General features: G+C 34.0%; 9 protein-coding genes and 2 long non-coding RNA genes across 12 annotated transcripts; 9 read left to right on the top strand and 2 right to left on the bottom strand.

Annotated features, from left to right (window-relative positions):
• Nucleotides 1–8,360: 8,360 nt before the first annotated feature.
• On the top strand, nucleotides 8,361–9,657 carry LOC108821173 (uncharacterized). Its single transcript, XM_018594221.2, has one exon. The coding sequence runs from the start codon at nucleotides 8,603–8,605 to the stop codon at nucleotides 9,419–9,421; it is 819 nt and encodes a 272-aa protein (XP_018449723.1). The 5' UTR covers nucleotides 8,361–8,602; the 3' UTR covers nucleotides 9,422–9,657.
• A 27,365-nt stretch (nucleotides 9,658–37,022) lies between these two features.
• LOC108841620 (uncharacterized) lies at nucleotides 37,023–40,110 on the top strand. Its single transcript, XM_018614372.2, has 5 exons — nucleotides 37,023–37,606; nucleotides 37,705–37,766; nucleotides 37,846–39,108; nucleotides 39,183–39,312; nucleotides 39,392–40,110. The coding sequence occupies exons 1-5, from the start codon at nucleotides 37,444–37,446 to the stop codon at nucleotides 40,003–40,005; spliced, it is 2,232 nt and encodes a 743-aa protein (XP_018469874.2). The 5' UTR covers nucleotides 37,023–37,443; the 3' UTR covers nucleotides 40,006–40,110.
• Nucleotides 40,092–41,018, bottom strand: LOC108841624 (uncharacterized). Its single transcript, XM_018614380.2, has one exon. The coding sequence runs from the start codon at nucleotides 40,897–40,899 to the stop codon at nucleotides 40,204–40,206; it is 696 nt and encodes a 231-aa protein (XP_018469882.2). The 5' UTR covers nucleotides 40,900–41,018; the 3' UTR covers nucleotides 40,092–40,203.
• A 1,461-nt stretch (nucleotides 41,019–42,479) lies between these two features.
• On the bottom strand, nucleotides 42,480–43,418 carry LOC108841622 (glycerophosphodiester phosphodiesterase GDPDL3). The gene is made up of 2 exons (XM_057004041.1): nucleotides 42,818–43,418; nucleotides 42,480–42,754 (listed from the first exon to the last, which is right to left on the bottom strand). The coding sequence occupies exons 1-2, from the start codon at nucleotides 43,416–43,418 to the stop codon at nucleotides 42,480–42,482; spliced, it is 876 nt and encodes a 291-aa protein (XP_056860021.1).
• Nucleotides 43,419–54,111: 10,693 nt separating this feature from the next.
• Nucleotides 54,112–62,426, top strand: LOC108841892 (protein SUPPRESSOR OF NPR1-1 CONSTITUTIVE 4). The gene is made up of 11 exons (XM_056996724.1): nucleotides 54,112–54,291; nucleotides 54,457–54,750; nucleotides 54,834–55,451; nucleotides 55,549–55,587; nucleotides 55,713–55,997; nucleotides 56,177–56,301; nucleotides 57,079–57,547; nucleotides 59,922–60,803; nucleotides 60,901–60,927; nucleotides 61,035–61,061; nucleotides 61,153–62,426. The coding sequence occupies exons 1-11, from the start codon at nucleotides 54,189–54,191 to the stop codon at nucleotides 62,247–62,249; spliced, it is 3,966 nt and encodes a 1,321-aa protein (XP_056852704.1). The 5' UTR covers nucleotides 54,112–54,188; the 3' UTR covers nucleotides 62,250–62,426.
• A 5,657-nt stretch (nucleotides 62,427–68,083) lies between these two features.
• LOC130501929 (uncharacterized) lies at nucleotides 68,084–69,188 on the top strand. The gene is made up of 4 exons (XR_008939952.1): nucleotides 68,084–68,198; nucleotides 68,307–68,397; nucleotides 68,768–68,876; nucleotides 69,128–69,188. It is a non-coding gene; the product is annotated as an uncharacterized LOC130501929 (long non-coding RNA).
• A 9,286-nt stretch (nucleotides 69,189–78,474) lies between these two features.
• On the top strand, nucleotides 78,475–87,310 carry LOC108842010 (LEAF RUST 10 DISEASE-RESISTANCE LOCUS RECEPTOR-LIKE PROTEIN KINASE-like 2.7). The gene is made up of 2 exons (XM_056996727.1): nucleotides 78,475–79,312; nucleotides 85,847–87,310. The coding sequence occupies exons 1-2, from the start codon at nucleotides 78,604–78,606 to the stop codon at nucleotides 86,353–86,355; spliced, it is 1,218 nt and encodes a 405-aa protein (XP_056852707.1). The 5' UTR covers nucleotides 78,475–78,603; the 3' UTR covers nucleotides 86,356–87,310.
• Nucleotides 87,311–88,326: 1,016 nt separating this feature from the next.
• LOC130494676 (uncharacterized) lies at nucleotides 88,327–89,290 on the top strand. The gene is made up of 2 exons (XR_008939953.1): nucleotides 88,327–88,565; nucleotides 88,673–89,290. It is a non-coding gene; the product is annotated as an uncharacterized LOC130494676 (long non-coding RNA).
• Nucleotides 89,291–96,928: 7,638 nt separating this feature from the next.
• Nucleotides 96,929–108,423, top strand: LOC108832791 (LEAF RUST 10 DISEASE-RESISTANCE LOCUS RECEPTOR-LIKE PROTEIN KINASE-like 2.8). Of its 2 annotated transcripts, XM_056996736.1 has the most exons (3): nucleotides 96,929–97,220; nucleotides 97,314–98,443; nucleotides 108,099–108,423. In XM_056996736.1, exons 1-2 carry the CDS (start codon nucleotides 97,166–97,168, stop codon nucleotides 98,438–98,440), a joined length of 1,182 nt encoding a protein of 393 aa, XP_056852716.1. In that variant the 5' UTR covers nucleotides 96,929–97,165; the 3' UTR covers nucleotides 98,441–98,443; nucleotides 108,099–108,423. The 2 variants fall into 2 exon arrangements, with proteins under 2 accessions (XP_056852716.1, XP_056852714.1); XM_056996734.1 differs by lacking the exon at nucleotides 108,099–108,423 and having other exon boundaries at nucleotides 96,931–97,220; nucleotides 97,314–98,645.
• Nucleotides 108,424–111,507: 3,084 nt separating this feature from the next.
• LOC108842007 (LEAF RUST 10 DISEASE-RESISTANCE LOCUS RECEPTOR-LIKE PROTEIN KINASE-like 2.4) lies at nucleotides 111,508–114,154 on the top strand. Its single transcript, XM_056996753.1, has 5 exons — nucleotides 111,508–112,369; nucleotides 112,471–112,563; nucleotides 112,671–112,709; nucleotides 112,820–112,843; nucleotides 112,920–114,154. The coding sequence occupies exons 1-5, from the start codon at nucleotides 111,544–111,546 to the stop codon at nucleotides 114,035–114,037; spliced, it is 2,100 nt and encodes a 699-aa protein (XP_056852733.1). The 5' UTR covers nucleotides 111,508–111,543; the 3' UTR covers nucleotides 114,038–114,154.
• A 5,382-nt stretch (nucleotides 114,155–119,536) lies between these two features.
• On the top strand, nucleotides 119,537–120,751 carry LOC130508500 (uncharacterized). The gene has a single exon (XM_057004042.1). The coding sequence runs from the start codon at nucleotides 119,537–119,539 to the stop codon at nucleotides 120,749–120,751; it is 1,215 nt and encodes a 404-aa protein (XP_056860022.1).
• Nucleotides 120,752–130,223: the final 9,472 nt, after the last annotated feature.

Below are 130,223 nucleotides of genomic sequence, written 5' to 3' on the forward strand. Positions count from 1 at the left end.
TCAAACCGCAACAAAATTGAAAATCAAAATATATAATTTAGAAACAAACCAAAAATTAAATGTCTATTGTCAAAACATATCAGTGAGCAAACTGACATTTTGATAAATTTATCAATAAAAATAAATGGTTACCATTTAATTTAATTTAGGTAATTATGTATTAAAATTGAAAGAGATATTGATTACTTAAAATTAGAACTATTTAATACTTCAAAGGCATTGTTTTGTAAATAAGTTAAAAATTTAAAAATATTTTTTACGGTACTTCTATTTTAATAATATAGATTTCACAATTAACTGAGAAACGATGTAATTTATCTTCATTTCAATAATTTAATTCTCTTATAGTAACAATTTGAATGGTCACAAGGTTTACCTATATCATATAAACCCATTTTCGTCTGACAATCTAGATTCTATGAGATGACCGAGCTTCAATTTCATCAATACAAAATCATTTTGTGGATATTCCTATGCTGTCAATAAGCATATTTATTTTTCATCGTACAAAATTACAAAGAAAAATGGATGCATTCACAACGGACCAGTATAAATATCAGTATAGACAAAGACTATGCGTTCTTTTATGGGCTTTCGAATCAAGAATGTCACTGATGACTTGACACATTTTGTAGATTATTACTCCTAAAGTTCTAATCAGTGCCAGTTCACGTAACTTCAATGCAAAAGTGGGCTACTCTCCCGATTAAAAGACCATAAAAAGCAGGTCCAATGAATTCATAGTTATATATGACCAATATCTTATGAATTTACATGATTTTAACTATCATTAGTGTATATATTGATCATTTAGAATTGTATTTAGACATTAATTAATGTATTTCATTTGCATACATAAATCTTTATTAGGGGTTGGAGATAGCATTTGAAAGAATTATAGTCATTGGGACTGATTATGAAGCAAAAAAAGTGACCTATGTTCGAGAGACGTGTTTGTAGTGTAACTGTTCCAGCGGCCAGACGTTGCAGCAGCCTAATGCACTGGTGCGCTGTAGCCGTGAAGTTTTTGTGTCATTTTGCCGTGAGCTGACTCTGATCTACTGCAGCGGTATGCGAAGCCGCAAGGAAGGAATCATCAAGATGTCGAAGACTTAAGTGTCCCAGCGGCCTGTGGCCCAGCGGCTTAACGACACGCCAAAAGGCTGATGCTAAGCTGCTGCATTGTAACCATCAATTCATCCGTATTTGAAGTGTCCCAGCGGCCTAGGACTACAGCGGTCTGAAGACGCGCACAAGGCTGATGTGGATCTCGAAGTCAATATTTTTAGTTTGACCAAACATGTTTTTATCATTTTAACCCTTTATGTTTTAATTATTATAAATACATTTTAGACTTAATTTTATGAATTATCTTGTTTTCTCTCAAACCACATTGATATTATTGAAGAAAGATTGAATCTTTAATCTTTTTCATCTTATTTTTTGTGTTTGTGGGATTAAACTTGCTTCTCAGTACGATGTCTCTTAAATCAATCATAGTTTTAAGGTTAATCATGAAGATTAGTGAGTAGATCCATCTTGGTTTCATGGGTTAGGGTGATTAGGGTGATTAAGTGAAGATCTAGAGTGTTCAGTGTTATATCTTATATGTTTTCTTGCTTATATACTATTCTTAATGCTAGATTAGTGTTGGCCTCTCTAATCTAGATCCTTAGACATTTCATGTCCGAAAGGTGTTTAATGAAATATCTGATCCAAGTGGATTATGCTCTAAACTTGCCTTACCAAAGACATTTGATGTAAGGGAGTTTAGATAGTTAGTTGACTTGTTCTTAATGATTGTTTATGTTAATTAGGCCAAAGACATTTGATGTCTAGTTAATGGTAGCAAAAGAACATTCTTCTTGATAAAGAGCTTGTTTAAATTAGTGTTCAAGACTTAAGGAAGTCTTTTGATTGAAAGCTTGCCGTCTTAGTTTGAATCTTAATCACCTGAAATCAAGTCCCTAAACTCATGAGTCCTCTTTTATCTATTTGAGTGAAGGTTTTAGTTACTTGTTCTTATTGTTTAGTTTTCGAACTGAATTCGCTTGACTCTCTTAGTTGCATCTGGATTAGGCATTCACCTGCATTCTCAGTGTTTCACAATGGCTTAGGATCGGATTGACATCTTTTATTACTACTTTGACTAGGATTTAGTAAAACTCCTTATAAATGACTAAACCGTTAATGCATTTCATTGCCCAAATCAAGTCAGTGTGTTGGGTTTCCATACTACTCACTTGGAGTCCTAATAAATTGATCTGTGTCGTATTGTAACTAGAGAACCCATACCGAGCAACTAGTTGCACTGTCTTTTTTTGTCAACAGTTGCATTGACACTCTTCCAGGAATCAACATGGCATACAGTGGTGGACCTTCCATTTACCGATCTCTTATGCATTTTGAAAATATAGTAGGAGACTGCTAGATTCCATCAATATTTTTTTAAAAATCCTTCCTTGCCAGCCAAACATCCATGGAAAATTTTGGTCAGATTTTTCATCTCGTATCTTCAAGAATATTTTGGGAAAGAAAAATACTACTATAAGCTGAAGTATAATGCACTATAACTGTATGTAAGAGCACTTCTCTTAAAAAGTTCTACCATAATATCTAAGAATTAAAGAAAATAAAAAATTGGAAATTGTGAGAGTGAATAGAAATAGAATCCGAGTGAAGAACTTCTGATTTGTTAGAACTTCATATGATTAGTTGTCAAATTTCAATTGGTTTCCTCTGATAAAAAAAATAATTATCAAATAAAAACATATTAAAATAATAATACTTTTTGGTTGAGATCTTCATTTTTTATATAGACCAATAAGAGCACATTCAACAACAAAGTTTCTTAACTTAATATCTTAATTTCATAACTAATATTTTAACATAAATTACTTATTTGATTAAAATTTATTATCTAAAACAAATTCAAAACATTTATATATCAACAACAGATGGCAAAAAGTGTTATCAAGAGTATCTAATACTCTCTCTTTTAAGATACTTTTCTCCACTCTCTCTTAATTATCCTATTTTTTTCTTTTTTATAATTACTTAGGTACTTATTAAGTAAGCATCTCTCATTGGAGGTGTTCTAAGGTTGCTCTAAGTCTTTTGAGAAGGCCCGCAACCATCTCTCAAACGAATCTATCTTTAATAGGCGTACGACCATATCTCTGGTTTGGATGAACTGATCTTAACGATCATATATGATTTTGACCACTTTGAAAGTTATCAATAAATCCAGTTCAAAAAAAGAAGTTATCAATAAATCGGCAACAAAACTAGAGGTGTGGTATTTAATGGTTAGATGGTTAGTGCGAGCAGTTGGTTTTGTCCTATGTTCAATCTGTTTAGGGAGAGATGATTTGCATTGTATCATCATAATATCGAACTGTTTAGTCCACGAAGCATACGTGATGTGATTCCAAACTTCGAGATTAAATTAGGAACAAATTGGAGAACAATACTATTTTACGAATAAAGAAAAAATAACTTTATATATTACCCTTCCAACTTTAATAATCAATTTCTGTAGAAAACAAGGCAGTTTGATTGTTTTTTGTTTTTGGTCTAAAGAAAGGAGTTCGGTACTTGTCAGCAAAACATCACCGATGCTGTTTGTCGGACTGGACCATCTTCATTGTCTAAAAGGATCAGAGAAATCTGATATTTCATAGGACCGTCATCATAACCAAACCCTGACGGGATTGGACAGCTTCCTGTTAGTATTATAGAGAGCTGCCAAAATAAGCAAAGTGTTTAAGAGGAGTAGACAATTCTTGGTTGGATCCAATCGGGTCGGGTAGGTCTCAGCCCCGCAGGTGGGCTCAACGCGACCTAATGGTTATGAAAAGAAATGTTTTTTTTTTTTTTTTGGTATCTCTGGTGTCTGGGCAGCCACTTTCCCAAATATCCCCCGAAGGGGTCCAGCGCCCCAGCAGTAAGGATGTTAAATCGCTGTGGCCGGGTTTCGAAGCTGGGTGGCGGGCACCTCAGCCGAGGTTCCATTACCACCAGGCTACGAAGCCCGGTTAAAAAAAAAAAAAAATGTTTTGGGGAGACGTGGACCATTTCTTAACCTTTCAGTTTCACTTAGTGATCATGTCTACTTTGTTTTTCTGTTTCATATAATTCATATATATATGATCTTTTATAAATTCCCTTTCATGTTCTTGATAATGTGCAATCTCCTCTTTTTTCCTTTTCTTTCTATTACATAACAATTACTTTACTTTGAATTTAAGAACTGATCGATTTTGATTTGATGGAAAGCAACTCTGCAAGACTCAGCTGATCCAATTTTAATATTGGACTTTTCTCTCACAAAAAGATCCCTACGGTAAGAATAGTAAGTGGGTTGATGATGGCTTCGAGCAAATAACTTTTTTTCTCTTACACTCATAAGAAATATACAAAGGAACAAAACAAATTAATAAAATCTTATATATATGAATGAGCGAACCACACATAGGGAAAATGAAAAAAAAACATAAAAAGTCTTGGATATGTACCAATTATTTCTTTTACAAAAGTGGATAACAACGTATTTTTATCATGGTCTAACATAAAAAAAAAAGCTTTTATTCTTGACAATGTACCTGACATGTGTCTGCTCGTATGTTTGTTTGGAGATATCAACAATGCCACCGTATTGACTTGTATTCATAGACTTCATAAGTTTATATAAATCAAATCATGTGACCATTCAAACCTATGAGAATCCTAATATAGATTCTAAATCAGCAAAGACAAAAACAACTCGGTTAGAAAGTATAAGACAATCTGGTTTTAACCGTTTTGCTCCTAATCATAAAAAAGTAGTACTATTGCGGAATAATGTAGTTAGTGAAAAATGTAGTAGTTGGTACGATTTACTAATTTAGTAATGATCAATGATTCAGTATAGCCATTGCAAATGAATAGTGCAGTAAAAAAACTTGAATGGCGAATTAATTAGATTAAGTAAATGCATCAAAAATTTAGTATATCAAATCACTGGTTTTGATTCAAATATGTGATTCATTTGCAATGGCATCACATATAGCCATTGCTTAACTTTGGCATCCGATGGTTAAAAGTCTTGGGTCGGTGTACTTTGCAACATGAGTCTATATTCAATGTTTCATCAAATTAGTCAACACAAATCTCAACGTTGACTCTAAAAACATTCAAACATTGCACATGCCTTTTGACTTCAAAGTTAGATAATCTGTATTGCTTTTAGATTATATTGGTTTTCATAGGATCCAAATATTTTCTGTAACTTGTGATTTTTAGATTATGAATATAATGCTTTATTTTATCACATATACAACTAAACTTATATTCATCATATACATTAACACTTAGCACTAACTAATAATATATCAAATGATATCAAAGCATGCTTATGCAAAAGTACTAATTGACCACTTACATATCTAATCTATTAATTTAGGGATTATCTACTATTTGAAGTTCTCATTTAAATTTTGGACTCTTTCATAGTGGTTGCTAGAATATATCATGTCTCCTATATAATGCAACCTACCAACTTAAATTAAACCAAATCTTAACCAACATAGATTAGTTAAACCTAACCAGTAACACTTTTATAATACTTTTGGTTAATCTCTTAATATAATTAGATCATATAAAACTGAACCACTCTTAAATCAACGAGTTCCATATCATTCCAGACATAAGAGAAAAAATATCCAACTCATTTACAATGTAAGCATACAAAGACCGTGTATGTTTATGCTCATTGATCTTCCAAAAACCAAATAATTGTGGCATAGACCAACATAGGCTCATGTTCGTATCACTAACTTTACTTCCATATATTTACTCTTCACCTACATATCACAACATACACAGTTATGCAAGAACATGATTTTTTTTGTTCAAACAACCAAATAATGGTGGCATATGGTCAGTAGATTTTTTAAAAATGTTTATTTATATATTACATTTTACGAGACTATGTGTATAAGTTTTTTTTTGAAAAAGGGCATAACTATGTGTATAAGTTAAAAGGTAAAATGTGTGACAAAGCAAACTATTATACTAAAAATGAAAGAAGATTAAATACAAACTAATAACAAGTACAACACAAATTATAACACTATTAAATTCTATATATATTTAATAGAATATTATATATATGTCTAATATGTATATATATATATATATATATATATAAATGTTACACAAAATATATATAATATTATATACACATGTTATATATACCATATATTATTAATTGAAATTTGACAAATCAATTTCCGCCCTTTAGGGCGGGTCCTAATCTAGTTCACTATTAAAAAAATCTACGCAGTTTTCAACATTTATTTAAATAGTAACTTCATTTAATCGACTGAATTATACATAAAATAATCTACTATTACAAAATTTAATAGTCTAAGTTCATCTATTCCTATGGTCAATCTCAAATATATATTAAATCTTTTATATTTTGTATTCTTTTTCTTTTGTATTCCAATCCTTAACTTTAAACAATGATTTTAAATATTTAGACCAAAAAACAATGATTAACTATAATTATCATAATTTTTATAAGTAAATAATAAATTTACGGTAAAAATAATTATTTTCTATTTACATTTTTTTCTAAGCTCATTCAACATCTTTTAGACATGTTTTTGTCTTGTATTGTACTTGTAATCTTTATTTTTTGTTATATTCCCCAATGTAATAATATTGTTATGTGGAATGTTAGTTCTATTTTAAACATTATTATGATATTATTAAATTATTTTATTTTTGACATATTTATATGTTTATGTACTAATAATAATTTATATATATATATATATAAAGATGGTAAAATCCATAAAAAGACCAAAATATTTTATGACCAAAAGAAAACCCAAAAAAGGAAATTTTATTAAAAAGGTTAAATACATTTATAGCACTACTATATCTATATAATAAATATTAAAAATCGATTTTATTATTTAAAAATATATATTCGAAATTTTTTACTAAAATTTATTTCCAATTTTGATTGTTTAAAAACCTTTTCCAAAAAAATTCCAATTTATTTTAAAATTATTGTTTTATACCCTAAATCTTAAGTTTTAAACTCTAGTTTTCATAACTTCCACCTTCTTTTCTCCCCCTACGAAAATTTTAAATCATAGATTACTTTGCTACAAAAAAAAGTCTAGATCACTTATCAGGAGAATGGATTTTATTTTCTTAACTATTTGAAGTCAAAATTTTTAATACCCAACTATCACTTGCGCAGATTTTATCCTCAAATCATGATTGACTACGCAAAATTAGGTTTTAAAAAATCTAAAGTTAATTATTAAATGGAGACAATAATTGCAATTAGAAAAGGGATCGAGTTTGGCATTCAAAACCTAGAAACACTAAAATCAATTCACTGTATACGATTCTGAGTAAAAAAAAGCGATTTTCGGTGACTGAAGAGTACTTTTGGTGAGAAGAGTACTAAAATCAATTCACTTCTTACTCTCACTCGAAATCGTGTAAAGAGAATTGATTTTAGTATTTCTGGATTTTAAAAGCCAAACTCGATCACTTTTCTAATTGCAATTAACGTATCGATTTAGTAATTAAAGTTTGGCTTTTTAAATATCTAATTTTGCGCAATCAACCATAACTTTGAGATTAAATCTGTACAAGTGATAGTTGGGTATTAAAAGTGTTGATTTTAAATAATTGGGGATTTAAAAGCCTATTTTCCCATTACTTATCATATAGGTACAAATATGTTTTACCTACTTAATGAAACATTTTTGGTCATTTTGATTCTTAGACTCTATTTTGTAATAATTTTTAATAATATTCCTGAATACTTTTCTATAGAGATATATTTGAATATTTAAATAAAATATAATTATTAATATAAAATGATAAACTATTATTTAATAAATTATATGTAAGGTATATAACTATAAAGACTAGAACAAAAATAGTATTTAAAAGTTTTGAATAGTAAAACATTGAATGTTAGAAACCTTTTTTAGAAAACAAAAGAAAAGTTGTAGATATCCTAATAAGAATCAGTTAAGAAAAAGAGTTTAGTTTCCCTAGTGACTAGAATGAAGTGATAGAATGCTAGAAAAAAAACAGATGAAATGTTGAAATGTGTATCTTCATATAAGGCAAACAAAAATAATCCCTATCAAATTATATTTTTCTATCAATTTTTTATGGATGATGTATATAACTAAGTAATATATTTTTAAAAATTTTAAGGATATACATAAAAGATAATTATTGTAGTGGAGAAAACAAAAGTAGAAAGTGAAGAACCAACATGTAACCTTTTTGGCCCATGCATGTGAATATGTAGCAAGAGACACGCTTCTCTGTTCCCTCTTCTATACCATTTTCATTCCTCTCTTTTCCAGTTTCTCACCCGAAAATTCTTTCTAATTATTTCCGTATTTTAACTACTACTACTATTAAATATCAAAAATAAGTTTTCTTCTTTATTCACCTATAAAAATATAAATTAAAACCTACTCCTTCCTATCGTTCCGCCTTCCCCTTATTCTTCTCTCCACGTCTCTCTCTCTCTCTCTCTCTCTTTCTGCAGAAACATTCAACAACTCTCACGATGATGGCGGTGGATCTTCTATCGGAAAACTCTAACATGAGTCCAAGAATCTCGTTCTCTCGTGATTTCTGCCAATCCGATGCAATACCGGTCGAGAAACGTCCGCTACGATCATCTCCCAATTCCAAACCGTCGAGTCTCAACTCAAGCGTCGATTTCGATTTCTGCATTCCCGGCGGCGTAACTTCCGGCGAGAGCTTCGACCAAGGCTCTTGGTCCGCCGACGAGCTTTTCCGCAACGGGAAAATATTGCCGACCGAGATCAAGAAGAAGAAGAAACCCGAATCACCACCGCCACCTGAGAAACGCAAACCGGATAAAAAAGCATCCGATACCGGTCCACCCGAACCGTCTAAACCGGATAGTAGAAAACCGAGAAAACCGGTTGAAGTAGACGAAGATGACGCCGTCGTAACGGAGGAGAAACCGAGTACGAAGTCGTTTTGGGGGTTTAAGAGGAGTAGCAGTTTAAACTGCGGGAGCAGTTACGGACGGAGTTTATGTCCGTTACCGTTACTAAACCGGAGCAATTCGACCGGTTCGACTTCCAGTAAACCGAAACAGAGCTCGAGGAAACACGCAACAGAGCATATAAAGCTACAACAATCGTCATCGTTATCATCTTCGTCTTCTTGTTCATCGAGTAACAGTAGCTTTCAGAAACCGCCACTGAAGAAGAATTACGGAGGCTACAGTTACGGAAGCCATGGGAGTGGAACTAGAGTGAGTCCGGTTATAAACATGGTTCCATCTGGGAACTTGTTTGGTTTGGGTTCTCTATTCTCTGGAAATGGAAGAGACAAGAATAAGAAGAGATAGGTTTGGTTCTGATTTGGTAAGAGAGATATTATTCCTGGGTTTACTGTTTGATCCTGCTTCTTCCTTCTTCTCTGTTTCTTTCTCTGAAACTCTGAAGATTTTCTGACAGTGTGTTTTGTGGGTCCTATTGCCAACCTCTTTGTGTCATTTTTTAGATTGTTGTGGTGTAATTGTTTTTTTGTTTGATTTGTTAGTTTGTCTTCTATCAATGTTTAATTCTAGATTTTATATTTCAAGAGGCTGCTAATTTCAGATACACATCGTGCATGATTGGTTACGTCTTTACTCCTCCAATCCAACTCTACCCCTAAACATTATTTACAAAATGATTTGGTGTACCACTACATTTATTCTCATCCAAAAAATGACATAACAAAGCATCAAAGTAAATATGACATGTAAAATATTTTATTAAATTTTATATTTGACAAGAAAAATTAAATATTATAATGGCTAATAACTTCTATAACATCATTTAAAAGCTATTTTCTATAATACAAATAAACTAAATACAAATACCTTTTAATTTTATACGAACTTATTTATCATATTTTGTGTAAATATATACTTTTATTCAAATTAATTATAAGTGTGCATTACAAATATAAAACTACATTTTGGAGTTACACTATTTTGGAATAAAATATAAAGTAATAGATATGATTACTCCAAATATGAAGTAAACCAATTCATTATTCCCAAATGAGTTGAACTTTTTTATTTATAAAAGTCCTACACATTTAAGTATTTTCATTTTTAACAAAATACTATTATAAATAATTATATTAATATTATTTTACTATATATATTACAAATTTAATGTTAATATTTTTAATTATATAAATAGCCATCTAATGAACTATTTTATACAAATATATATATATAATATAAAACATAAAAGATCATACATATAAAAATTAAAAGATAAGCACCAAACAAAAAAACAACATAAAATTTTTTTTACAACAAAGATAATTGCTTACTAATCCAGTAAATCACTTCCGGATCCATTAAAATTATATAAATAAACACAATAAGTTGATATATGATTTTGTTTAATCTATGTAATGTAATTTTTAATGAATAAATGTTTCCTTTTTAAACATTGTCGAGTAGTTTTATTTATATAATACAAATTTAATTGAGGTTAATATTGTATTTAATAGAAATGTTACAAACTGAAAATGAACTATTTTGTAAATAGTATAGATAAAGTGATATTACTATCTTAAAAATAAATAAACAATATAATATATTAGAAATATTCTATTTTAAAGTAATAAATTGGAGTAAAACTCACCTACATTTTAAAGTTATTCCATTTTGGAGCGGAAAATAGAGTAATACATTGGAGATGCTCCAACCCTACTTCATTTTCTATTTCAAATATCATTTTGGAATAAAATATATTCAAAACCACTATATTTTCAACTCCAAAATGAAATAATAGCTTCAAACACATTACTCCTACTCAATTATGAAATTGAACATTTTTTCTTTATACGTTGCTCCTTTAAATTTTAAACTTTTTATTTCATATTTAAATATTTTAAAATAATACAATAACATGAAAAGAAAAATTATTTCCATAAAAGATTATTTAATAGTTTTACATAAAGATGTATAAAATAATAAAAATGACCAAACCAAACATAAAAGTATAAATTAAAAATAACATAAAATAAGTAATTTAATAATCTGGTAAAACAGTTATGGAACCGGTGAAATATTGTCCAAATGGTGAAAATGATCGATTTTAATTTTTTCTTGCTCGATTTAGGAAAATCAAAGATAAAATTTTTATTATTAATTATAAAATGCAATAGGTGACCATTTTTGGAAAACATTCAAATGTCCATTATTGAACCAAAATATGATATCTTATATTTATATTTTTGATTATTTTACTTTTTAATAATAAATATTTAATTCAAATAAATTATATTTTATGAAAATTATGTAAACATAAGATAGTTGGGTTAATTAATATATTTTATAAGTAGAAGGTATTACTGAAAAATATTAATTAAATAAAAGTAGAATCATGTGAAATATTTTTTGAAGCAAAAAATGAAGTAATTGGAATAAAACTGAACTCTATTTTGGTGCTGCATCATTTTAGAGTAAAAATTGAGTAATAAATTGGAGATGCTCTAAGTTTCATGTTTTCTAGAAATTTTGGACATTGATGGTATAAAAACCATTGACTCTAAATTTACCATTGTCTAAGACCATTTCTAGTGTATTTTGCTATTTTTCCTATACAATAAAGGAACTCTATAAACAGAGTAGTATGCTTTGATGATTATATATTTATACATACATAATATTTTAATCGGGTTATATAATATTATGCACAAACAGAACTTATACGACCATATATTATTCTGAACAAAAAATATTATAGATCAGAAAATACATATTAAACTAACTATTATTTTAAATTATTTTATTACGCTATAGTACATATTATTTAATAGAATAACTATATAGTTTTCGACATTTGTATTAAAATTCTTTGTAAATCTAAAATATGAATATATTAACATCTCAAATTGATAGTAAAAGCAGACATTTCTTATAAATTATTTCATATAATCTTTAAATATTAAAATTAAGAATTTATTTATAAGTAGTGATAATAATATTTCTGAAGTTCAAAACATAACTTTAAAAAATTAAGTAAAATAAATAATGTACACAAATTTTGATTTTTTTATAAAACTTAAATTATCTACGTTATGGATATAAATATAATTTCTATCTTAGTTTTTTTTGAAGATAATATGCACTCTAAAAAAAACCCAGTTACTATGAATCGCACTCGAATCCAAAATACGCAATTTTCCTATATATTTGTTTTAGTTTCAAAATCATAATAATCCCCATATAATACACTACATCTATTTATTATTATTATTTTTCTTTCCTTCAAACTCAAAACTAAAACAGTATTATAAGCACATTTTTTCTTTTTAGTCTAATCCACTATTACAATATTTAACAAAAATCGAGTACTATTTTGTATTTGTAAACATATTTGCTTAATATATATGCCTAAATATCCTATACAATCAATACTAATAAACATATAATCTCTAAATAAGAATACTTTGCATTGGTCTAAAAAACAATTTTTGGATGTTTTAAAGATACATAAGCAGTATGAACCCGATGCAGAGCCACAGGCGGAGTCGGTAATGTTAGATGCGCTGCTGACCGAGCAAAGATGACGACGTCTTATGTTACTCCACTATCTGCCTGAAAGTCCAGCTTTTCTTCTGTTTTATCTCCTGACCATAACTAAAAGTTGTTTTAAAAAGATTTTAGAGCATTGTCAGGATATATAGTGACTGCAATGGATCTCTTTATATACATATAAGCGCTTATTGATGTGCATTAAAGTGTCAGTTACGAACTACTTGTATGTATGAAAATGCGCAGAGATGTATTCATTTAATAAAGTGATGTGTTTTGGATGCAGGAACACGTGGCGGGACGACAACCTTCAACTTTTTGACGTGGCATCCTATGTGGCCCGTACAAAAGAGAGAAAACCCGTCTTTATATATATAGATACTCTCACCTTTTCATATTAATTGTCATTCTAACTTTTAAAATTTGTTTCATTATAACTATTGTTTTATGTTTTCAATGCATAAATTAAAAAAAAATCAATTTTACCATTAATTTTAGTTCATTAATTAACAAAATGATATCCAATATTAAATATGGGTAAAAATATTGAATGACACTTATTATGAAATAGATGGAGTATATTTTTTATTGGTTGGAAACATTTTATTTAATAATAGTTTCATATAAACAATATAAATTATTGTATAGAATTTTGTACTTTCTAAATGTTTGTGCATTTATCTTAATTTATGTGCAAAAATCTTGAATGACACTTATTATGAAACAGATGGAATACCATTTTTATTCGTTGAAAACATTTTATTCAATAATAGTTTCATATAAACAATATAAATTTTATAGAATTTTTTACTTTCTTAATGTGTGTGCTTTATCTTAAATATCATTTAAAATGAAACATATAGAGTATTTGTTATGTATAATAAGTTAATACTCCCTCCGTTTCGAATTACTTGTCGTTTTAAAGTAGAATTTTTGTTTCAAAATAAGTGTCGTTTTCGGTTTTCAATGCAAAATTTATTGACAATATTTTCTACTATATTTTCTATTGGTTGATATATGGTTAAATGTATTAGTAATAGTGTTTTTATTTTAAAAATATGTAAAATTAAATATTTTCTTAATCTGTGTGTATAAACCTAGAATCACAAGTAATATGAAACGGAGAGAGTAACAGATAAAACTAGAATTTGAACCCGCACGTCCGTGCGGATTTTTTTTTATAAATGTACAACTTTGTTATTATCATAAACGTTTTAAATATATGATTTACATATTAGTACTTTATGTTGTGTAACTTTATAATCTTATTGTTTAGATTTCTTATTGGACACTATTAATATATAGTGATCTATTATATATATTTTACTTAGTTATTAATTGTTATTGTATACAATACGTTTTAAAACAAATTTAGCTGTACTGTAAAATAGAAAATTTTAAAGTATAACTAACCATTTTAGAAATGATGATCTAATAATTTAGCCCACATCTGAGTAAAATATGTTTAACTAAAATCACTTATTATAGTACTTATATATTTATATAGCACTATAGCTATAAAAAAAATATTAAAGGTTACTTATATTATAAATTCATATAGTTGTATATATTACAAAAAATGAAGTAATTGGAATAAAACTGAACTCTATTTTGGTGCTGCATCATTTTAGAGTAAAAATTGAGTAATAAATTGGAGATGCTCTAAGTTTCATGTTTTCTAGAAATTTTGGACATTGATGGTATAAAAACCATTGACTCTAAATTTACCATTGTCTAAGACCATTTCTAGTGTATTTTGCTATTTTTCCTATACAATAAAGGAACTCTATAAACAGAGTAGTATGCTTTGATGATTATATATTTATACATACATAATATTTTAATCGGGTTATATAATATTATGCACAAACAGAACTTATACGACCATATATTATTCTGAACAAAAAATATTATAGATCAGAAAATACATATTAAACTAACTATTATTTTAAATTATTTTATTACGCTATAGTACATATTATTTAATAGAATAACTATATAGTTTTCGACATTTGTATTAAAATTCTTTGTAAATCTAAAATATGAATATATTAACATCTCAAATTGATAGTAAAAGCAGACATTTCTTATAAATTATTTCATATAATCTTTAAATATTAAAATTAAGAATTTATTTATAAGTAGTGATAATAATATTTCTGAAGTTCAAAACATAACTTTAAAAAATTAAGTAAAATAAATAATGTACACAAATTTTGATTTTTTTATAAAACTTAAATTATCTACGTTATGGATATAAATATAATTTCTATCTTAGTTTTTTTTGAAGATAATATGCACTCTAAAAAAAACCCAGTTACTATGAATCGCACTCGAATCCAAAATACGCAATTTTCCTATATATTTGTTTTAGTTTCAAAATCATAATAATCCCCATATAATACACTACATCTATTTATTATTATTATTTTTCTTTCCTTCAAACTCAAAACTAAAACAGTATTATAAGCACATTTTTTCTTTTTAGTCTAATCCACTATTACAATATTTAACAAAAATCGAGTACTATTTTGTATTTGTAAACATATTTGCTTAATATATATGCCTAAATATCCTATACAATCAATACTAATAAACATATAATCTCTAAATAAGAATACTTTGCATTGGTCTAAAAAACAATTTTTGGATGTTTTAAAGATACATAAGCAGTATGAACCCGATGCAGAGCCACAGGCGGAGTCGGTAATGTTAGATGCGCTGCTGACCGAGCAAAGATGACGACGTCTTATGTTACTCCACTATCTGCCTGAAAGTCCAGCTTTTCTTCTGTTTTATCTCCTGACCATAACTAAAAGTTGTTTTAAAAAGATTTTAGAGCATTGTCAGGATATATAGTGACTGCAATGGATCTCTTTATATACATATAAGCGCTTATTGATGTGCATTAAAGTGTCAGTTACGAACTACTTGTATGTATGAAAATGCGCAGAGATGTATTCATTTAATAAAGTGATGTGTTTTGGATGCAGGAACACGTGGCGGGACGACAACCTTCAACTTTTTGACGTGGCATCCTATGTGGCCCGTACAAAAGAGAGAAAACCCGTCTTTATATATATAGATACTCTCACCTTTTCATATTAATTGTCATTCTAACTTTTAAAATTTGTTTCATTATAACTATTGTTTTATGTTTTCAATGCATAAATTAAAAAAAAATCAATTTTACCATTAATTATAGTTCATTAATTAACAAAATGATATCCAATATTAAATATGGGTAAAAATATTGAATGACACTTATTATGAAATAGATGGAGTATATTTTTTATTGGTTGGAAACATTTTATTTAATAATAGTTTCATATAAACAATATAAATTATTGTATAGAATTTTGTACTTTCTAAATGTTTGTGCATTTATCTTAATTTATGTGCAAAAATCTTGAATGACACTTATTATGAAACAGATGGAATACCATTTTTATTCGTTGAAAACATTTTATTCAATAATAGTTTCATATAAACAATATAAATTTTATAGAATTTTTTACTTTCTTAATGTGTGTGCTTTATCTTAAATATCATTTAAAATGAAACATATAGAGTATTTGTTATGTATAATAAGTTAATACTCCCTCCGTTTCGAATTACTTGTCGTTTTAAAGTAGAATTTTTGTTTCAAAATAAGTGTCGTTTTCGGTTTTCAATGCAAAATTTATTGACAATATTTTCTACTATATTTTCTATTGGTTGATATATGGTTAAATGTATTAGTAATAGTGTTTTTATTTTAAAAATATGTAAAATTAAATATTTTCTTAATCTGTGTGTATAAACCTAGAATCACAAGTAATATGAAACGGAGAGAGTAACAGATAAAACTAGAATTTGAACCCGCACGTCCGTGCGGATTTTTTTTTATAAATGTACAACTTTGTTATTATCATAAACGTTTTAAATATATGATTTACATATTAGTACTTTATGTTGTGTAACTTTATAATCTTATTGTTTAGATTTCTTATTGGACACTATTAATATATAGTGATCTATTATATATATTTTACTTAGTTATTAATTGTTATTGTATACAATACGTTTTAAAACAAATTTAGCTGTACTGTAAAATAGAAAATTTTAAAGTATAACTAACCATTTTAGAAATGATGATCTAATAATTTAGCCCACATCTGAGTAAAATATGTTTAACTAAAATCACTTATTATAGTACTTATATATTTATATAGCACTATAGCTATAAAAAAAATATTAAAGGTTACTTATATTATAAAATTCATATAGTTGTATAAATATAATTTACCAATCATAAATTCTAATATAGTTAAAATGGAAGAAATGTTCTTGTATATTTCTAACGCACCACAACTAAATACATCATCTATTTTAGGTTTTGAAAAATCTAAATGCAAAAATAAATAAGAAACAATTAAATACAATAAAATGTAGATAGTTTCAAATAAATATAAATGGTGAAAGTTTTACGAATGTATAGTAATTAGAATGAAGTTAATTAATGTTGTTAGCCATAAAAATAGGAGTAGAAATTTGAAATATAGAAAGTAAATCAAGGAGATTTCAAAAAATATCTTATTAATATATATTTCTATTAAAATAGAATAGGTTCAAAATTTAAATGACAACATTTATAAGTAGATAAAAATAGGACTCTGTTTTAATAGACTAGATATGCTTCGTAATTGAAAAAATCTATTACTCATTTTCTAATTTTTATTCGGGCTTGATTTATTATTTTATTATAACCAAGAAATTTGAGCATCACACTGGAACAACTTGATTTTTCAACTCCTTATGGCTTTAATTAGTTTATTGTATCAAATATTTTTTTTCTTTGGAAAATTTATGGATCAGGTTTCAGCGGGCCGTGTCATTTCAGCTTTTCGATAAAAGATTCTAAACAGTTTCATCATTTGAATAAGTCTAAATTTGTGGTTGATTGAAAGTATATAATAAAACAAGTGTAAGAGAGAAAAAAACGAGTTGAACTGTATTACATCTACATTTGGTGGCATTGTAATTGAAGGAGAAAGACAAGTACGAACCAGACGTTTTAATTGAAAAGATAATCTTGATTGAATTTTCAATTTCACAAGGTATATAGATAGGTCTGTGATTTTGGTTTTCCGAAACCGAACCAAAAACTAAACTGTCGGTTAGAACCAAAATTTTGAAAATTAATTCTGAAATTAATCGAATTAAATTTTGATTCAGTTAAGTTTCCTGTTATTTTTTTTCACTTTTATTTTCTAAAATAACAGATCTTTTAATTTCGGTATACTTTTGTAAAAATATTAGAATATTTTTGGATAAAAATAGGTTATTTTGGTTAATTTCGATTCAGTTTTTTGGTTATTTTCAAATATTTTCGGTTATTTTCGATTTTTTTTAAAAGAATTTTCAATCAAAGCGAATCGAGTACCGAATTATTTTTAAAATCTTACCTGAGTTAAACCGAATCCAAAACTGTAACCAAACTTAAAACCGAAAATTCCAGTTCGGTTCGGTTCGGCTGGTTCGGTTCTGACAAAAAAACCCAGAGCTATATATAGATAACCTTGACTTTGTTTATTACTAAACTAGTTTTAGTAATTTAATAGTGACTAATTAATGATAAATGTTTAAAGAAAACAATAATAGAGTTCTCAATTACAATTAGAAAGTGCGACAAGACAAGTGACAGGTAAACAATTCTCTTTCGAGCTTGTCCTATTCTCTTCCTTTTTGAATATTTCTCACATGGTGTGTATTACCAATTAATGTGAATTATCACTAAAGCAACGCAAGGAAAAAAAAAAGAAAGATAAATAATTGACGTGATAACTACTTTTCCTCTTATCATTCCGTGTAAAGTTAAGCTCAAGGTCGTGCCAATTATTCCTTTATTATATTTACTTTTCTTGAGAAATTATTCCTTTATTATTTCTACGTTTTATTCTCCTTATTTTATGGTTTAAAATTTTTCTTGGGGTAAAATTAACGGTTTAAACTTGCTAAAACGGAATATAAAAAATTAATACTTTACTGGTTTTAATAATCAATTTCACACAGCTCATATCAATTTTTTTTTGGTTGGTAATCGCTCGTATCAAACTTTGTTTTAATATTTCCAACAATGACATGTACCAGTCTATGTAGGCGTCTGTTATTGCATCAGAATAGTTCTTGCAAGGGCATAAGATGTTATTAATATTTGAGCAACGAACAAACGTTGCTTTTTCTGTTCACTCTTGAATATTGATTTTTTATGCCGAATAAGCATATAATGACTCATGTAGCTCTATGGTAGTTTTATTAGTTGTGCTATAACATTGTTGAAATTTAATGTTTGAAAAATCATTATTGGAAAAAGGGTTTCTCACAAGTTTATAAGAAATTTGAGGAACTCATATTTTAAAACAGAGAATACGGGAACCTTAAGTATATGCAAGTTTTCATATGCAGACGTAACATATTTGCAGTTTCTTAAAGCGATGTTGATCAGAGTTATTAAATAGTTCAAATTCAAATTCCTTTTATATCTATATCTATATAGCAAAACTGATCTTCAATTATTTACAAAATTGGGATTTAGTTCACAATGGTCCTATATTAGAAGAGATGTAGACTGTAGTTATCATTGTGAAACTGTTATAATATCACTTTTAAGACAAGGAAGGATGGATGACAATTATAATCCGCAAGATGTCAACCGCCACATGGTTGTAGGGTACTAAAAACACTTTAATCCTATTTTCTTCTGGTTGTCACTAATTTTTTGTTTTTCTTTATTTTATAAAAATAGGTTTTCTAATGATAAATATGTTTTGTATTTCTTACTTTGTGTCTTTTCAATAAATTCATATACATGATAAGTTGTTTTGAACGTCTGTGTTACTTTGGGCAAAAATTAAGAGCAATTCCCTGCAATTAAAATGGTGAACACCACGTGATTGTACTATAAAATGCTTCAATGTTGCTGTAGAAAAGCCAGAAAACCAGTTATGGATGGTAGTTTCCGTAACTCACACTAAGACTGCGTTTACTTGTTATAGTTTTTGGTTTTACACACTTCTCATCAAACCGGAACTCTTTCTCATAAAGTGCATATAGTCATAGTGCCACTCATCGGAAAAGAGGGTAAACCCTAAACAGTTTAGTTATACTATGCAACATATAGTTAATTTCTTAGAAAACTGAAGCAGGTGGTATTTACAAGTTAAACTAGTTTAATTGGATTTCCTGAAAGAAAACATTGTTGTTATAGGTTTTTTACAGAACTTACAATGAATTTTCATAACCTCGACAAAGGATGAGCAAGAATATTCGCTAATATATCTCTGATTTATGCATATGTAGAACAATAATACAATATCAGAACAGGCTAGTTAGGTTCAATTCAAGCATTTGAATAATTTATAATTCTGATTTTTAGCAACATATTCATAAAATACAATTCTGGTTATGCAAAATAAACGGTTTAAAATCTCTAACAAATCTCACTGCACTGACCATAGTAAACTCCTTCTCGTTGTACCAAAAATATAGAGATATATTAGACAGTAAGATGCGTATCTTATGGATCAAAATTCTGAAATCCATGAAATTCATGAAGATTCTGAACATTAAAAATAAAAATTTGAGGAGCAAGTTAATCTTAATATTTTTAACTTATTTATGTTAAATTTTTAGGAACATTATTATTATTTAGTAATATTATTTTAATATTATCGCTATATATATGCACTTTTTATTTTTATATCAAAATAACACAATAAATATATTTTAATATTACCTTTTATATGGTATTAGAGTGTAAGTTTTAAGATTTGATGATTATGATTATCGGTGGTGTTGACAATGTTCAAGAAGATACCCACGATGACGAAGATGACGTGAAACACATCATGCGACCATTTGTTCTACTTACAACCAATACATTAAATATAACTCAGCCGTAACAACCTCCCAAAACTCAGCTGTAAATTTAAGACTTATTCTTGGGTTCACCCCCTAGGGTGAACCTTTAGGTTCACCAACCAATAGGATTCAAGTATTTCTTATTTAATATCTTTTAAAAAAAGAAACAAAATCTTGTTAAATTATATTATGTTTTTAAAATAAATAACTAAAAATAAACAAAAACAGTAATAATTGAAAAAAAAGTTTTTTTAATTTTTAAAACTATAATTCATCCAACGGTTTAGTATTTACCCAAGGGTTTAGGATTTCCCAAGGGTTTAGGGTTTAGTATTTAGGGTTTAGGGTTTAGTATTTTGGGTTTAGAGTTTTTATTTAAAAAAAAAATTTGCAACTACAACTATTTTTATTTATTTTCAGCTATTTATTTGAAAACATAATATAATTTAACAATATTTTATTTACTTTTTGAAAAGATATTAAATGTAATATACTTAAATCCTATTGGTTGGTGAATCTAAAGGTTCACCCTAGGGGGTGAACCCAAGAATAACTCTAAATTTAATAACTCAGCCAGTCGATGTTCGTTAACTCAGCCGGAGAAATATAACTCAGCCGTGTCTTAACTACAACTCAACCAATTTTTTAGAAATCACACCGCCAATGTATAAGTCAGCCGTAACTTGTGTATTTAACTCAGCCGTTATTGCATAAATCAGCCAGATTTCTGTAAATCAGTCGTCATTGACGGCTGATTTATCTTCTTAAGTCAGCCGGGTTCTTTAATTCAGCCACAACGTAACACTAAAGCCGTAACGACGCATATTGCGCTTTACGACTAACTTAATGAAAACATGAAACCCAATTCCTACGTAGCGCCGAATTTTGTTTACGTGGGATTAAAAAGTAATGGTATTCTTGTAAATACGTTTTTTTTTCATAACGTAAAAAAGACAAATTTGGTATAAAAAAATTCAATAATAAAAAAAAGATTTGTATGATTCTGGTTAAGTATCCTAAAATATGTTATATTTGAGTTAACTTTCCTAATGAAATTACAAATACTTGCAACTCCAACATACAAACCTTTTTTTTGTGCACCCACCAACATATAAACTTTAATCACTAAAACTCAGACTTTTGAATAGCTTAAAATGTTAGGTTGAGTTGTTTCGCTGCTTCTATAGCACGAACTGGAAAGAAAGCATGTGGGCCAATCATGCTTTTGATATAACTGTTTTGAACTACTGTAGCTATCCACCTTAGATTGTGTTGTAGAATATCTTATACCGGAGGTGTGTTGAAACCTAGACTAATATAAGTGAGAAAACTTAACATATGCAACTATATTTTTGTTTTTTTTTTGGTAAACAACTATATTTTTGTTCTTAGAAAGTATTTACGTTAACGAATGAGACTGAGATCATAATGCGTTTAGCTTTTCTGCTTCTAAAGGTCGAGGAGAAGAAAAAAATTACAGCACAGTTTCACAACCTTCCAATATATTTTCTACTTGTCCTTTTGTTTTGATTTTTTTTTCGGTAAATAAAAAACCAATTCCTCTAAAAGGAACTCATGGGCATGGAAGAAATTTGATCCGCGAACCAAAGCCCAACATCTCTTCTTTAAAGCGCAAAGAAAACAAATTGGGTGCATCGCTTGTCTTTTTAGATGGGTTTGTGTCTGGCTATCAGTTTTCTTTTTTGGTTCCCTCTCGTCTTCTATGGAGTGGATAAAAGTTTTTCGAAAAATCTAAGATCATCCTCAATGTAAAAAATTATATTTAAAAAAAATATTAAGTAATTTGATAATAAATACGATTTTTTGTAATGATATTCTATTTTAAAATAATAAACAGAGTAATGAATAAAAAAATAAATACATTATTTTTATGGAGTAAATTCATTTTATATTTTACAAAAGTAAACAATCTCTATTATTAAAATAGAAGTACAAATATAAATTACCCCTTGATTATCAGTGTTATTTACAATACCATGCCACTGAAGTAATTAAATGAACCATTAAATAAACCTATATTTAAGGAATTATTGTTTTTTTCTATTTATTAAACAGTTTCCTAAATCAGTTTAACTTAATTTCGTATTTAATATATTTCCTAAAATAAATTAGCTGTTTTTTAAGAATATTCATATTTAAAATTTATTTTAACAATATTAAAATTGGATAATATTACGATTAATTATTTTGAACGAAATTCAAGTTAAATTCGACATTAAACAATAATTTGAATATTCCTAAAATATATGATTAACTTACCATTAATTATTTTGAATAATAAAATCTATATATATGCTAAGATTTTAAATATTTTAAACTACTTATAGAACAAGATGAAATATTTGTAACTCAATATTATTTTAATATAATTAAATCTCACCTAAGATTATATATTTTTCAAGAATTTTTAAAGTATATGTTTAACTATTTTGGTTGCTATTAATTATTTTCAACAAAAAAAATTAATACTGAAATTTAAATATATTTGAATTATTTGTAAATCAATGTTTAATGTTTATAATTTTTTTTTCTAACGTATCTAAATCTTACCATATTATCCATATTTGATCAAAATATTTAAATTCTTTTTACATTTGGCAAATAATTTTATGTTACAAGAAATATTTTTCAAACTATCAATAGTTCAATATTAATTTTTCAAAAGTTTAATAACAAGCACGGGATACTATTTTTATAGCACATAAACTATTCGACTGTTGTGATTATAAAAATTTAGAAATATGTAAATATTTAAAAATATAAACTGATAAACAATTAAATAATATTTATTTATATAAAAATAAAAATAAATACCCGTCCGGTCGGACGGGTCCAGCTCTAGTAGAGTATTAAACAAAAAGACAAATGCACTATACTTATGGAATAGAAAATGTAATTGGATAGGAGCATCTCTTACTCCAAAATGCAGGCCGGCCCAGTACATATAGTAGCCTAAAGCAAAAATTCGTTTCGAATTTGACTCCCAAGATAACTCAAGAAAACACGCAACCACTAGACTATAAGCTAATTTTTACATTTTTGCTGCCTTTAAATCAAAATATAAATTGGCGCCTAAAGCTTTGGCTTCCTCAGCTTTATGCCAGGATCGGCACAGTCAAAATGTATATTGGAGTAAAATTGAAATAGGGTTGGTGATACTCTAATCTATTTGCCACCTTCATATTGATGGACACAAATATAAGTTTGACACAAATTTTCAGGGAACAAGCGTTGATTTCAAACAAGAATTTTTGATATACTCAAATTAACTTTGAAGTACCACTCTCAAATGAAAAGATTGATATATTTGAGATACAAATTCACAGAGACTCAATGATTCACACAATAAACTTTGATTTCAGATTAAGTTAGACAATATATAAGAAAACAGTAAACAACAGAAAGCAAATAGAGTTGTAAGCGACTGGAAAGCAATATATCTAAGGAATTCAAACATGTAATTCAGAATTGTAGACAAATGAATAATTCAGGGTTTTATTAAAATCAGTTCTCGAACTAAAATCACAATGATGAAGTTAACAAGATCTCGTTGCAGAAACTATCTATGTCTACATAGAATTCCAACTCTCGTTGCGAATTCAGTCAGTTCAGAAAAATATTAAAAACAAGTTTGAAATGCTCACTACATCCTTAAACCAACTCTCCTTGCAAATTGATATTTAGCTCAACATGATTCAGTTCAGGTAATTGAATACACTCTCGTGTCTCATAATTATCCTATTATCTAAATTTCGCGAGTTGTAGCTTAGGACTTCGTTGGTGTTGGTGAGGTTCGGTTCCTCTTCAACGTAATAAGGTGAGCTCTGGTTGTTTTGTTCGTCGGAGGTGAGTCTTGAGTCAAGTTTGCAGGTAAAGATGGTTCTTGGTTTTGTTCCGGCTCGTGTATTGCACTTGGTGGTCGCTTCAAGTGGTCGTCTATGGCCATACGATGCCCTCGTGTCGAATCACTTGAATCCTCCTTTTCACGTCTCCTTATGTGATTCTATGAGTGAAAGGCGAAAACCTATCTTTTTCGAAGCTTTCAGGCTTTTAATCTTCTAAAGTCTATATCCCGCTCCATTGACACCAGAGATTGGGATTATATCAGTTTAGAAAATAATTTTCGGTTCTCAAAGACCTCAAATAGCGAGGCAATTTTTAGGAGTCATTGACCGTATTGGTGTCAGCATATGGTCACACTCACTTCCCGAGTTGTAATACATCACTTCTTCTGTTACAGTGGTGTGTTTGACTTTTTCTGCAGGTTTAGAGACTGACTTATCAAGGTGTTGCAGTGGTTCAACCCGATTCTAGCAATGTTCTCAGTGAGAGTGGTGGATCACTTCCTCTCTCAATCGCTAGCGCGTCATGATTGGTTTTCATTACAAGTTTAGACGAGATTTTAGAGAGCCAGAAAGAAGATCGATGAGGTGAATCTCACCTTCTTGTAGTTTTCATCAATGAAGAGAACGGTAATTGAAGCTCGGGGATTTGATTTACACTTTAAGGGAACCTTTTAAATTGGGTCATTTTGTTCGAGTTGGCTTGTATTTGAAATTGTTATTCTCGTTTAGTGTTGATTAATAAATTTCAATTCAATTAAAAAAGATTGTTTATCTTTACTGTATATAAATTCAGTGGCAAATGTATAACTAACAAAGGTGGAGCATTACACATTTTTTTTTAAAGAAATATTTTTTGTTTACTATATATAATGAATTTTGAAGCAATTGGTTAAATTTGTCCTTCTCAATCTAAAAAAATCTCAAATGTAGAAAGGATACTTTCAGAAACTCTCTCTCTCTCTCCTTTGAGTGTGTAAACACCGACATTCAAATACTCAGCCATGGTGGTCGTTTTGACGTGTGTTGTCCTCCTCTTTGGTTCACACCGACATTCAAATACCCAGCCTTTATGCATAGATGGTGAGATTTAAGGTGGGACAGCGGATGCGAGAGTACGCTTTTAGGGTCAAAGGTTTTGTAAGATCCATATTTCCTTTTTGGCGATCCAACAAAATCTTCAGGCAGCAGTGCATCATGTGGAGAGATATCTCCTCTACTCGATCTACTAACCGAACGGTGGTGAGATGGTTGGAGGAGTGGTGTGACAGTGGAGGAAATATGGTTTATGCTTCGGTTCTCAGATATGACACACAACAAGGAAAAACGGTGACAGCGTAGTTAACCGGTGGAGAGGTCTTTGCTGGAGAAGCACATAGGAACTCTACTTAAAAGAGCTGGTGACGGTCCCAAGGTCATTCAGGTGATATGGGTCATGCACCTTTTGGAAGCTGCATTTGGTCGTCTAATCTCGTAGCAGTCGCCAAGGTCAGGGTTTCAGTCCACACATAGATGTTCGATTTCAGGTTTTTAATCGAGATAATATCTTGTCGGGAGGCATGAAACTTGATGCACTATTGGTGTTGATTCCATTGGTACACAAACATAATTCTTTAGAAGACTAATTGACTCAGTAGAAATTATAATCAATCATGTTTATTATTCTTTTGTGTTATAATCTATCTTCGTATCTCATGATATAATTTTATGGTTCAAGAATTGGTCATCTCGAGTTGTGAGTTGAGTACGGTCTTGTTGTGGTGAAAATATAGCGACAACTCGATTAGGTAGTGTAGGATACAACTAAGTGATTTTAGGTGTTACTAGATTTCGTAGTTTATATGTTGATTTTTTTTTTTTGCAATTTAATTATTTTTATGTGATTCCGTGATTAAACGATATTTACCAGTCAGAGTCTAAATGTGTTTTTTAACGCTGGATATTATGCTATTACAAACTATGAGAAATATTACAGAAGATTCTATATCCGACAATTCTACCTCCTTTATGAGGATTCTCGCCTGACTGCATCACCTGAACCGTCGTCTAATGGATCTACGCTTGACCGCTACTTACTGTGTCATTCTGCAAATCTTTTGTAAGTTTTTTTTAATTCCGTCTTTCTTGGGTTTCAAATCCACACCTCCTGAAATAAAAATATTAATGAACTCTTAGGGCATCTGCATTAGTGAACTCCCCCCCATGGAGTTCACCAAGTATTTTTTTATTATTTTTTTTTCTGTTTGACTTTTTTTTTCTAAAAAAAAAAAATATATATATAATCGAACCAGTCGCGTGCCGCCACGTGTCGTGGAGCCCGCGTGAATAGTGATGGATCGGTTCACTAGGAAGAGGCGCTGAGAGGCAGATTCATGTTCTTTTCTTTTTTTAATATTTTTTTTTCTTGGGAATGCTTTGATCCCCCACAAGACTCTTTAATGCAGATGGCATTAGTCAAACTACTTAACCAAAGGAGTTTCGAGAGTGTGTTTCTTCTCTAATGTGTGAAAATTCTTCCTCTCCCATAATAATTTTTTTTAGACTTCCACTCTATATTTTGTCCCTAGAAGAAAACAGTTGGTATGGTACTGTATTTGTATTTGTATTTGTATAGAAGTGTAGGGATGTGCCAGAGATTCCTAGCGTGTATGGGTTATTTTATTTGTCCGTGACACATATCAGAATCGTCAGACCCAGACAAAGACGCAACTATGCTTTTCCTGTCTGACTACACTTTTTTTGTTAATTTAAAATTTTATGGAAAAGATTTATAACTTTTTGAGTCAGTTTCCGGAAAATATTGTTTCTGAAGTTTTTTTTGCCAAAATAGTTTTTTAATAGTTAAAAAAGACTGTTCTACAACCTTTCGAAATTAACCTTCTGAAATTGTTTTAAACCTTTTGAAATAGTTGCTCAAGAAAAACCTTTTGAAATATTTTGTTAGTTTTCCTTTTCTAATAATTTCGAGATCTTTTTGATCTTCAGTGAACATTATGTTATGACACGTGACATTTTATTTTAGTATATTCAAAACTCATCTTTTTTTTTTTAACTCATCTTATTCATGTACACTTAAAGTTGAAAACCACTACATGCAAATGAAACAATCCAATGTATGTGAACATTATAATATGATTACTTGCTTAATAAGTGTTCCGGATGATTTTGTAGGATTGTCTCTCACAGGTAGCTTTTTGCATCAGTCGAGATATTTAAGTGCTGAGGCAAGAGTAACTGTGAAATACCCAATCCCGAAATCTTAGGAAATACGAAATCTAATTAAAAGTTAAGTTATATGTTTTCATTAAATATTTTATAAATTGATTGGTAGAGTAGTAACAATAAATAATTTTAAAATTATCATACAAGTTAATATATAATATATATGAATAATATATTTGTTTTATAAAATAATGAATATTATTTAAATAAATTAAAGTTTAAATGTAAAATATTATTATTTAAAACAAATTCAAATTTATTTAAAATATAAACTTTTGGATATAAAAATGATTTTTTATATCATTAAATAAAATAAAAATTACATAGATAATTATTTATTTATTGGTAGAGCAGTAAATGATTTGTATATAATATTATCATAAAAATTAATATATGATATATAACTTATTTATTTCCTAATAATATAGATATTTTTATTTTATAATATATAAATAAATATATATATATTATGTTTTATTATTAAAAATAATGACTGATATAAATAATTATATAAATTATATTATATATTAAAAGTGAAATATTGTTCTTTTAAAAATTTAAAAATGTTTAATGGCAAATTTTATTTTAAAAAGTATAAATTTATTTTTGATTATAGACATTATTTTCAAATTATTAAATTAAAAATAAATTAATTATATATACTTATTTTAAAAATTGTATGTATTCTAACTGCAAATTTTTTATCAAAATCTTTATATGAGAGCATTGAAAAAATAACATTTAAAAAGCTTTAGCATCTTGTAAATATTTTTATAAATGTTTATGTGATAAATGTTGATTGGATAATAATAAACATAATGCTTATGCTAATGTTTTACCAAGTCTCTCAAAATAATATCTTCTATTTTATTAATCATGACTCGGTGATCTTTGATAGCTTCTCTCTTTCGGACAGACTCCGGCGCCCTTTTAGCAAGGTTCATAATATATAACGACGCTCGGTCTTACCATTTTTAGTAGATATCTATAACCAGAGAATCAAAACACAAGAAACAAGAAGAAGGCAAAAAACATCAAATCAAAAGACAAGCTTACCATAAATGTGTGCACTATTGGATAAGATATGTATAAATCACCTATAATCTCGTATGTAGTTCGAGATATATATGAATCTTATAGATAAACTTGTATCTTAGATAGAGATACTTGAGTCGGTTTATTGTCCTGTATATATATGTTTCATATGTTAATAAAGAAGGCACGTTGTTTCTAAATAGTTTCACATGGTATCAGAGCTGAGATCTTAGACCTAATTCTATTTCTCTGCTCCTGAGTTGTTAACGTGAGTTGCAAGGTGTTGCAAGTATGGCTAGTGAAAGTCAAGAATCGAAGGAGTTAGTGGTGAAGCAAAAGGAGAACATGGAGGTTTCGCCGTACAAGTTGTTTTCCTCCGACAATCCCGGTGCTATGATTACTTCCGTTCATCTGAAGGGAGATAATTATAATGAATGGGCCATGGAGATGGCAAACGCTCTTCGTGCGAAGAAGAAATATGGTTTCATTGATGGGTCGTTAGTGAAGCCAACCAAAGATGGTCCGGAGTTAGAGTCCTGGCTAAGTGTAAACTCTATGATAGTGGGGTGGATCCGCACATCGATAGAGCCAAGAGTACGGTCTACCGTGACGTTTATTACTGATGCTCACAAGTTGTGGGAGAATCTTCAGAAGCGTTTTGCAGTTGGTAACAAAGTTCGAGTCTATCAGTTGATGGAGCAACTAGCAGCGTGTAGACATAATGGTCAAGCTGTCATTGAGTATTATGGAAAGTTGGCTGTGATGTGGGAAGAGCTTCAGACGTACAGACCTCCTCCTGCGTGTACCTGTTCAGCAGCATCTGCCTATGAGAAGGAACGTGAAGATGAACGTGTGCATCAGTTTATCATGGGACTAGATGAGGCCAGATTTGGCAATGTGGTGACTGCAATCATTGAAGCTGATGAGATTGCAGATCTTGGTAAAGTGTACGCCAAGGTTATTAGAGAAGAAGCTCGCCTCAATGCTTCAAAAGCAAGAGAGGTACAGCAGCAAGATGCTATTGGGTTTGTTACTCGCCGAGAAGCTCCACCAGATGATCAGCGACGAGATAGCAAGCCTGATGCTAACATGATGACCAATAATGGTAGAGGAAAAGATCGTACTTGTTCTAACTGTGGGAGAACGGGTCATGAGAAGAATACTTGCTGGTAGATAATTGGGTATCCAGAATGGATGATGGAAAGAAGAGGAAGAGGTGATGGACGTGGCTCCTACAGAGGAAGTCGCGGTTCTAGCAGAGGAGGAGGAGGAGGCCGTGGAGCTCCTCATATGGCTCATGCTACTAGTTCGCATGGAGCAGCGACTGCAGACTTAACTCCTGAGCAATGGAAGGCAATCACTCAAATCATTCAAGAGGGGAAATCGAGTGGTTCGTCTGATAAGTTGTCGGGTAAGATATTTGGTGATACTATTATTGACACAGGGGCCTCTCATCACATGACAGGAGATTACTCTGTTCTTGTTAATGTGAGAGAGACGGCTCCTTGTGTAGTTGGTTTTGCGGATGGAGGAACAACTATGTCTACAAGTATGGGTGATTTGGTCTTGACAGATAGAGTATCACTCAAAGATGTTCTATATGTTCCAGACCTTAAGTGTTCTTTGATCTCGGTGTCTAAATTATTGAAACATACTAAATGTTTGGCATTGTTTACCGATGCAATATGTGTGTTGCAGGACCGTTCTTCGAAGACTCTGATTGGAGCCGGTGAAGAGCGTGATGGGGTTTATTACTTTAAGGATGTTGAGGTCGCTAGGATAAACAGAGCTAATGGATATGTTAGTCAACTTCTGTGGCACCGAAGACTTGGGCATCCGGCGTTTTCTGTGCTTTCTTCTTTACCGCAGTTTTCTGGTGTTTTGAATAAAGTTTGTCCTAGTCCTTGTGACGTGTGTTATAGGGCAAAACAAACAAGAGATGTATTCTTTGATAGCATTAATAAAACGAGTGCTTGCTTTGAGTTGATTCACGTTGATGTGTGGGGACCGTATCGTGTTCCTTCTTCTTGCGGAGCTGTGTATTTTCTCACTGTTGTGGATGATTATTCTCGTGCTGTATGGACATATTTGATGCTAGAGAAATCAGAGGTTCGAAATCTGTTGCAACGTTTCTGTATCTATGCAGAGAAACAGTTTAGTGAGACGGTTAAGATGATAAGAAGTGACAATGGTACTGAATTTATGTGCTTGAGCTCGTTCTTCCGAGAGAATGGGATTGTTCATCAAACGTCGTGTGTGGCGACGCCACAACAGAATGGGAGAGTGGAAAGAAAGCATCGCCATATACTAAATGTAGCTCGTGCTTTACTATTTCAAGCAAAGCTACCTGTCAAGTTCTGGGGGGGAGGCAATTTCAACAGCGACACATGTGATCAACATGACTCCAACGTCTCTGTTGAAAGGAAAGTCTCCGTATGAAATACTCTTCAAGAAGAAACCACCGTATGGGACTTTGCGAGTGTTCGGTTCACTCTGTTATGTCCATCAGAAGGGTCGTAGTGGAGACAAATTCTCACCAAGAAGCAGAAGATGTATTTTTGTTGGTTATCCATTTGGGAAGAAAGCTTGGCGTGTTTATGACTTAGATGAGGAAGTGTTCCTGGTGTCCAGAGATGTTGCGTTTCAGGAGGATGTATTTCCCTATGTAGAGAAGATAGATACAGTTGACGATCATGTAGTGTCTACAGAGGTTGTTGATGAAGACTGGTTTTGTGTTTCTTCACCTATAGTAGCTTCCCCAACTACAGACAACAGGGGGAGTGATATGCAAGAAACACAAGCCTCTGGTGTAGAGATGGAGGATGCGCAGGTGACTGAATCGAGTAGAGAGACATCGGTACCTGTTATTGGATCTGCAGAGACAGAGGCTGTTGAGGAAGTAAAGAACTCAGAAGTTACTGAAGCTGCGACAGAGATGTGCAGAGGACACATAGAGAAGATTCCCTCTGTAAAGCTTCGAGATTACGTGAACTACAATGCAACCTGTTTGCAAGAACCCCATCACACTCCCACGCTCACGGCTTCAGTCAAAGAGTCTTCGTTGATCCCTGTAAGTAATACACCATATCCTCTTGTGAATTTTATTACTGATGTTCGGTTTTCACCAGCACACAAACTGTTCCTTACGGCTGTTCTTGAAGATTTTGAGCCCAAGAGTTATAAGGAAGCAGTACAACATAAGATATGGAGGGACTTTATGAAGGATGAGATGGTGGCATTTGAGGTCAATAAAACATTCAGTGTGGTGGATCTACCGCCTGGAAAACATGCTATTGGTAACATGTGGTTGTACAAGAACAAATATGGGGCTAATGGCAAGATAGAAAGACGCAAATCTAGGCTTGTGGCTCTGGGAAATCGTCAAGTAGAAGGAGAAGATTACTCAGAGACGTTTGCACCTGTTGCAAAAATGACTACAATTAGAAGTCTGTTGCGGATCATTGCAGGAAAAGGATGGATTTTGCATCAGATGGATGTTCACAATGCTTTTTGCATGGTGATTTGGAAGAGGAAGTATATATGAAACTTCCACAAGGTTTTACTCATCCTGATCCTAAGAAGGTATGTCGGCTGCATAAAGCCTTGTATGGGCTTAAGCAGGCGCCTAGGTGTTGGTTCGAGAAGCTCACAACTGCTCTCACGAAGTTTGGGTTTCAACATTCTTATGAGGACTACTCTCTGTTCATATTTGCTAAAGGATCGATTGAGCTGCGTGTGCTTATATATGTTGATGATTTACTGGTGTGTGGGAATGACATGGATGCTTTGATCAAATTTAAAGACTATCTTGGAAGATGTTTTCACATGAAAGACTTGGGCAAGCTTAGGTATTTTCTTGGTATAGAGGTTGGTCGTGGAGAAGATGGCTTTGTGATCTCACAACGCAAGTATACGTTGGATCTAATTACTGAGATGGGTTTACTTGGTTCAAAGCCTGCGGCTACGCCTATGGAACAACGTCATTTGCTTGCAAAAGACTCAAGTCAGTTTATGCAGGAAGCAGGAAGGTATAGACGTTTGATTGGGCGACTTATTTACTTGTCCATCACGCGTCCAGACATTGCTTACTCTGTGCATATATTGTCACAATTTATGCAAACTCCTCGTGAAGGACAATGGGAGGCAGCGTTAAGAGTTGTGAGGTACCTAAAAGGTTCGGTTGGGCAGGGGATTTTATTGAGTTCACATCCAGATCTGCGGCTGTCTGTTTATTGTGATGCAGACTGGTCCTCTTGTCCAATTTCTCGGCGTTCTTTGAGTTCTTATGTAGCTATGGTAGGTGACTCGCCTATCTCGTGGAGGACTCAAAAGCAAGATGTGGTGTCCCATTCCTCTGCAGAAACAGAGTACAGGTCCATGGCAGAGGCTACGCGAGAGATAAAATGGCTACGAAGGTTGTTAGTTGACTTGGGAGCGCCACCAGTGGAACCGGTTCGGTTGTTTTGTGATAGTAAATCAGCAATGTACATAGCTGCAAACCCAGTTTTCCATGAAAGGACGAAACATATAGAGAGGGACTGTCACCAAGTAAGAGATGCTATTAAGGCTGGTTTGATTTCGACAGTGCATGTAGGCACTCATGAGCAAATAGCTGACGTGCTCACTAAGGCTCTTGGACGTGTTCAGTTTGAAAATTTGTTGTTCAAGTTGGGAGTACGCAATTTGCATTTCCCAACTTGAGGGGGAGTATTGGATAAGATATGTATAAATCACCTATAATCTCGTATGTAGTTCGAGATATATATGAATCTTATAGATAAACTTGTATCTTAGATAGAGATACTTGAGTCGGTTTATTGTCCTGTATATATATATATGTTTCATATGTTAATAAAGAAGGCACGTTGTTTCTAAATAGTTTCACATGCACAAAAGGTAGAATCGCTGGTTCTAACTTCAAAATTAAAACAAAAAACAAGTCAAAGCGATCTCTCGGAAACAAAACCCTAACTAATCAAGTTGGCGACCAAAGACCAAGCAATACGATCCCCAACAACGAAAACAAAATTCGAACTCAAAACATACAAAAAGAAAAAGAAGCGGAGGAACTAAACCTCTCACTTTCTTCGAAACAAGCAATAATGAGAAAATAAGGAATGAAGCATAGTATTTATACTTCGTAAACCAAGAGCCATGAAAGGAATGATTGTGAGTTTGTGGACAATTCACTTGCGAAGAGGAAAAGTCGCATCCTTTGATTTACTTCAATCATAGTTTATCAATCAAATTCGTAATAAATATGTCAAACCGGAATCTCGAACCGGATCTCAGTATACAACAAACCAATGGTTTCAAACACATCATATAATTCAGATTCAATATTCAACTCATCTGACGACTTTAGACACATCAGACTCGAGAGGATATTGTTGAAGCTGGGTTTAACCCTAGTCCAGACCGGGTCCGAGATCCCAAACGTGATATAATAACGCTGAAATTTAATCCCCATCAAAAGCCTAAGAAGGAAACATAAGCTTGTGGAGGTCAAAATCCACACCAGGCTCAAGGAGTCAAATACACTAAGCTCGGGAGATTAATGCAAAACATAAATAAGTCAAGAGTATTAATGACCATTATCAAAGCATTTGATCCATGCCGAAGACTGCGTCACTGTTATAATTCAACGAAAAAACCCTATAAAAGAAAAAGGAACCAAAATGAGGAGATTCAAATTCTTCGTAACTAAACTCTACTTCCATTCCATACAATCTCTATTATTATCAATCATCCTCTATACTTATTTTCTTGGGGAATTTTCAAAAATACCATATTTATTAAAATGGTAAAAACTCTTATATCTTTGTTTTTATATGATTTTCAAAATTCTAATCCCAAATTCTAAATCCTAAACCTCCAATTCTAAACCCTAAACCCAAAATCTTCAACTCTAAATCCAAAACCCTAAATTATATACCCTAAATTCAATATCCTAAATCCTAAACCCTAAAATCTAAACTATAAACTATAAATCCTCAACTCTAAACCCTAAACTATATACCTTAAACCCTAAAACATCAAATCTAAACCCTAAATCCTAAACCTTCAAATCTAAATCCTTATTAAAAATAGTGGTAAAAGTGGTTAGTGTAAACATGAAAAGTGGTACTATGAAAATTTGTAACTGATCATCCTCTATACTTGTTATCAGATCATCAATAAATCCATTTTTTTATAGTTGAACATAGCCTTCTCTTTCTATTTTTAGATTATTTGTCGATCAAGTTTTTTTTATTCCTTTTCTTTTTGTAACACAAGTTTTTTTTATTCCCAAATCCTATTTCTGAGTAAATTTTAGGTTTCAACAAACAATTATTTTACATTCTTTTCGGCGGTATGTAATTACCAAACCCGATGGTGTGGTTTGTATTTGACCGTTGTGATGTTTGATTATTTGAAAAAAAAAAGCCAGATGACAAAAAGTATTGGTTATTTTTCTCTATTTGGAACAGAAACCGATGCCAGAGTTGGAACTGAGAAATGGACTACGGAGGAAACTGGATTCGTCAGAAACGAGAAACAGAACCCTCGAGCCTGTAAACTTACTGTTGTGCTCTTCGATTCTCACAAGTCACAACCACAATTTACGCTCAGACAAAAAAAACTTATTCGATCAAAAAAAAAAAAAAAACCAAACAATAAAAAGTAAAACTAAATATTTTATTTTTCTCGACGATAATTTCTTTACATATCAGCTACTTAACCTTTCGTACGCATGCTCTCTCTCTCATCTCGTCTTCTGCAAGTAAAAAGAAAAAAAGAAAAAAAGCTGTAAAACAATCTCTCTCGAGCCCCTTTCACCGCCAGTGACAGCACAGAGAGAATCACACAGTAAAAACAGTCAAAAAGGATTTTTACTCTCCCATCTCTCTTTCAGTCACTTCGTCACTATCGTTTTGCATTTGTCTCCTTTCACCTTTTTAACTCACAACTTGCGAATATTACCCGTTGAGTCCCATTTTTTGAACTAACACTTTATCTTCGGGAAAATCGCATAAAAAACCCTCAAAGTGTCACTTACTAGCACTTTAAACCTTGAAGTTTTTTCACTAACACTTTTAACCTTCAAAGTGACTTTTGTATCATAAAAAACCTCCAAATCAAAAAGTTGACCTGTTCAGCAGGTAATTTTTCAAAAATAATTATTTAATTAATAAAATAAATAAAATAAATAAATAAATAAATCTAAATAATAAATAAAAATCGAAACCTTAATAAAATTCACAAAAATGAAAATATAATAAAAAATTGAATAAATATTTTTAAAATTAAATAATTTTATAAAATTTTAACAAAATAAAAACAACTAAAATTGTAATAATAAATAAGATTAAATTTAAATAGAGAAGAACTAAATAAAAAGTTCAATTTTAAAAAAAAAATAGAAAATTCAAAATTGATTTTTTTTAATTATAATATTTTTTCAAAAAATATATCATATCATTCTGGACAACAACAATTTCAAATATATCAATAATGACAATGATGGTTTCTGACTTTTAATTAATTATGAGTTTTTATTAAATTTTACGATTTTTGTTTAATTTTTTGATTATTTTACTAATTAAATAATATTTTAAATAATATTATTTAATAAGTAAAATAAACAAAAAATAAAAAACCAGAAAATTAAACAAAAATCGTAAAATTTAATAAAAACTCATAAATTAAGTAAAATTAGAAAAATATAAAAAATCAGAAAATTAATTAATATTTACAAAATTAAAGTTCAAAAATAAATGAGATAAAACTAAAAAACATAAAAATAAAAAATTCATATATTTCAAAAAAAAATGAAAATTCAAACGTTTTGAAAAAGATTTTTTGCCATTTTTAACGATGATGTTGGAAACTATCATTGGAGATATGGCAATTATCGACATTGTTAATGGTTATGTGAGAAACCATCATCGTCACTAGTGAATTTTGAATTTTGAATTTTCTATTTTCTTTTTTTAAAAAAATTTGTGAACTTTTTATTTAGTTTTTCTCTATTTAAAATTTAGTTTTATTTATTATTTTATTTTATTAATACTTTAGAAAATAATTTTAAAAATATTTATTTAATTTTCTAAATTTTTTTTTTTAATTTTTTCATTTTTGTAAATTTTATTAAAAGTTTCGATTTTTATTTATTTTTTGGATTTTTATTTATTTATTTTGTTTATTTTATTAATTAAATAATTATTTTTGAAAAATTACCTGCTGAACCGGTCAACTTTTTGATTTGGAGGTTTTTTATGATACAAATGTCACTTTGAAGGTTAAAAGTGTTAGTGAAAAAACTTCAGGGTTTAAAGTGCTAGTAAGTGACACTTTGAGGGTTTTTTATGCGATTTTCCCCTTTATCTTCTTTTTCTAGTTTCTTTTTTTTTTGTAATAAAAAAATCACAGTGTCTTTCTCCTTCTTCTTCCACTGTACTGTACAGTCGTCGTTTAGCTGATTTACATCTGTCTCCTTTCTTTCCCCTTTCTCGTAACTTGTCGATTATTGCTCTAATGTACACTCTTCTTCTCTGCTTTTCTTAAAAAAGAGATTCTTCCTTCTTCTTCTTCCTCCTCCTCACGAGCTCCAAAAGCTGATACACTTTCTTTTTTTTTCTTACAGAATCATAATTCAAAGAAAGCATTTTATTTCCTTTATCTTAAGCTTGACCTCAGATTCTATCACCATGTCGAGGAGAATGATTGTTCTTCTCCGGTGAAGTTATGGAATACGAGACATTTATCTGTGTGGTTCCATCTCTCTGAGCTTTTTGTCGGTCGTTAGGGTTTTCGTGGGTAATGACGGGTGAGTTACAGGAGACGACGGCGCCGCTGTGTGGGGCCATAACTGAGAAACGGCCAAGCCGACTCAGCGGTTGCGTCGGCGTTTTCTTCCAGCTCTTCGATTGGAACCGACGCTTCGCTAAAAAGAAGCTCTTCTCTCGCAAATCACTTCTTCCTGGTTCGTGTTTTTTCCGTCTCTAACTGTCTCAGTTTATTATCTACACGGTTGTGTCTGAAAATGAAAAGAGATAATTCTTGTTTTTTTTCTTCTCTCAGGGAAACAAGCTTCTAAGAGGTTTGGTGGGAATGAGAAACTCCTCAAATCTAAGCTTAACTTGGTAACTGTTTCACCTTTTTTTTAAGTTAAAAGTTGAAATTTGATTTGAGTAGTTGATTTATGTCTCCTTTGTTTTGAAGATTGATGATGAGAACAGAGGAAGTTTCCCTAACCGAGGTGAAGTTGTGGAGTTTAAGAAGCATCATGAGATGAGGCCTCCTAGTTTGGTAGCACGTTTGATGGGTCTTGAATCAATACCATCTAACCACAGAGACAAAGGGAAGAAGAAGAAGAAGAAACCATCACACAAAAGCCATCTGTCTGATGAGGAAGAAGAAGAAGAAGATAATGGTTTGGACAAGTCTAGGCCACAGAAGATGCAGAGAACAACAACAGGAGGAGTTTGTGATAGGCGTGTTATGGTGAAGAAGTTTGGATCAGACGCCATGCAGATCAAGAACGTTTTGACCAGAGCGAGGAAACATCATCATCAACACCAGAATCTGGCTGTTCCTGTTAAGAGTCCTAGGCTTCAAAGACGTAACTCTAGGTTGATCAACGCTGCTGCTAGGATTCTGGAACCGGGAAAGAGAAATGCTATAGCTTATCCAAGCTCTTCCAGGACTATAAGGTGTGGAAACGAGGCGGTTGAAGCTGTTGATTACAACAACAAGAGTGTTGCTTCTTGTAAAGCCTGTGGTAGCCTTGTAGCTGAAGAGAGTGGAAAGAAGAACATGGTTTGTGTTTCTGAATCAACTCCCTTTGAGAGGAGTAAAAGAAGTGTGTTTTGGAGACATCAAGAACCACCATCTGTGCCTGTCTTTTCTGGTAAAGGCAGTGGATGTATAGATCAGATTGAGAGGAAGGCTCTACACCGTGCTCGGTTCGACTTCAATGGGAAGCAAGGTGTTGTAAACCGATCTGATTTTCACAGTCAGCAGGCAAGGTTGCCTTCTCCGGTAGCTCAATCTTACACCTTACAGAGCAGAAGAGGTTCATCTCCCCCTGCAAATGCCATGAATAGAGGGGTTGAGGAGTCTTGTTATAGATCAGGTCTAAGCACTTGTGCTGCACGGAAGAGAAGGCTAGCTTGTGGAAGTAGCTCTGTGAGTCAAGTGTCGAGACGATTAGATGGCGAAAGTTATAGCCAATGCTGCAGGGAAGGTAAAGAGAGAAAAGGAGGTCCAAATCAGATGGGTGAAAGAAACCTGAGGACACCATCTCAGAAGAGAATACAGCTTGATGCCGGGACTGTGGGTTTGATTCAGCAGAAGTTGGAAGAGATCACTTCTCAAGAAGAAGAAGATGAAGCCATAAGAGGAAGTGCGTTTCCCAGTAAACCGGCCTCTTTGATTCTCCATGAGGTGCTTTCTTCACTAGCACACGAGCAGCCTTATCCACGGGTATGTTCTATAAGGACGTCACGTGTTAGCATTTTAATATCTTTGATTCATTCTTGATTTCTTGATTCTTGAAGAGGAAAGGCAAAACAGAGAAGTGGAGTGCTATTGGAAATGCAAACAGTGAGTACACAAGCCCTGGTTCTGTACTCGATGCATCTTTCTCTAACGAGAGTTGCTTTTCGAATAGCTTTGATAATATCTCAGGTACGTAAAGATCTAATTCAGACAGTAATTTAAGTTTCTTGAATCTGAAAACCTGAAACTGCCGTTCTTATTTGTGTAGTTCCAGGACAGATGAGGCTACCTCTAGAGCCAGTAGAGCCCGATTGGGACATTCTTGAAGACTCGGCGACTTTGTTCAAGAACTCAACAAGTGGTGGTGGTAACTATCAAGCGATCACCAGTCTGGTCAGCCATGTCTCTAACGTCCTGCGAGGTTTAAGCAACACAGGTCTCATATCAACACGACAGAGGTTCACCAACGCAAGAGAAGTCCTAATCCACACCGAGCTATTTACTACGCAAGACAACTACCTCATCGGACCAGATCTCTTCGACGAACTCATGATCTACGCAGCTCGTTCTGATAATCTGCTTAATCTCCCTGGGATAACCGGAGGTTTCCTCGTTGATTCCATGATCGAACACTTGGAAGAAAGAAACATCTCCTGCGGATTAATAAAGCCTTCGAGTGCTGAAGCATCCGAGTTGATTCGAGGTGTTCTTGGGGAAGTTCCAAAGTGGGCAGCACTGGCACGGGTTGAGTTGGATGAAGTTATCGGTATTGAGATGGAGAAATGGATGGATGTTGAAACCCATTTGTTTGGAGTTGGATCAGAGATTGCATATGAGATCGTTATGTGTCTGGTCGGAGAGTTAGTTACGGATCTACTTTAGTATTTGTGTAATTCACTATTCAAACGTTATGGAATCATATGATCAATGCTTTGTAAGAATATTATCAATCACCGAATCATATCATAAGAAAAAAAAGATTAAATCTTTTATTTATTAATTTTTTTTGAAAGAACTGTTATCAATCAAAACCTAAAAACAAAACAAATCGTAGGGAAAAAAAAAGGTTAGATTGGGACATTAAGTTTGTCTGTAACCTAGAATAGTCCCACCGCTGACTGATTTCCTCCTCCCTCCTCCTCCTCCTCCGCCGATTGATTTTCTTCCGCCGCCAATAATGGCTGAAGCTGCGGCGGTTGAGATTTTCTTCAAATCTTCGACGGTGGCGTAGCTCTTACGCGCGTTCATCATCCCTTTGCTTCTCTTCTCTCCACCACTAGCAGATACGCTTCCTCTAACAGAAGAAACCGATCCGGAGAAAACAGAGGCGGTTCTGATCTTAGACGGCGGCGGAGGAGTGCGATCCGTCCTCGGTGGAAGCGTATTCGAGTTGGTTGGACGGCGATTTTCCTTGCGGATCACGGCGGAGAAATCAGGAACCGATTGAGCCAACGAAGAGGACGAGGATAGTCTCCGCAGATTAGGGCTTGGCTTGATTTCATCTTGGCTTGTGAAACCGAATCTTGTTTGTTTCTTCTTCTCTTCTCCGCCGAAGAACCGATCTTCTTCTTCCTTGAGTATCTTCTCGTACTCTCGCTTCAGTCGAAGCTTCGATTCACGAAGTGTCGCGTATTCTCTGTATCTCGGTCCTCTCTCGAATGCGAGATCGTTGTTGTTGTTGTTGTCGGGGTTTTGAGAAAGTAAGAGAGACATTGTTGGATCGACGGAGAATAACAGAGGTTCCATACAAGGGCTTGAAACCGTATCCTCCTTCATTACTGATGGATCAATATCTCGATTCTAGATTTTGATATCGATAATCCGATCTGTTTTACTGTAACAGATTTATGGTTTTGTTTTCTCACGCTGTCGTCTTCTCGCAAAGCTTTACTGCTTTTTTTTTTCTGTTCGTAACGGTCTGATTGAAAGAGAGGAGACCCTTAAAATATTTTTCTGTGTGGACGCTTTTACCCTTTATTATGTTTTTGACTTTTTTTATAACGGTCTTAAATTTGTGTAAGTGGGACCCAAAAGATCCTCGGTCATTAGTTCGTTAACAGATTATTATTTACTTTTCAATTGCGTTACTCATTCGGTTAAATAGTCACGTCATTTAAGAGAAAGCTAATATATACAAAGGATATGATCATGGAAAATAGAGAGAACTGGTATGAGAGGCCTTAATTATGTTATTGGCAAATGTAATTCAAAGACACACATATTTGACTAATATTTGAAGTTTTAGATAATGAAAAAATATTCAAAAAGTTATGGTAATCTCTTCGGTCAAACTGGTCAAAGTCAGAAAACTAAGCCTTGATGATTAAGGCTATCAGTAGCAAAAAAAATTCCAAATAATTACTTTATTTTTGGTCAAAATAAATAATAAAAAGTTAAGTTAAAGACAAATCCAATAGACAACAAAATATCAATCAAAAATACGGATTATATTTTTTTTGTTCAGGTTTGGATTTCGGATTCCAAATTTTATGTCCGGCCTAGCACAGAGGTTTGAATATGTCGGTAGAGATTTTACGACAAAGTCTTTGTGGTATTATGATGTCAAAATGTAACAATCTTTATTCTGAGGTCTTAGTGCGAGTACTCCATACTAAAAACAATCCATGAGGCGATCCCATAAATAGTTCCCTCCAATCCATATCTGACATCTTCACAATAGGTATTCATCCCTATGAAAAGCAATATCATTAACCGATCACATATGTTTAAAGATTGGCTCAAAGAATCTGATTGAAATAGAGTAGAAACATCTTCAAAATAGAAGGAACTTTACCGAGGTTTTATGTCAGAAAATTCAATAGGAAAGGGGAAAAATGTAGAAAAGAAAGGTACAAGCACAACTTAATACTTTCGGTTAAATGGTAAGCAACTTCGGGATATGTTGTTTCTTATAGGATAACAATAAAGACCAAGATAACAAGAAGACCTTAAAATTGATATATCACAAATTGCTTCAAAATCATAACCTCACGAATATATCACAATCATATATGTAGCCTGTAGGGTTAACGAATATAGAATCTTGTTTGGATCAAATCACCAACGCTATCATAATATGAATCCTAATAATATGTGCATAGTTTCATAATTGAATTTTAGCATTTTAGGGAATAAAGTGAAATTGATGATTTCTTATATTAGGGTGTTAGGTTAGGTTCTCTTCTTAAATTCGGTTTTTCTTAACGTCTGGAATTTGATTATGTTTTAGAGAAGATACAATCTAATAAAAAGAAATACAAGACTACAAACAAACAGTAGAGCTGCCTCGAAGACTCGCCAGGGTTACGAAGGAAAAAAGATATTATGAACAGAGAGGAGATGAGATCAAAGGTTGATCACAGAAGCAGAAGGGAGGCAAAAACAGAGAGGCGAAGAGATAGAGTGAGTCGAGTTTGTCCGCTAGGCCTATGTGCTTGTGCAGTGGTTGATGAGGTTGGGGATTTTTCTGTTGCGGGAGGTTGTGGAGACTCCGTGATATTATCTGCTGTGAAAACCGGGTTCGGAGCTTCTGCTGGAGGTAAGGACTTAGGATTCAAAAGGCTTAAGAGGTTACCAGGTTGAATAGGGGACATGTAAGATGGAGTTTCTTTTCTGCCCAAACATTGGTTCCCTGAATAAGAGAAACAAAGTTAGGATTTGTGTGATATTTCGATTGTAATTTTAAACCACTTACTTCTGTATCTTGCAGCTGTGAAAGGGAACTCTGTTATGGTTCCATTGGTACCTGCTCCAGTGATATAATTGTTAATCTCAACAGTTGCATCAGCTAAGAAGTCATATGGTTGAGATACAAACTCATTCTGAAACAGTTCCACATAAACCGGGAGGTTAGACTTCTGCAGCCTTTCCACAACATTGGTTTGCCCAGTGACAAAATAATCAGGGTATGGAAAGACTGATGTTTTTGTGATGACAACAGCGTTGGCAAATTTCTTTATATCTTCAATAGCTGAGTCACTTATATCACGAATTTCTTCTTCAATTTTGTAGACAGTGTCGTAATTGCTCTTCATCTTCAAGTCAACAAGAACCGAGCTATGCCTTGACTGAATCATGACCTTCGTTGTGGTTGTTCCATTGCTGTAACCAGTTTCCCTGAGTGTATCGAGAACCGCTTTAACCACGTCGAGCCCTTGCGTCTCTCTCAGGTACACTATGTAGAAGCCGGAAAACCGAATCAAATAAACGATATAATAAAAGCGAGATGTTAAGGAAAGAAACGATTGAATAGACGAAATGAAACCGAAACGGAAAACGTTTTCATAAACGTTCATGGAGTCGAGATATGATATCTCTTTCCTTAACTCTTTATATTCGCTCCGTAGTGAGACGAGACTGTACGAATATAGAGTCCCAGGATAAAACCATGGCGACGATTCACGCTTCACTCGTGAATGCCCTATCGAACTATAAATGCTACGAAACACTCTCGAAACTAAAAACTTACGCTAAGGGATTTTTGCTGTGATATCGATGTGAAAAAGTGAGTGAAAAATGAGAGAGGAGGAGACCACTATTTAAAGAGACGAAGACGACCCACTTCCCGCAACAGATGCTGCACGTGGGCGACGATCTCGCGGAAATCGAGGGAGTTGAGTTGAGAAACTTTCTCCGCAAGATCTTCTCTTTTGACTCGTTCTCATCTTTGGGCGAACTGATAAACGTCGTGTCGTTTTTAGACGAACACCGCACCGTTTACACATGAACGTCATGCCGTTTTTAAGAGATTAAATAGCAAAACGTTGAGCTTAACTTGGTCCAAAAAGAATAGTCTTAACGGGCCGGAGGCCCTCCACCAAGACCCAAGACCCAAGACCCAAGACCCCAAGACCCCAAGACCCAAGACCCCAAGACCCAAGACCCAAGCCCAAGCCCAAGCCCAAGCCCAAGCCCAAGCCCAAGCCCAAGCCCAAGCCCAAGCCCAAGCCCAAGCCCAAGCCCAAGCCCAAGCCCACGCCCACGCCGAGCCGAGCCGGACGGCGGCGGCGGCGCGCGCGTGGGGGCGAGCCTATCCTCTCATGTGCGTCATTTGAACATGAGTTAGAGTGAGTACATATATATACTACTCCCTTGCTCCATTTCTCCCCGATGTGGGACTTTCCCCACTTCTCTTCATTAATATTATGCCTCAAAGGCTCTTTATATTATTGACCCAATGGCCCATTTCGTTTTCACCAATCTGCCATTAAATAATGGCCCAACAATCCCCCACATGAATAGAAATGACTCTAAACATATGCAGACTCGATAGACTCTAAAAAAAATATATATATATACTGACTAGATTTAAACTAAAGCTAGACAGACTGACTTATCGAGAGTGTTTGCGAAAAATTCACTGTATTTGAGTAGGTGGCATTTTTAAGCCTTGAACCACTCATAGTTAATATCTGTCGGGTTTACTTTACCAGAAGGTGAACATGATGTCTTGAACCAACCGGTGTTTTATGTAGACCGAGACAACAGGCACAACGCAGCTTCATTTTCTCGTAGAACTTAGTTCTCTATTGTGTTCATTGTGGCCCTGAACTATTCCTGGTTTTCATGAGTGAACTTAGAGAATATAGCCTTGCATTCATTCTCCTAGAAACGGCCCCATTTCACACTCATTAGGTGATTGACCATGAAAAGTATTGAGTAATACTTCGCTTTAGAAGCTATGGAATCATTAAAAGCCTATGCTTATCCTTCTCACATTCGTTAGCACTTATCATCTTTAGGAGCTGGGATGAGACTACTTTGTCTCAAAGTGCTTTGGCTAGATTCTGCTTGATTTTGTTTTCCCTTTGAACCTACGTCTTGGGATCTCCAGTCATGATAGGTAGGGTTGCAGTCAAGCATCCTCATTAGTTATAGGCTTTAAACCCATTCCTTTTGATGATTTAGCAACAACATCTCGTGACAAACTTTAGTAAATGGATCCGCTAGGTTGTCAGCCGATTTGATGTAGTCTATTGTGATTACACCAGTTGAGATAAGTTGTCTAATGGTTTTATGTCGTCTTCTAATGTGACGAGATTTACCATTGTAGAGATTATTCTGAGCCCGAGCTATAGCTGATTGACTATCGCAATGTATTCTTATAGCTGGTACAGGTTTCTCCCACATAAGAACATCTTCCAAAAAATTTCTAAGCCATTCAGCTTCTTCTGCTGCTTTGTCTAATGCTATGAACTCAGATTCCATAGTTGACCTAGCTAGCACTGTTTGTTTGGTAGATTTCCAAGAAATTGCCGCTCCTCCTAGTGTAAAAACATATCCACTTGTGGATTTTGAGTTTTTAGAATCTGATATCCAGTTAGCGTCACTGTATCCTTCTAAAACTGCTGGTTCTTTACCATAGTGAAGCCCAAAATCTTTGGTGTAGCGCAAGTAATTGAGTACTCTCGTTATAGCCTTCCAGTGTGTATGGCCTGGATTACTTGTATATCGACTAAGTACGTTTACTGCATGCGCTAGATCTGGTCTTGTACAATTGGTCAAGTACATGAGACTTCCGATCACACGTGCATACTCGTTTTGTGAAACCGCTTCACCTGAATTCTTTGTCAAGTGCATTTGGGGATCTAACGGAGTTTTTGCAGTACTATTAGAGTAGTTTTTAAATCTCTCTAATATTGTTTCAGCATAATGAGATTGAGTTAAAGTAATTCCTTTTGAATTTCTTATGATTTTAACCCCGAGAATAACATCTGCTAATCCCAAATCTTTCATCTCAAATTTTCCTTTGAGCATGTTTTTTGTTTGATTGATAATGTCTTTATTGCTTCCAATAATGAGCATATCATCTACATATAAACATAACAAAACATACGCATTTTTGGTAATTTTGTAGTATATGCATTTATCACATTCATTAATTTTGAAACCATTTGACATCATTGTGTTGTCAAATTTTTCGTGCCATTGTTTAGGAGCTTGTTTAAGCCCATAAAGTGACTTTACAAGTCGGCATACTTTGTCTTCCTGTCCAGGAATAACATGGCCCTCAGGTTGTTTCATGTAAATTTCTTCTTCTAAATCACCATTTAGAAAAGCTGTTTTTACATCCATTTGATGGATTTCTAAGTCTCTTAAGGCTGCGATAGCTATCATCGACCTTATAGATGTTATTCTGGTTACTGGAGAATATGTATCAAAATAGTCAAAGCCTTCCCTTTGTCGGAACCCTTGAACTACAAGCCTAGCTTTATATTTTCCACCAGGTTTTCGTGTCATTATCCATCTATTACCTAATGCTTTGCAGCCAGGTGGTAAATCCGTTACGTACCAAGTGTAATTTTGCATGATAGAATCGAATTCACTTTTGACAGCTTCATTCCAAAACGGAGCTTCGGGTGAAGCCATAGCTTCTGCCAAAGTTTTTGGAACATTTTCTACTAGAAATGCCATTAGGAAATCATCACCAAAAGATTTCTCCTTTCGAGCTCTTTTGCTTCTCCGAGGTTCATCTTTTTCTTCATTTTCTGAGATATCATTTATAGAAACTTCAACGTTTGTCTCAATTTCTGAGTCCTTGTCGTTGTCTCCTTCTTCTCGAGTTCGTTTTGAACCATGTTTTTCCTTGTATGGAAAAATATTTTCAAAGAAAGATGCATTTCTAGACTCCATGACTGAATTTTTATAGATGTCTGATATTTCAGATTCATGTACCAGAAACCGATACGCAGTACTATTATGTGCATATCCGATGAAAATGCAATCCACTGTTTTAGGTCCAATAGTGACCTTCTTTGGTGGCGGTACTGCAACTTTTGCCAAGCACCCCCACACTTTGAGGTATTTATACGAAGGTAAATTACCTTTCCATAATTCATATGGAGTTTTGCCAGTTATTTTGTGTGGAATCTTGTTGAGGATATAATTAGTGGTAAGCAACGCTTCCCCCCACATGTTCTGGGGTGACCCAAATTCCTGCAACATTGAATTCATCATCTCTTTAAGAGTTCGATTTTTTCGTTCAGCAACTCCATTAGATTCTGGTGAATAAGGGGCTGTAGTTTGATGTATTATTCCATGTTCCTTACAAAATGAATTGAATGGACCATCATACTCGCCTCCTCTGTCGCTTCTAACTATCTTAATAGTTGTTTTAAGCTGATTTTCGACCTCGAGTTTAAATTCTTTGAATTTATCTAAGGTTTCATCTTTGCTATGTAAAAGATAAACATAACAATATTTTGTGCAGTCATCTATGAAGGTCACAAAGTACTTTTTCCCTCTTCTAGTTGGCATATATTTTAAATCACATAAATCAGTGTGAATTAAATCTAGAGGTTTATTAGTTCTTTCAACACGAGGTGAAGGCGTTTTTGCGAGCTTAGCCTGTACGCAAACTTCACATTTTTGTTTACTTGTTTTAAATTTGAGAATTAAATTTAAATTCATTAATCTTTGTATAGATTTATTATTTACATGGCCTAATCTTTCATGCCATATATTAAAAGACTCAACCAAATAAGCAACTGGCTCTTTCTTATTCATTGAAACTTTTGGAGTTACAACTTTCGGAGGGACGGTCATTACATTCAACTTGACCAGTCCATCCTTAACATACCCCTTTCCCAAATACATCCCATTCTTCCTAATCACGAGTTTATCCGCCTCAAAGCTTGTGGCGAATCCATTCTTGCTGAGCAAGGTTCCCGAGACCAGGTTTTTCCTCATGTCAGGCACATGCTTCACATTTGTCAGAGTGACCTCACGTCCAGATGTCATCTTCAAAATCACATTGCCGCGTCCTTCAATCTTGGAGACTGCAGTGTTTCCCATCCTGAGCTTCTCCTGAGTCTTGCTTTTCTGATAGGTGCTGAACATCGCCCTATCAGTGCAAATGTGGGTGGTTGCACCAGTGTCATACCACCATTCCCTGGGGTTGTTGCTTTCAACCATGTTGGCTTCAGTTACCACAGCAACAAGATCCTCCTCAGTGAGATTTGCCTGAGCCTTCTCATCTTTGATCTTCTTGCGACACTCAGCAGTCTTGTGTCCCACTTTGTTGCAGTAGTGACACTTCCCCTTGAATCTCTCCACATTCGCATTGATTTCAATGCCTTTGTTCTTGAAGTTTTTTCCAGTAGCCTTCAGTGCTGCAGCAGTTTTCGAAGGCTTTGCTGGAGAATGGGCGTGTGCCTTTCCTTTGCCTTTGTGCTCAGCCATGTTGACACTATGCTCCTTAGCATTGATCTTGTCAGCAATTCGGTTCCTGGATTCCATCTGAAGCCTCATGATAAGCTCCTCAAGGCCCATCTTCTTCTTCTTGTGCTTCAGGTAGTTCTTGAAATCCGCATAGCTTGGAGAAAGCTTTTCAATGAAGCTGAGAGTTGTGAATGTCTCGCAGATGGACATCCCTTCAGCTTTGATTTCATGGCAGATGAGCTGGAACGCTTCCACCTGATCCATGATGGGTTTTGAATCCACCATTTTGAAGTCATGAAATTTTGCAACCACATACTTCTGGCAGCCAGCGTCCTCACCTCTGTACTTCTTGTCAAGTGATCTCCATAGCTCCTTCGCCGTTGGAATGTCACAGTAGACACGGTACAATGGGTCAATGAGGCGACCCAAAATGTAGCCTTTGCAGACGAAGTCAGAATGCACCCAAATGTCAACACTTGCGAGAGTGTGTACATCATCAATCCCGTAAGGGACAAGGGGCTTGTCCTCCTGGATGAACTTGTCCAGCTTCAACGTTGTTAGGAAGAACATCATCTTCTTCTGCCACGTTTTAAAGTTTTTGCCATCAAACTGGTCTGGCATCAGTCCTTGAGTGAACAGGCTGGGCACAGACGGAGGAGTTGGTACTGCAACCGGACCACTTGAGGTTCCTAGACCTGAACCCGTTTGATAAAGGCCAGCACCGAACAAGCTACGGCGCGTGGTTTCATCAGCACTGTTTCCCGCATGAAGGGTAGTGGTTGTTGTTGTTGCAGCGGTTGAGGATGCAGGGATGTTTCCAGCGGTTGTCACACCAGATACATCAGTTGCAGCAACGTTGATTGGAGTTTGCACGATGGTAGTGTCAATGGGGGTGTTGTTTGCATCCGTCATTTTCTGTTGAGAAAACATGAAAACGGATTAGTACTCCATTCAACAAAAACAAATTATTATTAGTATAATAATAAAAATAATAATCTAAATCGATTTTCATTTTTGGTGTTTGAACCAAATCATATCGATTTAAGTCTGAAAAAACGTTTTGCAAACTCGCTTAAAGCGTTCGCAGAAACCGTTTGTGTAGACTTTTAGATCGTTTCACAAACTCGCTTTATGAAGCGTTCGTGGAAACGATTCGAAAACATAACGTTTTGAATAAGAAGGTATCTTAAACGTTTCGGGGATGGTGCTAGAGAGCAAAACGCAAACCGTTTTGAGATAGGTAAGAGACGCTTCGCGGAAGTGCTAAAGAGCAGATCGCAAACCCGTTCTATAACCGTTTACAAAACCTTAAAACCGTTTCATAAATCGTTTTTCAATCCGATTAAAGCTTTAGACAGAAAGCGATAAAGAGTTAAGATTGTAGAAGCCGGAAAACCGAATCAAATAAACGATATAATAAAAGCGAGATGTTAAGGAAAGAAACGATTGAATAGACGAAATGAAACCGAAACGGAAAACGTTTTCATAAACGTTCATGGAGTCGAGATATGATATCTCTTTCCTTAACTCTTTATATTCGCTCCGTAGTGAGACGGGACTGTACGAATATAGAGTCCCAGGATAAAACCATGGCGACGATTCACGCTTCACTCGTGAATGCCCTATCGAACTATAAATGCTACAAAACACTCTCGAAACTAAAGACTTACGCTAAGGGATTTTTGCTGTGATATCGATGTGAAAAAGTGAGTGAAAAATGAGAGAGGAGGAGACCACTATTTAAAGAGACGAAGACGACCCACTTCCCGCAACAGATGCTGCACGTGGGCGACGATCTCGCGGAAATCGAGGGAGTTGAGTTGAGAAACTTTCTCCGCAAGATCTTCTCTTTTGACTCGTTCTCATCTTTGGGCGAACTGATAAACGTCGTGTCGTTTTTAGACGAACACCGCACCGTTTACACATGAACGTCATGCCGTTTTTAAGAGACGTTGAGCTTAACTTGGTCCAAAAAGAATAGTCTTAACGGGCCGGAGGCCCTCCACCAAGACCCAAGACCCAAGACCCAAGACCGCCGCCGTCCGGCTCGGCTCGGGCGCGGGCGCGTGGGGGGCGAGCCTATCCTCTCATGTGCGTCATTTGAACATGAGTTAGAGTGAGTACATATATATACTACTCCCTTGCTCCATTTCTCCCCGATGTGGGACTTTCCCCACTTCTCTTCATTAATATTATGCCTCAAAGGCTCTTTATATTATTGACCCAATGGCCCATTTCGTTTTCACCAATCTGCCATTAAATAATGGCCCAACACACTACATACTGAAAGACACTAAAGTGATTAGGGCCATTAGAAGACGTCACATTCGGTTTGTTAAAATCTTGAGAATTAAGAGGTACAAGAACTAACCTCTACAGTGATCAAAACCCCAGAGAGAGAAGTTGAGTTCTTTGCCAAGTTTAGGAATTCAGAGAGTGATATAATCCTCCCAGAATTTCTCTCAATAGGATTCCTGAACATATTGTATACTCTGAAGGGGTTCATAATTGCAGCTGCCCAAAAAGATGGGAGAATAGTTATGTAACTCTGAAGTTACACAAAAGCTAAATTAGCCAAATTTTTTGACTAGACGTGTGCACGTAATAGATATCCTGAATTTTAAGAATATCCCAAATAAGAACCAAAAAAAAAAGATCAGATCAAATTTTAAGAATATTTTTACCCACCCCTAATTTTGACCACATCGTATCTACGGTTAAGCCTGAGCAAAACTACCGGAACCAAAGAACCGAATTGAAACCAAACCGAAATATTCGAACCGGAATCAGAACTAAATGAGAACTAATTTTTTTTGCCTATTTTCCGGCTCTTAATTTTATTATCTAAACCGAATTCTAAACTATCCGAACCGAAGCGAAACTAGATCAATTAGTAAATGGATTCTCTAGTTCCCTACCGAATTATCCGAAATCCAAAATACTTGAACCAAACCAATACTCCAAATGTCCAGGCCTATCTACCATAATGTAAAGTTGTCAAGACTCAAGAGAATATATATTTGACGCGAAGTAGGAGTATGTGTACAAAAAAGTGAAGTACGAGTAAGGCCAAGATGGGAAACTTACGAGTCAAACTCTGAATCTCTGACCATGTGAGTCTAAAAGTGTATATTCCAGGATCTGAACTAAGATCAGGAATAATTGTTGAACGGTTTCTAAGAGGACTTTGGATGACCATTGTGGTTTGCGTGAGATCTATCGAACTTGAGCAAAAGGGTTACCATCGCTTGACATTTTGACTGAGCAATCGATGACATCAGCACCATATTCGATTGCCTTCTCATATGCCAAGTCTGTACATTCAGGATAGTCCCCACTCGCACCATTTCTACTTATGACAAGAAAATCCACTGAAACATAAACCATTTGGTAAATGATAAACTCAATTATAGGTCTCTTTTGTCTACTAGTAACATTTTCTTTTAAAGAATCAAAGTAATTAGTATCATTACCCTGTTTTGTAGCGTGTCTGCTAACATGGGAAAAGCAGTCTGAAAAAAGAAATATGAATAGAAAATATTGGTGTTACAAAAAAAAAAAAAAGAATAGAAAATATTGGATTTTGAGAGTAACTCCAGCAATTTTCAAGGAGAAAATATTTGTAGAAGAGAGATATTGCTTACCAATGGATGCAGATGCAGTTATGGGAAAATCAGACAGCACGCCATCGACAGTGAAATCACCATTGTCCACAAAAGATAGGTACTCAGACACTGGATCGGAACTGCAGTTATATGCAATATCAACATCATTTGCAAACCCTGACACATGTACTTCTAACCCTACTCTGTGAGCATCTTGAACTAGTGATGTAGGAGGAAGCAAGTACTGCTTCTCATCGAGTGGCAATATGTACGATTTGGGAACGAGAATTCCTGAAGCAAACGACTTGACATAAGTTAGGTTACTCAAGATAGAACCGTAAGTTCTCTTGGTTGTCGGCTCGAAATCTTCTTTCCCAAGAAACTGGAATACCAAACTCGGTCCATTACGCCCGAAATGACCAGCAATTTTTCTTAAGAAATTCAGTTCAGGGGAAGAGATGTAGTCAATGGAAACAGTTCTTGAAGCTGATATCAGAAAACTGCTCATGCTCAGATTATGTTGAGCATAGAACGCATCGTGCTGAACATTTAACCAAAACCTTTCTGGTTTTATCTGTGCCGTTACATCCTGAACCGTTAAAATAGCATATATTCCGTCGAACTTTTCTGATCTAGAAAATATTCCTCGGATCACTACAAACATGTTAAAACAGAAATGACATTCGTGAATAGTAGTAGTAACAGGAAAAATACAAATTACGTTTTTAAAGAAAGGGTAGTTGAGTCATAAATACTTACAAGGAACATCCTTGAGATCTCTCAAGGCGAAATCAATGGTGAACCAACCCTGAGTACTGACTCCATTAACCGGGTAAGATTTTTGGCGATTTGGGTAAACTTCTTTAATAGTTGAAGCATTGTTCAATTTTAAATCAGGGAAGCAAATCCCATGTCCATCTTTGGTTAGCTGAACATCACACCATAGAACAGCACCGGCTAAACTTGTCTGCATTCCGTATCTGTAAGCAGCTATACTTGAGTCTGGAAACAATCCAGAAAACCCACCACGAGCAATCACAAGAGGAGCATCACCTGGCAAGAAACAGAGAACATATGTTGATCGCAACCTCTTCTACTACATATATATATATGTTCTAATTTCTCTAGGTTTCTCCTATTTTCTCGGAGAATCATGCGTAAAGAAACAAAGAAAGAGATAGAAAGTGAGAGAAGTCTAACCACTGAGTGTCTGCCATGGACTTCTTGATGTTTTAGCATCAATTTGAGCCGCAAACACCTGAATCAGAACAACACTACAGAGTAGAACTGTAGAAGCTCGCATTGTTGGATTACCACTCCGGGAAGTCACTGGTAACTTCTTTGTTCTCACAAGTCACAGATAGAACAATGTTGCCTAAGCATTGGTACAAATACAGAGAATCAATAAAATGGCTTTTTAGTTGACTCTGGAAGTCGTCTCCTCCTTCAATATTTTAAATAAACACAAAATTTGAGACAGGAAGTGTTTTTTTCTTTCTTTTCCTTAAATATGAATAAGAAAGTAGAAAAACCAAAACAAATGAATCGTATTGGTCATTTACCCGATCAGCAGCTATAATATAACCTCTGCCCTTCGTTTTAGTTACCATTTCCAAATCTTTGCTGATATAATATAAAAGCCATTTTTTTCTTAGAAATCTTCATGGTTATCTGAGAGGGACTTGTTGGCAAACGTATACCATCTATCTCCAAAATCGTTTGTCTTTATCCGTTTAACTTATCCACCATGGGAAACTAGAAGACTAAAAAAGTCAACAGTTTGAGTAGATTTTCAACCAGCAACGTCAAGGACTTAAGTTAAAACTCTCTATTCAATAAATATTTACACTTAAAGAGAATCAATCTTAAAAGCCTCTTCATCCACCAGATTACCAAAACTACAATTGCCCTAGATTAGACAAGTCATGTATTTTAATGCTTCCTGTCCAAATTTATTGTACAAGTACAAAATTTATAGTGTCTTGCTGTAAAAGTAATTCTGAGTTTTATTAGTCACTCGTTCTGGCAGTTTGCACATTAATATGCAGTTGTTTTGTTTCTATATTTTACAAAAGTGTGGATTAGGTTTGCCAACAAGTTTCTCTCATGTCCCAGTGAAGATTTTCAGAGAATGTTATTTAAAAAAATAATGAAGAGACGACTTCAAGAGTCAACTAATAAAGCCATTTATTAAAGAAAAGCTTATGCATAAAGTCTACTATTGTTCTTTTTTTATCTATATGGTGTAAGTCCCCGAGAAGAAAGAAGCTTGTGAAGTTATTCCTGCCAAGTAATCTGAAAATGCGAGCTTCGATAATTTTACTCTGTGGTGTTGTTCTGATTCAGCTGTTTGCTGCTCAAATCAATGCTGAAAGATCTAAAAGTCCATGGCAGACACTCAGTGGTGAGAATGCTCTCACTTCTCTATTTATTTCCTTAACGCATGATTTTCCAAGACCAATAGGAGAAAACGAGAGAATGTAGCACTCGGACTTTCTTTTTTTGTATGTGTAGTATACGTTGGGATAATCTCTTTTTTTTTTAAATAACTTTTGTTTTTTTTTACCAGGTGATGCTCCTCTTGTAATTGCACGTGGTGGGTTTTCTGGATTATTTCCAGATTCGATTCTTGATGCTTACAAGCTCGCAATGCAGACAAGTGTACCCGGTGCTGTACTATGGTGTGATGTTCAGCTAACCAAAGATGACTTTGGCATTTGCTACCCTGATTTAAGACTGAACAATGACTCAACTATTGAAAGTGTCTACCCCAAACGCCGAAAATCTTATATGGTTAACGGAATCCCTACTGAGGGTTGGTTCACCATTGATTTCTCCTTGAGAGATCTGAAGAATGTTTCTTGTAAGTGTTTCAGTTACTGTCTGAAAAAAATTTGTTTGTTGCTTCTCACAAATGGTTCTCTTTTTCTTCTTCCATGTTTGCAGTGATACAAGGAATATTGTCACAGTCAGAAAAATTTGATGGAAATGGATTCTCGATTTTAACAGTTCAAGATGTAACCGCGCAGATAAAACCAGAAAGTTTTTGGTTAAATGTTCAGCACGATGCGTTCTATGCTCAACAGAATATGAGCATGAGCAGCTTTCTGATATCAGCTTCAAGAACTGTTTCCATTGACTACATCTCTTCTCCTGAACTGAATTTCTTTCGGAAAATTACAGGCCATTTCGGGGGTAATGGACCAAGTTTTGTGTTCAAATTTCTTGGAAAAGAAGATTTTGAGCCGACAACAAAGCGAACTTATGGTTCTATCTTGAGTAACCTAACTTATGTCAAGACGTTTGCTTCAGGAATTATTGTTCCTAAATCGTACATATGGCCACTGGATGACAAGCAGTACTTGCTTCCTCCTACATCCTTAGTCCACGATGCTCATAAAGCAGGATTACAAGTATATGTGTCAGGTTTTGCAAATGATGCTAATATTGCATATAACTACAGTTTTGATCCAGTGTCTGAGTATCTATCTTTTGTGGACAATGGTGATTTCTCTGTTGATGGTGTGCTCTCTGATTTTCCCATAACTGCATCTGCATCCGTTGGTAAGCATATTTTCTTCAAGAGTTTTTTTTTCTGGACACTAAGCTTGTGTTTTATGCAATTATTTATCCCTTATTTATTTTCATATTTTCTCCTTAGACTGCTTCTCCCACATTGGCAGAAACGCTACAAAACAAGGTAGTAAGAGTAATTATTTGCATCACTGACAGAAAAGAGAGTAATTATCTGCATAATTATTTTCTTACTATATAAAAAGAATCATATAGTTGACTTTATCATCTACCAAATGGTTCATGTCTCAGTGGATTTTCTTGTTATATCAAAACATGGAGCGAGTGGGGACTATCCTGGATGTACAAATCTGGCATATGATAAGGCAATCAAAGATGGTGCTGATGTTATCGATTGCTCGGTCCAAATGTCCAGGGAAGGAAAACCCTTTTGCTCAAATTCGATAGATCTCGAGAAAAGCACAATGGCCGCCCAAACTCCTCTTAGAAACCGTTCGACGATTATTCCTGAGATTAGCTCAGATGTTGGATTATACACTTTTAGTCTCACATGGCCTGAGATCCACAACTTAACTCGTAAGTTTCCCCACTTGGCCTACTCACACTTTACTTTTGGTTAACTTGGATACATAGATATGCAAATATCTATTTCCGTATCAATTTTACATTACCTAAGGTAATATGATATGGTAAAAACTACGGGCTACTTGAGAGATTTACATTACGATAACTATTCTCCCACTATTTTTGTGCAGCTGCGATTTCAAATCCTTACAGGAATCCAAATGAGAGAGATTCTGGGAGGATTATGTCACTCTTTGAATTCCTGAACTTGGCAAAGAACTCCACTACTCTCTCTGGTATTTTGATCAGTGTAGAGGTGAGTTCTAGTAACTCTTAAGTAGGCATAGGCATTCGCGTCCCTGGTACTTGTCGGGTCCAGATCCTTCGGATCTAGCAAATTCGGACCCAGTACTTATTATTTTTCCTGTTCGGTTCTAGGTTGGTTCTTTTTAGATCCGGGTTGGTTCGGATGCTGATTTTGAAAACCTGTTAAAAACCTGTAGTTTTTGAGTACATTTCAAATTCAGATTGGTTTGGAATCACAATAAAGTATGTCACAATAAAATACCTCGGTGTAGGTCTGGAATAATCCACCCGAAGACCTAAAAAAATACTCTAAACCCAAAAATACCCAAAAATATTCAAATACCCAAAAAATATTTAAAATTTTACCCAAAATCCAACTCAAAGACCCGAAAAGTCCCAGAAGTTTTATCTTAATACCCAAATTTTCAAACAATCTGAAATTGTACCTGAAACCCAACACTATAACCGAATACCCGTAACCCCAAACTTGAAAATATATGTAATACTAAAAAGAACTAAATACCGAAATATACATAATATATACAATATTTTTTTTAGAATTTCGGATATCATATCGGGTCTCGGGTGGACCCACACCCAAACCTGTACCCACGGGTCCTGAACAAAAATATCTAACAAGTTAATTTACCTTTCCAAACCTATTTTTGTGTGGGTTTGAGTTGGGTTTTTGGATTCAGTTAAAATGACCAGGCTTACTCTTTAGATTTTTACAATAAGACTGTGACATCTTCTAATGGCCAAGCCACTATTTATTCTTGTCCTTCAGAATGCAGTGTACCTTAGAGAGAAGAAAGGTCTCGACCTTGTTAAAGCGGTTCTTGATACACTCACGGAAGCTGGTTACAGCAACGGAACGACCACGAAAAAAGTCATGATACAGTCGACGAACAGCTCCATTTTAGTTGACATCAAGAAGCAGAGCAAGTATGAGACTGTCTACAAAGTTGAAAAAACAATTGATGATATTAGTGACTCTGCTATCGATGACATAAAGAAATTCGCTAACGCTGTTGTCATCATAAAACCATCAGTCTTTCCCTTATCTGATGATTCATTTGTCAGTGGGAAAACCAATGTACTGGAGAGGCTGCAGAAGTCTAAGCTCATGGTCTATGTGGAACTGCTTCAGAATGAGTTTGTATCTGATGCAACTGTTGAGATAAACTCATATATCACTGGAGCCGGTATAAATGGAACCATCACAGAGTTCCCTATAACAGCTTCAAGATACAAAAGTAAGGCCATGTTCTTTTTTGTATTTGATGCAGCATATAGATGTCATTTGAATACATCATCTAGATATTGTATCCAGATGTTGTTCATTTCTAAAATTAATATTTGCATTCATGAGCAATATATAGATGCTAAGTTGTTCATTTTTTATTACATAATAGCATTTGAAAACTAGTAGTTTTGCAATTTTGACGAAAACAGACAATTTGCGGTATTGCCGAAAATATACAATTTTACAGTTTTCTAGGAAAAAACAATTGTATGGTTTTGACGGTAAACACACAATTTACAATTTTGGCGGAAAAACATAAATTTTTGGGTTTTGCAAGAAATTGCAATTTTCTGATTTGACGGGAAAATTGCAATTTTACGGTTCTAGCGAAAAAAAAAAAATTTACGGTTTTATCGAGAAAACTTAATTTCCATTTTGGCGGGAAATTGTTTTTTTTTAACACGATTTTCTGATTTAAGCGGAAAACATGAATTTTTGGTTTTACAAAAAAAAACGATTTTCCAGTTTTGGCGGTAAATGCAATTTTCTTGTTTTCGCTGAAAATTTAATTTTTCGATTTTTACGGAAATCACGATTTTATGCATTTGTAAGAAAAAATTAATTTTTCGGTTTTGGCAGAAAATTGTAATTTTCCAGTTTAGGCCGAAAAACATAATTTTACGGCTTTGGCCAGAAAATGAGATTTTTGGTTTTATTGGGAAAATGAGATTTTCTAGTCTCGGAGGCAAAACACTATTTTGATTAAAATATTACTTAATAACTATAATAACTACTTAATTAAATTTAATATTGATATTGATAGTAAGATAATTGTTATAGATTGTGGTGTTTTCTTAAAATAATAATTTCTGTTATAAAAATTACACAATGAAAATAGAACAATTTATTTATGCTATTAGTTTTGAATTTATTATATATTTAAAAAATTATATTAATAATATTAATAATTTTTAAAATAAGATAATTCCTATATATTGTGTTGTTATCTAAAAATAATTATTTTTATTATAAAATTTAAAAATTGAGATACAAAAATAATATTTATCTATACTGTTATTTTAGAAATGAATTTGTTTATTTTCATGCTTAATTATTAATATCAATTAGTAAATAATTTTAGTAACTTAACTGATAATTTATCATTATCTTGAAAATAACTAAAATATACTAAGGACAATATCATAGCCAAACTTATACACTATAATTTAGTAATATTAAAGTATTACATATATGCTTATATTATATTTTGGTTTAGTAATATTAAACCGACTCTATTATAGTAATTTATCTTTTACGATAAATTTTTAGGACAATCAAAATCACTTATTGAGATAATTTCTGAAAAAGTTGACAGGAGATTCAAAATTATTTATACTATTATTTGCCAAATAATTTGTTCGATTTTACGTTTAAAATATGTTTAAATCATTTAATCAAAAATATAATTATTATAAAATATGTTTTCTTAAAATTTATCTTAACTATTTTCTTTTGTAAATTATATATATAAACCTATATATTTTGAAAATTATTCAATATTCACTTTTTATTTGTGTTTTTAGGGAAAATATAAAGTAAGAAAAAATAAATCTGTTTTTTTGTATATACAAAATCTATATATTTTATAGATATTTCTTTTTTATTATATATGGGTTTATGAAATAAATAAACTATACTAAATAAATATAACTAAAGATTTATTAACAAAAAGGAAACTAAACAATTTTTAGTAAAGATAATTATGTATAACTAAAATTAATTCATTAAGAGTATTCGTGTAATCAACCACTGTGAGAATCAATGTAAACGCGACACATATGAAACTGACTTCTCAAATAATATTATAGAGATATATAATTACCCATAAATTAAAAACAAATTTCGTTAGTTTGTTATTCATCATTATCTAAAAGATTCTGTATTATATTATCTAAAAATATTTTATATCATATCTTTTAAAAATAAATATAATTTATGTATATATGAATATTTTAAATTTACTTTACGTAAAAAATATATTTTATTAAAATTAGAATATTGAATATAAAAATTAATATTTAGTTAATTATTAAATATTTCAAAAACATGAGAATAATTTTATTCTAAGATTTTTGAATTTATAGTATATCTTTTTATAAAATTTTAAAACTATTAAGCCCGCAAGTGCGGACAAATGTAGTATATAAACTCCACACTTTTAGCATCTCAAATATCTAAATATTTTAATATTATAGATTTCGCATCTAGATATTTCATGTTAGATGCTGCTGATACAATAGTGTTCAAAGAAATGACATCTTTTTTTGGTTAACAAACAAACAACATCTAAATAGTGCCATCAATGCCTAACTTTGTGTCTGCAGGAAATAGATGTCTCGGAACAAAAGAAACTCTACCGTACATGGCCCCTGTTATACCGCGCCGTCTCTTACAAATTGTGAATTCTTTACCTCCAGCCCCATCCCCAGCCCCAGCTCCAAGCTCAGTTTTCACAGATGATTATTTCGCCGGGCCACCACTACTTCCAAACTCCGTTGTCACAAATGATGATCGTTACAAACTATGCAGCCAACCGTTTAGCTGTGGCGATCAGAGGGATCTGTTGTACCCTTTCTGGATACCTGGCAGAGAAGACTGCGGCTATCCCGGCTCCATGCTCAATTGCAGCGGTGAATTCGCAGAGTTGACTGTCTCCTCTGTGAAGTTCAGAATCTTAATGGCAAACTATGACTACAATATCATAACTCTTGCCAGATTGGACTATACCGACAATCTTTGTCCATCAAACCCACGAAATGAACAATTCAACCAAAGCGCCCTTCATTTCACTGATCACACCAAGCTGCTAGCAATTTTATATGGCTGCCCAGACTTGTCATCAAATATTTCTAGTAGCCCAGTTTACAATTACCTTACAGATTTTCAATGTGAGGATATTGATAGGGAAGGGCTAAGAAACTACTGCTTTGTGACAAACAGCTCGTTTGCTTTACTCTACATGAGGGATGGCACTAAAGACTTAGGGAAAAATTGCAAAAAGAAAGTCAGTATACCTGTTTCTGACTCGACGTTACGCACTCTGCGTTCTGATAATCCAAACAAGTCTCTTGAACAGGGTTTCGATCTTGAAATTAAACAAGACTGCGCAATGTGCTTAAAATCCAACGGTGCTTGTGGATATAATCACACTAGGAATGAATTCGCCTGCTTTTGTGGCGATGGGACTCATGGACATAACTGTGACGGTAAACCATTGTCTTGTCTGATTTTGTTCTTTTTACTTTTCTTTCTCTTCGACGTCAAGTTTGGTTCCATTCTAACACATGTTGAACGGTTGAACAGGGTCTTTGGTCAACGCAATCCACAAAGGTTAGTTTGATTGGAAAATTGATATTGAACTTGATTTTCCGTACTTTTTATTCCGAGATAGTGTAGTTGCATTCTGACTAAATTTTAATTGCTGAACGGATGAACAGGATCTTGGGTCAAAATAATTCCCAAAGGTTAGTTCACTGGGAACATATATTTTGAACTATAACCGATTCATATATTTTAAATAAAGTTATTTAATCAAAGTTTTCTCTGTTCTTCTAGTTGCGGGTTCGATAGCAGGCGTTGTTCTATTGGTGATCTTATTATTATTCTTTCGTCATTATCTCCGGATGAAAGAGTTACGTCTGAGACAACAGAATCTGAAGTCACTCATTCCACTCAAGCACTACACTTATGCACAGGTGAAAAGAATTACAAAGTCATTTGCGGAAGTGGTCGGGAGAGGTGGATTTGGAATTGTTTATAGAGGAACTCTTTCTGATGGCCGTATGGTTGCGGTGAAAGTCTTGAAAGATTCAAAGGGTAATGGTGAAGATTTCATTAATGAAGTTGCAAGCATGAGCCAAACTTCTCATCTCAACATTGTAACCTTGCTTGGTTTCTGCTCTGAAGGTTCCAAAAGAGCAATTATATATGAATTTTTGGGAAATGGGTCTCTTGATAAATTCATCTCAGAAAAGTCCTCGGTGAAATTGGATTGGACGACATTGTATCAAATTGCGCTAGGAGTTGCTCGTGGTCTAGAGTACCTGCATCACGGCTGCAAAACAAGGATTGTACATTTCGACATCAAACCACAAAATGTACTCTTAGATGAAAACTTTAGCCCCAAAGTTTCTGACTTTGGCCTTGCAAAGCTCTGCGAGAAGAAGGAGAGTGCACTGTCATTGCTGGACACAAGAGGCACAGTGGGGTACATTGCACCAGAAATGATTTCAAGAGTTTATGGGAACGTGTCTCGCAAGTCAGATGTTTATAGCTATGGAATGTTAGTTCTTGAGATGATTGGTGCAAGGAACAAAGAAAGCGCTCATCAAGACTCAGCTTCTAACACAAGTTCAATATACTTTCCTGAATGGATATATAGGGATCTTGAATTAGGAAAGCCGAGAAGGCTTATCGAGGATGGAATCAACAATGAGGAAGAGGAGGTAGCAAAGAAGATGGCATTGGTTGGTTTGTGGTGTATTCAGCCTTCCCCATCAGATCGCCCGCCAATGAACAGAGTCGTAGAGATGATGGAAGGAAGACTTGAAGCTCTTGAAGTGCCTCCAAGGCCTGTCTTACAGCAAATTCCTACGGCACCTCTTCAGGAATCTTTAACGCTTTCAGATAGTTTGGTTGAAGCAGATCATTGATATTAGTAGCCTCTTTAAAATTTATCAAAGCTCAGAAGCAGCGATACATTTTATCCAAGAAATGTCATTCAGTGTCTACATTTAGATTTTTTTTATAGCATATGTTAAATTAGTTTGTGGAGTGTGGTTATCTCAAATTACTTAATAGTAATACCGCTTTCTAGCTTTATAAAACGATCATGACTTGAGCGAAGATTTGTGGGCATAGAGACAAGGATAAGTTTTCTCGAGTAGATGTTCTCATAAGCTTCTTTCACAAAACCACCACTTGAAGTCCCTAGTCCCTACCCTGACCACCGACTTTTGAATTTTTTATTTTACAATCTCCAGCAGCGATCTCCCACGGTTGTTTCTGGTGGATCACACTCACATCTCCACAGCGCAGAAGACATTCTGGGCTACATTGATACGGTGTATTTCTAAAGTTATTATCTGAACGAGAAGAGCCATTTTTACAGCTTTTGAGTCGTCCTAATCGAACTCACATTCTCCAGAACAGTGTAATAATCAGTGCCGGCTTTGCACATGTTCTCAAGGTACATTTGTACAGGATCCTTTGTTTTTATTTTATACATTAGATCGTCCTATAAGCTAAAATTTATAAATATTAAGGTCTTAGGTGTAGAGATGGATTTAGCATCCCTCCACAAGGCTCAACATTCGGCCCATCGACATCAGGAACCCCCTTTGAGATCGGCCCAGTTGAACAGATCGATGGATCTGTTCGGACGATCGATCATCGGACCGGATCAATATCGGCCTAACAAACGCCATCGTTTGGCTTCGAAACCCATCAAACGCGAATTCAGGTCTGGGGGCTCTAGGACGAACACGTCCTAGGGCGAACGAAAGACATAAGAAAGAGAGGTATAAAAGAAGGACAGAGGGGAAATAGAAGAGGATCCGCAAATACTCACTAGACCACTGACGGAAAGATTTAGGATTTTACCAACCGATCGAGCTTTCTTGTGTTCTTACCGGCGCTTTTAGCAAAGCTTCGGGCTTTTTTTTTCCTTTAATCTCTTTATAATCCGTTTGTTCTCACATATTGCCAATAAAACGTCTTTGAAAAGCCCACAATCGAGTTTAGTTTCATTTCATTTGACTTAACCGAACTCGAATTCAACATTAGGTTTCAGAGTTGTTGCAATATAGCTAAAGTTTGGGAAATTTTTAATTTTTCACAGAAGTCTTAGTACTATTCGGCCTTGCCTGGCAACATCTAATATGTGCTAAAAAAAATTTACCGTGGCAGTTTTTATGAGCCAATCTTTTTTTCTTAGTTTATTTTTATTTAAATGTTTTTCCATTTCAAGATCAACTTTGGTTTTATACTGATAAATTTTTCTAGTTTGGTGATAAAACAGGGATGGTGTTCATCTTGATTATCATAGCTTAGTATGCTGCCCAGATATTACATCATTACCAAGATTTTTTTTTTTTGACTAAATTTGATGCATTAAAATAAAAGTAACCAAAGTTTACAGTTGTTCGATAATAAAATCTTACGACTGAAGAAACATATATCTGAAACAGATATATGAGATTTGAAGAAGTTACAAAGTAACTTAGCAGTTGATTCAGATAGAGTGTTCTTCAATGTAAACAGGTAGCAATATGACGGAAACCCGGAACTTAGAGACGTTTAAAAAGGGGGTCTATGATCACGTTGACCGCCATGACCACCATGACCACCACGACCGCCACGACCTCCACGACCTCTATTTTTCCTTCCTCCTACTAAAGTCCAGTGCATTTCTTGAACTTTTTGTGTTGGTTTAATTGGTCGACCTCCTCGAGTCCTTTGAGAAGGATCATTACCAAGTTACCAACCGAACATTTTATCTGTTTTCCTATCCTCTTTGCTAGGTTCATTTTTCGGAGTGTTCAAGATATATAGTTTAGCTGATAGGCAGATTCCACCCTTATTAGTAAAAAAAAGTTTAAATCGTGCAACTGAAATCATTCTTTTCATCGAGTAAATTAGTGTAGCTATTAACCTCTCAATTATGTGGAGAGTAGGAAACTAGAGCAATGGAAGAATTATTTTAGTTCGAGACATTCATCCAATCATTTGCTAAACCTTAATGTTTGCTCTTGTTCAAGTGAAAAGTGGTAGCGAGCTGATTAAGTTATTGAATATCCAGTCTCCTAAACATTTTTCGTCAGCTTAAAGAATGAAGACAAAACAGATTTTGAAAATAAAAGATATAGAGTTACCGGCATGTCTCTCTCATTCAACTGAATACTAGATTTTGATAAAGCGCGGGATAACCTTTTGATTAAAAATTTCGATTTAAAAGTTGTTATTTTCTTTTCTGAATTTTAAAATTTGAGTTTTGACATATATAATTTGTTTTGACATTTCATTGGGATGTGCATTCAAGTTTGAAATTTGTGTACGGTTCAGTTATTCAGTTTTCAAATTATTTTATTTTCAAGTGTTAGGACCCATTTAAAAACTATACATCTTTATCACATCGATTTGAGTAATGTGTTCAAGTCGGATTTATTTTTTTACAAACCCCAAAATTAACCGAATTAGAAATAGTTTCCTCTCAATTCTGGTTTAAGCCAAATTATTATTTTCTATGATATAAGATAACATATGTTTATCTTTAAAATTAAATTACAAAAATAATTTACAGATGTTTAATAATATCAACTTTATGTTTGTATTTTATAATTCAACTAGATATGAGCCCGTTGCGTTGCAACGGTTTTGTTTGATGTTTTAATTTAATAGAAAACATAAAATAATAATCATTTTATTATAGTTTTATGATTGTTTGCATATGTTGTGTGAGATTTATTTTATAACTAAAAATAATTTTCGTTCAAGTTAAAATTTGTATTTTATAATAATGGTACATAGATGAATTGTTATCAACTTTCTACTTGGATTAGAAAAGACATTATACTTAAATTTTTCAATTGAACCCAACCTAAAATAAAAAAAATTGAATGAAAAATAAGAAAAATTGAAAGTCGAAGAATAACGCCAATCAAATAAATGATAACATTTTCCTTTTTTATGTACTAATCTAATGTTTTATTAAATAAGTTTTTAAAATTTTATTTTGCTAGAATTTTTTAAAAAAGGAAAAATTTTATATTTTATAAATATCCTTTTTATTTACAATTAAAAATAAAAACAGTATTAAATTCGCCTTTATATTTTTGATTAGGATTTTAGAAATAGAAAATTACTGTTATATAACCTTATACAATTATCTTGTCTTTAGAATTTTAGAAATAAATAAATTGCTATAAAATAATTATTTCTAGTTACTAATAAATAATTTTAAAATTACTCTTTTACAATTTCTATCAATACTAATTTTACACTTCTTTTTTAAATTAATAATTTTTAGTATCATGTTCATCATCAATAACTTAATAAATTTAGATAATACCTTGTTCGAAAGTCGGAAACTGAATCAAAATCATTGTTCAATAAGAATTTTGTTCCAGATGATGCCGACAAATAAATTTCATCTTCATATGTATTCACCAAAACACTTGTCATGATAAGAACAATATTTTTACTTTCTACATCACGATACTTATCTTCAAATAATTCTGCTTGTTCAGCTCATAGTGTTGCTTGTATCTCAATTTCTCTGTTTAAGATAGAATATTTAATGTAAAAGAGAAATAAAAAATAAAAAAACGAAATTGATTAATAGAATTGAAATTGATTAATACAATTGAAACTGAAATATACCTTCCTAACAATAAAGTTAGAATAACTTTTCGGAGGATAGGTTTAGTCCGACTACGAACATCTGATTTCTCCATGTTCTTGATATATCCTATCACATTTGTAACAAAATCATGTTATATAATAGGATTATTTCAAGGAAAATTAATTAAAAATAGGCAATAGGTTGAAAGGAAGATACAAAAGGGGAGATATATAAAGAAATAACTGACCAAAAGAATCTTACCATATAAATCGTATGTTGAGTCTTTCACGTGGTCTAAATCTTAATAATTTCAGAATCAAAAATTTTCAGACGGTATCTGAGGTATTTGTTGAAATTTATGATCTGAAACTCTGTAGTTTCAATTGCAATCTTGCACATTAAAATTGCAGATTTCAATGACGGCGTAATCATTCTCCAAACTTTTCAATAAGAGAATGATGCACATAACCTGGAATAGTATTTTCCTATATAATAACAAATTATTTTTAATAATAAAATTATATAAGATTTAAACTAAAAAAGTTAAAAAATTAACCTTCTCATCGAGTAGGAGAAAATTCATTCCCATAAGCTCATTATTCTTATTTAAATTTCTGGCCTCCCACTTTCTAGAGTTAAATAACTTGCTGAAACCATTCTTTCTTGAAAATTCCTGGTAAATATTCATAATAAATAAGTATAGTTGAAGCACACAGAAATAATAAGCATAGCATCGTCACCCAACACAACATAAATAAACATATTATATAAGCATAATCACAACTAAAAGTCATAAAAATAGGACGAACACAACAATAACCATAATCACAACTAAACGTATTAAAGAAGAACATGCCAAGTTCGGGATATAAAACATAACCTTGTATATTTCTTGAAGCAACGCTTATTTTTGGTTGTCTGAACAAATATGAGAGAGCTTAGTTCTATATATAGATGTGAATAATCATTTCTCCTCTTGGGTTATGATCTTTTTAATTAGGGTCTAAATTCAGTAAAATTAACATTAAACACTCTTTCACTTAAAAAAAGGAAAATTAGCATTTAATATTTCTTTACAGTTGTTTTTTTTTATTATTTATTTCTCTCATAGTTATCTTTACTTTTTACTTACTTTTACTTTTTTTAAATCGCTTTTATAGGTAAATAATTTTTTTGGGTTATGAGCTTCTTAATTAGAATTTTAATACAGGAAAATTAGCATTAAAAAGTCTTTTACATTTTTCTTTTCTATATAATAATATATTTTTTTTGGTTTATGACCTTTTTAACTAAGATTGAATAAAAGAAAATTAGCATTAATCAGCCTTTTACATTTTTTGGGTTAATAATAATTGTTTTTTAAATTGTTTTTAAATGACAATTTTTTTTTGGTTATGACCTTTTAAATTATGATTTGAATAAAGGAAATTTAGCATTATTTAATATTTTTAACAGTTGTTTTTTTATTTCTTTCATAGTTATCTTTACTTTTTATTTACTTTTACTTTTAAAATCTTTTCATATGTAAATAATTTTTTTGGGTTATGAACTTCTTAGTTGTGATTTGAATACAGGAAAATTAGCATTAAAAAGTCTTTTAAATTTTTCTTTTTTATATAATAAGATTTTTTTGGTTTATGACCTTTTTAACTAAGATTTGAATAAAAGAAAATTAGCATTAATTATCTTTTATATTTTTTGGTTTAATAATAATTGTTTTTTTTGTAAATCGTTTTAAATGACAATTTTTTTGTTATGACCTTTTAAATTAGGATTTGAATAAAGGAAAATTAGCATTTTAAACAGTCTTTTAAATAATTTGGTTTAATCTTTAAAAGAAATAAGATTGATATTATTTACTTATATATATTTTAACACATGTCACAATCTTAAAGTTATAATTGCCACGTGTCGCGATCGTGTTAATTAGTAACTTTGAAGAACCAAACTTTATATAATAAGATTATATAATTTGTTATAATTTTGAATGGGCATGATAATGGGCCAGATAATAATTGTTTATAATTTTGTACTCAAAACTATTAAAATGGGCTTTGTTTAAAGAGATAAAAGTTTTTAAAAAAACCCGAAAAATAAATTGGCTCAAACCAAGTTGACTTTTAGTTTTCACGCAATACAATCCAATTTTTTTTCCTTGTTTCAGACACATTTGCTTTAAAAAAAAAAGAAATACACTCTCCTATGGCGATTGAAGAAATGGAATTGGGTCTTCACGAATTGACTCATCGTCATCTCCAAGGTATGTCCTACTCTCTATTTTCTTCATCCTTGGTGGATACTTGAAATAACATTTTTTTTGGGGCTCGTTTTGTTTTGCATGCCCTCTTGAATGGCTTAAACTTCATAGATCCGATGAAATCGAAGCCGATCTGATGCAGTCATATAAAGGTATTGGTGTGATAGTTCGATTTGGTGTTCAACATATCAAAACTCCAAAGGTTTGTCTTTGATTCTAAGACAATGTTTCATTACCAATTTTTTTAATCTTCTTTTTTTTTCTTCGAAGGGTCTATGAAGTTAATATTTTGTGTCTTAATTTTTTTTAAATATTTTTTTTTTGTAAAAATGTTTTAATTTTTTAAATCTATTATATTTTACCGGCTAAAAGGCTTTTCTATGTTTTTAAATCTATTACTTAACTTACAATTAATAAACAAAAAGTTTAATATATACCAAAATTATAATTATTTTATTTATTATATATTAATTAAGGCTTTTCTGTTTGGGCCTTTTCCTTTTTATTTATTAAAACATTTGGGTTATAGCCGATTAAATTAACGGGCAAATACAAATTTTTGTTTATTTCAGTATACTTAAATACAAAAAACAACAAAACTCTCTCTCAAAGTAGATTCATCTTTGGTAGAGAGAAGAAGAAGGCGATCTCTGACCGAAGGACTTATTCTGATCCTTAAAGGTAAATCAACAGTCTGTGGACTACAACCAATCAGCTGAAAGATAAGTGTTTTACTACAACTATCTAAATACCTTAAACATATTTTTAAGAATTTTGATCCCCTCAAAGAAAATTTTAAGCAAGAAAAAAATAATTTACAATTTCCGTAAAACCAAACATAAACTACAAACTTAAAAGTGCCCAATATTTACCTTTTGTCTGCAAATGTTATCTCTAAAGTCTCACCAAAATGGACATTGATTGGTTTTCAGGTGTGGATGCCTTTGACTTCAATCAACCAAGTTTTTCTCCACAGCCTAATCTCATCAAGGTACATACTTTTTTTTGAAAACAATATAAGAGAAACGTTTCAAAATCTGTGTGTTTGCTTTGAGGCAAATAAAATGTATATATAGGAAAAGAAATGTCGTGTGTTTAGGATATTCCAAAGTTTAATACTGTTAGAGAATATAAGCCGTGAGTTTAGTAAAATCGTATATCTTGCGAATCAAGTTTTTTCAAGATATAGAAACTTGGATTTTCGTATTTATTATAATATAGATTGAAGTTTCCAAATTTTGCGGTTTGTTGTTTTTATTGGTTTTTATTGATATTTTGAAGATATGGAAATATAAGTATCGACCATATAGTTATGATTTAGTATATTCGGTATTGTTATTTAAGAAACTTCCGAAAATTTAGTTTATTTATTTAAATTTAAGCTTTTTATTTAAGGGTCAATTTGCTCTATATTCATAGCAAGCAAAAAATAAAAAAAGTAACCATGTATGACTTTTATGGGGAAGTGTGTCTGTTTACCACAAAAGTGGACAAGAATCTTCTTTTACGCGTGTGATCGTCTGTTTGATGCATTGTGCACAATTAACTAACTATATTATATTATACTATTTTAAAAATAGTATAGAAAACAAATTGATACCAATACTATAAAAAGATTATATATTTGGTTAGTTTACACTTATATTTCTATTATTCGATTTTACAATAGAATGTAACACATTAACATAATATATAACAATGTTACTTATTTCTATGTTTGGAAATGGTTTCGGAAAATCTCTTATAGGCTCCCTTGATCAAAAACCCAAAATCTCAAATCAAATCCTCTCTCCTCTTCAAAACTATACCCTAACCCCCTTCCATGGATTAGTGAACCCATGAGCAAGTATTTAACTTCTACACCTTTCAAATTTGGAAAATCGAATAACTCTAAACCCTGAAACCTAAACCCAAACTATATACCCTAAACCCTATACTCAAACCATAAACCATAAATCCAAAAGAGGAGGATTTCCGATTTGTGAAGAAGCTAGTGGCATTGTCAATAAATTTGAGGGATTAGTAAAAAACCACCATAAGAAATAGAGGAAAAGATGAAACATACTATACTACAATCATTAAATAGTATAGGCGTCCAATGTAAGAGGATACACCATTAGCAAAGGGATGATGGAGGTGATGAAATAGGGGGAAAATACCACAAGAATTGGAGAAAAAGAAGAGACAATGGGAATAGGTGATGAAACAATGATTGACGACATTGCTGGAAGACAAGACATAGAGATTATGTAACAGTACACATCGTTGTGTACTATTCTATATTTATCAAATAGTATAGTTCGACGTAGTGTATACAGTTCATTTTCTACACTAGCTCTAAACCCAAACCCTAAACCCAAACCATATATCCTAAACCCAAACCCTAAACCTAAACCCAAACCATAAACCAAACCATATACCCTAAACCCAAACAATATACCCTAAACCCAAATCCTAAACCCAACAATGTATCCAAACCATATATCCTAAACCCTAAACCCAAACCATAAACCCTAAACCCTAAACCCAAAGGAGGAGGATTTCCGATTTGTGAAGAAACTAGTGGCATTGTCAATAAATTTGAGGGATTAGTAAAAAACCACAATAAGAAATAGAGGAGAAGATGAGACATACTATACTATAATCATTAAATAGTAGAGTCGAGCAGTGTAAGAAGATACACCATTAGCAAAGGGATGATGGAGGTGTAGTCGGAGTTGATGAAGTAGGAGAAAAAAATACCCAGAAGAATTGGAGAAAAAGAAGAGACGGTGGAAAGAGGTAAGGAAACAATGATTGGCGACATTGCTGGAAGACAAGACATAGAGATGATGTAACAGTACACATCGTGGTGTACTATTCTATGTTTATCAAATAGTATTGTTCGACGAAGTGTATACTGTTCATCTTCTCCACTAGCTCTACGCATCCTCTGCTTCTTAATCCCATATATATTGGATAGTAGCAAAATTGTAAACCCAAACAAAGATATGAAGAAAAAATCAAACACTTGGTGGATATGATAATTATACGTCGTGTAATGTATGGTTTCATAAACTTGTAAATAATCATTGAATAAAAGAAAAAAAACAAAGATCAAGTGAGAGTGAGAATGAACAGGAATAAAGGGTAATTTTTGTCATTATACATATTATATAAAGAATATTATAGCATTCCGTTCACTATGGTTACCGCCTCAATTCTAATTGTACTATAGTCATGCGTCCAAATTTCCCTTGATTTAATGGTATAGATATCTAATTCAAAATCGTATCTTTTATTAACAGGTTTGGATGCAAATCGTTTGGGCCTACATTAAGCATTGGGCCATTTAAAAAAACGTTGACACAAAACATGTTGGACGTAATTCACGTAAATACCCTTTTTTATTCTACGAAATGTAAGGAATCATTGTAAAGAAAGAGCATGTTTAGGTAAAAAGGACAATAGGATCCTGCTTTAATAGTATAGATTTAATATTCTAATTTTTCTAAATAACAAAAAAACAGAAAATAAAATCAATTATTTACCTGTTTCCAAAGAAAAGGATTTAGAAACAACAGGAAACTGGATGATCAATCTCTCTCCATATCATTGTCATCTTTTTTTGGGTTGAGAATAAAGATTTTTTTTTTGAACAACAGGCTGAGAATAAAGATAAGATAAACAAACTCGAAGTCTTTCTGTATCGGGCTTTATTCGAAAATGACATAAAATTTTGGTCACACACCAAACTAATCCTTTTGAATTTTTCTTCTCTTCTATTCACCCTAAAAGTTCTTTTAATTCATGAAAATGCCACTGTTTTTCTTTTATTTATTTTTTTATCAAAATGGTAGTATTTTTGAAATATGTTAATTTTACTTAAACATCTTCAACACTTATTTATGAAAATGTCATTGTATTCAATATAACCAACCACCATTAACAACAAAAACCAAAATTTAAAAGCGCTACAAATCAATTCATACATCTTTTTATCTCATTTTTTACACATACAAATCATTTATCTTGAATATCCTTTCTCATTTTATCTTAAGACTCAAAATTTTGGATTTCAAGATTAGATTTTTATTAAAGTTACTCAAGATTGATAATTATTTTTCAATAACAAGTGAATATCTTTCATAAAAAAGTTTTTGTTATTTGGAGAATAAAACATGAATTCTCACCGAATTTACGTATGATATTTGAAAATATATGTTTCGCATAGAAGACATCTCGAGAAATGGAACAGGCTTCAAGAGAAGTCTTCTAATTTTTCTTTATAACAAAAAAAATTGCGAAGACTTCCCAAAAATCTATGTAAAAATAAAGTTAGTTTTGCAATTAACAAAATATTGCAAAAATTGTCTTTTCATAAAAGAATTACAGAGAAGTTTGATGAGAAGTCTTTTCACATGCCAGAAAAAGTCTCCACGGTGTCACAAAAGTCTGCTCAGATCAGTTTTGCAATTGATAAAAAATAATACTCTTTTTGTTTCATAATATTTAATGTTTTGACTTAGAGCACAAAAATTAAGATAATTACATTTCTCTAGAAAAAAATGTTTTAAAGATATGATTTTAAAATAAGTTACCAATTATTAAAAGAACTGTAAAATTTAATTGGTTAAATAATTTCTAATAAAATTAAAGTTGATCTTAAAATTTCACAACTTTAAATTTCAATACTTCATGTAAACCGAAACAAAATATTCATTCCAAAATATCATTTATAGTGAAACAAAAGGAGTATAGCATATAATTTAGAAATTAATAAATTAAGAGATTTAAAAAAAAGTCTTCCCAAAAAGTTTTTTTTTCTAGAAATCTGCTCTATTATATTCCTAGATTTTAATCAAATTCTTGATTTCGTGAGCAGACATCTTGGAAAGTCTTCTCATGGATGACTCTTATAAAGGCAAACATGGTTTAATTCATAATTTGGTTATTGTGACAAACTAACAATATGGGTAACTAATAGATTATTTATTTATTAACCTATATCTAGTAAAATATGTTGTAGATATTTAATAGCTAGGAATATCTGACGAAAGCATTATGTTAGTGGAAAAAGTGGGAAAATGATTAAATTAGTTAGGATGAGTGAAAATAAGGTAACAAAATATGTAATAAATTTGTTGAAAATATGGTTAGTTCTATTTTGTAATTCAATTTAATAATATAGATACTAGAGTTGAATCCAAGTTGTGCGGGGACAAATATATTATATAGTATGGTATATTATTTTTTACGTAATTATATTTTTCAAAACTTTTGTATTTTGACAAATGTTTATTTGTGATCGCAAATCTGTTATTTTTAAAGATGATAGAGGAAGGACCATGGTGATAACGTAACCAATAGAAGCTTGGATATAACTGATGGCTGACGCCTGACAATATGAATTTGTTAGTTAGTTTCTTTTATGGGATACAATGTTAAGGAACCACAAAAATAATAAATTAGATTATATAAGAGAAATAGAAAATGTAATATGTATATATATATAGTTTAATTTGGTAAAGCAAATAAATTGGGCGACTCTCCTTCTTTCATATGGACTAGCATTCCTGCAGCCAGGTCATTGTTACTGTGTAATATTAGACAGAAGATCCATTCAGGTTATGATGCAAAAATAGGAGAGGATCCTTAGATTCTGGTCACACCTGCTAGACCAGCAAAGCCAAATATCCCGGTAGCATATCCCCGAATGACAATGAGCAAAGCCAAATATCCCGGTAGCATATCCCCGAATGACAGTAAACGAGTTTATCAATCATGAATCAAAAGAATGGACGTGGTAATGCTTGTGAATTTTGTGGTACCATAAGACATCCCTTTTATTTGGAGACTGGCCAAAAACAGATCCTTACATCGTGATTCTTATTGATGGGGAGTGGTCTATACACTGTTAAGTCAGAATATTGGGTAGATATTGGATGGTCAGACATATACTCAAATAGAAAGAAGATATTGTTTGTATAGAACCAAGCATCATGAAACTACAGTCTTTGTTTGGAATTTGAATACTCCTAAAAAAATTTGTCATCTAATTTGGTAATTAATGACAAGGCATATTGCAGTTAAAAGGAATTTGACGATTTTTGAGTACCCCTCAACACTTCAAGCATGGGCTCTCATCTACACAGTTTCATCAGAATATTTTCCCTGTCGCCAAGCATATACACTAATATGAATTATCTTTTTTGGAGGAAGAATATTATTGAGAACCCAGAGATTTCTAGAAAGCAAGGAATAAACTCTACAAATGAATGGATAGTGCTCCACTTGAGATGATAAGATTTATAAAAGGAGAATGTCAAGCATGGTTTACAGCAAATGTTTCACATACAGAATTACAGTCTCAGATATCGATGCCTCAGGTCTTAAGCCTAGAGAGTGTGTAAATGGTTCTTAGACTTCTACTTTAGTGTTCAATGGATGTGGATAGATGGTAATGGAAGGACACATCTTATGGGGACAAGATATCTAAGAAGATGGGAATCACCACTGCATATAGAGTTAGAGGTGTTACTATTGGTAATGGACAGTATGCTGCATCATTCGACATGTCAACACTTTCATACAGATTGCAAAGATTTATTAGCAATAATAGAGGACCCTCAGACATGGCCGGACTTTTCGATTGAGTTCAAGGAATTACGCGAACTAAATAACATATCCCAATATTTTAAGATAAACTACATCATGCGGGATAAATTGGAACTGCAGACCACTTAGCTATGACCGCTCTATCATTTCATATAAACCTTTGTTATGTTAGTACTATATTCTGGTCTGGTTACTCAAACTCTCTCAAGTTTGAGTGATATAATAAGTTTTTGCCGTTAAAAAAGAAATAAAATAAATTGGTCTACTAATAGGTTTTGTACAGTTACTCGATTTAATAAAATAGACTTTTACCAATTTTTATGTTTATGTAAATAATTGTCTTTGTTGTGCTGTTCTTAATCTTCGTTTTTGTTGTTTGTGATCAAGTTTTGATCTTATTGTAAATACCCATATTTTAAAATCCGATCCGCACCCGTGGTTGAACCGGTAAATCCAGTGACCCAAGATAAATCGGGTTTGGATTTTGTGAAAAAAATATATTTAAAAACCCAATAAACCCCGCAAAAACCCGCTAAAACCGGAATCCGGTTACCGGTTGAACCAATTGTTGAACCCATAAATAAGTTTTACTTATTATTTTTATTGTTTTTACTTGAAAAAAATGAAGTGAACGATGTAGAGAAAATCAAAACTAGTTTATTTGATTTGATCTTATTTATTTTGTTATCGATAATTTATAATGATGATTTACTTTTGGTTTATTTTTGATTTGAATTTTAAATTTATTGTTCAAATTATATATTTAAATATTTATGAATTTTAAGCCTTGATATTTCTTGTTAGATGTCATAACTCTTAATTCGTAACAAAAAATTAGATAGTCTACACTATTTTTTATATATTTTGTATGTCCAATAAAATAAAATATAAAAAATAAATTTAAATATTTTCTAAATATCCAGAATATTATTTTATTTTATAAAAACATTTAGAAAATACTTAAATTTAGTTTTATTTATTTATTTTCACGGTTAATATATTATTATATAATAAAATAAATTTATTTATTCACATGTGGTCGACTCTATGACTCTATAACATTGGTAAATACCAAAATATTACTGTGCATAAGGCCCAAACAATATGCAGAGAACTGCAGGCATTTTCCGTATTTAAATAAGTATTCTATTTCCGTATAATATAAGAGGATGTATCAACGAAAAAAATTTAGTGACTTATATTAAAAATGATAAATTCATTGTTATTCATACATGAATTTTAAAAATTAATTAAAATCTAATTTTATTGAACTTGACATTTCATAAACTACTCCAAAATTCATTATTATTGAAAATATTTGAAATTATGAAGTTTAAAGTTTTCAAGTGATTGGAGTTTCTAGTTAAAAGAAAACTCAAATCTGATACTCCCTCTATTTTATTTTATTTGTCGTTTTAAATTTCGACACACAGATTAATAAAATATTTAAGTTTGTATATTTACTAGATAAAAACATCATTAACAATACACCTAACCAGATTTTAACCAATAGAAAAATAGTTTATAATAAAAAGTCAATAAATTTTGCATTAAAATCATAAGACGACACTTATTTTGAAACAAAAAATTTGCTCTGAAATGACATCTAATCGAAACTGATGGAGTACTTTTTAAGTGACATTTTAAAATGGTTTAACAAAAATCAGTTTTTTTACTAACTCTCTAAACCATATAGTCTAATATAAGATCATCTAAGTCAAATCATCTCCAAACTTTACGTTGAATAGATTTTCTAAATCAGATTGTTTAAGTGAAATCACTCCCCCCCACCCCCACACACAGTCTAAAATCTATGGAGCCGTCGAAGAGATGTTATTGAGTTATAAATTGTTGGTGACAAGTGAAGAGGATACAAGTGTTAGGCTTATTCTTTATGCCGCCAGATCTCACTAACTCATCGACTTATCAAGTTTTGAATTATTCCAAGAAATCTATACTATTAAAACACAAGACCCTTTTTTAGATGCCCTTGGTTTTCAATAGTATTTACAAGATTCTGCCACTGATTTATTTTTACCATATGCTTTTGATTAAATTATATTTATGTCCACGAAAATAATTTATTTTAAGCAAACAATTTATTATCTTATTTTTCTTATCCCTTTCAACTAAATCGAGATCGTTATGTGGGTTATGTGTTGATCGGAGAAAAAAAAATCAAGTTCATTGTTTTATAGATTTGAAACTTGATAAAATATGTTTGTGTTATAGATTTGTGTTATTTAGATCAAAACTAACGAGATATGAGAGAACATTGAAATGGCAAAACTTACAAGATTTGAAAGAACTATAAAAACAAATTCTGTTATAGATTTGTGTTATTTAGATCAAAACTTACAAGATTTGAACACTAAAATCGCGGAAAAAAACGGCTACAGGTTTGTAGGAAGAAGGTAGAAGACAAGGACAGTTATATCTTTTTATATTCATTTAACCTAATTCCTAAAAAATGTGCTAAACGTACAAAGGTCCCGTCAAACCCAGGTAATGCTGGATGTAATAGGCATCAGCGACCACTAGACCACAGCTTCATGACATAGTTGATTAGATATTTAACTATATAAACTTAAATCTATATAAACCCTAATTTCCCTTTAATCCCGTTACAATCTCCAATTAATTCACTACGCGCTGACTTAGAACTTCGTTTATAGTAATACAAATAGTTTGATCCTTTTTACAGATTTCAGATTTATTTAAAAGAACATAGGTTATTTAGTAAAAGAATATATCATATCAAAAATTTACACTAACTCTACACTACATGCAAAAATTAACAGATCAAAAACTAAACATTATGAACAATGAAAATTATATTTAATAGGATTAAACTATGATTATATTTGATAACATAAAATATATTCCCACCTTCTATTTATAGATATACAATCAAAAACTAAACATTAAAAACGAGAACTAAAACTGAAAATGGCAATTCTATAAATATTTAAATAAAATAATATTATACTTTTTGCGGGTCAAAACCTCGCCTAAAATCTTAATCCATCTAATAGACCAACTAAAATAGTTCATGTATACATTAATTATATATATAATTAAAGATTTAGATAAACAAAAAAGGTTATCGTCAAAAATTGATACAGCGTTTTCAAAGGTAATGTGGTTTTTATTTACATTGGTTTAAAATTTCCAAAACCCATTTTAATTTTTGCTAAATAGGATTACAAGTCAAAACAAAATTACAAAAAAAAATACAAATATGATTAAAGAAAAACACGAATATAAAAATTAAATTTCTAAAAAAATGGTAAAACAGAAAATAAACACGTCCTTCAAAGGGCGGGTCAGAATCTAGTTTGTTTCTTAAATTGCTTTTGATCTGCCTAGATTTACAAACTGAAGTTCTTCTCTATTCTATGAGTGTGAGATGAATAACTCTTCCATCTTAAATGACTACATCATAATTTATCTAGCTACTTGTGTTCCCATAGTCATCTGCATTCCGAGCCTAAGACAGACCTGCTCAACTTACCTTGGAGACTTACAAAACTATTATACCATGGATCAAATAATGTAAGGTGACTTCCTTTAATAGAGAATTTTCACATGGTAAGAGAGCGGTCTTTGAATGTTCAGCATAGAGAAAAATAATAAGAAACAAAGGTCTTTTGAAGTAAACTAATACTGACATTTCAAGTCTCCACTTCTGTCACTATATACTTGGCTTGGTCCTCATGTTTATGCATATTTATCTCTTTAAATCACATCCACTGTTTACAAACCTATCCCAAAACACACTTCCTCTGTTCAATCATAACAAACAAAAATCATGTATAGTCTCCGCACTTCTTGTATGATCTTGTTCTTCATCTTCTACAGGTTTCACCAAATTCTCTGTGCTTCAAGTGAAAGAGATATTGGGAGGTGTGACGCTCTGTTCCAGTGCGGGGATGTCACCGCTGGCTTCCCCTTCTCAGGTAGGAATCGGCCAGAAGTTTGCGGTCACCCATTACTGCGGCTTCACTGCATCAATAACATCACCTCTTTAATCATCTCAAACCAAGAGTTCTATGTTCTGAAAATAAATAAAACATCTAACACTCTCACTCTTGTCAGAACAGACCTTTTAGGTTCCTTTTGCTCCTCTACCTTCACCAATGCAACCTTGCCCCCAGAAATTTTTGAACTTTCGCCAACCTACAAGAGCGTCAATGTATTCTACCTCTGCGACCCTTTTCTTTCTTACCTTTCCAGCTCTAAATGTCCTGAGATAGGTCCGATCTCACTGTCTGAAAAACCTGAATATCATAACACCTGCCGAGAGAGTTTCACCGTAAACCTTCCAACGAGTTTTCTTCCAGAAGAGAAAGAGTTAAATATGACACACTTGGAAAATGCTCTTAGAGAAGGGTTTGAGGTGAAGTTGAATATCGATGAGAATGCTTGTCAAGAATGTTTATCCTCTCATGCTTTATGTGGCTTCGACCAAACCTTTCCATCGGGAGTTAAATGCGGTCCACTCTATCCACCACCTGATAGTAAGTTTCTTATGCATCACTCTCATTTCATATCTATTTTTACTTCCAATAAACCAATGACATGCAGTCTGAATATAGTGATGAACTCCAGATATTTATTGAGTTTCTTGTGGCTCAGAAATTGAAACTGAAAATGGTAGATTTTTAATATATCAAATAACTAGTAATCTATTTCTCTAAGTGTTCTCATGTTTTGATCTCCCTTAGTTAATTTCACACTTCCAGGCATACCTTAACAGTGGCTAGAGCCTAGAGATAGAAGAGGAGGTGATACAAGATATAAACATAACTGGTTTTAAATATTATTCCTTATGTTACCAAAAAAAATTTCTTCCTTCTTCCACAAATTGACATTAACTTAGCATTTAGTCGGTCTCTTTCACAAATTGAATTTTTTTGCTTCTACATCAGTCAGTTTCGTTAGTAAATGCTCATAGCGCTTGTCATATTTTGTAAAAACGGATCATATCCTTTTGTTGGGTCATTTAGTTTAACTAAGACTATTATTAATAGTTGGGTAATTTTCTGTGAGGTTTGGTCAAGCCCATCAGACTTGTTCATCGGCTGGGCCAAGTTGCACAAGTTACGCGTGGACAACCTATGGGCCTAATCGATAAAGCCCATTAGGTTAAGTGCTGACAATACAAAGAAGGAGAGATCACGACAGGGATCTCAAAGCCAAGCTTCTAGGAGGCACGAGCCTCAAAGTATCCAGAGGGAGCTTCCATGGCGTCTCTTAGAGAGATAGAGTAAGCTAAAGATGATTTGTTGTTCTAGGCTTAGCTCTTAGCCATGTACTCTTGTATTATCTCTTTATACTCTCTAGGGTTTGCATACCCAGGAACAGAGAGAGTAATGATCTTGTAAACCACATCGGAGGTGTTTTCCGATACTTCATAGTGGATGTTGTGGATCCTGGATCCACCCCAGATGTAGTGTGCTGCGGCCGCGAACTGGGTTAAAAACTCTTGTGTCATGAACAAGGATTGAATCAATGGGAAAGATCAAAGGGACCAGGGGATGTTACGAATCCCCAAGGAAGTCTTGTTAGAGTTACGATTGACTCTACAAGTGGTATCAGAAGAACCACGAATTCCGCAACAAGTGGTATCAGAGCATAGGCTCATTGATTCATGGAGTCCACGTCTCTAGGAGGAGAGACATATGAAGCTGGTGGTCACGTGGTTTTACCCTAATCAGAGTAATACACCGAGATCAGATCAGGTAAAAGAGATTGTCGGTTTACAAGAGACGAAGGAAACCTGTTGGACGTTCTTCGCTGCAGTTGCACAAGTTTACGGAGGAAGGATTCACAAGTCAGTTGAATCGGTTGAGATGATTTCGAGTTTATGAAATCAGGGTTTCTCTACAGTTCTCCAGGGGTGCAAGAATCTGCTACTATGTGAGAAAGGTTTCAGGCTACTCACAAGATGAGATGGTGGCAGGCTGTTAGCGTAAGAAACAGAGGTTTTAGAGTTGTCTTCGATCTGCAGTCGCAAGGCGTGTGTGACTATATGCATTGGAGTTTCGGATTTCTTCATATTCTGCAAGTTATTGGAGTTGAGAGCATAGTGGAGCACAAGGGGTTTTCGCACTGGTGTTTTGTATGGGATTATCTGAAGATTCAGTGAGGGATTTCACGGTGTTCTTGGGTTATCTCTACATGGTATATCAGTCGCAGGTGGTGTGTTAATCTATGGGGTTATTTCAGCTCGGTATCTCATGGAATTCTTGGAACTAGGGGACGCCTTAGAACCTTGAAAGATATGAGTGTTTCATGGCTGTTCAGATGGTATTCTTTAGTCAGCGTGAAGGATGTTGCAGAAGGGTTTGAAAGAGATCGACTCATGCAAGGTTCGTCTATGTGTGATCATGAGAGTCTACAGTTGGGTAGAGGTTCAGAGAACAAGATACTACAAGACTGCTATTTTCAGAGGGAATGCAGTGTGGTTTTCTAAGCAGATATGTGTTTGGCATAACACATAGTTTTCTGCTGGGATGATCTGCGAGAATGAGGAGTTACTTGTTCAAGGCAGAGTTTGGCTGAACAGGTGGCGGTATCAAATCGAGATTGATTCAAGATGGAAACAAGTATGTTTCGGGTTTTCTGCTTGGGATTCAGTAGTAGTTTGTTTTGGCTTCTCAGGCATATGAGGGGAAACAAATGGGTCTACAAGGTTTCACGGTTGCAGAGGTAATGATTTTTTTGAGCAGAGGTTGAGCAGGAATTCTTTGCGTCGAAAGTCTTCTTAGCAGGTTGAGCTAAGCGGCGGGTTCTGTTGGCAACAGCAGCGGTTCAGAGAGATGTTCAAGGAAAGGTGTTCAATCAGATTGTTACAAAGAAATTCCCAGGATAAGGAGTTAGTGTCTACAGGCTGTTGAGGTTGGTTGAGGATTTTGAGTCAAAGGGCTTCTGGTGTGAGGCAGTGGCGATTCAGGTTCTGCAAGAGCTTCAAGTTAGCATCGACATCAGCTAGAAATTCAGGAGAAGAAGAATCAATAGATTTGTAGTCACAATCACATGATTATTTCAAGAGTGACGAACCAGGGATGATGCTGAAAGATAGGCATTGTCAAGGAAAGAAGCAGATGGCGTTTGTATGTGGTAGACAAAGACAACGTCAGAGACAGAGGAAGAAACGTTCACAGTGGAAGATCTTAATGCACGTGATGGTTTCAGGTCTATGAAATCATGATGAGAGACTTGCAAGGGATGCAGCGGTTGTTTGCAAGAAAGGGAAGACTCGCGCAAGCTGCAGCATAACAGCTGCACAGGTTGGCGTGTTCGTGATCAGAATGTTGGAGATTGATTTGAGTCGTCTGGGATGGAGGATATCTCAAGGGAATACAAACTCACATTAAGTCAAAGCTAGGCTTAAAGGAGAAGGAATCAAAGGTCATGAATCTCACAGGGACTGAAGGTTTCAGAGATCACAAGGAATGCAGGATGTATTTGCGAAAGATGATCAACAGATCTTGCAGCTGCACAGGTTGGTTGTCGTGTGACAACAATGTGACGAAACAGAGGTGATTCTGTTTTGGGTCAGTACAAGTCAGACTCGTGGGTGCATGAGAGGAAAGGTTTTCTGGCTGGTAAAAGAAAGCCAGAGAAGTCACCAAGTCAGTGTGACAGGAATAGGTTGTACCTCCACGAAGAAGAAACTAAAATATGGGATAAGTGTGTAAAAGCCTACACAAGGGTATGTTGGAGCAAATGGCTATTTATGGTAACAACATGCAGAAGCTTTAGTGAGGTCGTGTGAGTGACGGGGAAAACCTAAAGATAAAAAGATGATTCAAGGTTAGACTTAGCTTGAAGATTCTGTTCAAAGGCAGAGGAAAATGCGCAGGCGGAATCGGGTTGAACAGGTTGTTACGACAGGTTGTAATCCTGAGGATAAAGGTTATAAGACAACAGTCATCAACACTTGTTCAAGAAGCAGAAAGTCGCTACCACAGCTAGGAGAAGCATGTGTGAGTTATACCTTAGAGAAATCGTCATGGATGTCTGAGTCGGCAATTCCAGATGAATAGACTCAGAGAAGAAGTAAAGGATGCCGGTTTTGGTGTCACGACCACAGTGGTCAAGGTGGAGCTCTCGGATAAGAATTGAAGCTCAAAGGCAAAAGGAGAAATTTGCAGACTTGACCAGGTCGGAACTTCATGCTTGAACAGGTTATGGTTCGAGTATAGTTACAGCTTGAGAAACTCGTCATGAGTTCGAGTTTGACACGACATAAGCTGTAAGGGAGTATCTCAAGAGTATCACAGGCATGTATGATGAGAGATATGTTCAAGGGTCGACAGGAACATTGAACAGTTGCAGAAACTTAGTTACAGAGACATGGTACTTCTAAAGGGTTATTTGATTCAGGTGGAGCCACTGAGATTATATAAGGATTGATGCATCAGGGATATATATAATCTGACTCCAGGTGGAGTGAGTCACTGGTTTAGAAGATGTCTTGATTGGTTCAGCTGAAAGGTAGAAGTTTCGGGTTAGCAACTTTGTCAGCTCAAGGGAGTAAGAGCTGAAGGGGAAAGGTTATATCCATGATAAGGGGCTTGTGGATATGTTCAGAATGTCAAGGCCAGAAGGTGTCAGGATCAGTTAACAAGTACAAGGCGCATCATCAGAAGATTTGTAAGAGGAGTCTTACATAAGGGAACTTGTAGGCGAGACAAGTAAATCGGCATATGTATCAGGAATACACTGCAGTGAGGTTGATACAGAGGACCACGAAATCTGAGCCGAGTATGATGCAAGAGGAAACGTGGTGAAGTGCTTGGTTAAACTGAAGGGAAGTAAGTATCAAGAGATACTGAAATATTGAGCAGTGAAGATGAAGAATTGTGAGATGAAGCAAAGTAAGAAACTGTTAGAAGACATTGCAGGGATATCAGGGAAGTGTCTTACAGTTTGCAGGGATTGCAGGGAAGTGTCTTACAGTTTGTCCATCTTAGGAAGAGTAAGACTTGTTCTCCAAAAGCAGGCTCATCTTAAGCTCAAGACATGGAACTGAAAGAAGCTTCATGAAAGTCTAAATGCAAGGAAAAGCCGATTGCATTTAAGGGAACAGAACAAGTGTAGTTCTGGATATATGATTGCATCATAGAAGAGAGGAAGTTTCCTCAAGGAAGTCCATTGGCTAATGGCAGGTTCAATGACTAGCAGGCGTGTTCAAGTCGTTGATGGTGATGCACAAGTTTCGGTGTTGGATACATCTCAGTACAAGAAGGGTATTGAGGAAAGGAATTCACAGCTGAGTAAAGGAGAGATATCAGGCATTCTAGATAGATATCACAGGCAGCTAGTGAGGAGAGCCAAGGCGTATCATGGATTGGATGGTATGAGGCTCAGTTCATTTAACTAGCAGTGGGGTCTAAATCTGTTAGTGGGGTTCTGTTGTTGCAGAACAGGTTGATCAGATGGTGGAGCAAAGATGTTTGTGTCGAAAGTCTTCCTAATCAGGTGGTGTTAGGCGGTGTGTCCTGCTTGTGCAGCGGTACAAAGTGATGCTCAAGTGCAGTCTGTTCAAGAACATCAAGGGTAAGTCAAAGACTGTTTCAGAGATATGGAGCATGAGTGACTTCAAGGGTTTGCGGTTGATTCAAGGAGGATTATGTGGTAGCAATGTTTGTTAACAACATAAAGGGTGAACCAAGGTTGTGTCGAAAGTCTGTCCAGCAGTGATGATTGGATGGCGGGTCCTGTTCAGAGTAACAGCGGTACAAAACGTGTTCAAGGCTGGAGTGTTTTAAACAAGTAGAGAATCAGAGGTTGTTTCAGGTTTAAAGCATATATGGTTCGAAGGTAGCTTCACATAATTCAGGTAATTTTGGTTCAAGGCTCAGTGCACATGAGTGGAATCGAATGGCCAAGGAGAAAATCAACTTGCAGAAAGATGTTCAGGTGTCTGTTCAAGCACTTGAACAGGTTCGTGATTTTGACAACAAGGTTGTGTTGTTGATAAGTTCACGAGGGAAACAAGATATGAAGTAGCACAACGTCAGTGAGGAGTTGAGCTTGACACTTGGAGTGTAGCAGCTGGGTTAGCAACTCAAGACAATGAATGAAGGTGATGGAAATTCAGAATGGCAATGGGATTGTCACATACCCTTCATCAAGCATGATGTCTATTTTCATTGATGGGGCTAAGTGGATTTACGTGTTTAATCTACTTAAGCAGTTGTGGTGTATAAGTGTAAGCTTATGCAGGTTTCAAGAAGATCATGAGAGGGCTTCAAGCTAAGCTCAAGATGGAGCTAAGAGAAGTGAGAAGAGATAAGAGAAGACATGGAGATGCAGAGGATGAGCAGGTTTGCTCAAGTTTCAGGATATGTCGAGCACAAAAGAAGGGTTATGGACTTGGACCAAACAGGTGGAGATTTGTGAGGTTTGGTCAAGCCCATCAGACTTGTTCATCGGCTGGGCCAAGTTGCACAAGTTACGCGTGGACAACCTATGGGCCTAATCGATAAAGCCCATTAGGTTAAGTGCTGACAATACAAAGAAGGAGAGATCACGACAGGGATCTCAAAGCCAAGCTTCTAGGAGGCACGAGCCTCAAAGTATCCAGAGGGAGCTTCCATGGCGTCTCTTAGAGAGATAGAGTAAGCTAAAGATGATTTGTTGTTCTAGGCTTAGCTCTTAGCCATGTACTCTTGTATTATCTCTTTATACTCTCTAGGGTTTGCATACCCAGGAACAGAGAGAGTAATGATCTTGTAAACCACATCGGAGGTGTTTTCCGATACTTCATAGTGGATGTTGTGGATCCTGGATCCACCCCAGATGTAGTGTGATGCGGCCGCGAACTGGGTTAAAAACTCTTGTGTCATGAACAAGGATTGAATCAATGGGAAAGATCAAAGGGACCAGGGGATGTTACGAATCCCCAAGGAAGTCTTGTTAGAGTTACGATTGACTCTACAAGTGGTATCAGAAGAACCACGAATTCCGCAACATTTTCGATTTTACCACTGTTGATACCATTATTCAAGTTTACCACTAATAAACTTGTATAATTTCAGCTGATGACATTCGCAGACGTTGTAGTGCCTCGTTTAGCTGTGGGGATCAAAAAGAACTCATGTACCCTTTCTGGATTCCTGGTAGAGAAGAATGCGGGAATCCTGACTTCAAACTTGAATGCAACGCAAGTTTCGCAGAGCTTAGCATCTCCTCTGTCAAGTTCAGAATCTTAGAAGTGAACTATGATTCTCGTGTCATAAGACTTTCAAGATCGGATTATATCAGCAATCTTTGTCCGCTAAACCCAGTAAGTGCGCCATTTGAAGAAAATGTCATCCCATTTGCTCCGGACACCGAAATGCTGACAATTTATTACGACTGCCCCGTAGAGCTTTCACAGTCTGTTTCTACTTATGTTGGAGAGCTTTCTTGTCATGATGATGTGAGGAGTTACTATGTAACTAGAAACCTCTCTTCCGCTTTGCTTAGCGGGGTTAGAGGCCTTATAAATGACTTCAAGGGTATTTGCAGAAGAAATGTCAGTATTCCTGCATCTTGGATACACTAGAGAGAACACCGACTCCAGATAATCTGAAGAAGGCTCTTGAAGAAGGTTTTGAGCTTGCGTTTAACCAAGATTGTTCCTTGTGCATGGTCTCTGAGGGTGCATGTGGATACACTCAGCTTTCAAGCAGATTTGTTTGCTACTGTGACGGTTGGGATCATACCCATATATGTGATCATCTCTATTGGGGTAAGATCTCTTGCTTACATGTGTCTTTTGCCAGAACCACCTCTTTTGAAAAATTCTGTCAATTCCAGTTAATGTTTAAAAAATCAGTCTAGTTGATTCATAAGCGCTTTTCGTCCTATAATGGTTTAAGAACTTGATTGTTTTTGTAGCTACCACCTGCCAACACTGTGTGGCTGGTACTGTTCGTTGATGCTTAAAACAATCATAAAAATGTTTTCAACCGTTTTGTAAGCTTCTCAAAATTCAAAATTTATTTTTTCTAATGTTTATTATGGTTGTTGGTGGATAAATAAAAAGTATTAAACTATTTTCATAAGAACTTTGAACTTAAATAGTCTCTATAAAAAATTAACCACTAATATATAGATATATAGAAATCAAAAGAAATATTAAAAATATAATAATAATATTTATAAAAGAAACACTTCATTTTTATCATCATAATTAAACTGAAAAAGCGTAGAAATATTATTATTAATTATCTTTTATAAATATATAATATTTTAATATGGATAATTTTTATTAAACCATTGATGCCTGTACTAGTCAACCAATCATAATTCGTAAGCGAACCCATTTCTAACCGCTAGTCGTACGAATTGTTTAATAGCATTTGAAACTGTAATCACTCACATTCGAATTCGTACTCCCACCACCTGCACTCACAATTGTTGTGTTTAGATCAGTCAGAGATATTTTCATTTTAAAGCAATTCAAATTTGTTTAAATCTATATAAACCAATTTTAATCCGATAAATCAGTTACGTTAAAATAGGATATAACTAAATTAGTTATATTATATTCATTGTCAAGTTATCAATAATCAAGTGATGTTCTTTTTCTCTCTTACTTTGATTTCTTTTTAGTATATTTTTTTCATCAAAGTAGTTAATTATATCATATTCACTAGTTATTTCATCCAAAATCAAGTGATGATTTTTTTCTCTTTTACTTTGATTTCTTTTTAGTATATTTATTTTTTAGGTTCTTGTTAAATATTATTTTTAAAGAAATATCTAATATAAATGTAAAATACTTAATAAATGATTAAGAATTTGTCAACTAATAAGCCCTTGAGCTCCTAATATTTCGCATACACGCTATTTCTTATACATTGATTCAAACAAATACTTTTCAACAATACTTAGGTTCACCCCTGAGGTGAACTTAAGAATTCATCTCTTTCCTTATTCTAATCAAGTTACCATATATAGATTAATGACACATAAATAAATAAATAAATAATAAACTTTTAAAATACTAAAATAGTTAAAAAATAATAACGAAAATTTTAACCTTAAACTTTAAATCATAAATTTTAAACCCTAAATCTAAACACAAACTCTAAACCCAAATTTTAAATTCTAAATTTTAAACTCAAACCCTAAACCCTAAACCATAAACTCAAACCTAAATTATATACCCTAAATCATAAATCTAAACTCAAATTCTAAACCCTAAACCCAAACCGTAAACCCTAAACCTAAAGCGTAAACTCTAAACCTAAACTCTAAACCTAAACCCTAAACTTTAATCTCAAACTGTGAACCACAAATCCAAACTCTATACCCTAAAAGTTTGGGTTTAGAGTCTAGATTTAGGTCTAGGGTATAGGTTTGAGTTTAGGGTTTAGGATTTAGGGTATATAATTTAAATCTAGGGTATAAGTTTGGGTTTATGGTTTAGGGTTAGGGTATATAATTTAAATCTAGGGTATAGGTTTGGATTTATGGTTTAGGGTTTGAGTTTAAAATTTGGGTTTAGGGTTTGTGTTTAGATTTAAGGTTTAAAATTTATGATCTAAAGTTTGGTTAAAAATTTTGTTATTATTTTTTAGCTATTTTAGTATTTTAAAAGTTTATTATTTATTTATTCATTCATTTATGTATCATTAATCTATATATGGTAACTTAATTAAAATAAGGAAATAGGTGAATTCTTAAGTTCACCCAGGGTGAACCTAAGTATTGTTCTTTCCTAATGGGTTCTATTTGATGCAGGTTTTTCTATCAAAGCGAAACTAGGTACTCACCTTTCTCCTTTTCTTTCAATAAATCTGATTTGATTACCATATATCGTACGGCAACATCTTAATTTTATTATCAAAACTTTTGGATTGTTTTCGTCTTAGGATTCGGAGTTGTTTTTTGGGGATCAGTGGTCAGCTTATTTATGCTAGGAATCTTCTACGTCATGTGCTGTACAAAGAAGACATCAGATGATCTAAGACAACACGGTCTGAAGGCCCTTATTCCACTGAAACAGTATAGCTACGCGCAAGTAAAGATAATTACAAAGTCATTCGCTGAAAGGGTTGGGATAGGCGATTTTGGAACGGTTTACAAAGGAACCCTTCCTGATGGTCGTAATGTTGCCGTGAAGATCCTGAAAGACTCAAAGGGAAATGGGGAAGACTTCATCAATGAAGTTGCAAGCATGAGCAAAACTTCTCATGTCAACATTGTAGACCTACTTGGATTCTGCGCTGAAGGTTCAAAGAGAGCAATTCTGATGCAGCGCATCCACACCGGTTTAGTCTCTCGGTTGTATTCTAAACCGAGTTCGTGTAATCAGTATCTTGTTAGGATTCTAACTTATCATTTTGTATTTAGTTGTTTTAAGTATAGGACTAGATAAGTCATCTATACGTCATTATAGGATGTCGTTAGTTTCAGTATATAAAGGAGTCATCTCCTATTGTAAAGATTACGTTAATATTGAATCATAAATCAGAACTTTGAAGTTCTTATCTCCCTTGTTTTCGGTTATTCAATTGAATCAACGAAATACGAGAAGCAAGTCGACGTTCGGGTATTCTTAGACTCAACGAACCTCAACTTGAAGCTGCGCCAGTTTGGTATCAGAGCCGAAGCTTTCCTGTCAGGAATTTTTTTTTTTTAGTCTTTTAAGTAAATTTCTTGAAGTTTAATCATGTCCCCAAGGCTTACAGTCAATCCGCAGGATGAACCTGTTAACGAATGGGACAAACTACGAAATATTCTTGTGGCAATGCAAGAGAACTCTCAGTTGGCCATTCACAACTCTTTGAGCGAAATAGCTAAGTCAGTGTATTTGCGCCATGATCGAGGTCGTAGGAAGGAGCCCTCAGATGATGGATCGACCGAAGCAGAGAAAAACCCCTTTGCAGAAGAAGTACATCATCGTAACAGAGTTCAATCCCAACACCATGATCGTGTGGAAAGAAGTAGAGAGATGGGATTCAGTGTGGAACTTCCTGTGTTTCACGGTGGTATCCGGTGCTTGGAGCATTCGATGTTATACAACTCGGAGAGGGAGTTGGCGGAGACTGCATATGATCGCAGGAGATATCCGACTGAGGATGGATCGACTGATGCGGAAGAGAACCCTTTCGTGGAGGAAGTACATCGCCGGGATCATCGAGCATGTTATCAGATCCATGATCAAAAGGATCTGAGTTGTGAGCTCGGTTTCGAAGTTGATCTTCCAGAATCTCATGGTAGAGACAAGGAAGTAAATCTTCACGGGTGGATGGGAAATGAGCAACCATATCTCTTTTCTCAAAAGGAAGAAGATTTCTACAACAACGTTGAGATGTATGGAGAACCTATTTTCGACATCTATGATGATGAACCTATTTACGATAATGCGAAGGGATGCTCGATAGAGTCCATCTTGACTGGAGGTATCTATGACCATAGAGATCAACTAGTGGATTTTGCTCAGCATATTCCAAAGAGTTATTCAGAAGAAAGAGACACAGTAATTTCTTTTCATCACAGAAGGGATCACGAGAAGGGTGGCAACCTGCCGGCTCGAGATCAAAGAGAAAATTCTTATCTCCGTTTGAGATATTATGATGAGACTTACAAAGATACGGTAATTGACGGCGTTAGTGAAAAATATGCATGCTATGGTGTCTATGCTAAAGACGACCAAGGGTTCAGTGACGTGAATCAAAACTTACGTGCTCTTTTGTTGCTAAGTCAGTGGACATTAGCAAAAGTTGATTTGCATCGAAGCTTTACAGCAAGTCAAATTAAAGGATTGGATATCCTCCCTTCAGAATCAAATTTGGCAGAGGGAGATCTTGGCAATGAAGACTCAAAAAGTTGTTTATCTTCTTACCAGTTTGTGTTTGGTTACACAAGTTTCTTTACGTCGAGTGTAGCAACACCAAACCATTCACGAAATCCTGTGACATGTTTCTTGAGGAAGTGGTTATCACATGAATTTGCATCTATTTTGTTGTTCACGCCACTCTCCTTTTGGAAATTTTGGGATTTTATATTCTCATCTTCGAAGGAACCTATTGCTGGTTTGATGCCAATTTCGGTGGGTGTTATAGTTCAGAAGCAAGAGAGCACAGAATATACCAACCTAGTGTTTGTTTTCTCTCAAGACAGTGCATTTATTCGATATGTACGGCACATGCTGGTCAGGGAATGGTTTCAGCCGCGACTGAGACCACAACTTTGTATTCGTTGGCGTGTTTTAAAGACGGTCATGGATTTCTCTGATGTCGTTATCCTTTTGGGAGCTTTAACGGTGGTACCTGATAGTCATTGTCATCCATGCCTTGAATTTTTCCATTGTGAAATTCTCTTGGTAGACCAAGTGACTTACATGATCAAAGTCAAATGGAATTATCTCATGGGTAGCGTTGCTCCGTATGATGGTGGTTCAAGGAAGCTTTTCAAAGTGAAGTTTGTGCAAGTCCAGGAAGTTGATTGTTTAGTCTTTTTGGTTCCACTCTTTGACTCTGCCGTTGACACTCTCTTGCCATTTGCATTAGTTGGTGTAATGGAGTCTGACTTTTCATGTGCACCATGGAGTCACGTCCTTGTATGCGTCGTCCTTTCATATTTATGGTCCTGCCGGTGGTGTTCTTTCCGACACGTGCATAGTACGCAATGTGTTTTTAAATGCGTGAGATCGTGTATTTTTATTCTCAGAATGGGTCTGAGTGCCACAGTGGATTTATTTGAGGACCGGTTCAGTATTCAAGTTCTAACCGAGTTACCAAATCTACACTACCACCATTCTCTTGTTTTTCTCCTTTGTGAACTTCCTTCTCTAAAGAGGCAGGAGAACAAGTTATGCGTTGTTTGGGGTTTGATCGTTAGCGGCATCGTCTCTTATGTTGGTCTTGCCATGGATCTGACAGAAATGGAGATTATGATAGTTCGAAGCTTTCTCTGTTCTGTCATTTGTTCACGGTGTGTGGCGCTTTACCCCAGCTCTTGCATGGTCTTCATATTTGTGGACATGGGGAAATATAAGTCTGTGTGGCCACTAGGAGTTCTCAAAGGTGGAAGTTCATTTTGGGGTATAAGAGCTGCGTGTAGTATACAATTGAGATTAAACTACATCTCTCTTGGAACCATGTGGTGGAGTGACGTTGCTTGCGCATTAAGTAAGCCATTTTATTCAGGCTCTCTGTTTTGCGTTTGTATACCCACCTCTGTTTTCTCGCTCGCAGCATGGACTAAGTTTCGGTTTGGCGTCTGGCCTGTGGAAGAAGGCATTTTTCCTGTTTGCCTGGACAAACAAGATCGATATTGTCTCTGTTTGCGTATGATAATGAGTTTCTTCGATATGAAATTCATGCTTGATGCCAAGACAGACAAGGCTCGTTTACACCACCTCCAGTTACTTCTTCTAGTCCGTTGCTACAGTTGCTTATGGTACAGAGAGAAACACAAGTTCAGCTTTGAGTGGAATTTGATATTGAGTATTATTTGTCAAAGTGGAGCTTGGATTATCCCAAAATCCTACATGAATTGTTTCTTTTTCTTGGCATGCATTGTAACGGGAACGGAGACTCATCTGTTTTTATGGTTATCATGGGCCTACAAAAGGATCATGGCAGGCCAAATGTGGGAAGATAGTGTGTTGTATTACATGGAGCAAGGTGTCTCAAAACCGGTCGAGAATCATTTCAGTAGTGTGAAGAACAAACTTTTGGTGTTACCTTTCATTGTAGTGCTTATTATTGGTGACGTGGGGGAGGCCAACATTTTACTACATTGCCGTAAACTTGTTATGTTTCACCGTCACACCTCTTCTCGTTTCTCACATCAGTTTCACTTGGGCACATATGGCCATGTGTTATTGTTTGGTGTGGTATCATTGGTGGACGTATCAAAAGTCCTCATTGACATGGATTCGACACTGGATGGAGTTTTGGCGAGGCAAATCAAAGCTGTCTGTAGCAAACATCTGGATTTCATTTCCATGTCTATTACATTCTTTAATTGGAGGGACATTGCTTGCGGAACAAGCAAACGGTGGTATGTCGATCCAGTTTCACGCAAGATGCCACAACATAACTGCAATAACGTCTTTTCTAAGTCATCTTGCATGTTGGGAGCTTCAGCGGAATACATTATGAATGCATCTTACATTAAGCTCCAAAAGATGAGGTCGCAAAGTTTCACACGACTTGAAGTGTTCGAGAGTCTCAGATGTACTGATTGCCGAGTGCAGCTCCGACAAACTTACACTTACAAAACCCAGTTTCTTCACTGGCAAGAGTTTGTACCCATTGTGTGAGGATGACAAGCCAGATTCGTGGGCGAATCTTTTCTCACCCGGAGGGACTGATGCAGCGCATCCACACCGGTTTAGTCTCTCGGTTGTATTCTAAACCGAGTTCGTGTAATCAGTATCTTGTTAGGATTCTAACTTATCATTTTGTATTTAGTTGTTTTAAGTATAGGACTAGATAAGTCATCTATACGTCATTATAGGATGTCGTTAGTTTCAGTATATAAAGGAGTCATCTCCTATTGTAAAGATTACGTTAATATTGAATCATAAATCAGAACTTTGAAGTTCTTATCTCCCTTGTTTTCGGTTATTCAATTGAATCAACGAAATACGAGAAGCAAGTCGACGTTCGGGTATTCTTAGACTCAACGAACCTCAACTTGAAACTTGACGCTGCGCCAAATTCTTTATGAATTTCTTGAAAATGGATCGCTTGATAGGTTTATCTCGAAAAATGCTTCAACGAGTTTGGATTGAATGACACTATACAATATCTCTCTAGGAGTTGCTCGAGGTCTAGAGTACTTGCACCATGGCTGCAAAGCAAGGATTGTACATTTTGACATCAAACCACATAATATACTGTGCCCAAAAGTTTCAGACTTTGGCCTTGCTAAGCTTTGCAAGAAGAAGGAAAGTATCTTGTCACTACTGGGCACAAGAGGAACGATAGGGTACATTGCACCTGAGGTGTTTTCAAGAATGTATGGTAAAGTCTCCCACAAGTCAGATGTGTACAGCTACGGTATGCTAGTCCTTGAGATGATTGGAGCAAGGAACAAAGAACGAGCTGATCAAAACTCTGCATCAAACGCAAGTTCAATGTACTTTCCAGATTGGATATATAAGGAATTAAGGATCTTGAGAAAGGAGAGAATGAACGGCTTAAGGAGAATGGAATCATCAGCGAAGAGGAGGAGATAGCAAAGAAGATGACACTGGTGGGTTTGTGGTGTATTCAGTCTTCTCCATCAGATCGTCCACCGATGAACAGAGTGGTAGAGATGATGGAAGGAAACTTGGACGTTCTTGAAGTCCCACCTAGGCCTGTTTTGCAAATTCCCCCAGCTCCTCTTCATAATTCTTCTACGCTTTCTGAGGATATTTCTGTTTCAACAGAAGTATAATCATCCATGAATACCGCATAAAGATATAATATATATATAAACGTACTAAAATAGTAGTATGTTTCAAAGCTCTCGTTTAAGGTATCTTAGGCTTGTTACTTTTTACCCCTCCAGAGAAATAACTACATTGTTTATATAAACCCAGCATACTTACAAATATATCAGCCATCCCATTATATGGCAGCTTCCTCTGTTTGTTTGCTGCCTAAGGAAATATGGATAGATTTCTTTTTCTTAGTTGCATGATCGTCTTCCATTAGAACAATCAACCGCAGTTTGCTAAAATGCCAGCAAGAGAGTTGATCAGTATCTCTTCTCTGTAAAGTGCATTCTAACCTGTTATTTAGAATATGTCTCGTAATGGAAAGGTAACCAAGAAAAACTAAAGCAGCGAAAGAAAACTGGGGACATACAGACTCCACTGCTGGCTGCAGCAGCTGAATCCCCAAGAAAATATTTAAGCTTCCAAGTCCTTATAAGAAAAGCCAATACTTCTGATGAATGATCTTGGGGAAGGACTAACCGTTTAGGGTTCTTCCATACATTTCCTCTAACTTATCTAATAGAACAACCTCATTAAGACTATTAGTGATTAAATCATATATTTAAGCCTCTTTTATATGGTGTTGAGAATCAATTTTTGCAATCTTTGGAGACAGTAGGAATAGAGAAGAGAGTATGTTGCAAATTATTAACAAACGCATTTAGAGGCTTTAGGGAAAGGAAGCATGAACACATACAGCCCCTGATTTTAGTCGATGACATTCATGTGTGTATTTGTATGAGTCACTTGGCTAAACCTTTTTTTTAATACAACACATAAAACTCTCCTTTTACCACCATCTTCCTTGTGCTTCAAGTAAACGTGAATTATGTGAGACTGTTTAAATGTGGTAACACCACCGCCGGTTTCCCATTTTGGGGAGGGACACGTAACAGAAATTGCAGTTTGGCCTAAAAATTTTTTATTATTTGCAAGAAAATCTTTGACGTGTGTTTTGACGAACAAAACTTAGGTTATCCTTCATTTATTTGGATAAAACTTTTAAATTCACCTCATCTTCTAGGACCAACTAAAATGCTATGTAGATAACTAAATAAAAACGTAAAAAAAAAAAAAACTAAATAAAAATAATAAAAATAGTTTAAAAGAAAATGACTTCAATTTTAACGGTGCTGATATCGCCAATTAAATCATAATCGCTAAACTTTAATATTAAATCCTAAATCCTAAACCGTAAATCTTTTATCCAAACTCTAGACCCTAAATTTAAATCTTATACTCTAAACTCAAATTTTAAACCATAAACCAAAATCATATACCTAAATCATAAACTCAAACCGTAAATCATAAACCAAGATTGTATGTCATAAACTCAAATACTAGACTCTAAATCCAAATTGTAAACTTTAAATCTAAACTCTAGACTTAGACACTATAGGGTTTAGGTATAATGTTTACGATTTGGGTTTAAATTTTATGATTTTGGATATAAGGTATATGGTTTGGGTTTAGGGTTTAAGATTTAAATTTTACGGTACAAAATTTGGATTTTAGGATTGACGGTTTGGGTTTAGGATTTAAGATTTCGGTTAAAGGTATATGGTCTAAGATCTATGTTTAGGGTATAGGGTTTGAGTTTGGATCTATGATTTAAGATTTATGATTTAGGGTTTAATATTTAAGATCTAAGATTTAAGATTTATCTGTTAAAATTAGTATCATTTTTTATGAATTTAAAGGTTTGTTTTGACCTTTATACCAAAAAAAGTTTGTTTCGACCTATGTTAAGTTGTTAACTATTTAAAAGCTCAAACACCAAGTCAATCATTCACTTTACAAAATCTCTACACATCAAAGTGTTGAAGGCATAAATATTGACAGAAGCAACAATTTTAACAACCAAACACAAAATCAAAAAGAGGAGATAAAAAAGATGCTAAACACTCGGAGAATCAAATCAAAATCTCAACGAAACCAGACGAAGACAGTGTCACACAGGCCCTACTCCACACCCTATCGAAGAGTCTGGTACAACATCCTTAGGCCCGAAAGGAGACAATAACCCTACGAAGGTTATGAGGGCCCATCCCAAGCTAGCATGCTGACATATTCAAAACCAAAACCAAAACAAAAACAGAGGTCACGCATTAAAGACCATTATAAAGGCGTCTGGTACTCGTTGGATATCAAATCACCGTCCCGATCCACCTCGTCAACACCTATAAAGGGGAGACCAGAGAAGGGCAAGGAAATCCGGATTCTAGATAACAAACCTATAGTTTAGGTACTCTTGTATTAATGCCCTCTAGCTCTCCACAGTTGTATCTCCTTGCATTATCAATAAACATACACTCTTCATACTTGATCTCTAGTCTACACATTTTCTTGAAATTACTTCTTATACTCAGAAACCGAAATTATGTATCCTATTTCTAAGTGGGTTTTGAGATCCATCATCTGAGTTCTGGCTTAAGTACGTAGGACCAAAGAAGATATGGTTTTGAGATTATTGAAATGAGAAGGTTTCCAGTCTCCTAATTGAAAAGTCTTTGGTCTTAAGTAAACAATTTAAGGAGATAAGAAATAATGTGGTATAGTTTTGTGGACAAGTCCTTGTTACTCGTATTGTTTAATTTCATGATTTGCCTAAAATTGAGTTTTAGAATGACCGCTACTACTCTTTTGTTCTTCTCCTTCTTCAGCAACGTATTAGTCATATGACTTGTGTCCAACGGAAAAAAAATGATGAACATATCAAATCACAAGTCTTTCTCTGTCTCAATTTTGTATTTTGGGTTTTCAAAAAGAAATTTACATAGACGACTCCTCCAGAGTCGACGAAAGTCATGCGAATAGAAAAGCACTTCCGTTTCTTATTTGATCTTTATGCTTCTTTCTTTTTAAACCACACCCTCCGCTCCTCCTTACTAGCAACCAAAGACAGAATACACACTTTTCAACCATGAATTTGCTTAATGGTTCTGTATGGCAATCTGTGCTCGTCTATATTATCATACGTTAGTTTTCTGCCCAGATAGATATTAGTAACTGTTTTTGATCTTCCTTACTATTACAAAATTTCTAACCAAACGCTTTCTCTGTTTTTCTAGCTTTGCTTTCACTACTAGGTATTATTGCGTTGGTGGTATTATTATGCCCCTGTTTCCGAGTCCAAATTTTTCGCAAGAGAAAAACATCAGATGAGAGGAGACAAGAGAAGTTAAAGGCTCTTATTCCACTCAAACACTACACTTATGCGCAAGTGAAGAAAATTACAAAGTCATTTGCAGAAGTGGTTGGGAAAGGAGGATTTGGAGTTGTTTATAGAGGAACTCTTTCTGATGGCCGTATGGTTGCGGTGAAAGTCTTGAAAGATTCAAAGGAAAATAATGGTGAAGATTTCATCAATGAAGTTGCCAGCATGAGCCAAACATCTCATGTCAACATTGTTTCCTTACTTGGATTCTGCTCCGAAGGTTCAAAAAGAGCAATCATATATGAGTTTTTAGGGAATGGCTCGCTTGATAAGTTCATCTCAAACAACATTTCACTCAATTTAGACTTCACGGCACTGCATGAAATTGCACTAGGAGTTGCTCGTGGTATAGAGTATTTGCACTTTGGCTGCAAAACAAGGATCGTGCATTTCGACATTAAACCTCAGAACGTTCTGTTGGATGAAAATTTTCTCCCCAAAGTTTCTGATTTTGGACTTGCTAAACTCTGCGAGAAGAAAGAGAGCGTAATGTCGCTGCTAGACATGAGAGGTACAATAGGGTACATTGCACCAGAGATGTTCTCCCCAGTGTATGGGAGTGTGTCTCATAAGTCAGATGTGTATAGCTATGGGATGTTACTACTGGAAATGATAGGCGCAAGGAAGAAAGAAATAGTTGATCAATCGAATGCAAGCTCAATGTATTTTCCAGAGTGGATATACCAGGATCTCGAGCAGGGGGGAGACAATGGAAGTACTACCGAGAATGGAATCAGAAGCGAAGAAGAGGAGATAGCAAAGAAGATGAAAATTGTGGGGTTGTGGTGTATCCAGTCTTCTCCATCAAACCGTCCGCCGATGAATGTAGTTGTAGAGATGATGGAAGGAAGCCTTGAAGCTCTTGAAGTGCCTCCAATGCCTGTCTTGCAACAGATTCCAGCATCGCGGCTTTCTCAATCTTTGTGGGATTCAGGTGAGAGTTCAAGCGCTTCTGAAGTATTGGTATGCTCTGCAAAATGAAAGGTAGAATCTACTTTCCGTGAAAGTCACTTATATAATAGAAAGTTATCTATCTTATTAAAACAGAAACATTATGTTGGACCTAACATTTATTTTGTAAGTTTTTAAATTAAATACACTTTTATACTTTATAGTTAAACATACATTAAATCACTAATGTTTCTTTCTTTATACTACTATCCATGTTTCCAAACAATATACTTAATTCTTTATACTACTATCAATGTTTCCAAACAATATATTTTTATACTACTATCAATGTTTCCAAACAATACAATAAGTAATCTTAGTTATTTTATATCTATCATTTTCTCTTTAAAATTTTGTAGAAACGTCATAATTTCATAAATTGTCAAATAATAAACTTTAAAATTTGGATTATAAGATTACAAATTATGAAATTATTACAATTTAAATCCAATTAGATTGCATATCGGTAATCCATCAGTTCAATCGGTTAGTCTCGGGTTTAAGTGATTTTTTAATATGAATATTTAAAAACATAAATTGAATTGTCAGATCTCCGGATTAACCGGTATTGTCACAATCGGATTGAATTTAAAAACACTGATTTAAATGCAAAAATATTTTAAATACACACTCTTTAAAAATTACTAAAAATATTTGTTAAGTTATTAGTGAAATTCAGGCCCGGCTTTGACCCCATTCCCATGAAACAAATGAATGGGGCCTAGGATTTTTAAAAGTTTCTTAGGATCTATTCATTTGATTTATTGTTAGTAACTAAGTAAAATCAGTTTTTGAAGAAATGGAACGTTAGAACTTAGAAGTTGCAGAACCAGTTTAAAAATAAAATCAAATAAATCTTAATATTGTATTTTTACGTATTAAAAATAATGGGGCCTCGACTTTCGATTACGTATTGGACCACGAATATCTCAGGACCGGCACTGGTGAAATTTTTCATCGTAAAATATCATGCGCTTCAAAAGCGCGGATCAAAATCTAGTTTATGTTATTTGCATAACAAATAGAGAACATGTAGTTTAGTATACAAGAACACAATTCAAAAGTAGTATTCTTCAATAATTACCATTACATGCCATTGATATAAAATACGGTCGCTTTGATACTTTTGTGCCCATTAATTCGTTTGACCATAAATCCGCTAAACTCTGAATTCGCTAGACCATATAATTAGTTAAATTTGACCAGCCTAAACCAGCGTAGACTTTATATCTCATAACAAAACCTACTAAACCTAAGATAATAATAATACCTAGGTAAGTGTATAACATTTAGATCCCCACATATGTTTCCATGCAAATATTTCCTCGGTTACGCTGGTATGCAATTTTCTTTTTGTGCAACTAAAATCAATTTATTTGATAGATACAAAATTCAGTTGAATGTAAAACTTAACCACAAAATCCTAATCCATTGTATATCAATATATTACTCAACATAAACTATAAATTATTGTGGTTAGAAATGTTATATTAACAACTATGTAATCAGCTAAATTTTAAAATATAGATTATTACATATACAAATAAATATCTTTTTACAAATTTTAGATCACATTTCTAGCTATTTTAGCTAATTAAATTTTTCAAAAACTAGCTATTTGTATTATTACTTTTTTTTGAACGTCTGGATCGATTATTATCAATTAATTATGCTATTACAATGATGAGATTATTACAAAGACGATTACACAGCCGACAATTCTACCATCTTGTGAGAATACACGCCTGACTGCACATCTCCGAGCCGTCCTATGAGATCCATGTTCGATGGTACGTCCTGCACCAAGCTGAAGATCTCCTGTAATCCGTTTCTCCAAAGCTGCATAATTTGTTATTTTCTGGGGTTTGAACCCCAGACCTCCGGGTGTAGAAACATTACATGAACCCTTAGTCAAACCATTGGACCAAGGGGCTTCCACATTTGTATTATTACTTATACAAATATATATTTTTTTCAGTTAGTGGGCCAAATTTTATACACGACTCCATTATACGAGAATATGTATAAATCCAGTATACAAAAATATCGTCATCTTCTCTAAATGGTATCTCATGAATTAATATACTATAGATATGTTATTTAAATCCATTAAGTTTATTAAAATTAATATATTTTCGAAACTTATTTGAAAATTAGAATATATCATACATTATATTATACTATATCATTTTTCATTTCAAATTTCCAAATAGTTACAAAATCAACTTTAATAGAAACAATTTAGCAAATCATAATCATCTGTTAAAAACAAAATATTAAATTTTACAATAAATTAATTTTTACAAAAATATTTTATAATAATTTTTTTTATAAAATATAAGTCTGAAAACTATTAAACTTTACAACTCTATACTATTAAATTAGTCAAAATCTGCAAAGTAAATCTTAAGTCTTACATGTTCAATAAATTTAGTTTTCTAAATGCACACAAACAATAAAATGAGAGAATTGAATATTAAGGTCTTCAAATCAGGTATGGATCGGTTCTTTTCTAGTCTAAATTTTTCGAATTCTAAACATTTGGACATAATTAAGTACTTTGGGTACACGATCGCATTTCGGGTTGGACCCGGCCTCGAACACAGATCCGCGGGTCCAAAAAATTATAATATTGTAGACCCATACCCAAATCGTACCTATATTTTTAGGTCGATTTTGGTGTGGTTTTCCGGGTCGGTTAAATTGTCCAAGAGTAAGAGAGAGTTACATAAGAATGTACATAAAATCTTAAATAAACTAATTCTTAGATTTATATTTTTTTTTTAATTCTTTTTTCGATGTAATATGATTTTATAACATATTAATATACAAAAATTCTAAAATATCAATTAAGAAACTTTGATTACAATCCAAAAACAAACCCGCGCTTCCAAGTGCAGATCAAAACCTAGTTCTGTAATTAATACAAAATTGAGGTTACATCTTTTTAAAAGATCCTCAAATAATATAAAGGAGATATCCCAAACTCAATTCTTAAATACTAAACATTATCTCGGTCTCATCCAATCTTTATACAGACTATATTTCTAAACAAAATACTTATCTTTTTTAGTAACCATCAAATGGAGTGGAATTTGCTAAAATAGTATAGTAACATAATATATTATATCGCGTAATAAAATATAAAAATACATATTGTTTTACATTTTATTCTATATGCATAAAATAAAACAAAATAGTACACTAAACCCTAAATCTGAATCAATAAACCCTAAATCTTAATCAGTAATCCTAAACCCAAAGATCAAAATATATTTCTAAACAAAATAAAACACTAAACCCTAACTCATAATCAGTAAAGCCTAAACCTAAATACAAATCACTAACTCAAATATCAACTCTAAATCCAAATAGAATAAAACTGAATAAATAACATAGTGCAACTGGTAAACTATGAAATGTCTATGATTGCATGAAAGAAATTAATGTTGATTTCAACTATATCTCCTTACCTTATAATACTAACCCCTAAATTTTTATCACTAAACCCTAATCCAAATGCAAACCCTAAACCAAATATCAAAATATATTTCACATATAAAATAAGTGTTATATTCCATATCACCGAAATAGTATAGGAGTTAAACTACACCCACAATATCTAAATACTAAACTATCTCAACCCCGTATATATTCACTAAACCTTATCCCAATCCACCCAACCTCTAAATTATAAACTCTAAACTTTGATCAGTAAACCCTAAATGTAAATATAAACCTTAAACCCAAATATAAACCCAAAATCCACATAGAATAGAACATAATAAATAACATAGTACATATTGGTGAAATTATGAAATACTAAACCCTAAATTTTAATCACTAAACCCTAATCCAAATGTAAAACCTAAACCCAAATATCAAAATATGCTTCATATAGAACAAGTGTTTTATTCCATATCGCCGAAATAGTATCGCATTGGAGAGAAGAATCTCATACTTGATACCGTAGATGGAAGGGAAAAACACACAAAATCGTAGAAATTACGGCAGAAAACGAATACGATGGTGGCGGTGAGATAATTGATCGTGATGATGGAGCCGATTATATAGATGGAGGTGATCATCACTACACAAGTTTTTTCGCTCTACGAAGCTGTATTATTCACTACAACAATCAAGATAGACAATTTCATCAATAATCCCATAGATTTGAGAAGAAACAAATTCATCTTCCCCAAAATTAAATTAGTTGCAGAGGATGAGTGGATGTCAAAGAGACACGAGTTTTTTTTTAAGAAATAATTAATAATGTAATTGTTATTATTTTGTTGGTTGAACCGGTTGTTTAGGAAGGTAAGAATGCATTATTACATAAAATACATAAGGCATATTGATATCCCTTATATATAAAGGAGAAGCATTTTGAAAATAATTACCTCAGTTTTGTAGTATTTAAAAAAGCTCCATTGTCCACGTGTCACTCAATTAGGATGTTAATTTATCCTATGTGTCAAGCTTAGATTGGAATTGAAAAAGTGAATGATCCAATTTAAATTATTTATTTTCTTTCTTTAAATAAAACCTACGAAATTACCATAAATGACTAATGTATATATGACAATTAATGATTTAATAATAAACATTTGCTAAAAAAAATTATCTACTCCATCAGTTTTTGTTTTAATTTTATATTATAATAAACTAAACAATCAAATTAGCTACAAAATTAAAATTTAGATTTTTCGAATATGTTATATTTTGAACTAAAAACGACAATAAATGACTAAAAATGTTAAAATCTAATCTATTAAAACTGAAGTACAAATAATACTTAACCCCAAGTTTTGCATAAAATTACACGCTGATTGCCATTGGTATTAATTCTACGCATTCACTAATTTTTAGAAAAAATACTTTTAAGCCATAATACTATGACTATCGACAAGCCCACTAACATTTAATTAACCCAATCATTCGATCCAGTATGTATTAATTGTAAATAAATGGAATTTGAAATGTCTTTTTTTTTCAAATAGAAACAATGTTTAAGATTTTAACGATTTAATGGACATAGAATTTAAACAAGATATCAACTGCATCGATTCAATGTATCTATCGATAAGGCATATGGTATATTCATACTATTAAGACATCAACTAATATTCCTAAAATAGTAACTATCTTACTATTTAAAATAATTAACAAGACCCTAAATTAAAGCTATCACACTAATAACAATATATATATATATATTATATATATATATAATATATTTATATATATACAAAATCTTTAATATATTTCTAAATTTAAAATGCTTACCATTACGTGATAAAAAAATCAAACTGTGAATATATTTAATAAATAGTTCTAACATCACTAATATTTCTATTCGACACTTCCAAATCACGCATTCAAATAATTAGTTTAGATTTTCTAACGTCAATATCTCACCTAAATAATTATATATATTCTTGATACTGTGGCCTCTATTGGTACAAAAAGAAGTAGCAGTATGTTGTAGAAGCAGAAGCAGTAGCAATCATGCCGTAGAAGTAGTATGTTTAGAAACTGTATGTTTTCATTAAACAAATTGATAAATGATTAGCAAAGTAGTAGCAGTATACAATTTTAAAAATTATCATAAAAGTTGGTATATAATATATTTATTTTTAAAATAATATCTATATTATTAAAACTGAAAGTACACATTAAAGTTGTTTGAAAACTTGAATAGTAATGTTAATGAAATTTATTTGGAAATATGAATAGCAGTTTAAAAATAGAAGTTTGTTTGAAAACATGAATAGAAATATAAAAAAAAATTATTGTTGGAAACATTGATAGCAGTATATTAAGGAAAAAAAAGTATGGGTTTATCTTAATAATAAAAATTGGAAGTCCATTATATTAGAAACTATTTATTTGGGCCAACTTAAAAATATACGAAAATTGGCTAATTAGTTACCTACAAACATTTTTCTAGAGAATCATCATAAACAAAATTTAAACTTTATATAAATATTCAAATCAAAATAATAATTTAAAGTTGATTTATATCAAAATTGATTTAAATATACATATATTCAAAAAACATTTTTACAAAAATATTTCCAATAAACAATATTAAAATAATAATTTCAATATATATAAAAAATACAATAAAAACCTCAATTTCATATACCAACTTAAATTATGGGTTTTATATCTCACATTAATTTTTAAAATATTATATATTATTATTTATATGATGGTACATATAAAATACTATTAATTATGTGATTAATTATATGATGATACATATAATATACGATTAATTATACGATGACACATATATGATATATAATATTGACTAAGGGTGGACTTTCGGGTACATTCGGGTTCGGTTTAGATCTGTTTGAGTTTCGGATTTCCATGGTCAAAGATTTTAGCCCCATTCAAATATTTCTAAATTTTCGTTCGAAATTCTATTCAGATCTTTGCGGATTCGGGTCAGGTTCGGATAACATATCTAAATTATTTTTAAATAATTTAAATTCATTATATACATTAAATTTCTCAAAGACTATAAAAAATAATATATTACCATATAATTCGAATAAATATGTTAGAATACCTAAATTTAACATATAAATTGATTTGGTTTAAATATTAGGACTGAGAATCAATAATTATTTTAAGTATTTTGGTGTTTTGAGTATATTATAACTATTTAGATATTTATTTTGACTATTTGTATATATTTTCAAGTACTTAAACCAGCTTAAACGTATCATATGTATTCTGGATGTTTTTTATATACATTAAATCTAAAAATAATTAATATGTTTCTTTTTTGGATACATTTAAAAATCCGAAATACTTTGGTTTGGATCAGATTTGGTTTCTGTTCTTTATATATCATTGAATAATTTGAATATTTAATCAATTTTAGTTCGGATTTGGTATTACTCTTTCGGATTGGGATCGATTCGATTCTTTAGATTTGTATTTTTTTTCCAGCCCAAGTATTGACATGAAAGTCAAATAGTAACATATTTTTGAAAAATATATCCGTGCGGAAACCTAAAAATAACCAAATAACCAAAAGTAACCATATTATCCTATTTGATTCGGGTTAGATTATAATGTATTGAAACCTAAAAATATTCAATACTTATACAATTAATTATATTATGACAAATAAAATATAATACTAATTATGAAAAACAAAATATCAATTTATAAAAAAAACAAAACTTAAAACCCGGCGTGCGGGTCAGTCTCTAGTTATTGTGTTAAAATTAATGATCAAAGGTTTAACACTTTTATTATAAAAAAGATACACATGATTTCAAAATCATATGAGTAAAAAATATCATTAATAATAAAAAAATATATAGATTAAAATATATATATACCATATAAGATTAGATAAATATTTTAATATTAAACTTTGAATGAATTTTCAAGAAAATTTATAAATTATAAACTTATTATATAAGCGCTGATCATGGAACCATATGATTATGAAAGTCTCATTTAATAAATAACTATATAAAATATACTATTCTTAGAAAAATATGTTGGTCCATCTTAACTTATATTACACTTTTTTATTAAACTAACTATCGACTTGATATATAATGTAAAAAACAATCTCGCACTTTCTTTAAATAAAAGTTACGAAGTTACCTAATATGATTAACGTATGTATATATGAAAATTAATTATTCTGAATAATAAATATTTGATAAAAAAATTGTATCTTAGTTATTTATTTATTTATTTTATATTATTTAAAGATATTAAAAACAATCACATTAACTATATAATAAAAATATTTAGATTTATCTTATATGTTATATTTTGAAATTTTTGAAGACGTCTATAAATTATTAGAAATTTGAACATCCCACTTTGAAAATTTTGTGATCAATAGCTTAATTTGTTTTGTTATAATAAGATACAAATGATCATAAAATTGTATTAATATGAATTTTTATTTAATAAATATTCAAATTAAATAATATATATATAAATACTAACAATTTAAAGCAACAAGATTGGATGCATCAATTTAGTCGTCCAATTCAAACCTTTCAAAACTATGTGAAAGAATAAAGTAAAAATAATTCGATTTGGAAATAATAAAGTGTTGATTCTAAAATCATTAAATGGTTCTCAATTATGTGAAAGTTAAATATTAAAAAAATTGTAGAACTTTTTTTTGGAATAAAATGACTTATTGACCACATTACAATTTTTTATAAGATATAAACAGGGTGGTGAAAAAATTTAAACCTAAATCGATTAGGCTCATCAAAATTCAAAATAGATTTCGGTCTACAATTACAATTACAAATGTTCAGCCCAACATATCCCCTATATATTAAATCACTTGAAATACTTGAACTATAATTAAGTAACAATTTACTACAATTGAGACTTCTTATTTTTTTAGTCTTTATTTTTTGATATTTTTGCTTTATCTTAACAGTAACTAAATTGAAGTAAAAAATTTAAATATGATGGATAACAATTAGTTGAAATTCTTTACAACTATTTTTTTATCTTTAAACAAACATAGTTGTGTTCAATCGAAGACATATTAATTTGATGAACACTAAATATGAAGAATAATAAAACTTTTCTTTCATGCTTCTGTTTTGTTTTTATTTTTATTTTTTAAATTTAGAGCTTTGATATTAATTTAGATTTGATTATTTTATTAGATGATATAAGCATTTTTTGTTTTTATTCTTTTATTTAAATATATAATATTTTTTAATAAATGATTTTTTGACAACATGACTCTAAAATTCGTATAATATATAATATGATCTCAAACTAAATAATTTTGTTTTTGGTATAAAACCGAATAAAATGCAACCCGGCGGTATATAAACCAAATCGAATCAAAGTAAATATGGATTTAGAATATTAGTTATATTTTACAAACCAAATACCGAAAAAATGAACCGAACCGAAACCAACCTGATATTCAGATTGAAAACACCTAATCCAAATAAAACCAAACTATTATTTTATTCTCCAAAACATAATAAAAATAACAAATTCATCTCGCGAAAGGCGCGGATCATATCCTAGTATTAGGTTAATTGGTTAGTGAGTGAATTATACTTTTTTCTTAGTTATACAGACCAATTGCCATTTTTCTATCAGTTAAAGTGCAATGACAAAACGACGTCGTTACCTTGAAACATTGATCAAACCGATTTAGCTACAATGGTTATCTGTGGAAAGTGAGCGCCAAGAAAGTTATTAATTCTTCTTAAATGGTGTACATTTAGAGAAGCTTCACGTTTTCCTTATTTTTCCTCTAAATCAGATCACCAATTAAAGCCGAATATACACCATAATTACTGACATAATTAGGATATATATCATGATTCTCTGTATTAATTGTGAATCTCATGACTGATGTATATATACTTAGCCTTTGTTAACGGAATAGCACAACACATTTTCCTCATTTTATCAGAAGTGGAGATGACAATTTCTTATGTATTATTCGTCACCTTCTTTATCATGTCTGCGTTAGGTATACATCTTCTATTTTTCTTTTCTTTTTTTGTGGTATAATATACCTTCTACAATTTTACAAGTTCTCACTATGATTCAGTTAACTTGTTTTTTTTAAATCTTATACGCTTTTTGGTCTTTTTATGCTTTGTCTATTTTTATAAAAATATTTATGCTTTGTCTGTATTTGTTATTACAGTTACGATTGAGGCACAAGGGAATTTGTGCAGAGATGGTCTAGGCACTTGTGAAAACTGCGACCTGAAATGTAAAACTAAGCACGGTCCATCAAGCGAAAGCAACTGCGACCATAGTGTTGGAGTGGCATTATGCACGTGCTTTTACCAATGTCATCCTCCTACACCTCCGCCGCCGCCAACACAGAAAACTTGCAACAGTGGAACTACTCTATGCACTGAACAGTGTTCGGACAATTGCTGTGACACGAACTGCGCAAAGTCGCATGTCGGTGGACATGGAATTTGTAATTCCATTGGTAATACCCGTCTTTGTTTGTGTGAGTACCCTTGCTAGAACCGATTAATTAAGAATCGATATGCATTATATGTTTCCTTAATTAATTTTATTGTTTCCTTCCGAAATTTAAGAAATTAATAAAATATGCATTATTTTTTTGAAAAGGCTTTAATATTTTTATGCCAAATGAATGAGGAGGACAAAATGAAATTCATTTTAGAACCAAAAATGTAACTCTATTTATAAAGATAGATAGAACGTAAATATTCTTCACAAAATTTGAGAACAAAAAAACAAAAAACAAATATTCTTCATTATTTTTGTTATTTTGTTATTTTATGCTTTTATTATTTAGTTTTCATTCTTTTTGTTTTAAGGGCAATTCTCTCAAATAATACTTTTTAAGTTTTTGTCACAAAATAGTACTAAAAAATAAAATGATCAAAATAACACTTTTTGTTTTGAAAATTTTAATATTTATTTTTTATTTTTAATTCGAACACATTCCTAAAACCTCAATTTAACTCTAAACCCCTAAATCTTAGATTAATTAACCCAAGAATTATAAATGCATATTTATCATTCAATAAAATTTCTTTAGGTCATTTTCCTAATTGTGAAGTTATTTTTGTTACAAAAACTTGGTTTGGTGATATCCCGATTTTTTTCTCTTGTTTTAAAGGTCATTACTTAAAAGTTAAAACCAAATAATATTGTCATAGATATGCATTGTCCAGTGGGATTAAAAGATTTGGTCATTTAACAAAACGATAATGAATTAACTTTGTTGCGACAATTTCCTCGGACATACCAAGTTTTTTTTTTGACGACCAATTAGTTGTTTTGTTTGGATGGTGTGTTACATCTTCCATTAAATATTGAAAATGTGAAAGTAATTAATACGTTAAATGTACAATAACACTTTTATTTAATCTACTTTAGAGAATTATTTTTCCTTACAAAACAACAACTTATTTTTATATATTTTGATTTTTTACTAAATAAAACTATATAATACTAGATCGTTTTTCGCGCTACGCACAAATAACTTATATTTAAATTTTACTAATTATTTTGTTTTGTGAAAATAAAATTTTGAAACAAAAAATAAAACCAACCATTGGAAATGCTCTAATAATACCCAAAACTCTTCAAACGACCTTTCTAACTATCTAAATCCCAATAACTATCCATTTCAAAATCAGTCTTCTAACCCTAACCAAATTCACTATCCAAATTCAGAATGTTCCCCTGGTTAGAAAGATTTTTAAGTTTGCGAGTTGAGTTTATTGTACTAATTATGGTATGTGTGTTTTATGATTTGTGTTGTGTGCTTATTAATATATTGTATTATATTTTAAGTTTTCGTAGATTTTTAATAATAGTTCTCTATATTTCTCAACCCTAATAGTTCTGATTTCAAACGATCCTTCTAACTATCTAAATCCCAATAAGTATACATTTCAAAACCAGTCTCCTAACCCTAACCAAATTCACTATCCAAATTCAGAATGTTCCCCTTGTTAAAAAGATTTTTAAGTTTGCGAGTTGAGTTTATGGTGTGTTTTATGATTTGTGTTGTGTGCTTAATAATATATTGTATTATATTTTAAGTTTTCGTAGATTTTTAATAATAGTTCTCTATATTTCTTGTCTTTAATAATTGATTTTTAGTTAAAATTATAAAATAAAGCAAAAAATTATTTAATTATTTATTTAGTTGTTAAATATTGTAATATGTAATCATAAAAAAAATAAAACAAAATAAAATATTAAAATAAAAATAGTAGGATAAGATGTTAAATTTTACTAAACAAACCATTGTAGAGTATAAAAAGAAGTGGGTATTGAATTACTAAGTGGAAGAAAGAGAAAATGATGTGGAAGAAAAAGTAAATGATATGGAGGGTGTTGTGTTGAAACCATGTACATAGCCCTAGGTTGCATGGAAGCTTCGTCATATGTCCGCTTCCCACTTCGGAACCGTAATCAGAATCGGAAGCTCGTGGAAGTTCTCGGAATCTGCTTCCAATGCACTTCCAAAAACACCTCTTTAAAAACACGTTGGAAACTTACGATTCCGTTTTGGAATCACGCTTCCGTTTTTAACAAAATACAATATCATAAATAAATAAAAATATAAGAAATACTGTTTTGTTTTTATATAATATTGAAATAGAGAATATAAATATACAAATATTAAGACTAATATTATAAATTATCTTTATCGTTGAAGATTTATTAGAGATATATTTTATATATTTACATATGTTGTATTAATTATTTACGGAATATTAAAAATAATTAGCATAATAATATCTTATAAACTTAATTTATGTATATTTTCACGGTTTTAATGTGAAATCATTTAAAATTATTATAAATGAATAAAGAGAAATTCCTATAGATAGCCATTTTAGTTTATTTTCACAAAAATAGCCCTCAAGAAGAAAAAATTACCAAAAAGTTTTTATTAAAAGATAAAATATACATTTATACCCCTTGAGTTAATTAATCCAGACTTATGGTTTAGAGTTATGGGTGGGTTTTGGGGATAGAGTTTCAAATTTCAAAATATATATATATATATATATATAATTTTTCAAAATAAAAATAGACTATCTTGGTCATTTTATTTTTTTAGGGTTATTTTGTGATAAAAACTTAAAAATGGCTATTTGAGAGAATTTCTCATGAATAAATGTTTTTTTTAGTTTGAATCATCTAATTTTAGTCATATTTGTAATTTTTATATTTTAATATACATATATAAATATATGCTTCCAATACGTTTCCGCTTCCTAATTTTTTATAAAATCTCGCTTCTATGATTCCGGTTCTGCCTATCCACTTCCATTTCCATGTAACATAGATATATTCTAGTCATAGATATAGTCTACTCTGATCATTTATGATAAACCATAAACTCCGAGTTTTTAGGGTCCACTTAAGAAAGACTCCAAATCTCTTTGTACCCGTCACTATCCTTAGTGTTTGACTTTGCCAGTCTCATCACAGATCCTGTTTTAGTCAGCTTTAGTGGCTTTACCGGCAGGCGATAAGTCCTTCATTCTCACTATAGAATTAACTACATAATGTTCTTTTTTTTTTTGGATCAAAACTACATAATGTTCTAAACCACAAAAGAAATAAAAGATAATCACTGAATGATCTCTCTGTATCCGTCACTTTCGTTGCTTGACTTAGTTCTTCACCATCTCTACTTGCTTCTTATCCATCTCTCTCTTTTTGTTTCCTTTCAACCCAAGGGCTCACCGTTCACAGACAAACCAATCATGTACTATATCTCCATTTATCCTATGGTCTTATTCTTTCTCTTCTCCATATTCCACCATCTTCCTTGTGCTTCCAGTAAACTTGAATTATGTGAGACTCTGTTTGAATGTGGTAACATCACCGCCGGTTTCCCATTTTGGGGAGGGACACGTCACAGAAATTGCGGCCATCCGTTGCTGGAGCTTCTCTGCAACAAAAACAGCAGTACCTCTATTATCATCTCAGACCAAGAGTACTCAGTTATCCATCTAAATCAAACATCCAACACCATTAAACTTATCAGACCAGACTTTCTAGGGTCTTTTTGCTCCTCTGTATTCACCAACACAACCTTACCTCCCCAAATTTTTGAGCTTTTGCCAACCTACAAGAACATCACTGTATTTTACCATTGCGACCCTTTTCTTCCTTACCTTTCGAGTTATACGTGTCCTGAGATAGGTATTATCTCATTGTCTGAAAATCATAACGGTACATGCCGTAATGGTTTCACGGTCAACGTTCCGACAAGTTTTGTTGCAACAGAGAAAAAGTTGAATATGACCAATTTAGAAAGTGTTTTAAGCAAAGGGTTTGAGGTGAAGTTGAAGATTGATAAGAAAGCGTGTCAAAACTGTTTATCCGCTAATGGAAGCTGTGGCTTTGACCAAACGTTGCCATTAGGAGTTAAATGCAATCCACTCCATGTGCCAACCAGTAAGTTTCTAAATTAACAGTATGTTTGTATGAATCATTTTGTTTCTTTAGCAATAGAAATGTATTCCCACATCTTAACCAAGAATGTTTGATATGTATAGACTCAGGGGGTGCTTGTGGACATAATCAGACCTCAAATAGATTCGTCTGTTATCATAACCATACCTCTAGCTCTGGACCAAGGATGTTTGATGGTAAAATCTCTTGTTCAATATTTCAATTTTTTTTTCCACGAAACTATTGGTAGTTGTTTCTCAGTCCCGAACCAACCTTTTTCCTTGGTGCCAATACATTGATGCAGACTTGTCCTCTGGATCGGCAGTAGATTCTGTAGACCCTGGTAAGATCTCATGTTAAATTTTTTTTCCAATGTTCTTCCACAAAAACATTGGAAATTGTTTTTATCAATTTTCGAACTAACCTTTTTCATGTGCCAACGCAATGATGAAGCCGTGAGGTCTACAGTGGCAATAGGTACTTTACCTTTTCTTCTTACGAAGCATAACGTGTTCATAAAATTTTCTTAACAAAACAAATTTTCTGGTTACAGGTTGCGCAGCATGTGTTATATTTCTAGCCGCATTCATAACTGTGTGTCTCCATTGCCAACAAATATCAAATGATCCGGGTCAACAGAACCTCAAGACTATTCCACAACCAAATATCGAACCATTTAATCCACTGAAGAAGTATAGTTACGCACAAGTGGCACGGATCACAAAGTCGTTTGCAGAAGTGGTTGGGAAGGGCGGATTTGGCACTGTTTATAAAGGAACTCTTTGTGATGGCCGTATCGTTGCAGTGAAGGTATTGAAAGACTCAAAAGGCAATGGTGAAGACTTCCTCACTGAAGTTGCAACCATTAGCCAAACGTCTCATGTTAACATTGTTACACTGCTAGGATTCTGCTCCGAAGGTTCCAAGAGAGCAATTATTTATGAATTTTTGGGAAATGGGTCTCTCGATAAGTTCATCTCAAGCAAGACCACGGTGGATATGGATTGGCCCACACTTTATGAGATCGCTCTAGGCGTTGCCCGTGGTCTAGAGTACTTGCATCATGGCTGCAGAACAAGGATTGTACATTTTGACATTAAACCACAGAATATACTCTTAGATGAAAATCTTTGTCCCAAAGTTGCAGACTTTGGTCTTGCTAAGCTATGCGAGAGGAAAGAAAGCATCTTGTCACTACTAGACACAAGAGGAACGATAGGATACATTGCACCCGAGTTGTTTTCAAGAATGTATGGTAGAGTTTCCCATAAGTCAGATGTGTATAGCTACGGTATGCTGGTACTCGAGATGATAGGAGCAAGGAACAAAGAAAGAGCTGCTCAAAACTCTGCATCTAATGAGAGCTCAATGTATTTTCCTGAATGGATATATAAGGATGTAGAGAAGGAAGACATTAGAAGGCTTAGCATTGATGGAATCGTCTGTAAAGAAGAGGAGATGGTTAGAAAAATGACATTGGTGGGTTTGTGGTGTATTCAGTCTTCCCCAACAGATCGTCCACCGATGAACAGAGTTGTGGAAATGATGGAAGGAAGTGTGGATGCTCTTAAAGTGCCTCCCAGGCCTGGTTTGCAAATTCCAGTAGTGCCTCTTCAAGATTCTTCTACGTTCTCAGAGAACATTTCAGTTTATACAGAGGATGATCCATGAATGTCTCCTAAAAAAGGGAAACCTTTTTGAAACCATATATATTCATGAACTATATTTATATGCCTTCTGTCGTTCTTCTAAACGTGTTATTCAATGCTCATCTGGGATTTTTCTAAAGCTTTTATTTCTACTTTCCTTGTCACTAGAAAACCCTTGAAATTAAACGCATTTCACACATATCAACAAAATACTGATGTGCTTGTTTGTTGGCAAGTGATACAAGAAGTTTTTTTCAGATGTCTGCTCTGTTTTGGCTATTCTTAGAATCATAGGGAATGAACAAATAAACGATGATTAAAACCCCTGAATTTAGTCTGAGTCATTACTGAACTTTTATGGTTGTTGTTCAAAAATCTGCATTTCTTACTACACCCTTAGTTTATTTTGAATGTACACATTTCAACCAAATTCTTTGACAGGTCATTTTATTGGTTTTTCCAAGTGTCTATGTAGTTGAAAATCATTTTATTGGATTTTCAAGTGTCCTACTTAGTTGAAAATCATAGAATTGCTCTCAATAAGCTTTCTTAAGCATCCCGGAATTATTTAGGCTCTTTCTATGCTGATGAGGTAAGATGAATGTTATGATTGTTCCACGTGCAAAGACCGAGGGTATGCGTGCTTGTGAGGGTTTACCGGAACTCTTAGCAAATATAGTTAATAGTTAACCAAAATGTTAGATTGCAAAAAAAAATTTACCGTAACTCTTAGCAAATATAGTTAACTAATGTTAGATTGCAAAAAAATCCAAAAAACTTGATAAATACCTATTCTATTAAAACATAATCATTCGTAAAAAGAAAAATATAAATATGAAAACTAAATTTTCTAAAAAAAATTTAAAACAAAAAATATATCCATTTTTTGAAAGGCGGATCAGAATCTATATTTTAAAAAAAAAATCGTTATTACAGTACAAAAACATAACTTACTTCTTAGTCCAAGAAATTAATATTTATTCAACCAGATATTAATTTATTCAAATTTCAAATATTTATACATATATTAATATTTATCAATTAACAAAGCACATGATGATAAAATAGAGCTTAACGGATTTAAATGGACTTTTAATAGAAATATATATATATATAAGTTCATTTAGTTTAACGAGTTTTAAATAGGTTATTCAATTACAAATATTTATTAAATGTGATTTTATTTAGAGTTTGTAAAGATCATATTAACCCATTTACATATATAAATAGCATAATATATTAAAAAGTAAAATTTCTAAATATTTTCCAAAAAATTGTACGGTTTCCGATGCAGGTTAGGTTTGATATTGGTTTCGGATATAACACTTTATGAACCGTTCAATTATATATACCAGATCTAATAGAGTTTGAGACTCTGATTTTTGGATCGACCTTCTTCCCTGACAATGGTGCCCAAAGACCTTGTTGCTTCAGCAACGCCTTCATCTTGATTTGCCAGAGACTGAAACTGTTTCTTCCAGTAAACTTGTCAATCTTCAAGTTCATCCCTGACATCTTCTCACCAGATTCAACCTGAAGCTCTGATACCAGTCTGTTGTGACGGATGTGAGAAGATATAGATTAACAGATTAATGAATAAGAAGGATTGACACAGAGATTTAACGTGGTTAACCCTTAGGGTTTAGTCCACGGGCAAAGAGAGTACTTTATTGATGGAGGCTAGATTTCAGAGTACAATTTGTGCTACACAATAGGGTAAAACCCGAGATGTATAGTGACAGCAGCGAAACTTAAACGACAGTGTTTAGTATACGTTGAAAGTCTTTAATGAAACTTTTATATATACATCTAGGGTTTTACCCTATTGTGTAGCACAAATTGTACTCTGAAAATCTAGCCTCCATCAATAAAGTACTCTCTTTGCCCGTGGACTAAACCCTAAGGGTTAACCACGTTAAATCTCTGTGTCAATCCTTCTTATTCATTCATCTGTTAATCTACATCTTCTCACATCCGTCACAACAGACAAATTCTAGAATCATTCTACACAATAGGGTAACCCGAATCTAATATGGTATCAGAGCGGTTTGATTCTTAGGGATCAAAATTAAAGCGTATCTACGGGATCAAAATTCACAGAAGATATGTATCTTATATCATATTCTATTCTACTTTTCAGAGCTATTAAGTGAAGCTCCAGAGATGGATGACCACAATACTGCGGACGACTCCCACCCGAGAAGGGAAAACCTGCGGTGATGTTCCCACACTCGAACATAGTCTCACACCACGTTCCTTTTTAGTTGTAGCACAAGAAAGATGTTGGAATAAGGAAAAGAGGAGGAAAAGGACAAGACAAGAAGTGGGGAAAGAGTACATGATTCGAGATATCTATGAGCACTAGTGTGTCTTTCGGTTTGGTTTGTGTCGAGAAGAACAGAGGAAGTAAGCAAATAGAGGGCGAGCTAAGTATAAGAATTGTGTGGAAAGAGTGACAGAACACAGAGTGGGATAATAACAGAAGCGGAGACTTGGGGGAAAGACTTTTTATCATTTGTTTATTATGAGAACACTTCACGCATTTATAACTTGTTGTATCAATTTATCTTTTAAGCTCAGTAGTAAGTTATGTCCTAAAGTGTTGAAATTAACAGAGGAAGATCGGAACATATATTACTTTGACATATCTATCTTACTCTTTTGTTTGGTATGTCAAAATTACGGGTTTAAAAACTCAATAAAATATCTTACGCTTATTAGAAGTATAACCACTACTTCAGCATAAGTAGTTAAGGAAATGACGGTGATGCATAAGAAACTAACCAGTTGGTGGATGGTGTGGGCCGTATTTGCCATGCTCATACTCGTTCTTATCGATCTTCTTTTTTTTTTTGAATTATAAAGAGGTATCCTGACCCCACATAAATGGTCTGGACTAGTCACGTGTTGCCACATGTCGGTCTTCTGTCCTGGCTATACCAAAATATTAAATCTTATTGATCTTCACCTTAACCTCGAATCGTTTTTTAGAATACTTTCCAAATCGGCCAGGTCTTTCTTTTCTGTAACGAAACTTCTAGGAACGTTCGTGGTGAAACTGGCAAGGCAGAAATTTTGATTCTCAGGTTTGTCAGACACAAAGATCAAACCTATCCCCGGACATTTATATCCCAAAAGGGGGAGACCAAAATGGTTGCACGTATAGCCTAGAGTGACGCTCTTGTAGGTTGGGGAAAGCTTGAATATATTTGGAGGCAAGGTTGTGTTGGTAAAACTAGAGGAGCAAAGAGAACCGTATGGTCTGTTCTGGCAACTCTAAGAGTGTTAGATGGTTGATTTATTTGTAGAAAACAGAACTCTTGATCTGAAATGTACAAAGAAGTGATGTCTTTGTTGCAGTGAAGCTCCAGCGATGGATGACCGCAAAGTTTGTCACGATTCCGCCCCAGAAGGGGAAACCGGCGGTGATGTTCCCACACCGAAACAGGGTCTCACACCTTTCAAGTTCTTGTTTACTTGAAGCACAAGCATGGTGATATAAGAAGCAGATGAAGAACAGGACCATAGAAGAAGCGGAAAGATAATTCATGATTTTTCTTGATCTGTAAAGTGTTTCTTTTGGGTTTGGTTTGTGTTCAGGAGAGCAGAGGACGTGAATAAGAGACAACAGAAAGAAATGAGTTGGAAATGATGAAGAGCCTAAGGACCAAGTCAAAGTGCGGATAGTGACATCAGCGAAACTTAAACGACAGTGTTTAGTATACGTTGAAAGTCTTTAATGAAACTTTCTTATATATACATCTAGGGTTTTACCCTATTGTGTAGCACAAATTGTACTCTGAAAATCTAGCCTCCATCAATAAAGTACTCTCTTTGCCCGTGGACTAAACCCTAAGGGTTAACCACGTTAAATCTCTGTGTCAATCCTTCTTATTCATTAATCTGTTAATCTATATCTTCTCACATCCGTCACAACAGACTGGTATCAGAGCTTCAGGTTGAATCTGGTGAGAAGATGTCAGGGATGAACTTGAAGATTGACAAGTTTACTGGAAGAAACAGTTTCAGTCTCTGGCAAATCAAGATGAAGGCGTTGCTGAAGCAACAAGGTCTTTGGGCACCGTTGTCAGGGAAGAAGGTTGAATCTGTTACAGATGAGATGGAGACTATTGAAGAAAAGGCGTTTTCAACTATTTTGTTGTGTCTGGCAGATGAGATCATCATCGAAGTTTCTGGTGTTGATGCTGCAGCTGGTTTGTGGTCGAAGTTAGAGAGTCTATATATGACAAAGTCTCTGACTAAGAAGTTACTTCTGAAACAACGTCTCTTCGCTTTGAGGATGCAGGAAGGTACACAGTTTCAGGATCACCTTGACAGTCTAAATTCCATTACGTTGGATCTGAGGAATATTGATGTTAAGGTGGAGGATGAGGATGCGGCGCTGATTTTGTTGGTTTCACTACCAAACTCCTATGAGAACTTTGTTCAGTCATTCATAGGGAGTAAGGATACAGTGAGTTTGGAGGAAGTCAGGTCGGCACTTCACAGTAGGGAATTGCGTCACGAGGCATCTGGTTCTAGTACAGACGATCAAGCTTCTGAGTTGTTTGTAGGTGGTGGAAAGAACTATGGGAAAGACAGGAGGTCGAAAGATAAAAGATCATTCTCAAAGGATCCTAAACGAACTGATATTTGCAATTATTGCAATGAAAAAGGACATTGGAAATCTGATTGTCCTAAGAAGAAACAAGCTGATTCCGCTGCTGTAGCAGAGATTGAAGCTAAGTCTGATGACGATATTGCTCTAGTTGCTCATGGAAATACACATTCTAGGGATGTGTGGGTTCTAGACACAGGAGCATCTTATCATATGTGTCCAAGGAGAGAATGGTTCTCAGAGTATGAGGCAGTGACTGATGGCAAGATCAAGATGGCAAATGACTTTGCTTGCGATGTTGCAGGAATCGGTTCTATAAAGCTCAAGGCACATGGTGGTAAAGTTTGCACATTAACCAGAGTTAGACATGTTCCAGCTATGTCCAAGAACTTGATCTCGGTTAGCCTTTTGGATAGCAGAGGTTTCAAGTATTCAGGTGGAGATGGGGTTCTGAGTGTCTACAGGGGTTCAGATGTGATTCTGCGAGGTTTCATTCATGGTACTCTGTATTTGTTGGAAGGTTCTACAGTTTCAGAAAATGGTCTGGAATTCTGTTCATCAGAGTTCAGTCAGTTTTGTAAGGATGCAAGAGCTACTAAGCATCTTACAATCAGGGATACACCAAAGAAGAATGGTGTAGCAAAGAGAATTAACCAAACTTTGTATTAGAGAGTGAGGTGCATGCTTTCAAATAATGGTTCGGAGAAGATGTTATGGGCTACAGAGGGTTTTGACAAGCAGGTGGAGCTGCAGGAAGTGCAGTCGGATCAACAATGTCGGTCGACGACAAATTATTTGTGTCTATCAATTTCAGATGATCAGGGTCGATCGACGACAGATCAACAGTGTCGATCAACGTCGGATGGTCAGTGTCGATCGACGTCAGACAAACAGTATCGATCGATGTCCGACAGCACGAGATCAATCAATCTGCAAGAAGAGATCGAGCGATCGTTGATTGATGAGGAGCAAAAGTCTTCTTATTCTGGAAATCAACATGTTGGGTCTGAAAAACGCAGTATTGCTAAAGACAGACCAAGGAGAGTTGAAGTCAGGCCACCAGCGAGATATCGATTTGAAGATATGGTGGGTTATGCACTACAGGTTGCAGAGGAAGTGGATACTTACGAGCCATCCACTTACAGAGAAGCTATTTCGAGTTATGCGTCTGAGAGATGGTTTGCTGCAATGGAATCTTACGAGAAGAATCACACATGGGATCTGGTTACACTATTACTTGGGAGAAAGGTTGTGACTTGCAAATGGTATAAGAGGTTGGATAGCTATAGGGTCAGTTTGGGCTACGACATGAGTCCTTATGACTGTTGTATTTACATGAGCAAGGTGGAGGATGTTTCGCATATCTATCTGGTGTTGTATGTAGATATCAAGATGATAGTTGTCAAGAAAATGTGTGATGTTCAGAAGTTGAAAGAGCTACTGAATTCTGAATGTAAGACTTTCTGGTACCTCAAGGGTACATCTGAGATTGGTTTTGTCTATAGAGACAAGACAAAGGGAAATCGATCGACACCAGCACTTATGCATCGATCGATACAACAGTTTCAGAGACGCAAGATGATTGGCCAAAAGAGGTCAATCTGGTACCTTAAAGGTACATCTGATGTTGATCTTGTCTATGAAGACAAGGATCTGAGCCTGGTTATAGGCTATTCTGATTGGTATTATGCAGGAGATGTGGACAGTAGGAGATCTATGATTGGTTATGTATTTACTCTAGGTGGTTCTGTTGTGAGCTGGAAGGCGACGTTGCAGTCGACGGTGACTTTGTCTACTACTGAGGCAGAGTACATGGCATTGACAGAAGCTGTTAAGGAGGCGATATGGTTGAGAGGACTGGTCAGTGATCTTGGTCTTCATCATGATCAGGCTATTGTGTTCTGTGATAGCTTGAGTGCTATCTGTTTAGCCAAGGATCAGGTTCATCATGAGAGAACCAAACATATTGATGTAAGATACCATTTTCTGAGAGAAGAAAAGAGGATTGAAGTGAAGAAGGTAGGAACAGCTGATAATCCTGCAGATATGTTCAATAAGGCGGTTCCTCACAGCAAGTTTAAGCATTGTCTTGATTTGCTGAACATCTCAAGCTGTTAATCTGGCCCTGATGGGCATCTAGCCCTAAGGGGCATCTGGCTCTGAGGAGCATCTGAGTCCGACGGGACATCTGACGTCTGAGTTCGACGGAACATATGAGGCAAAGAGGGAGTCTGGTACATCTGTATTCTAAACACAGAGAAGTGCATTCTGGTACATCTGATTATGGAGGATTCAAGTCAAGGTGGAGATTTGTTAAAATATGCCTTGAATCTGCGAGCTGAGTTATATCGGGCGATCCAGACGTCATGGATCGGGCGATATATGAAAGGGGAGTATCGATCGATAGACGTGTTGTCGTATCGGTCGATTGTACCCAAATCCGAGAAATATGGAAAGTTTCATTAAAGACTTTCTTATATATACATCTAGGATTTTACCCTATTGTGTAGCACGAATTGTACTCTGAAAATCTAGCCTCCATCAATAAAGTACTCTCTTTGCCCGATATCAGAATTCACAGAATTCTTCTCAATATCTTCTCACATCCGTCACATACGCTTTAATTTTGTATATATAAGAAAGTCTTTAATGAAACTTTCCTATTTCTCGGATTTGGGTACTATCGACCGATACGACAACACGTCTATCGATCGATACTCCCCTTTCATATATCGCCCGATCCATGACGTCTGGATCGCCCGATATAACTCAGCTCGCAGATTCAAGGCATATTTTAACAAATCTCCACCTTGACTTGAATCCTCCATAATCAGATGTACCAGAATGCACTTCTCTGTGCTCAGAATACAGATGTACCAGACTTCCTCTTTGCCTCAGATGTTCCGTCGAACTCAGACGTCAGATGTTCCGTCGGACTCATATGCTCCTCAGAGCCAGATGCCCCTTAGGGCTAGAGGCCCATCAGGGCCAGATTAACAGCTTGAGATGTTCAGCAAATCAAGACAATGCTTGAACTTGCTGTGAGGAACCGCCTTAGTGAACATATCTGCAGGATTATCAGCTGTTCCTACCTTCTTCACTTCAATCCTCTTTTCTTCTCTCAGAAAATGGTATCTTACATCAATATGTTTGGTTCTCTCATGATGAACCTGATCTTTGGCTAAACAGATATCACTCAAGCTATCACAGAACACAGTAGCCTGATCATGATGAAGACCAAGATCACTGACCAGCCCTCTTAACCATATCGCCTCCTTAGCAGCTTCTGTCAATGCCATATACTCTGCCTCAGTAGTAGACAAAGTCACCGTCGACTGCAAAGTCGCCTTCCAACTTACAACAGAACCACCCAGAGTAAATACATAACCAGTCATAGATCTCCTGCTGTCCACATCTCCTGCATAATCTGAATCAGAATACCCAGTAATCAGTCTTGGATCCTTATCTCCATAGACAAGACCAACATCAGATGTACCCTTAAGGTACCGGAAAATCCTCTTCACAGCCATCCAATGCTCTTTCCGTGGTTGAACCATGAACCTACTCACAACACTGACTGCATGTGCAAGATCTGGTCTTGTACAGACCATAGCATACATCAAACTTCCTACAGCGCTAGCATAAGGAACTCGTGACATATAATCAATTTTCCCTTCAGACATTTCATCACTCATGGTAGGATGAAAATTTGCAGCACATGGAGTATCGATAGGTTTAGCATTAAGCATGTCGAATGTTGTCAGAACCTTCTCAATGTAGGCCTTTTGAGACAAGAACAACTTCTTCTTTTTCCTATCCCTGAAGATCTCTATTCCTAGAATCTTCCTCGCAGCACCCAAATCTTTCATCTCAAACTCAGAACTCAGTAGCTCTTTCAGCTTCTGAATATCACAAATCTTCTTGGCAGCTATCAGCATGTCGTCTACATACAGCAACAAGTAGATATACAACCCATCCTCCACCAAATATGATACCACCTGATGTACTATTCTTAAGGCTTCTGCTACATCAGGCGGAATCAGGCGGTATAACAAATCACATCCGTCACATACGCTTTAATTTTGATCCCTAAGAATCAAATCGCTCTGATACCATATTAGATTCGGGTTAATTATGGGCTTCCAACTTAAAACTAATTGGCAATTAGTGGATTGGCCATAACCCTTTATATAGTAGTAGAATAATTCTTATATTTCCGATGTGGGATGTTTCTCATCAATACTCTCCCTCACGCTCAGACATCTAGGTCTGAAGCATGGACAATGTGGGAATAACATCCACAGAGGGCCCAACATTGGTGTAGTAGTAGTTGTAGTAAATTTTGTTCCTTGTTGTGACGGATGTGAGAAGATATAGATTAACAGATGAATGAATAAGAAGGATTGACACAGAGATTTAACGTGGTTAACCCTTAGGGTTTATTCCACGGGCAAAGAGAGTACTTTATTGATGGAGGCTAGATTTTCAGAGTACAATTCGTGCTACACAATAGGGTAAAACCCTAGATGTATATATAAGAAAGTCTTTAATGAAACTTTCCATATTTCTCGGATTTGGGTACTATCGACCGATACGACAACACGTCTATCGATCGATACTCCCCTTTCATATATCGCCCGATCCATGACGTCTGGATCGCCCGATATAACTCAGCTCGCAGATTCAATGCATATTTCAACAAATCTCCACCTTGACTTGAATCCTCCATAATCAGATGTACCAGAATGCACTTCTCTGTGCTCAGAATACAGATGTACCAGACTCCCTCTTTGCCTCAGATGTTCCGTCGAACTCAGACGTCAGATGTCCCGTCGGACTCAGATGCTCCTCAGAGCCAGATGCCCCTTAGGGCTAGATGCCCATCAGGGCCAGATTAACAGCTTAAGATGTTCAGCAAATCAAGACAATGCTTGAACTTGCTGTGAGGAACCACCTTAGTGAACATATCTGCAGGATTATCATCTGTTCCTACCTTCTTCACTTCAATCCTCTTTTCTTCTCTCAGAAAATGGTATCTTACATTAATATGTTTGGTTCTCTCATGATGAACCTGATCCTTGGCTAAATAGATACCACTCAAGCTATCACAGAACAGAGTAGCTTGATCATGATAAAGACCAAGATCACTGACCAGTCCTCTCAACCATATCGCCTCCTTAACAGCTTCTGTCAATACCATGTACTCTGCCTCAGTAGTAGACAAAGTCACCGTCGACTGCAAAGTCGCCTTCCAGCTCACAACAGAACCACCCAGAGTAAATACATAACCAATCATAGATCTCCTACTGTCCACATCTCCTGCATAATACCAATCAGAATAGCTTATAACCAGGCTCAGATCCTTGTCTTCATAGACAAGATCAACATCAGATGTACCTTTAAGGTACCAGATTGACCTCTTTTGGCCAATCATCTTGCGTCTCTGAAACTGTCGTATCGATCGATGCATAAGTGCTGGTGTCGATCGATTTCCCTTTGTCTTGTCTTTATAGACAAAACCAATCTCAGATGTACCCTTGAGGTACCAGAAAGTCTTACATTCAAAATTCAGTAGCTCTTTCAACTTCTGAACATCACCCATTTTCTTGACAACTATCATCTTGATATCTACATACAACACCAGATAGATATGGGAAACATCCTCCACCTTGCTCATGTAAATACAACACTCATGTCGTAACCCAAACTGACCCTATAGCTATCCAACCTCTAATACCACTTGCAAGTCACAACCTTTCTCCCAAGTAATAGTGTAACCAGATCCCATGTGTGATTCTTCTTGTAAGATTCCATCTCAGCTTCCATTGCAGCAAACCATCTTTCAGACGCATAACTCGAAATAGCTTCTCTGTAAGTGGATGGCTCGTAAGTATCCACTTCCTCTGCAACCTGTAGTGCATAACCCACCATATCTTCAAATCGATATCTCGCTGGTGGCCTGACATCAACTCTCCTTGGTCTGTCTTTAGCAATACTGCGTTTTTCAGACCCAACATGTTGATTTCCAGAATAAGAAGACTTTTGCTCCTCATCAGTCAACGATCGCTCGATCTCTTCTTGCAGATTGATTGATCTCGTGCTGTCGGACATCGATCGATACTGTTCGTTTGACGTCGATCGACACTGACCATCCGACGTCGATCGACACTGTTGATCTGTCGTCGATCGACACTGATCATCTGAAATCGATAGACACAGATAATTTGTCGTCGACCGACATTGTTGATCCGACTGCACTTCCTGCAGCTCCACCTGCTTGTCAAAACCCTCTGTAGCCCATAACATCTTCTCCGAACCATTATTTGAAAGCATGCACCTCACTCTCTAATACAAAGTTTGGTTAATTCGCTTTGCTACACCATTCTTCTTTGGTGTATCCCTGATTTTAAGATGCTTAGTAGCTCTTGCATCCTTACAAAACTGACTGAACTCTGATAAACAGAATTCCAGACCATTTGCTGAAACTGTAGAACCTTCCAACAAATACAAAGTACCATGAATGAAACCTCTCAGAATCACATCTGAACCCCTGTAGACACTCAGAACCCCATCTGTGAGGATTAAACTCACCTCCTGATTTTAGGTCAGGTTAAGATTTAGGAAAAGGTTAGGGAAAGATAACGTGGGCTGAATCCCGTAATAACTTGTTGAATGAATTTCGATTTTTATTGATGATTTTGATAAAAGTGTGATTACAAAAGATGATCTTTGATGATTACAAAGATAATGAGAATGTTACAAAGATAAGAATATTTTCAGAGTATCGAATAGAATATGAGTTGAATCCGGTCCTTTGATCATTGTTTGATGTCTTCTTTAAATAGCCTCAGGTCCCCTTTGGTCGCTACCAACTGGTTCCCGAGATCTCCTCCGTGATTTGAGGGATTTGTAACAGCTCCCCTTTGACCGGGTCCTGCGCCTATTTATTTGTCCACGAGCTACCTCTTTGACCGGGTCTTGCGCCTGTTTACTTGTCAACGAGCTGCCTCTTTTCCTTGACCTCTCTGATGAACATCTCCAGCTCACAGCCTCCGGATCTGACTTAGCTGTTTTTGAAGATTGAATTCATGATGGGCCTTTCACGGCCCGTTATCATTTCTTATTGTCTATCACTAGCTAGGGGGTCATATTTGGGCCCAACAGTTGCCCCCAGCTTTCGAGATAAGATTCCTTATCTCGGAAGCTAGACCTAGCCGCCGAGCATCAATCTTTTTGTTGAAATCTCGAGCAACAATTATCTTTATTGAAGATTTCCTTTGCTTAATCTGATGGCTACTGATTGCGTATGAAAAGGAGCAAGTATCCGACTTCTCGGCCAGCAAGCTTCCCATTCCTCAATTCTCAGAGAGTTCAGGTACTTTCGAGATTAACATGTTTAATCTATCCTTTTCCGGAGAGTATGGTTCTAACTTAGGTTTGGTGGGCCCTGATTCAGCTCCAGTCGAGACGTCCCAGATGGGCGATGACAAGGAGGCAGATGAGGGAGATCCAGCCAAAGAAAGTGATCCAGTCGAGGGAGACAAGGATGTCGGGATGAGCTCCCGTGATAATGATGTCTAAGAGCTGCGGTTCTTTTTGAATTGTAATGTTGCTTTTCATGACTTTTGCCCAATGGGCTTTGTTTACGTTTCAGACTTATAGCCTGAGGAGGCTTTTAAACCTTAGGGTCTTCTGAACCCTCGTTAGCCTGGGAGGCTTTTAAACCCTTTTATTCAAATTTCGGTTTTGTTTTTCGTATTAAGTCATTTGACTTGGTTTAATCGTTTCTTGGATGAGATTGACTTTGTCAAGTGGAAGTTTTGGTTAGGACATGTATCGTGATTATTATATACAATGTCCAATGACTTATCAGGTCTCGAAGATTTCGAGTACATTCGATTACGAGGATCCTTAGAAGGAGTTCCTGAAACATTGAGATTAGCTCCGGGTTTTTAGGAACCTGAGCTACTCTGAAGACCTTAGGGGGGGGTTCATGGGAACCTGAATTCGTTGTGTGGGATTTTAAGACCCATTGAAGTTTGCTTAGGATTTTAAGACCTTTTGAGATTTGATAAGGATTTTAAGACTTTTTGAGATTTGATAAGGATTTTAAGATCTTTTGGGATTTGTTAAGGATTTTAAGACCTTTAGTGGTTTCTAAGGATTTTTAAGACCTTAGATTTAGGTTTGTCGAAGTTTGGTTTCGCCTGAAGGATTTTAAGACCTTCGAGGTTACTAAGGATTTTAAGACCTTAGGTCCAGGTTCGTGGAGACCTGAGTTTGTTGGAAGGATTTTAAGACCTTCGAGAATACTGAGGATTTTAAGATCTTAGGTTCAGGTTGACGGAGACCTGAATTTATTCGAAGGGTTTTAAGACCTTAGGTTCAGGTTCACGGAGACCTGAATTTTTTCGAAGGGTTTTAAGACCTTAGTTCAGGTTCATTGAGACCTGAATTTGTTTGAAGGGTTTTAAGACCTTTGGTTCAGGTTCATTGAGACCTGAATTTGTTCGAAAGATTTTAAGACCTTAGGTTCAGGTTCGTTGAGACCTGGATTTGTTCGAAGGGTTTTAAGACCTTAGGTTCAGGTTCGTAGAGACCTGAATTTGTTCGCAGGATTTTAAGACCTTAGGTTCAGGTTCGTAAAGACCTGAATTTGTTAAAAAGTCAAGGTATCGAAGATAATTGCTTTATTGATAATAGGATACATGGTATCACAATAATCATACAATTGCTGTTTGGGCTATATGTTCTCAAACATATGCCCCCTTTCGCCATGGTGGAAAGAGTGTTAAAATGAGATTGGGGTTACACTCATAACACAATTGCCTACGTACCCAGTCAAGGGGTCAAGGCTAACATAATTCGAGGAATTTAAGTACCTAATGATAGTATTTCTTCAGATTTGTGGCATTCCACGATCTGATTTCAGGTACCTCGGTTCGTACCTTCAGGAGCTTATAGACGCCAGGTCGTACCACGTGGATAATCCGGTAAGGACCTTCCCAATTGGTCCCTAGTTTCCCAGCATCTGATTCCTTGGTTCCTTCGAAAACTTTCCTAAGTACTAGATCACCTACAACGAATTGTTGGGGCCTGACTTTGGAATTGTAATGTCGGGCCATTGCTTGCTGATAGTTTTGAATCTGAAGCAAAACTTGGTCTTGTCGTTCCTCGATTAAATCGAAGCTGTCTGATAAGAGCTGGTCGTTAGCTTCGGGATCAGACGTACAGAGCTCTCGACGGAGGCTCCCAGTGGAGGTTTCCGCCGGAACGACAGCTTCCTTTTCGTAGGCTAAAGAGAAAAGGGTTTCCTCTGTAGCCTTTCTCGGGGTGGTTCGTCATATCCAAAGTACTTCAGGTATCTCTTCAGACCAGATTTTCTTGCTGGTTCCGAGGCGTTTCTTGAGGTTTGCTAATATTGACTTATTAGCAGCCTCCGCCTGACCGTTACCTTGAGGTCGTCGAGGTGTTGAGAAGGTAAGACGGATATTCCACTTGTCGCAAAATGCTTTGAAGTCGCGAGAAATGAACTGTCTCCATTATCGGTTACGATCTCATACGGGACGCCGTGGCGGCAGACAATGTCTTTCGACACAAATCTTCAACTTCGAATCTAGTTATCTGTTGGAAAGCTTCAGCTTCTATCCACTTCGTGAAGTAGTCTGTCAAGACCAAGAGGAAGCGTAGCTTCTGCCTTCCTCTTCCTGACGTTATGAGTAGTTCTACGATGTCCATGGACCACCTCATGAACGGGTACTGAGCGGATATTGAGGATAATATTTCCGCAGGCTGATGTATAATCGGTGCATGCCTTTGGCATTTATCACATGAAGAGGAGTAAACCTCGCAGTCACCGATAATGGTGGGCCAGAAATAGCCATGTCTTTTGATTCGGATAGCTAGAGCTCTGCCCCCAGAGTGGTTTCCTCAGGAGCATGCGTGCATTTCTTTCATAAGATTGATAGCATCGAGGCCATAGACGCATTTTAGGAAAGGTCCAGAAATGCTTCGTTTATGGAGGGCTGACTCGATTATGCAGTATCTTGCGCTTAATGCTTTGAGTTTTCGGGCCTCCCACTTATTGAGGGGGAACCTTACCCTACAAGATGTACTGCATGATCGGTATTCTCCAATCCTCTCTCCCAATGATTTTGTCATGAAGAGATGAGGGGGGGTCTTGTTCAGGTCCCTGAGTGTCGTGACCTGATGTGTCTTGTTCAGGTCCTGAGTGTCGTGACCTGATGTCTTATTGCCCCCGGAGATATTGGTAGGATTAGGCTCGAAGGAGTCTGAATTCTGAGGAATATCTCCAGTTCTGGTGTTGTTCTCCGGAGTCTGGGTCGTTTCTTCGGATGCACTTTCAAAGGCAGAACGACTCCTGGTCCTGGCTGCGTGGACAGGTGAATCCGAGGTCTGGATCTTGCCCCCGGAGGTATGCTTTTTAAAGCTACGAATTCTGGTTTTTGGGAACCAGTACGTTGTAAGAACTTGGGTTGCTACCGTCTAGGGATAGCTACCTTCCGTTTGCTCTTTCGGCTTGCTATCGATCTCAGCTTTGGTAGCTATGTCGATACTTGGCTTTTCGATTCCCTTTACGGGTATGATCCGTTTTACGAGGGGGTCTGATGTTGATGCTAAAGCAGCCAGCGCGTCTGCTGAGAAGTTTTATCCTCGTGGGATCCTCGTTAGTTCAAATCTGTTGAACTGCTTAGTGAGGTTCCGGACAAATTCTAAGTTTGCCCCCATTCTTTCGTCCCTTGTTTCATACTCGCCGTGGAACTGGCTAGCTACTAGCTGTGAATCACTATAAGCGTTCAGCTCTCGAATTCCGAGGCTTAGGGCGAGTTTTAATCCTGCAATTAATGCTTCGTATTCAGCCTCGTTATTAGAAGCGCTAAATCCGAGCCTGTAGGATTGTTGGATGGTTTCTCCAGCTGAGGAGGTCAGCCTTAGACTGATGCCGGAACCTTGTCTTGGCGAGGCTCGTCAATGTACAGACTCCACTTCGGAGCTTCCGTTTCCAAGTCTAGTTGTTCGGAAGCTAGCTCGATTATGAAATCGGCAAGGACCTGAGCTTTTGCTGCTGCTCGAGGTCTATACTCGATATCGTATTCACTGAGCTCTATTGCCCATTTAGCAAATCGTCATGATTGGCTAGGGCTGTGCAAAATTGTTCGCAATGGTTGTGAAGTCATTACGACGATTGAGTGCGATTGGAAATAAGGTCGCAATTTTCTGGCAGCTGTTACAACAGCTAGAGCTAGTTTTTCCATAGTAGGGTATCTAGTTTCGGCGTCTATCAGACTCTTGCTGGTATAATAGACAGGTCTTTACTCGTTTTGCTCTTCTCGTACCAGCACACCACTAACTGCAGCGGTTGACACAGCGAGGTACAGATACAGTGGTTCTCCCATTACTGGTTTGGCCAAGATGGGAGGTTCGGAGAGGTAAGCTTTCAATTGTTTGAAGCTTCCTCGCACTTTTCGTCCCATAAGAATTTCTTATTATTTTTTAGAAGTTTGTAGAATGGGAGGCACTTATCGGTGGACCTGGATATGAATCGATTTAATGCTGCGATTCGTCCAGT

Source organism: Raphanus sativus, chromosome 2 (assembly GCF_000801105.2).
Source record: "Raphanus sativus cultivar WK10039 chromosome 2, ASM80110v3, whole genome shotgun sequence".
NCBI lineage: Eukaryota > Viridiplantae > Streptophyta > Magnoliopsida > Brassicales > Brassicaceae > Raphanus > Raphanus sativus.

Bases quoted from the DNA above. Each gene is read 5' to 3' on its own strand.
- LOC108821173 (XM_018594221.2), top strand. From the start codon at position 8,603: ATGATGGCGGTGGATCTTCTATCGGAAAACTCTAACATGAGTCCAAGA.
- LOC108841620 (XM_018614372.2), top strand. From the start codon at position 37,444: ATGACGGGTGAGTTACAGGAGACGACGGCGCCGCTGTGTGGGGCCATA. The intron at 37,607-37,704 runs GTTCGTGTTTTT...TTCTTCTCTCAG, and splicing joins TCGCAAATCACTTCTTCCTG to GGAAACAAGCTTCTAAGAGG. The intron at 37,767-37,845 runs GTAACTGTTTCA...TTTGTTTTGAAG, and splicing joins TCAAATCTAAGCTTAACTTG to ATTGATGATGAGAACAGAGG.
- LOC108841624 (XM_018614380.2), bottom strand. From the start codon at position 40,899: ATGAAGGAGGATACGGTTTCAAGCCCTTGTATGGAACCTCTGTTATTC.
- LOC108841622 (XM_057004041.1), bottom strand. From the start codon at position 43,418: ATGAACGTTTATGAAAACGTTTTCCGTTTCGGTTTCATTTCGTCTATT. The intron at 42,755-42,817 runs GTAAGTGGTTTA...TCTCTTATTCAG, and splicing joins CACAGCTGCAAGATACAGAA to GGAACCAATGTTTGGGCAGA.
- LOC108841892 (XM_056996724.1), top strand. From the start codon at position 54,189: ATGCGAGCTTCGATAATTTTACTCTGTGGTGTTGTTCTGATTCAGCTG. The intron at 55,998-56,176 runs GTAAGTTTCCCC...ATTTTTGTGCAG, and splicing joins TGAGATCCACAACTTAACTC to CTGCGATTTCAAATCCTTAC. The intron at 60,928-61,034 runs GTTAGTTTGATT...ACGGATGAACAG, and splicing joins GGTCAACGCAATCCACAAAG to GATCTTGGGTCAAAATAATT.
- LOC108842010 (XM_056996727.1), top strand. From the start codon at position 78,604: ATGTATAGTCTCCGCACTTCTTGTATGATCTTGTTCTTCATCTTCTAC. The intron at 79,313-85,846 runs GTAAGTTTCTTA...GTATAATTTCAG, and splicing joins ACTCTATCCACCACCTGATA to CTGATGACATTCGCAGACGT.
- LOC108832791 (XM_056996736.1), top strand. From the start codon at position 97,166: ATGAATTTGCTTAATGGTTCTGTATGGCAATCTGTGCTCGTCTATATT. The intron at 97,221-97,313 runs GTTAGTTTTCTG...CTGTTTTTCTAG, and splicing joins GCTCGTCTATATTATCATAC to CTTTGCTTTCACTACTAGGT.
- LOC108842007 (XM_056996753.1), top strand. From the start codon at position 111,544: ATGATCTCTCTGTATCCGTCACTTTCGTTGCTTGACTTAGTTCTTCAC. The intron at 112,370-112,470 runs GTAAGTTTCTAA...TGATATGTATAG, and splicing joins TCCACTCCATGTGCCAACCA to ACTCAGGGGGTGCTTGTGGA. The intron at 112,710-112,819 runs GTAAGATCTCAT...GCAATGATGAAG, and splicing joins AGTAGATTCTGTAGACCCTG to CCGTGAGGTCTACAGTGGCA.
- LOC130508500 (XM_057004042.1), top strand. From the start codon at position 119,537: ATGTCCGACAGCACGAGATCAATCAATCTGCAAGAAGAGATCGAGCGA.